Consider the following 142,908-nt stretch of genomic DNA (forward strand, 5'->3'; position numbering starts at 1 on the left):
TCCCGGAGCCTCAGTGCGCTGCGTCCAGTAGTGGCCTTGGACAATGCTGCAGCGGCCTGGCTCCAGCAGGGTGTGAGCTCCCGCCGCTTGGCTGCAGCTTGCAGCCCCCTTACCACACGACTCTGAGCGGGAGGAGTTCAGGCCTCGCTGGAGCGACACCACTGCAGCGCTGTCCAGGGCTGCTCCTGGACGTGGCATGCTGAGGTGCCGGGGGATGGGGGGTAGGGTGACCAGATGTCCCGATTTTATTGGGACTGTCCCGATATTTACTTCATTGTCCCGCATCCTGACCAACGGTCGGTCGGAACGCGAATTGTCCAGTTATTTTGCCTCCACAGGCACAGCCCGGAGGGGGCTCGCGCCCCCCCCCGACTCCGCCCGCTCCTTCCCCCATTGGATCCCTCCCCAAATACCCGCCCTGGGGGGAGGAGGCAGAGGTTTTGGCCTCGGTGCCAGGGAAGGGGTGGGGGATGCCGGCTGCGGCTCTACTGCCCGTGCCCCAGCCGAGCGGTCCCGTGCCCCACCAGGCGCTTTGCAAAGGGTGGCAGAGTCAGGCTTTGTGGGGAGCTGGGTGCTGGATTGCCGGTCCCCTTGCCCAGCCCGTGTTTGTGAAGCCAGCTCTGCGGCAGCCCGCCCTGAGTCTCCCTTCCTGCTGCCCCAGGGGCGCTGTGCCGTGCGGTTGTTTGGCTGCTGCCGCAGCTTTGCTGCTCAGGCGGGAAGGGGGGTGTAGTTGGCGCTGAGTGCCAGGTTACACGCAGCGAGAGAGAGGCAAAGGAGCGGGTGGAAGATGTTGTGTAGCAGTGCTGGGGATAATTAGTATCTGTGAGTCTGTCTGCCTCTGGGGGGCAGAGCAGGGGGAGCAGTGTGTGCCTGGCTGGGTGTGCGACCCTAGGTGAGGAGATCCCATCCTGCGATGCTGAGGCGGGTCCCGGCCTGGGGGCCATGGCAAGGGCCCGCTTTCTCCAGCAGGGTGTAGCCCAGTGGCGCAAAGGTCGCTATGGCTCCGCACTCCCAGGCCCGTGGGGAGCTGGAGCCCGCCAGGGAAGGGGCTGCTCCCCGCTGGTGCGCCCACGGCCAGCCCAGGCCGGTCTCCACGCAGGGACCTGGCGGGGGCGTTCCCCCTGTCCATGCCCATCTCCGTGGCATCGGGGTGTCAGTCCTCGGGCTCTGGATGGGGGTTGTTGAGAGCCGGGGCTGCCGTTTGTCTGCATGGCTGGCGCCAGCCCAGGCACTTCCCACTTGTTCATGCTTTTTTTTCCTCCGCCGTCAGCTTTTTTTTTTGGGCTCTGCCCCCGCATCTCGATATTTCGTCTCTCTGATCTGGTCACCCTAGATGGGGGAAGGTGAAGGCAGAGGCGGGGTGGAGCCTCTGACATTCTTGTGGGGGTCCCTATGGGGCCTGGGGCAAATTGCCCCACTTGCTCCCCCCCCTCCCCCGGGCGGCCCTGCTTGTGTGCGTTGCACCTGCCCTGCCCCGACTGCTGTCCCCTTCCCTGGTCCAGGGACCTTACCCCTGGCCCCTATCACACTGCGTCCCCCCCCCCCCCGCAGGCTCCCTGCGGCCCCTGTGTTTGTGTGTTGGACAGTCACATCCAATCCCTTCACACTGCCCCCCCCCTTTCCTCTCCCTGGCTTAGTTCATAGCCCCAGAAAATCCCTTCAAACTGTCCCCCTTTTCCCCTCCCCTTATTTCATAGGGGGATGATGAACTGAGAGGGTGGGTGGGCAGGTAGTGGCGGTGAGGCTTTATACTTGGTGGGGGTGAGGAGGCGAGCAGTGAGTTGGTGGCTAGAGGGAGGCATCCATTTTAAGTATTTTAATTTTTGGTACTGCTGTGTGCAGTAATATAGTGACCCCTGGGGGATTGAAGAGGAGTGTAATGGTGAGGCCGAGCAGGGAGGGGCGGTTTTATTTTACTGCTGTGATCTGGTTACCCTACGCGCGCCATTTCTTTCCCCCTCTACAGGCTTCCACACACTGTCAGTGCCTTGCTAGTGTGCCACGCACCGTGAGATATCTCTTCTTCTCTTTGTGTGTGACTGAGTGTTTCCCTTGTGTGTAAATTTATTCAACAAAATCTTGAGCTTCATAATGGCTACCACGAGTGAAAAGAAAAAGAGAAAAATAGAATCAGAGCACAGAGGTTTCAACACTGAATGGATGAATAAATACTTATGTACTGTTTCCAAAGACAAAATACTGTGCCTCGTGTGTCGCGAAACATTAGCTGTTCTGAAAGAATACAACCTTCGGCGGCACTTTGAAACTAAACATCCCAATCTCGCCAAATTGAGCTCAAATGAAAAAATTACTAAAGCAGCCAGTTTAGTGAAAAACCTTAGTGGAGAACAGCAAATTTTCAAGAAAGTGAGCACTGAGAACGATACGGTTACTAAAGTAAGCTATCAGATTTCTAAGGAAATTGCTGCTGCTGGGAATGCTTCACAGAAGGCGAGTTTTTAAAAAAGTGTATGTTGATTGCTGTATCTGAGTTAAGTCCAGAAAAAAGGGGAATATATGAGAATGTCAGTCTATCACGCATGACTGTACAGAGAAGACTAGCAGACATTTCTACCAATCTAAGTGATCAGTTAAAGCAGAGAGTCACTGAATTCTGCTTTTACTCCCTAGCTATGGATGAAAGCACCGATTTAAAAGACACTGCCCAACTTCTTATTTTTATTAGAGGTATTGATAAAAACTTTGAAATTACAGAAGAACTTGTTGGCATGTGCTCCATGACAGGTCGCACAACCAGAAAAGAAATCTCCAGTGAAGTGATCAAGTGCATGAATGATAAATTGGGATTAGATTTCACAAACTTGGTGGCCATTTGTACTGATGGTGCTCCAGCTATGTGCGGGAAAAAATGTTGGAGCCGTTAGTCTTCTTGAAGAATTTATTGGGAGACAAATAACCAAACATCACTGCATTATACATCAGCAGGTTTTGTGTAGTAAAGTCTTAAAATTTGAGCATGTAATGTCAGTGGTAGTTTCCATTGTAAACTACATCCGTTCTAGAGGACTAAAACATAGGACATTTTGAGCCTTTCTTGAAGGGGAAGACGCCGAGTGCAGCGACTTAATCTACCATACAGAAGTGAGGTGGTTGAGTCGAGGAAGAGTGCTCCAGCATTTCAACGCTTTGAAAGAGGAGATGGCAAAATTCCTAGAAAATGGGCCAATAAAATTCCCAGAGCTTGAAAATGAGTCCTGGAATCAAGATCTCTTTTTCTTTTGTGATATCACAGCACACCTGAATGATCTCAACATTCAACTTCAGGGGAAAAAATCAACTTATATTTCAAATGTGTGCAGCAGTGAAAGCTTTCAAAATGAAATTGAAACTTTTCAGAAGTCAGCTGTCAAAAGGTGAAATGTGTCACTTTCCCACTTGTGCACAGCGTATCCCTCAGCACAAACATGCCGAGTTAGGAGAAAAATACGCAAAGCACATCAATCTTTCGATTGAAGAATTTGACAGAAGACTTACTTTGTCTAAAGATGATGATATCCAGTTGAAGCTGATTGAAGATCCCTTTTCTGTGGATCCAGAGAAAGTGCCAGGAGATTTGCAGTTGGAGGTTATTGAACTTCAGTGTTCGGCAATTTACCGAAATAAGCACAGAGAAAGCAGCCTGTGGGACTTTTACAAAAGTCTGGACGATGAAAAATACAAGAATCTTATCGAAGTTGCACTGAAAACGTTTAGCATTTTTGGAAGCACTTACATATGTGAACAAACATTTTCCATCATGAACATGAATAAAAACAAGCAACATTCTTCTCTGACTGACGACCATTTGGAAGACATTATGAAAATATCCACTTCAAATATGACCCCCAAATATGACAAGCTTGTTGCTGAAAAGAGATGTAATATCTCTCATTAAATTTGCAAGGTGATTATGAAAAGTACAAATGTTTTCTTTCAACGGAGCAGGTTTTTTTTCATTTTTTCCATGGTTCATAAAAAAAAATTAATTAAAAAAAATGTTTGCTTTAATTGAAAAATTCTTAATAAAGTGTCACCCCCCCCCTTCCTTTTCGGCCCACAGCTGTTTCGGCGAGGCGGCGCTGGAGAAGGAGGGTTTGTTTCCACGGTGTGGGCATCGCTGGGGTGGGGGGATGTGTTTTGGGGGGTGTAGCCGCGTGGTTACCCCGCTCCTGCCCTGAAGGGCTTAAAACAGCCATGGGGAAGGGCTGTGGCAGGGGAAAAGCTGAGCTGACTGGGGAAGCTGCCCCAGCTGGCATCTATAAAAAGGCTGTGGGCCAGAGGAAGTCTATCTCTGCTTGTACAGAGAGAAGGGTCTGGCTGCTAGGGAGCTGAGCAGGGTACTGGGAGTGGAGCAGGGCTGGGGGAAGGCTAGAGGAGCTGGGGGAGCTCCAGCGTGGAAAACCCCCAAGCTGCGGACCTAGCTGAGGGCCTAAGACCAGTACCAGGGCTGTAGAGGGGCAGCCCAGCTACAGAGGGAGGCAGCAAGTCGAAACCCAACCTTGCCTGTGATGAGTGGCTGGTATAATGCAGTCTGCCCCAGGGCGCGGGGGCTAGTTGGTGACTGGCAGTAGCCTTATATGTGAGGTGAGGATTAGAGGATTGGGGATTCCCCAGAGAGGGGAGACGTAGAGCCAGAGTGTGGGGTTATTGTCAGGGGGCAGCACCCCAGATCAAAGGGCACCGGGGTCGAGGAGGGACACAGAGCCAGTGGCAGTGGGACACCGGCCTGCAGAGGGCGCTCCAATGACTGGATGAGCTAATTCCCGAGAAGACCAGCAGGTGGCGCCGCCGGGGTGAGTCCTGCTTGCTTACAGGGATGGGCGGCGTGTGTGTGTGTGGGGGGGCGTATTTCAGTACGGCCGGGGGCGGGGGGGGTTCGGCCCTCAGCTATTTTCTTTGGAGTAATGTGGCCCTCGCCACTCTGAGTTGTGCAGGCCTGCCCTAATGTCTCCTCTCAGAGACACTCAAGAGGGTAAAGGATCTCCTGCAGGGTCTTTACCCTCGCTGCTGTCAGCGCCGAGAGCAGGCAACTGTAACTGCCCCTGCGCTTTACAAGCAACTCTCATGGGTCTCTAAAGCAGGGACCTGACTTCCCGCAGCAGGAAGCTCTCCTCGGCACCGGTTCCCCCGGCACCGACAATGGACTCGGTGCCGACAACGCATTCCACCCCTGGCACCAAGCCTGCCTCCTACCCCCAGCAGATTCAGACCCCCTGGGAGGCTCTCACAAATGGCTATCTGCTCCTGCCAAAGTGAAACTAAAATCACTCTGGGCTGCCGCTCAGACTTCACGCTCTGCAGCACACCAGCCTAGGGAGCAGCAACAATTCCTGCATCAGCAGGATATCTCTGTGGCCCCTAAGCCTGACTCTCCCCTTTTTTCACTGATTCCACTCATACACAGGGTTCTACGCAACATCACAGAGGACAAGACCCGGGTCATACTTATTGCCCCATCTTGGCCCAAGCAGACATGGTATCCTTACCTATTACGCATGTCCATCCGTCCTCCCCATACTCTCCCCGACAGACCACATCTCCTCTCCCAGAACCGCGGTCGGCTTCTTCATCTGCAGCTCTGGAAACTCCATCTAACGGTGTTGTTCTTTCATGGTTTCAATCCCACGAATTAGCCTGCTCAGAATAGGTCCGACATGTTCTCCTGCACAGTAGAAGGGACCTCACTCCTAAGACTTACCTGCAAAAGTGGAAATGCTTCTCCATCTGGTGCTCCCACAGATGCCTAATACCCCAGATTGCAACCCTCCCTGACATCGTAGACTATCTTTTTGAACTAAAACAGGATGGCTTTTTACTCAGTTTTATCAGAGTACACCTCACAGCCCTTACCACCTTCCATGACACTCTAGACAGCTATTCACTTTTACACGCCCCACCATGAAACGCTTTCTCACGGGCCTGCAAAATCTCTATCCTGAGATTCATTCACTGGTAGCCTCCTGGAGTCTCAACTTAGTTCTCTGCGCTCTTATGAAATTCCTATTTGAGCCCCTGGCTTCCTCATCCCTGCTCCACATGTCCAGGAAAGTGGCTTTCTTGGTTGCCATAATGTCAACAAGAAGGGTTGGTGAAATAAGCGCCCTGATGGCCTACTCTCCCTACACCATTTTCTCTAAACACAAGCTTACCATACAAATCTGCCCCAAATTCCTCCCCAAGGTGGGGTCTACCTTCCACCTTAACCAGTCAATACACTTACCTGTATTCTAGCCCAACCCTCGCATGACTCCACAGGAAGCTGCATCACATACCCTCGATGTCCAATGGGCTCATGCGTTCTATCTTGACAGAACTAAACCATTTTGTGAATCCCTTAGGCTTTTGTTTCTACTACCAAGAGATCAAAGGGTGACGCTATCTCTAAGCAAAGACTCTCCATGTGGATCTCTGCCTGCATCAGATCCTGTTATCAGACCCAGAATGTTCAACCACCAGAGGGTGTTAGGACTCATTTTACTAGAGCAATGTCAACATCCATTGCCTTCCTCCACAGCGTACCTGTTACAGACCTATGCAAGGTAGCCATGTGGACATTTGACCACACATTTGCCAAACGTTATGCTATCACATGGGATACTATGGCAGACACCATAGTTGGCCATATGGTACTGTCTACCTTTGTTCCTCGCACAACTCCAAAATCCCACCAACCATAGTGGGTACTGCTTCACATTCACCTACAGTGGAGCACCCACAGGGACAGCACTCGAAGAAGAGGAGAAAGTTACTCACCTTGCAGTAACTGAAGTTCTTCGAGATGTGTGTCCCTCTGGGTGCTCCACTCCCTGCCCTCCTCCCCTCTACTTTGGAGTATTAGTATGATTTCTCCACGGTAGAGAAGGAACTGAGGGTGTGGGATGCACGCGCTCAAGAAGATTCCAACGAGACGGGAGATACCAACTGAGTGCGTGCATCCTGACCAGGCACTGCTACCGAAAATCTCCGATCAATGGCGCCGGGACGCACCGTCACCTACAGTGGAGCACTCACAGGGACACACATCTCAAAGAACTTCAGTTACTGCAAGGTGAGTAACTTTCTCTTCTGCTGAGGACAAGATTTAATTGCACTCTGACACACTTGGCAAGTAAGCTGGAATTATTTGGCAAGGATTTCAGGTGAATTTTAACATCTTAAATTGCTAACCCCAAAACTGTTCACTTCTCCAAAGGGCTTTCCTTTGGAGAAGTCCCAATGCTGTAGGGGAACTTGCCCTGGCCTTGCATGGGAGGAGGGCAGGAGGAGCTGAGAGTGAACAGAAGAGGTGGAAAATTGTTGGGCCCAGAGACAGCTACCATTTTGGCTGATAGTAAGGGCTAAACTGAGACCTTCACAGTGGACAGCATGAGTTTCTACAGCTTGAGCGGAGCTGAAGAGCCAGTGTGTATAGCTGGGGCTGTAAGACTCATCTCCTCTGTGGATCAGGCACAGAGGGGGACATATAACACATACCAACCAGTGGGTTCCACTTGCTCCCCCTGTGTGTTGAGGTGCTCAGGGAAGGATTGTGCTCCTTGAATGCAGGGGTGAAAGTAATTTACAGGACTTACCGGTACTGCTGGAGTCCTGAGGGGGGCGTGGCCTCATCCAGAAGAGGCGTGGCCTCTCAAGATTTAAAGGCCCTGGGGCACCAGCTGTGGCTGGGAGACCCAGGGCCTTTAAATCAACCAGGGGCTCCCAGCTGAAGAGGTGGCTGGGAGCCCCCCAGGGCTCAGGGGCAAATTAAAGGGCCCGGGCCTCCAGCCGCCGGGGGGAACCCCGAGCTTTGCGGGGCTGGGGCAGGGATTTAAAGGGCCCAGAGCTCCTACCGCTGAGAGGAGCCCTGAGGCCTTTAAATCCTGGCCCCAGCCCAGCCGCCAGAGCCGTGGCCAGGATTCAAAGAGCTCCCCCCCCCCCCCAAATGCTACTGTTTCATAGCTAACCAATTCAGCATGGAGAGGGGCCATTGTCATATAGGCATGTGCTGCCATGGGAAAAGTACTGCTGGATTGGGTTATAAAGTTTTGGTAATGTTCAGGAAGTGATTAATGGCTCTGTACACATGGGCTTCCAACATTGTACTGGGATAATTGATGGGACCCATGCACTTATTTGCCCACAAACCTCCCTCCCCTATCAGGGATCAGAATTTATAAACAGAAAGGGTCATTTCTCCATGGTGCTCCAAGGGCTTGCAGAACACCATGGGCAGATCTAAGGTCACATGCTGGCTGGTCTGGAAAGATTCATGATGCTATGATCTTTCAGAACTCCGCTCTTAGTGGTGAAAGGACTGCTTGCCACCAGAAACACTATGGACCTTCATGGTGTGGACACTGCTCGTTATCCTGGGAGACACGGCTTGTCCTCTTGGTTCCCTGGCTAATGAAGCCATTCATAGGACACTTGTTCAACTACTGTCTCAGTAGTTGCAGAATGACCGCGGAGCATGCATTTGGCTGTTTGTAAGGAATGTGGTGCTGTTTGTGGAATAGGTTGGAAGCAGCAGGAAAAAAGTGCCCAAGATCATAGCATGTTGTGCTTTGCACAATGTTTGTGAGGAAAAAGGGGGGAGAGTCTTAGCGATGAGTGGGAGACTGAGGCACAGACACTTGCTCAGCGGTTTGAGCAGCCAGCAAGGTGTCCAGCAGAAAATGGAAACAGACAGGACAATTTTGTCAAGGATGCCTATTGCTCCTACTTTGAGTCTCAAGCCTGAAACTGTGCGGCTGTACAGCCAGCTGTTATCCCGCAGGGAGGGCTGGATGGATTGTGAGCAGTTTCGTGGTGTTTATGGGCACTGGCGGTGCAATGTTGTGGCAGTCCTTATTTTACCTCATTTCTTTGCCTAGTACTCTTGTAAAATGGTATGAGTTATATAAAACATAATGAAATTGTGTTATGTGCCTTGACCCCTTATGAACTTTTCTTTTATAATAAAAACCCTGAGAAATTCAAACTATTATGTAATAAGCAAAACAGAAACCTATAAATGAAACCATAATGAAAGTTTTTTTTTCCAATTATGAAACAATGCATTAAAAAGCAATCTATTGTCTAACAACTACAAAGAAACCTCTAATTAAAACAATAGTCAAAACATTAAAGTGCAACAGTACACTGCCTGGCTTGAAGTCACAGGCAAGCTTTACGTCTTGCCTCTGCCTCTTCTTATTCATGGGTCTTATGGTGAGGCTTGAAGTTACCAGGGCAGTAGAGGTCTCTAAAGAGCTGGGCCGGCAGGTACAACTGTTCTCGGTGCCCTGAGCTTGGATCTATGAGGGGAATGGCCTCTGGGACCTCTCCTGTGGGGTATAGCAGGGAGGCGTTACCAGCGCTCCCACTATCCTGCGTTGTCCGGGGGCTGCAGAACATGACTGGGTCCTGGTTTACAACAGTGCAGTGCATGCTGCCCTGACAACAGTATATGTTGTAGCGCAGCATTTTGGCTTTGTGTTGTATTCAGGAGCTGCCTCTGCATCTCCCTGTCATCTTTGGTGCAGTCTGTCTCTGGCAACTGCAATGCTTTGAATCCCACAATGTCATTGGCCACTCCCGGAATCTCTGAAGAGTTCCCTGTCTGTTTCCCTTTCCATTCTCAACAACTACCTCCACCACTTTTTATTTATTTATTTAGGGAGGATGGGGGGGAGGGGCGGTTGTTTTGGACTTTGTGGTGATGTCCATGAAGTTATCATGAGTTTTGTTCTCTCCCCCTTGGGTTAGCCAGCAGCTCAGCCATTGATAAAGGCCTTGTCCTTGAGGGTCTGGCCAGTGCTGTGGCTGAGGGAGTATTTAGAAGAGCGGAAAAAATTCACAAATGATTATTGTTCATATTCTAGGGAAGCTGTGATAGCATTTTGAGCGTACATTTCTGACTTTACCTCCCTGAGAGTCTTCCCATCCTTGGGGGAGCTGGTGAGAGGTGTGTGCTTTGGGATTTGTTTTTGCTGTTGTGCATTGGAGGCGGGGACATAGGCTGGCTTGGGAATTATGTTCCGAGTCTGGGGGTGGTCGGGAAGTATGTTCCCAGTCTGGCTTTGCAGTTTTGATGTAGCTTGGAGGTGCCTGTATGCTGTCAGAAGGGAAACTTCCAGGAGCGAGCTGGATAGTAAACCTCTCTACATCCCCTTTAGGCTGTCATGATTCTGTATGACATTACACTGAGGCAGGAGAGCAAGAGGCAGAGAATGGCCTTATTCAAAAAGGCAAAGGATAGACCAGTGAGGTACACTGAAGTTATTCACCAAGATGGTCCCTCCCAGAAGTGCTGCAGGCATGGAAAAGGGTTGTGAGCTATACCCTGCAGCTATTCCTCGAGAAATTTCTCAGGTTTTGGCTGGATATTTTATCTTTGATTTTGCTTTATCTGCCCTGCAGCCATGGTGAAAGTTCAGAGAAAAATAGAGTTCTGCAATGACTGAAGCATTCACTGTTCCCAGTTTTTCTCTGTGTGAGCCTGTGAAAAGCCATTAAGATCTTTGCTGTCCCTACAGTAAAGCTTTTGTACTGTAACATGTTATGGAGCTTTTGTATCTGTCATAAACAGTTAAGGGTTAAGGTTTTTGTCTACCTGTAAAGGGTTAACAAGCAGTACCTGTGGACACCTGACCAGAGGACCAATGAGGGACAAGATATTTTCAAATCCCGGTGGAGGGAAGTTTTTTTCCTGTTCTTTGTTTTTTTAGAGAGTCTCTCTTGGGAATTAAGAGAGTCCAGACATCTTAATCAAGTCCTCCCAGGTTTCTGCAATAAATTCTTCTATTCAAGCTAGTGAGTATTAGCAAGGAACTAGTATTCTTATACTTTTATTTCTGTATTTGCAATTCTGTGTTTTGCTATAGAATTTCTTTAAGTCTGTACTGTTATTGCTTTTACTGAGAAAGAAAGGAGGGGGGATTCTCTCCAGAGATTGATAAGTTTAGACCTGTATATTGTTCCATCTTGGTTACAGAGACAGTGACTTTGTTTTTTATTCTTTAATAAATTCTTTTCTATTAAGGACTTGGTTGGTCTTTCCTTGGGTGGATTCTCAGGGAAAGAGGAGGAGGGAGGTATCCCTCTGTAGTTAGATCCCGGTGCCCCTCCTAGGAAAAGGGAGGGGGGGAGAAAGCAGGGGGGAAAGGTTTATTCCTCCTGGGTGTAAGAACTCCATGGATTTGGGGCTCTTGGGATCCCCTAGGATTATGGGGAAGGACTGTGTCCCAATCCACGTACCTGATTGGGTGGTGACAGCTTTTACTAGATCTAAACTAGGATTTTAGTTTAGAGATAAATTTCATGCAGGTCCCCATATTGGAACCCAACAGCTCTAAGTGGGGGTGAGACCTATGACATGGTGGGCAGTGGTGACGAACCTGAGAGCCATACAGAGGCAAGGCATTTCTACTAAAAGGCAGTTTTGAAGCAATTTTCAGGGTTAGAAGGAGTTTTTTTTCAGCTGGGCTAAGCTAAAGGGAGCTATTCTCTTCTTCTAGAGCAGGAAAGCAACCTGAGAGAAGAGGGGGGGGTTACAAGTATTCAGTTTCTAACTGGTATTGTTAGAAGGAATCTTCAGCAAGGTTGGCTGGAGGGAATTAAGTTTTCCAGCAGGCTTTGTTGGAAGCAGTTTTTCTTTCTGGTTGCTTCAAAAAGCACCTTGGAGGAAAAGGAGGGGTAGGTTTTCTGACAAGCCTTTGTTTCAGGAGACCCCATACTGAGAGCTACTTAGCAAGGGCGAGAGACACTGGTTAAACCGGTTTGTCTTGCTCTTGGGAGGAGGAGGAGAGAACTTTTTTTTTTTTCTTTCTCGGTCAAAAGCACAGTCATCCCCACAGAACACAATTTGCAAAACAATAGATTTGATTTTTCTTTGTTTAGTCGATGATAGACAGGGTTAGGAACTGAAGCAAGCAACACAGACAGTTCACTGACTGCAGAGGGGTGTGGCCAGCACCAGAAGACACACAATCATGAGTAATGGTGAAACAATTGACAAACTCGACCTGGCCAGGCTGGAGGCTGAAGAAAAAGAAAAAGAACATCAAAGACGGATGGAACTGCTTAATGCAGAAATGGCCAGGGAGGAACTAAAAGAAAAAGCCAAAGAGGCTGAGCACATGAGACAAATGCAGTTAAAAGACAGAGAAATGGAGAGCCAGAGGGAGGCCCACCGGCAGGCTCTGGAATTAGAAAAGGCTAACCCCTCTTCCAACTACTGATCAACCTTCTCGGAAAAAATTTCCCGCCTACAGGACAGGTGATGATGTTGAGGCCTTCTTAGAAAACTTTGAAAGGGTCTGCATTGGGTACAGGATCCCGGAAGACCAATACATGGTAGAGCTGAGGTCACAGCTCTGCGGAGAATTATTACTGGTGGCAAATGAAATGCCTAGGGACAACATGAACGACTATAGACTGTTCCTAACCAAGGCCAGATACAGAATGGGCATAACCCCTGATCACGCCCGTCAGCGTTTCAGAGCCCAGAAATGGAAACCAGAGGTGTCATTTCCAAAACACGCCTCCTACCTTGAAAAGCATTATTTTTCCTGGTTATCAGGAGCCAATGTTAAATCCATAGACGACCTAAACCTCCTGATAATGATGGAGCAGTTCTTGGATGGTGTTCCTGAGGACATTACACGCTACATACAAGATGGAAAACCAAAAAATCTCACTGAGGCAGGGGAGATTGGAGCCAAATGGATGGCAGTTGCAGAGAACAAGAAAGCTACTGTCAAGGGGAGCGAATCCCACAGGGTACACACCGACACTAAACCCTACCATCGAGGACCAATCAAGCCCACACCTACAACCCAAGGACAGCCGCAACCTACCTCTTCTGCTACCTCACCAGTCTCCAGTAATCCTCATCGGCCCAGTGACCCGTCAACTGGGCGATGTTTTAAATGTAATGAACTGGGGCATATCAAAGCCAAATGCCCAAAGAACCTAAACCGAGTGCAACTCCTTGCACCTTCACACCAGAGAAACCCAGACCTAGATGTCTCTCAAATACCCTTCCACCGTAGGGAAACTTTGAGAGTGGACGGAAAGGAGGTTATCGCATGGAGAGACACTGGAGCACATGTGTCAGCTATCCACCGAGCCTTCGTGGACCCAAAATTCATCAACCCAGAGGTCAAAATCAAAATTTCTCCATTCCTGTCAAAATCGGTAAGCTTACCTACAGCTGAATTGCCTGTCCAGTACAAGGGCTGGTCAGGAAAGTGGACTTTTGCTGTCTATGACAATTATTCTATCCCCATGCTACTAGGGGAAGACTTGGCCACCCACGTTGAGCACCCCAACACAGTGGGAGTGGTTACACGCAGCCAAGCCAGATGAGCTGACGAACCCATCCCTGTTCCTGAGCCATCCACCAAGACCCCGTCTGTGTTACCAGAGACCCAGACAGAGGTGGTACAACCGGATCCCATGCCAACAACTACAGCAGCCATAGTACCTCCAGTCCCAGAACCGGAACTGGAAGAACAACCACTGTCAGCACTGACTCCAGCGCTTGCAACTCCACCGCCAGAGGGCACCAACGAGCCTGAACTGGCAGAAACAGCAGACAACCCTACCCAAGAGGCTCAACCAGAGCCTGAAATATCACCTTGTGCACCAGCGGAGAGCGGTCCACAGTCAACAGAAACAACCTCTTCACCTACATCGCTTCCAGAGGGATCAAGCCCAAGTCCACAGTCTATGGAGGAACTGGTGTCTCCAGCCTCAAGGGAACAGTTCCAGACTGAGCAGGAAGCCGATGACAGCCTTAAGAAAGCTTGGGCGGCGGCACAGAGCAACCCACTGCCTCTCAGCTCTTCTAACCGATCCCGGTTTGTTGTAGAACACGGACTTTTATATAAGGAGCTTCTTTCTGGTGAACACCAGAAAGGCCAGCATCCTCAAAAACGGTTGGTGGTTCCAACTAAGTACCGGGAAAAGCTCTTAAGCTTAGCCCATGATCATCCCAGTGGCCATTCTGGGGTGAACCGAAGCAAAGACAGGTTGGGAAGGTCCTTCGACTGGGAGGGGATGGGCAAGGACGTTACCAAGTATGTCCGGTCTTGTGAGGTATGCCAAAAGGTAGGGAAGCCGCAAGACCAGGTCAAGGCCTCTCTCCAGCCACTTCCCATAATTGAGGTCCCATTTCAGCGAGTAGCTGTGGATATTATGGGTCCTTTCCCAAAGAAGACCCCCAGAGGAAAGCAGTACATACTGACTTTTGTGGACTTTGCTACCAGATGGCCGGAAGCAGTAGCTCTAGGCAACACCAGGGCTAAAACTGTGTGCCAGGCCTTAACTGACATTTTTGCCAGGGTAGGTTGGCCCTCCGACATTCTTACAGATTCGGGAACAAATTTCCTGTCAGGGACCATGAAAGACCTGTGGGAAGCTCATGGGGTGCATCATTTGGTTGCCACCCCGTATCACCACCAAACCAATGGCCTGGTGGAGAGGTTTAATGGAACTTTGGGGGCCATGATCCGTAAATTCGTAAATGAACATTCCAATAATTGGGATCTAGTGTTGCAGCAGTTGCTGTTTGCCTACAGGGCTGTACCACATCCCAGTTTAGGATTCTCACCATTCGAGCTTGTGTATGGCCATGAGGTTAAGGGGCCATTACAGTTGGTGAAGCGACAATGGGAGGGGTTTACGCCTTCTCCAGGAACTAACATTCTAGACTTTGTAAGCAACCTACAAAACACCCTCCGACACTCTTTGGCCCTTGCTAAAGAAAACCTAAAGGATGCTCAAGCAGAGCAAAAGGTCTGGTATGATAAACATACCAGAGAGCGTTCCTTCAAGGTAGGAGACCAGGTCATGGTCTTGAAGGCGCTACAGGTCCATAAGATGGAAGCATCATGGGAAGGACCATTCACGGTCCAGGAGCGCCTGGGAGCTGTTAACTACCTCATTGCATTTCCTAATTCCTCCTTAAAACCTAAAGTGTACCATGTTAACTCATTAAAGCCCTTTTACCCCAGAGAATTCCAGGTCTGTCAGTTTACAGCCCAGAGAGGAGATAATGCTGAGTGGCCTGAAGGTGTCTACTACGAAGGAAAAAGAAATGGTGGTGTGGAAGAGGTGACCCTCTCCACAACCCTGGAATGTCTACAGCGGCAACAGATCAAGGAGCTGTGCACTCACTTCGACCCATTGTTCTCAGCCAACCCAGGACGGACTGAGCAAATGTACCACACCATTGACACAGGTAATGCTCACCCGATTAGAACCCCACCCTACCGGGTGTCACCTCATGCCCAAGTTGCTATAAAACGGGAGATTGAAAACATGCTGGAGATGGGTATCATCCGCCCCTCTACCAGTGCATGGGCATCCCCAGTGGTTCTAGTTCCCAAACCAGATGGGGAAATATGCTTTTGCGTGGACTACCGAAAGCTTAATGCTGTTACTCGCCCTGACAACTACCCAATGCCGCGCACCGATGAACTATTGGAGAAACTGGGACGTGCCCAGTTCATCTCCACAATAGATTTAACCAAGGGGTACTGGCAAGTACCACTAGATGAACCCGCCAAAGAAAAATCTGCGTTCATCACCCATGCAGGGGTGTATGAATTTAATGTGCTTCCGTTCGGACTGCGGAATGCACCCGCCACCTTCCAAAGGCTGGTAGATGGTCTACTAGCAGGATTGGGAGAATGTGCAGTTGCCTACCTCAATGATGTGGCCATTTTTTCTGATTCATGGCCCGAACACCTAGAACACCTGGAAACGGTCTTTAAGCACATCAGGCAGGCAGGACTAACTGTTAAGGCCAAAAAGTGTCAAATAGGCCAAAACAGAGTGACTTACCTAGGGCACCAGGTGGGTCGAGGAACCATTAACCCCCTACAGGCCAAGGTGGAGGCTATCCAAAACTGGCCTGTCCCACGGTCAAAGAAACAGGTCCAATCCTTCTTAGGCTTGGCCGGATATTACAGGCGATTTGTACCACACTACAGCCAAATCGCTGCCCCACTAACTGATCTAACCAGAAAAAGGCTGCCAAATGCTGTTAAGTGGACTGATGAGTGTCAGAAAGCCTTTACCCAGCTTAAGGCGACACTCATGTCTGACCCTGTGTTAAGGGCCCCGGACTTTGACAAACCCTTCCTAGTAACCACCGATGCATCTGAACGTGGGGTAGGAGCAGTTCTAATGCAGGAAGGACGGGATCACAACTTCCATCCTGTCGTATTTCTCAGCAAAAAACTGTCTGAGAGGGAAAGCCACTGGTCCATCAGTGAGAAAGAATGTTACGCCATTGTGTATGCCCTGGAAAAGCTACGACCATACGTTACAGTGGCTTCATACTAACAAGGGAAACAAGAAACTTCTCCGCTGGAGCTTAGCTCTCCAAGACTTTGATTTTGAAATCCAACACATTTCAGGAGCTTCCAACAAAGTTGCTGATGCACTCTCTCGTGAAAGTTTCCCAGAATCAAGTGGTTAAAAAGTGTTCTTGAAATGTAACAAATCTCGTTGTTTACATGCTTAGTAGTATATGTAATACTGCATGTGTTTTAGTAATCTGTTTATTTTACAGTTCTAGGAGGAAATCACCGCCAGTGGTTCCCACTGTTGGCGATTTGGGGGGGCATGTCATAAACAGTTAGTTAAGGGTTAAGGTTTTTGTCTACCTGTAAAGGGTTAACAAGCAGTACCTGTGGACACCTGACCAGAGGACCAATGAGGGACAAGATATTTTCAAATCCCGGTGGAGGGAAGTTTTTTTCCTGTTCTTTGTTTTTTTTAGAGTCTCTCTCTCTCTTGGGAATTAAGAGAGTCCAGACATCTTAATCAAGTCCTCCCAGGTTTCTGCAATAAATTCTTCTATTCAAGCTAGTGAGTATTAGCAAGGAACTAGTATTCTTATACTTTTATTTCTGTATTTGCAATTCTGTGTTTTGCTATAGAATTTCTTTAAGTCTGTACTGTTATTGCTTTTACTGAGAAAGAAAGGAGGGGGGATTCTCTCCAGAGATTGATAAGTTTAGACCTGTATATTGTTCCATCTTGGTTACAGAGACAGTGACTTTCTTTTTTATTCTTTAATAAATTCTTTTCTATTAAGGACTTGGTTGGTCTTTCCTTGGGTGGATTCTCAGGGAAAGAGGAGGAGGGAGGTATCCCTCTGTAGTTAGATCCCGGTGTCTCTCCTAGGAAAAGGGAGGGGGGAGGAAGCAGGGGGGAATGGTTTATTCCTCCTGGGTGTAAGAACTCCATGGATTTGGGGCTCTTGGGATCCCCTAGGATTTTGGGGAAGGACTGTGTCCCAATCCACGTACCTGATTGGGTGGTGACAGCTTTTACTAGATCTAAACTAGGATTTTAGTTTAGAGATAAATTTCATGCAGGCCCCCATATTGGAACGCAACAGCTCTAAGTGGGGGTGAGACCTATGACAGTATCTCAGCTGGGAGCTGGTCTTTGTAACTTTACTGGCATGCAATGTCCATGTCTACCTCATGCAAACAGAACGCTAACCAAACTTCTTTTCCTGTAATCACTGTCTCCATAATCTTATGCATTTTGCACAAAATAATATTTTCATGATTCGAGTCAGCTGCAGGCAAGGGGGCTAAGATAGAGGCTGCAGCTGTGCCCTGCTGCTGTCTGGAGCTGGGGAACAGGGTTGTGGGCGGAACAGATCAGGGAAGGGGAAAGGAAAGGAAAATAGAGAAACCGAGGCATGCCTAGGAATCATATTATAGAAAACTCCCAGTTTGTCACAGTTATACCCAATTTTTGTACAGGTATAGCTATTTCTGAGAGGGTATGATTTATTTTGGGGTTTTAGATTTTGTTTTTAACTGACATAGTTATACTAGTATAGCTTCTAGTATGGGCACAGTTATACTGGTAAAAGGCACCTTTATACCAGTATCATACATTCCCCTTCCCCTACAGGAATAGCTATGCTGGTATAAGCAGTTATACAGAGTAACTGTATCCACCCTAGGGCTTCTACCAATATCGTTAAAACAGTAGAACATCTGTGAATAGACAGGGCCCTGCGTATTACCTTGGAATCTGTTGCAGAACAATTTACCCTGAGCTGACAGCTTATTTCGGCACTGTCTCCTGCTGCTGACAGTTACTATGGAAAATGAGAGAGTGATTTAGAGGGTTTATGAACATCAGGTTCAAGGCAAATTGGAAAAGGTGACACATTAGCTCCTAATCCTTGTCCTCACTTTCTTTGATATCTGTCTCTTTTTACCGTCACCCCTATAGCTCCTCAGTTTCCACACCTCTTTCCCAGCTGGGGCTGTGTTATTGTCAGATGTCAGCTTTTAAACAAAAAAATCAAGGTCTATCAGCAGTGTATGGGAATGCTACAGAGATGAGCCGTTCAGGGACACGGGGGAAACCCTGCCAGTCAGCAGCCAGTCCACTGGCCAACTAAATGTTGTTCTTGTCAGGCTTGGAAGCGGGGGGGTCCTGTCTGGGCTAGCTAGCTCCAGCTGGAGTGATGGTGGCCATGATATGAGTTGTAAAGCAGAAGGAAAATTGTGGGGAAATCCTCAAGACTGCATCAAGGCAGGAGATAACCAAGGCATGGAGATGCCTCTTAGCTGTGGGGGCAGAAAGGAAGAGTTGGAATGACTGTATGTTGTGGAGGAAGAAATGTCAGGATTTGGTGACATCCCGGATGTGTGAAACATGACACCAAAGGCTAGATCTACAAAGGGGACTTAGGTTCAGTGCAGCAAGGCCTAATGTTTAGATGCCCTGCCGCCTAGCATAACTCCCAGCCTTGAGTCAGGTGCCCAGGCTCCCTATACCCTGGATGGGAGGGAGAGGTGTATGAGAATGGGATCCACAAAAGCCAGCACACTGAGTGGAGGGCTACCTAAGCTAGCCAATAGGACATGCTGAGGAGAGGGGTCGGGCCTAAGCCCTGCGTTTGAAAGGGATTTAGGTGCCTATATCTGGATGGGATTCAGAGACATGAACCCCCTCCTTGACTTAGGCACCTTTCTCACAAAAACTGGTGGAAGTCATGACTTTTCCCCATAGTCCAGTGAATGTGGAGCAAGGTCTTGACCCTGACTTGCCCTCATTGTACATGAGAGCCCTAACTACTGGGCTATAGAGTCAGCCTCAGTCTCTCTCTTCCTTCCACTGGCAGAAATTTAGGCATGGAGAGGGGTAGGTGACAGCTGAGCAGGTTTTGAGGATCTAAATTTTGAATGTTGGCACCTAAATCCCTTTGTGGCTCTGGCCTCAAGGTTGCAATCTGGATGAAGAGAAAGATGGTGGTGAAGGGAGGGAGAAGAGAGGTGAGAGGTCAGTCTTCACCATATTGAAGCTGAACTGGAGGCTGAACATCCAGCATTATAGGTAGCAGGATAGTTGGAGGAGGGCAGCTGGACTGCAGGGGAAGGTCAGGGTGCAGAGAGAGATTTCCGAGTCGTTGACATAGATGGCAGCTGCAACAGAGTAAGCAGATTAGGGCACCCAGTAACAGGATATATAGAGGGAAAAGAGGATCAGACCCAATAACAGTTTGGAGAGGTAACAATACAGGGAGGGAGGCGCAAGAACAGAAGGGTTCCTGGAAGTAGCAGTTGGGGGGAAAACAAGGAAAGTGTATCAAAATCCTTACAACGTTCTCCATGAATGCTATCCACAAGCTTTCCCTCAGCCACTATTCTGCGATCTCTTTCCCCAGCCCCTGAATCCTGCTCCTGAGGGTTCACTGACCTCAGCCTCTCTTCTGCTGTAGCTGCTTTTGCCACTGGCTCAGTGCATGCCTGCTTTGCTAAGTCAACTCAGCTCAGTGCTGTGTTTGACAGGAGGCTGTTTCTTCAGGGCTGAGTAACAGTGTGTGGACTCATGGAGAATTACATCCAGGACGCTCTTCAAGTAATCGTTTGTCAAGTTATGGAAGGATGTATTCCCTATAATTATACCCCTGCCTCTGATCTAAACAATTATGAAATAAAACATGAACTGATCCATCTGGTTTATTCTTATTCTTATTCAAGTACCTGGATGGCCAAGTCACGGAAGATGGCAAGTTTGAACATGAAATACAGTTCAGACGGGGAGAGCTGGAAGAGTGTGGGATAACTTCTCAGGAGTTGTGTATGCCACTGAGACTGAAGGCCCACTGTACAGAGCAATAGTTCTGAAGCATGGGCAGTGAAGAGACTGCAGGTTGAGTGCCTACAGGGGTTTGCGATTAAAAGTTTTCACACAATAAGAGTTGTGACAGGATAAGATTTTGAAATGAAAGCCTTAGGAGAGACTCTGGCCTGCATTTCCCACTCTCAGAAAGCCAGGCTGGGGGGACTATCCAGTGTGAAAGGTGCCTGCTGGTGGAATCTCTCAGGAAGCAGGTGGGAGCGATTAAAGGAGGAGTTGACTAGGCTGAGGAGCATCCGTGCCCACAAGGATTTTCCTCAAGTGTAGTCACATGGAGACATCCAAGGCTGAGGAAGCTATCCAGCTACAGAGGATTGCTCTCTCACCACTGAGGGAGGAGGATATGGCTCTGTCACAGGGAGGGCACTGGCAGCTGGTTACTTCTGGCAGCAGTGGTCCACCTCTACTCCCAACCCACTCACCATGGCGATGGAAAACCGATATGCTGCCCTGGCAATGAGTGATGAGGAATTCCCCCTCTCTCCACCTTTGGAGTGGGGAAGGAGAAACCATGTACCCCCAAGGCTGGGAGGACCGCAGCCACCACTCCCAGGAGGAAATGTAGGTAGTGGTGGTTGGTGACTCTCTTTTCTGAGGGGGATGGAGGCACGCATCTGTCACCCTGACATGACATCCCAGGAGGTATGCTACCTGCCAGGGGCCTGTAACCGAGACGTTATGGAGGGATTGTCAAGGATCATCTGTCCTTCTGACTACTACCCCATGCTACTCATACATGTGGGTACTGATAATACTGCGAGGTATGACGCTGAGCAGTCAGAAGTGGCTACAGGGCTCTGGTGGGAGTAAGGGTGAGGGAGTGCAGGTGGTGGTCTCTTCGATCCTTCTGGTCAAGGGTAGGGGCCCAGGCAGAGACAGATGCATCCTAGAGATGAATGCCTGGCTGCAAATATGGTGTCATCAGGAGGGCTTTGGCTTCCTTGACCAAGGATGCTGTTCCAGGAAGGACCGCTACGCAGAGATGGGGTCCCCTATCAAGGAAGGGGAAGAGCATATTTGGATACAGACTGGCTAGCCTAGAGAAGAGGGCTTTAAACTAGGTTAAAAGGAGGCAGGTGACCAAAGCCCACAGGTAAGTCAAGAACGTGGAGAGCTGGGAGAAGGTTTGGAATTAGGGTGGGAGCATGGGATGTTATAGCAGGGATAAAGGAGAGACAAGACAGAACAGGTGGGGATGGGAGGGAATCAAATCAGTATCTTAGATGTCTGTATATTAATGCAAGAAGTATGAGGAATAAACACAACTATGACACAGTTGGCATCACAGAGACCTGATGGGATAATATGCATGACTGGAATATTGGTATAGAAGGGTACAGCTTGCTCAGGAAGGACAGGCAGAGAAAAAAGGGAGGCGATGTTACCCTGTATATTAAAAATGTGTACACTTGGACTGAGGTTGAGATGGAAATAGGAGACAGACTTGTTGAAAGTTTCTGGGCAAGGATAAAGGAGGTAAAAAACAACGGTGATGTTATGGTAGGGGTCTACTACAGACCACCTAACCAGGAAGAAGAGGTGGATGAGGCTTTTTAAAAACAAAACAAAACAAAACAAAAAAACAGCTAACGAAATCATCTAAAGCACAGGCCTTGGTGGTGATGGGGGACTTCAACTACCCAGACATCTGTTGGGGAAAATAACACAGCAGGACACAGATTATCCAATACGTTCTTGGCATGTATTAGAGACAATTTTTTTATTTCAGAAGGTGGTGACAGATACTAGGGGAGAAGCTGATTTTGACAAATAGGGAAGAACTGGTTGAGAATTTTAAAGTGGAAGGCAGCTCGGGTGAAAGTGATAATGAAATGATAGAGTTCATGATTCTAAGCAATGGTAGGAAGGAGAACAGCAAAATAAAGACACTGGATTTCAAGAAGGGAGACTTTAGCAAACTTAGGGAGTTGGTAGGTAAGATCCCATGGGGAAACAAGTCTCAGGGGAAAAACAATAGAAGACAGTTGGTAGTTTTTCAGAGACATTATCAAGGGCACAAGAGCAAACTATCCCACTGCGTAGGAAAGATAGGAAGTATGGCAAATGTGGCAAATTGCTGGCACTACTATGATGAGTCTCGCGCTTTCTCTTCTTGGGGGGGTTCAGGGTGCCGTTTCTTGCCCCTGAACTGGGATATTAACTGCCCCACTAGTGCCCTAGAGGAGGGCAGTGGCGAGGGAGGGACCCGGGCCCACCCTCTACTACAGATCCCAGCCCAGGGACCCTAGGGATAGCGGTAAACCACTTGAACTAGCAGTTCCTTCCCCTGGGCTCCTTCCCTCTCCTGCCCTTCACCTTGTGGGGTCTTCCTGCCCTCCCTCTGCACAAGCCAGGTGTCCCTTTATCTAGGGTCTTGGTCTTCTTAGCCCACCACAGCACTTCTCCAAACTTTCCTCTGCTTCCCTCCAAACTGCTCTCTGCTCCAGCACCTCCACTTGTCTGATTTGAAGCGGGGGCGGGGGGGTTATCAGGTGACTGGCTTCAGGTGCTTTAATTAATCTATAGCAAACTTTTTCCCTCTACAGGTATTAAGGCTCCCTTCTAACCGTCTCCTGCTGCCCTCTGGCCATGCTGTATCACATAAGAAACCACCCTGGCTTGACCAGGAGATCTTCAATGATCTAAAAATCAAAGAAGAGTCCTGCAAAAAGTGGAAACTAGCTCAAATTACAAAGGATGAATATAAACAAATAACACAAGTATGTAGGGACAAAATTGGTCTCATTTTGTGCTTTGGCCTTTCCAAACTAGCTAGAAACATAAAGGATAACAAGTAAACATTCTACAAATATATTAGAAGCAAGAGGAAGACCAAGGACAGGGTAGGCCCATTACTCAATGAAAGGAGAAAAATAATAACAGAAAATGTGGAAATGGCAGAGGTGCTTAATGACTTTGTTTCAGTTTTCACCAAGAAGGTTGCTGGTGATTGGATGCCTAACATAGAATACCAGGGTTGGAAGGGACCTCAGAAGGTCATCTAGTCCAACCCCCTGCTCAAAGCAGGACCAAACCCCAGACAGATTTTTACCCTAGTTCCCTAAATGGCCCCCTTTAAAGATTGAACTCACAACCCTGGGTTTAGCAGGCCAAAGCTCAACCCACTGAACTATCCCTTCCATGCCAGCAAAAATGAGGTAGGATCAAAAGAGGGTAAAATAGGGAAAGAACAAGTTAAAAATTACTTGGACAAATTAGATGTCTTCAAGTCACTAGGGCCTGATGAAATGCATCCTAGAATACTCAAGGAGCTGACTGAGGAGATAGCTGAGCCATTAGCAATTATCTTTGAAAAGTCATGGAAGAGATTCCAGAAGACTGGAAAATGGCCCTATATTTGCCCATCTATAAAAAGGGAAATAAGGACAACCCAGGGAATTACAGACCAGTCAGCTTAACTTCAGTACCTGGAAAGATAGTGGAGCAAATAATTAAGCAATCAGTTTGAAAACATCTAGAAGACAATAAGGTGATAAGTAACAGTCAGCATGGATTTGTCAAGAACAAACCATGTCAAACCAACCTGATAGCTTTCTGTGACCGGGTAACAAGCCTTGTAGATATGGGGGGGAAGGAGGGGAAGCGATAGAGGTGGTATAGCTTGACTTCAGTAAAGTTTTTGATACTGTCTCGCATGACCTTCTCATAAACAAACTAGGGAAATGCAACCTAGATGGAGCTACTATAAGGTGGGTGCAAAACTGATTGAAAAACTGTTCCCAGAGAGTAGTTATCAGTGGTTCACAGTCATGCTGGAAAGGCATAATGAGTGGGGTCCTGCAGGGATCAGTTCTGGGTCTGGTTCTGTTAAATATCTTCATCAATGATTTAGATAATGGCAGAGAGAGTACATTGATTAAGTTTATGGATGATACCAAGCTGGGAGCAGTTGCAAGTGCTTTGGAGGATAGAATTAAAATTCGAAATGATCTGAAGTAAAAAAAGATGAAATTCAATAAGGACAAATGCAAAGTACTCCATTTAGGAAGGAACAATCAGTTGCACACATACAAAATGGGAAATGACTGCCTAGGGAAGAGTACTGCGGGAAGGAATTTGGGGGGTCATAGTGGACCACAAGCTAAATAAAAGTCAGAGTAACACTGTTGCAAAAAAAGCAAACATCCTTCTGGGATGTATTAGCAGGAGTATTGTAAGCAAGACACGAGAAGTAATTCTTCCACTCTACTCTGTGCTGATTAGGCCTCAACTGGAGTATTGTGTCCAGATCTGGGCACCACATTTCAGGAAGGATGTGGACAAATTGGAGAGAGTCCAAAGAAGAGCGACAAAAATGATTAAAGGTCTAGAAAACATGACCTATGAAGGAAGATTGGGAAAAAAAAAATTGGTTTGTTTAGTGTGGAAAAGGAAGACTGAGGGGGGACATAACGTGTATCGGTGGTCCCCCAACCTTTTTGTGACCAGTAGCATTTTCATGTTTTCAGAAGAGTGTGGCGGGTGCCAACAATTTTTCAAGGCTTATTTTGTATTTGTACATTAAATAATAAGAAAAACATATTTAATATTACACAATATATGAATCCATAAGATAAAAAGGGTAATTTTACATGTAAAAGGTATTAATTAAATTATTTGGCAATTACTCTTTCACCTTACCATGTGAATTTGCTCTTTTTTATCTACCTGTAAGAAAAATTAAGGTTTTTACAAAATAAATATCAAACAGTTTTCATCTTATTTACTTTAAAAAAGTAAAACATTGTTGAACTGCTGGTCCAAATATATTTATTATTCTTACTTTAACATAGAATGAAGCCTGCAGCCCCGGAGTTCTCTGTCCCCGTCAGGCACGGTGCCGTGGCTTCTCTCTGGCTTAAGCCACGGCCCCGCGCCTGCCAGGGACCGAGAACACCGGCGCCCGCAGCCCAGGAGAAGCCGCAGCCCCGCACGTGCCAGGGACAGAGAACACCGGTGCCCGCAGCCTGCAGCCCCGGAGTTCTCTGTCCCCAGCAGGCACGGGGCCGCAGTTTCTCTCCCCTGCTGGGCACTAGGCGGGCCCCACACCTGCCGGGGACAGAGAACACCAGCGCCAGCAGCCCACAGCACCGGAGAAGCCAGAGAGAAGCTGCGGCCCTGTGCCTGCCAGGGACAAAACACCAGCACCCGCAGCCAGCAGGCCCCGAAGTTCTTGGTCCCTGGCAGGTGCGGGGCTGCGGCTTCTCTCCCCTGCTGGGCACTAGGCGGGTACACATAAATGCCCTGGCGGGTGCCATGGTACCCACAGGCACCGCGTTGGGGACCATTGACATGTATGATAACCTTTTTCAAGTACGTAAAAGGTTGTTACAAGGAAGAGGAAGAAAAAATTGTTTTTCTTAACCTCTGAGAGTAGGACAAGAAGCAATGGACTTAAATTGTGGCAAGGGAGGTTTAGGTTGGACATTAGGAAAAACTTCCTAACTGTCAGGGTGGTTAAGCACTGGAATAAATTGCTTAGGGACGTTGTGAAATCTCCATCATTGTCTAACCTGCTCTGAAAAATCTCCAAACACCTGTCAGGAATGCTCTAGATAATATAGTCCTACCTTGAGTGCAGGGGACCTGACTAGATGACCTCTCAAGGTCCCTTCCAGTTCTATGATTCTACGATGGAAGTCAAAATCTGTGATGTGGCTGACAAATCTCGGAAGCGCAACTTTGCTGGTTTGGATATACAAAGGATGAATGAAGAGGACTGAGTGAAGATAGCATGGCAGGAGAGGGTGGTAAGAAAGAGACCATGAGGAAAGCTAAGGAAGCAATGGATGGATTGTATCAAAGAAGTTGATAAGCAAGTGGACTGTAGTGCCAGCTTGGGCAGGTGAAGATGGCAGAAGCACGATGGCCTGACCCCAGATAATGGGATAAGACAAAGGCGGAGGCAAAAAATAAGAATAAAGAGCTGGACAAAAAGGTGAGGTCTAGACAAAAACGTAGTATGGGGAGAATGGGATGAGACAAAAAATCATTCAGCTGCACTTTCAATACATCCTGGACCATGCCTTCCAAACGAAGCTCTTCTTTTAGGACTGGCAGGAGAGGAGATCATGCACTGATGCAGCATGTTGATGGGCAGCTAGACTGGTCCAAATTTACTGGAAAACTGTAGAAAATCAACAATGGAGACCAGTGCATGGTTTCTGAACATCTTTGGAAGCCAGTAAAGCTTTGCCTCTGGTATAGATCCTTAGGAAGACATGACTCACAATGTATCATCCGAACACTGGCATTGACACCATTTCAGATACATCTGAATAATGGGCCTGAAGAGGCTTGTAGCTCAGACAAACACACTAGAGACCATGTCCTCAATTGGAAAAGAAAAGGACCAAAAATAAATGGTTAACATTTTGGTTTTGTTGCAAAAGCAAGTCTCAGGGAAAGTGTCTCTGATTCAGAGAGAGAATTTCTACCCTAACAGAATGGCCTGATCGTGACAGGTGCTGAGCACTTGCATCTCCCAGTGACTTAAAGGGGACTTGTGCTGATAATCTGCATTCTTGGGTTTAGGCCCTAACAAAGCAACTGTGATGGAGGGAGGGATTTAAAATAAAGAGCAGGGAAGGGAAGGGAGAATTCTTGCTCTAAGGTTTTAGCAACAAACTTGACACGATTACATCCATTTTGTTTGACTGTAGCTTTGACCAGATGTATAGAAATGATGTTCTGATCTCTTGTAACTGTGTGTAGGGAAGAGTTAGCTTTTTATTTCAATCTGCTGAGAAGAATAAAGGGGTAATATGATCAAATGACATGGGCACTGGGCCTGAGGCACTGGCTTCTGTTTCCGGCTCTGCCATTGACACACTGTTACCTGGGGCAAGTTAATTAACCTCTGTGCTACAATTTCCCCGTAGCTCACATGAGGATGACAATGGGTACCCAGTGTTGTAAAGAACTTTAAGATCTACAAATGGGAATTTATCATGTAAGTACTAGATGTTATTTATTAATAATCATTTAATAACACTTTAACTACAAGTAAAACAGAAGACATATTTGCCAATATGTTACTTAAACCAAAGATTTTTGTTTGCTTGTTTTTTTAACGTCCCATCTGTCTGCCTACATAAAGTTAAAGAGCCAGTGATTCAGGCAGTGCTACATGGACATTTGCGTTTGAATAAACCAACTAGGCTTCAGCAATCCAGTTTGGGGAATAAGGTCTCTTTTGGCAGAAGGAGAGAGTCTGTTTATGACATGCAGATGGGCTGGTCCCTGAATTCTGTGCCAGTTCTTTGTACTGCAACAAACCAAGTATTTCACGCTGCAACTGTCAGTACTGCTGGTATCACCACGTGTTAGTGCACTGATAATACTCTAGGAAAAGGAATAGCTACTGTCAAAGCAGTAGATCTCATCCAAGTGGGAGGAGAAGGGAGTGCTGGTGCCAGACTAGAGCCAGGGCTCATGCAATGTGTGTGGTTAAGAATAAAACACATCGCACTTTCATATACCTGACTTGATTGTCACTTTCACTACTTAGTGTGTCACTGCCAATCCCAGAAACGTCCTCGGGTCTGAGCTTTTCAAGGAAAGTCCTGCCCCTAGAAGTGAAAGGCATAATAGTCACTTTGGAAGGCAAGACCCACTTCTGTAACGAATGTGTCTGGGTGGGGGAATTGAGAAGTTAACTCTTGTTGTGGAAGTCAGGGATTGGAGTTGTTCACATTATAGTCATTGTGATAAATACAATATTGTTATTTTACAGAATGTTCATAACATCGAGTGTTACCCAATGCTTTACGCTCATAAGCCAGAGACAGAAGATGCATTCTAATGGAAGATTTAAAGCGATCTACTGGCTGGCTCTTGAGGGAATAGGCAGCAAATTGGTCAGATGGAGTAATACAAGTAAAGCTGTGACCCCTAGTGGAGAGTGATAGTGAGACACTAAGAGGCGGCTAATACTGCCAGAGGGGAGTAAGCTGATAAAAAATGAAGAGGTAGCACCAACAGACAAGCCTTCCTGGTTTGTCTGTTTCACTAAAGAAGTATTTGACTAGCCCATGTGCTGTCTTACCAAGCCTGTAAGATCGGATTGAACAAGTCCATAGACATGACTGTTTGAGCTGTGTAGGAAACAATACATCCCATTTTCACCCATTACACATACATTTTCAAATCTCAGAAGTGTTAATGTAGAACGTTATTCTGATGGAGCCTCCGGTTTTCTCATATCTGGGTTTGGGTGACTGATTTCTGTCATCCTTTCCTGAAAGGGCAAAACAGGTATTTTACATGTACTGCCATCTCAAACAGGTATGTGCAGAACTGAATGCAGAGAGAAGACCTATTAGATAAGTCTATCCCCTGCCAATGCAGGATTGTATTACAAATAATCAGAGACTGGTTTAAGTATCTAAGTATCTTGTCCCCATCACTATAGTACTGAATCCCTGTCAGCTACTTAAAAGTAAATGTAACAATCTCTCCTCCTTTTTCAACATGTAGGAGAAACCGCTTGGTTAGGTCTTGTGTGGGTGCAAAGACTTTAGTGAAGGAAAGCCAAGTCTAATGGATGAGCTTTGCATTTAGTTCTGAGAATGCTGATAACTGTGGTCATTCTTACCTGTTGAAGGAGCGAGTTCCATAGTTTCTGTCTACCTCTTGTGGAGGTTTTGTCTCCCACGTTGACAAACCTCTCAGTTATTGGTCATAAGTTTGATCCAGTGAACCCAAGGTGTCACAGGAGATCACTGTGCTGGAGAGAAAGGTAGTGGCTCAGGTAACTAGATCAATTCACACGAAGCGCTTTAAATATCAGGATAGAGATGCTGAACTGGACTCTTATTAGGGGAGGCAGAACACTGGAGGGGAGTTCTAGGAGACATCTGACGAGCAGACAGGCTGGTATGGTTTGTACCATTTAGACCCTTTTCAGGGTTTATGGCTTCTTTCCTAGGCATGAGTTGCAATAACAAAGCCTGGAGGTCACATAGACATGGCCACAGTTATCTATGTATGAGTCCAGTAGGATGGGGCTTTATCTTCTGTCCAGACACAGATTCATAGGTTCCAAGGAAGAAGGCAACATTGTGATCTGACCTGCTGTATAACATAGGCCATAGAAGTTCCCAAAAATAATTTGTAGATCATATCTTTTAGAAAAACACATAATCTGGATTAAAAAATGGCCTGTGACTGAGAATCCACCATAAAATGTGGTAAATAGTTCCAATTATTAATTACCCTCCCTGTTAAAAATGTATGCCTTATTTCCAGTCTGAATTTGTCTAGCTTCTTGCTAGATTGAAGATCTTATTAAATTTGTTTCTCTCATATGTACCTGTAGAGGTGATCAAGTCATCCCTTCATCTTTTTTTAATGTTAAGCATTATAATGAGTCTGTCATTATAAAGCATGCTTTCTAATCCTTTAATCATTCTTATGGCTCTTCTCTGACTCTGTCAATCCTCCCTCCCCTCATCCTTCTTGAGTTGTGGACACCAGGATTGGAAGCAGTATTTTAGAAGTGGTTGCACTAGTGTCAAATTCAGAGGTAAACTATCTTCTACTCCTACTCAAGATTTCAGTTTATGCATCCAAGGATCGCATTAGCCCTTTGGGCCTCTGGGTTGCACCTGATGATCAACCCCAATGCCTAAATCTTTTTCAAAGTCACTGTTTCCTAGGATAGAGTCCCCCATCTTGCAAGTATGGCTTACATTCTTTGTTCCTAGAGGTATACATTTACACTTAGTAAACTGAGTGCAAGCAAACAGTATGTATTTTAATGTAACTAAGTGATCTAGATCACTCCGTATTAGTGACCAGTCCTCTTCATTATTTACCACTTCCCCCAATTTTTGTGTAATCTGCAAACTTTTTTAGTGATGATTTTGTTTTCTTCCAGGCCACTGAATGAAATGTTAGATCAGTTCTTGGCCCTATGCTGTTTATGTGGGATCCTGCTAGAACCACACTGGCTTCATGGTGATTCCCTGTTTACAATTACATTTTCAGACTTCGATGGGTGTTTTCTGCATCATAGCTATTTGTGCCCTCGGTAGAATTGAGGGCCTTGTTGGGAGGCGATTGGCTACAAACAGCTTGAGGGCAGGTGCCCTCAGTAGGTGAAGGATGTACAGTAAACTCATATGAATATGCTAACAGACCTTTAAAATGTCACATTTTTCAGAGACAATGAAAGCTAGCAAAGGATTGAGGTCAATCTTTGGGTAGTGTATTTTTAATACAACATTGTGAATTAATCTTCCAAATATGTCTTCTGTACAACTTTTATATGTTAGGAAATGTCTTCTCTTTCTAAATCTCAAGGTTAAGAAAATAGGACCTACTCAGCCATTCAATAATGTGGACTTGAATTAAAAAAGAGTCAATTTCCAGACTTTGGAATGGCTGCAATAACAGAAATTAATGTTAGTGCTGTTACTGTCTTTCAGCAAGTTTCCCGTCTGTCAGCTAGCTCTTACAGTCAAGCACAAGTGGCTTTGTTCTACAGCAATTGGCTGGGTAATACTATTGAAACACCTAACTCAGATTAGACTATACAGAGGCAAGGAGATAAAAATGTAATGTGAAAAAGTGGCTTTGTTTAGCTTGAAGGTTACAGTATTGTTTAATATTGGGTTCTATATTCTACTCAGCCTGTGACCACTTCCACAGCAGCTAATTTTGCAACAAAGTCAAGCCCTCCTCCTCTTCAGAATAGATAGGCCCTTTTGCCCACAGGTAATTTTGTCATGCCAGCCATTTTTCCACTGGAGGACCCAATACTATTGTATTATACAAAGAGGCTACGGGGTAGCTGTACTACAATCCAAACACCAATTTGCTTATGGGGTAGCAGTATTGCCAATCTCAACCATTCAAAAATCATGAGTCAGATTTAAATTTTTTTTAATCATAATTTAAAAAATAGGGGGGGTTACTTGCCTTCTGGTTCTGAGCCTGCAGCATGCATTCCAGTTCACGTTTTCATGCTTTTCTCTGCAACCATGAGGTCTAAAAACTTACTTAAAAATAAAAAGCCGATCCATATCACTTCCCTCCAGGAGACTGGGGGCAGGGGGAGGCAACACATAAGGAGGAAGGTTAGTGTAGATACCAGTCTACTAGGTGATACTGGCAGTAGAATGTCTGGGCCTAATTGGGTAAAGAATGTGAGCAAAGCCAAACAGCAAAAATTAAGATGTTTGTACACCAATGCGAGGGAGCCTAGGTAACAAAATGGAGGAACTAGTTACTGGTGCTGGAAGTGAAACCAGATATTATAGGGACAACAGAAACATGGTGGAATAGTAGTCATCACTGGAGTACAGAGATTGAAGGGTATGTGCTGTTTAGGAAAGGTAGAAATAAAGGCAAAGGTGGTGGAGTAGCATTGTATATCAACGATAAGATAGACTGTAAAGAAATAAGAAGGGCTGGAATGGATAAGACAGAGTCTGTCTGGGCAAAAATCACATTGGAGAAGAAAGCTACTGCAGCCTCCCCTGGGATAGTGTTTGGGGTGTGCTATAGACCACCAAAATCTGATTTGGGTATGGATAGAGACCTCTTTAATGTTTTTAATGAAGTAAATACTAATGGGAATTGTGTGATCATGGAAGACTTTAACTTCCCAGATATAGACTGGAGGACAAGTGCTAGTAGTAATAATAGGGCTCAGATTTTCCTAGATGCGATAGCTGATGGATTCCTTCACCAAGTACTTGCTGACCCAACAAGAGGGGATGCTATTTTAGATTTGGTTTTGGTGAGTAGTGAGGACCTCATGTAAGAAATGGTTGTAGGGGATAACCTTGGTTCGAGCGATCATGAGCTAATTCAGTTCAAACTAAATGGAAGGATAAACAAAAATAGATCTGTGACTAGAGTTTTTTATTTCAAAAGGGCTAACTTTATAAAAAAAAAAAAGGAAATTTGTTAAAGTTGCAGAAACTATCAGAAGCCTGCATCCCAAGAAAGGGGAAAAAATTCATAGGCAGGAGTTGTAGACCAAGCTGGACGAGCAAGCACCTCAGAGAGGTGATTAAGAAAAAACAGCCTACAAGGAGGGGAAGATGGGAGGGATCAGCAAAGAAAGCTACCTTATTTAGGTCAGAACATGTAGGGATAAAGTGAGAAAGGCCAAAAGCCATGTAGAGTTGGACCTTGCAAAGGGAATTAAAACCAATAGGAAAAGGTTCTATAGCCATATAAATAAGAAGAAAACAGAAAAGTGGGACCGCTAAACACGGAGGATGGAGTGGAGGTTAAGGATAATCTAGGCATGGCCCAATATCTAAACAAATACTTTGCCTCAGTCTTTAATGAGGAGCTTAAGGATAATGGCAGGATGACAAATGGGAAGGAGGATATGGAGGTAGATATTACCACAGCTGAGGTAGAAGCCAAACTCGAACAGCTTTATGGAACTAAATCAGGGAGCCCAGATAATTTTCATCCAAGAATATTACAGGAACTGGCACATGAAATTGCAAGCCCATTAGCAAGAATTTTTAATGAATCTGTAAACTCAGGGGTTGTACCGTATGACTGGAGAACAGCTAACACAGTTCCTCTTTTTAAGAAAGGAAAAAAACTGATCTGGGTGATCCAGGCCTGTTAGTTTGACAGCTGTAGTATGCATGGCCTTGGAAAAACAATTTGAAGGAGAAAGTAGTTAAGGACATTGAGGTCAATGGCAATTGGGAAAAAAATACAACATGGTTTTACAAAAGGTAGATCTTGCCAAACCAACCTGATCACCTTCTCAAAGAAGGTAACAGTTTTATTTTTTTTTATTTTATTTTTTTTTTAAGACCAAGAAAATGCAGTGGATCAAATTTACCTCTGTTTCAGTAAGGCATTTGATATGGTTCCACATGGGGAATTATTAGTTAAATTGGAAAAGATGGGGATCGATATGAAAATTGAAAGGTGGATAAGGAACTTGTTAAAGGGGAGACTACACTGGGTTGTACTGAAAGGTGAACTGTCAGGCTGGAGAGAGGTTACTAGTGGAGTTCCTCAGGGATCGGTTTTGGGACTAATCTTTTTATTACTGACCTTGGCACAAAAAGTGGGAGTGTGCTAATAAAATTTGCAGATGACACAAAGCTGGGAGGTATTGCTAACACAGGGAAGGACCATGATATCATACAGGAAGATCTGGATGACCTTGGAAACTGGGGTAATAGTAATAGGATGAAATTTAATAGTGAAAAGTGAAAGGTCCTGCATTTAGGGATTAATAAGAGTTTTTGTTATAAGTTGGGGACGCATCAGTTGGAAATAACAGAGGAGAAGGACCTCAGGGTATTGATTGATCACAGGATGACTATGAGCCACCAATGTGATATGGCCCTGAAAAAAGCTAATGCGGTCTTGGGGTGCATCTGGCAAGGTATTTCCAGTAGAGATAAGAAGGTGTTAGTACCATTATATAAGGCACTGGTGAGACCATATCTGGAATACTGTGTGCAGTTCTGGTCTCCTATATTTAAGAAGAATGAATTCAAACTGGAACAGGTACAGAGAAGGGCTACTAGAATGATCTGAGGAATGGAAAACCTGTCTTATGAAAGGAGACTTAAAGAGCTTGGCTTGTTTAGCCTAACCAAAAGAAGGCTATGGGGAGATATGATTGCTCTTTATAAATATATCAGAGGAATAAATACCAGGGAGGGAGAGGAATTATTTAAGCTCAGTACCAGTGTGGACACAAGAACAAATGGATATAAACTGGCCCTCAGGAAGTTTAGACTTGAAAGTAGACGAAGGTTTCTAGCCATCAGAGGCGTGAAGTTCTGGAACAGCCTTCCAAGGGGAGCAGTGGGAGCAAAAGACATATCTAAGCTTGATAAGTTTATGGAGGGGATGATATGATGGGATAGCCTAATTTTGGCAATTAATTGATCTTTGACTAATAGCGGTAAATATGCCCAATGGCCTGTGATGGGATGGGATCTGAGTTACTATAGAGAATTCTTTCCTGGGTGTCTGGTTGGTGAGTCTTGCCCACATGCTCAGCGTTTAGCTGATTGCCATATTTGGGGTCAGGAAGGAATTTTCCTCCAGGGCAGATTGGTAGAGGCCCTGGGTTTTTTTTTTGCCTTCCTCTGCAGCTTGGGGCACGGGTCACTTGCTGGAGGATTCTCTGCACCTTGATGTCTTTAAACCATGGTTTGAGGACTTCAATAGCTCAGACATAGGTTAGGGGTTTGTTACAGGAGTGGGTGGGTGAGATTCTGTGGCCTGCATTGTGCAGGTCAGACCAGATTATCATAATGGTCCCTTCTGACCTTAAAATCTATAACATTGCAGTAGTAAATGGTATGCCTGCCTGACCACCATCTGTAGCTCCCCCATCTTCTTAAGAAGGGTTTTAATAAAAAATGGGTTTATGGCTATTTGCATTTTACCATGAAAACTCTCAGGATGCAGATTCTAGTTGGCTTCAGGTAGGAGAGGAGATGATCTAAAGCAGGGGTTCTCAAACTGGGGTTTGGGACCACTCGGGGTTGCAAGGCTATTACATGGGGGGTTCGTGAGCTGTCCATCTCCACCCCAAACACTGCTTTGCCTCCAGCATTTCTAATGATAAATATATAAAGTGTTTTTAATTTATAAGGGGGGTCGCTCAGAGGCTTGCTATGTGAAAGGGGTCACGAGTACAAAAGTTTGAAAACTACTGATCTGAAGTAAAGCATTTAGGCTATTCTTTGTGTGAACTGAAGTGCTCAATATTTAAAAGCCTTGGTTGTTCACCACAGGCAGGAACGGACTAAGACTATCAAGTGCCATTGGCATGCCACAGTTTGCTCCCCACCCTGTCCTGCACCTGAAGTGGCTGTGGGCCTACCTTCCTTCCTTCCCAGAGTACCCTGATCTACTCCATGAGCAACAAAAGTCAGGGTCTACCACGTCTGGGTCCCATCTCCCTTACTGGGATGACAGTATCTTCTCAGGTTAAGTACTAGAGCCTTACTACTATTTATCTTAAGAACTGATGCGGGGGAGCCTCTTTCACTCCCCTCCTGCCACACAATGCTGGTGGTAGAGCCTGCTAAAGCAGCAGTGGATCTTGGGCTTTATAGCTGAGGCACCTCATGTCTCAGGACTGCTGTTTCAGACTCTACAAACTCATGCAGACATCTAACTAGGCTCTGTTTACATTTTTTAATTTTTTTTAATGAAAGCTGAGATTGTGACCTCATCACATGACTCCCGGAGTTGGTACCTAGGCATGTGTTTGTAGTGCCGGTGCCTAATTACAGGGAGTCAATAGCAAACCAAGCTGCAAGATTGTTTTAGACTAGCACATGCTAGTCTATCAAATTCTAAAGATTTATTTGGCAGGTATCTTCTGAGGGAAGTAGGGACAGTTGTTAAATCCAGTTTGTTTTCCTAAATATACAAAACTGTTTTTTCAGTAACTTTCCCTGTTCTCTCAAGCCTGGATCAAGTCTCATGTACAGCCCATTAAGAGTATTAAATCTCTTTAGGGTGGGGGAGTGTTTTATGTAAAAGTAATGAGATGGGGAATTGAATTTATCCACCTCTGAAACAGGACTCACCTTAGCTAGGTTATAACTCTTAACTCAAGGTAAATTTTATATATAGGTTGACTGGGTAGCAGCAATGGATTTACTATATCACATTTATGTGACTGCAGCTGCTTCCGCTCTATCCAAGCAGCCAAAGAGCCTTTCCCTATCCCAAAGATAACTGACAGAGTTTGAGTAGCTTGGCTATACCAAATAGAGAGGGACCATTGCCTCAAGTTGTGGTGCCTAATTATAGGGTGGTGATGAATGCTTGGGAAATGCCAAAACATACATAAAAATTGTCAAATGTATTTATGTCAAATACTACTCCAGAAGTAGTATTAATAGTTTTATGAACATAGGTATGGTGTAACACTGAGCCTGTTTGGGACATACATGATTATTCCAGTGTACTGGAAACAGCACTCGAATATTATCATGGAAATTAATAGTTTAAAATCCCCACTGTAGTCATACCAAGGTCCACAAGAGTAGTTTTCTGAGCCACTGAGCAAGAAGTTGCAGATGTGTATTCAGCATGACAAAGCTACATGACAGTTCACTTATATAGAAATCATTCAGGTTTATATTAATGTTTGAATTGAGATTACAGTATTGTAAACAAATGATGGTAACAATTTTTAGCATCAAATTGAAATACATACTGGGTTCAAACTTAATTTTTTTTTTTTGGCAAACTGTCTTCATATACAATAGATATGTCTGAACTGACCATCCTATCATTTACAAAGGAATTTGCAACTGAGCTGTAAGTTTAACATAAAACAATTCTCCTTAAGGATCCACAGCAGAATCTTGCAACATGATCTCAGATAAATACAAAACATCAGTTGGGTTGTTTAGGGTTTCAGCCAAACCTGCCATTGGAAGACTAGAGTACATAGACTCTTTCAAACCTAGAGAAATTTGGTCTGATGGCTAGATTTTCCATAAGAAATCAACTTCCAATGTATTAACTCCCATAAATAATTCTTATAACATGGCCATCTTCAATCTATCCCTTCAAAAGACAGGAACAATTCATTAACTCAAAAATCACAAGACAGTTAAGCCCAGAGGTGCAAAGGTATTTAAGCACCAAACAGCCACTGATTTCAATGGTACTTAGGCCCAAATCCTCAGAAGTATTTAGGTATCTTAGTGCTTCCCTTAGGGCTGGCCTACACTCTTCTATCAATTGAGAAACAGCATGGTACAATTCCCTGTGAATGTAGTTACAGATATAAAACTGGGTGTAGGCAAGCCCTTGGTGCTGAAGTCCAAGTTGAAAGGATCATTCCATGATAAACTCACCTTTTAAAAGTGGAAAGAAAGTATAAAATATTATGTATTCTTAGCCTTTCTGAACTGCAAACTTATATTTCCTGCCAGTTGTTGCTAATGTTAAATGCATTTGTACATGTCAGGTGGAAATTTCACACCCCAGGTAAGGAGCTAAAAAAAAAAATCTCCATTTTCTAATTAATCCTTTTGATTCAGGGATCCAGGATTTAATAGCCATGAGTATTTCACAATCCTGACTAAGTTTCAGATTAGCAAGAAAAATATTTTAAAATGTAAAAGGAGAGGACTGGAGAAAAAAAATCAAGATGCTTTAATAACAGAACAAGTAATTCCACTGAACAGCTTCAGTTAAGATTAGTTGACATATATAGTTGGTGTGCTTTGCTGTTACTTAAATACACAAAGTACAGTGCAAAAGAGCATCAAGTTTTCTGAAGACACGTAGCCCTTCTATTACAAAGACTTAATGCTGTACAGGACTAGTTGAAGTTTTTCTATAAAGCTGGTTCAAAAAAAAAGGGACCTGACATTTCTATTTAACATTCAGTACAGCTGTAATTCATATTTCTACATGGGTTCTACATGCATTCTAGCTACAGCTACCTCTCCTAGGTACTGCTATTCACTACTGTTATCTTGAAGGTTTGATATTTTTGGTGTTAGAAATGTTAATATAATTTAGTTTATGTTGAAGCAACATCAAACTGCATTTCAGCTTTCCAGGAACTTCCCTTCACACTAGTTCACCAAACTTAATTTACTTAAATTAATTATTCATTATTTAATGTTCTGCCAACCTAAACCTGAAATAGGCTCGAAGAAAAAAAATCCTTTCAAAACAATCATCTACATATCCATTTCACTGCTATCTAGTCCCTCTCACAAAGAGAGTCTGAAAAAAAAAATCTACACAAAGTTTTATTGCAATCATACACGGGTTACGTCAAGGGTCAAATACAACAAATACTATGATGCAATTTTACATTTATTGAACTACAGTTCAAAGCACAAATTTACACACTAAATACACTGAACATCTCTAATGAAGTCACACTAGTCTCCCACTGACATTTGATATATCTGGGTGAAAGACAATAACTTTACAAGACTTTCTAACAGGAATCCTTAGTATAAAAACTGTGTACTTGTATGTAAACTGTTTAACTGAGAACCCAAGTGATGGGTTTCCATCTCGACTAAGTCATCCATTTTGTTGCATATTTTATTTAAACGCTCAGGGGTTGAATGAACTGGCAAGTTTAAATCTGGACATTATCTAACCCTCCCACCCCCAGTGAATTGTAGTTGTAGCTGGTTTTGCCTGGTCCCAATTGGCTATTACTAATTTTCAAGTTTTGAAGAGAATGAGTTGAATTCAAGATTGTTCCATTTTAATTCCAGAGTGGAATGTTGACCAGACAAACTACAGGCTTGCAACTGCAAGTCTACATGAAGCGTTACTGCCTGTTTAAGCTGCAGTGGAAAAGCTGTCTTCTGGGCTCAGCTGAATGCAAGAAGGCACAAAGAAGAAGTTCTTCATCAATGTGTCTGAAGTAATTCCAGCATCTTGCATCTCATACCTACAGCAGAAAGTATAACAGAGGTGTGTTCAGGAAGCATAGACCTGAGAGTTTTAAAGTTCTCATGGCGGCTTAACATTGGAAACCAGCATTAAGTTCAGTATTCAGTCTAACAGAATTATTTGGCAGATTTAAGATTAAGTTCACCTTTTCCACCTTAGTAATACTCACATTGAGGAATTTACTGGTGAATATATGTGATACAGGCTGTGCTTATGACAACACTTCCTTTTAACACACTGGACAGCTGCACAGAGACTCATCAGCCAGCAAAGCAATACCTACAACTATATGCATTCTACTATTGTCTTAAATGAAAGACTTGTCTACATCGCACCACAGGATAGACTATAGGGCTGTGAACTGTAGAGCACTCCAAACCATTGTGCTCTCACTGCCCTGCATGGACGCTGCTGGTGAGAATACCTAGTTCATGTTAATGTAGTCCAGTTTGAAAGGTGAAACAGTGGGGTAGCATTTAAAAAAAAAAAAAAAAAGAACTAAGTTGATTGTTTTAAAATAAATCTTCCTATATCAATACCATGCATCCAAGTGTAGGATTATGTTTAAATGTTTTCAGGAGGGAAAAAAAGCTGAGTACAACTACCACTACAAATATTGAGATCATCATCTTACCAGTCATTGAAAGACATCATGTAGTAAACTGGTGGCCTCTGAAAATCATTAAAGGCAGACTGTTGACCCAAGGTACCAGAACCCATATTATCAAAGATCAGCCAGTCTCCGACACTCAACTCAGGAAGAAGACAGTTTTCCACAATTTGATCAAGCTCATCACAGGATGGACCCCAAAGGCTGCTGGCAAACAGAGGCTCATCTTCCTTGTATTTCTACAAAAACAATCCAGTCAAGTCAGGCTTTAGTTTAAGGAAAAAAAAAGTTTTACAGACACATTAGAAAATTAATATAAGAACATTTATATCTGAAATTCTTTTCTTCTAGGGGAAAAGTCCACAGATCTATTACAATAGGTCTCACGCCTGCTTGCAGCTTCTTGAGGCAAAAAAGACTTGTCAAAATCAAGCAGTCTGGGAGTGGCCATACCCCTAAAGACCTAGCCAGTTCAAGATACTTCCAAAGATGTTTTGTAGTGTAAAGTCCTTTAATTCACAGGTTAACAGACAAGAATTCAAACATTTTCTGCTGCAGAGCAACTTGAAATTCCACCCCAAATATATTATGCCCCCAACTTCAAATTCCACCCCAAGGAAATATATACTGTGTCCCCCAAAGAACATGGAGGCAAGTGTGATGGTTTAAGCCTTCCTCAGATCACAATCCTTGTGGTGGGTTGGATCGGCAGACTTTTACTACTGGAAGAAAGGAAACTTTGGAGAAAAGATAAGGTAAGTTTTCCTATTCTTTTTCACAGGGAAAGGCCACAGAGCCATTACAACAGTGGTCTAAAAGCAGTGCATTTCCATGAAAGGAAAACAGGAACAATGAGAAGACCGGGAGATGAGTGGCTCTGAATAAATGAGCACCAGTTATTGTTGGTGGGGGGACATGCTTTGCCTGTTCCATGCAGGCCAATAACGTAACATGACACACAGACCAGGCCCTTGAAGATGCCCTGTTTGTAAAAATACTTTTTCAGGGCTAAAGAAGAAGTGTTAACACATCTGAATATCCTATTTTAATGTAGTTAAGATTTGATTTTCTGGGCTTGGGTACAGAATTTTGTCCTTAGGAGCAGATTCTTTTTGTAGAGGAGACATAGCTGAGTGGTGGTTGCCACCTGAATTATACAGGAGACCCAGGATTTCCCTTGACAGCGTGGGGGCCACCATGGCTCACTTCTGCCTTGTTTGTTTGTCCTGGAGAATGTTATCAGAAAGAGAAAGTCAGGCTTTTGGCCCTGGAAGAAAGGTGCATAATCATGGCTGCAGCCTATTAATTTATTCATCAGAAAGGAGATTGGTCTTTGCTGGGTTCTGGCTGCAGATATGTCCACTAACACAGCGGTGACTCAGGGCTGACTATTCGCTCAAAGACCTTAGGCTGTAGCCTCCACTCTCCTGGAGTTTTCCTTTACTTAAATATAGCAGCTAGTTAATTTATTCTAAATAAAGGTAGTGCTTGAATATACAGAAGATTTTTTTTCCCTCTTTTCAAAATATACAGCCAGGAACAGCAAAGATTAGATGCTCATCCAGGTTGAGAATCTGGTACCTTTGTCCTTGTTTAAAGCTATTGCTGAAGTGTTAAGGGATCACCACTACACCTTTGCTGATCAGGACAGCTCTTAAGGCCTAATTATTTTGATCTACTTGATACTGTGTTGGAAGTCTGTTCTTGCATTAACTTTGGATGAAATTTGTTCCTTGAATGAGGTTTCCTGCTCTTAAAGCGGGTATAGATTTTCTCCACCAATCCCCATTGTAACATACCCTCTCTTCCAAGTACCCCAGCAATGGCACAAAAAAAGGCAGTCCTAACATGCTCAAATTTATGGAGAAAAACCATGTGGAGTCTCACAACAGTCTGTTGCTCCTAGAGACCTCTGTTCTTATCCAAGACATCAGAGCCCTGATAGATGTGACTGGAGAATAAAGGACACTGTGCCTTCTGACCACTGGCTTGGAGTGGAGGTTGACAGTTATAACTACTCCCAGAAGCAACAGCGCCATCATTTAGATGTTTGTGATATTGACAAACCATGTTGTTCCAGGAAAGAATCTGGACTGTATGGTGACTTTTTTGTGGGGGCATTTTCCAGGAACAGTGCTCTGATGAACAGGTCATCTGAGCACCTGTATACAAGAACCTTTTTCTGCTTGAGGAGAAACAATGTTAACTAGCACTTTGGAGGACAGCCTCAGAAAGGCAGGTAGGCCAAAGAATAATGGGTAATGTAGTCTGTTGCACATGATGCTAACATCTCCTCCAGGAGGGTTGCATAATAATGTATAGATAGGTGTTCTTCAGATCAATTAACGATGAAAAGTTGGTTCAGTGGTAGAACTTAGGGTCTCCATCCTGAACTGTGAGACTTTGGAGAAAATCCATTCAAGAACTTCCACTCTCTTTGGAACTTGGTCCTGGATGCAGATGGAGTAGCAGTCTAAGCCTTCTTGTTCTTGGGGAGACCAATTACCCCATTCTGAAGCAGACAATATACTGCAGTCTTTATATTCTGGTGTTTGTCAGCTTAAAAAAAAAGGGGGTGGGGGAGTGGTAAGCTAGACTGGATCTATCTGCCTAAGATTAATAATTCTGATGTAACACTGATCCACCACTTCAAATTTCTTTCTATATGCCCTCTATCTGGGAAACTACATCATATAATCACCTTGTAGTCACGTTTGCTTGAAAAAGACGGTGTTTTCTTGCTGTATCACCTCTGTCTCTTGTGCCACTTTATGTATCAATCAGCTAGCTGGGCATCCCTCCTATAAGTCTTCTTTGGATCTTGGCACTCTTTGATCCAGCTAAAAGTCTGTGTCTCCTGTTGAGTTATCAGGGCTCCTTACATAAAATTATTTTAAAACGTACTAATCATGTAAGCAGGTTTCCATGGCAACTTTGTTTATAGTCACAAAAAAGTGTGTGCTCCCTGTGATACTCAGCAGTAACCAGTACCTGATTGGACTTCCATAGCATCAGGCAGAGGTGGTGGTGTGACTAAGTTTAGCTCATTGTGCTTACTGTAAATCTCAGGCTGTTTTGATGTGAGGGGGTTAAGGAAATCTCTCAACCAGGCTGCTGGTCTGAAGAATCTTCTGTTCTTAATGACACAATCGGCGATAGATAGTCTGGCCACGTATGCTGGTTCTAGTCCAAGATGTGCAGGCACAAAAGGGTTGGGGATTGTTTTGGTTTTTAAATTAGTCTTTTATATAAACACTATCAACTTCTTTAACATGAGGACTGTATCAACATTGGGAGTACAAATTATCAAAAATTTGCTTGTGGATGAACTAATTCCCATTCCCTCTCACTCCCCATGTTTTCTTTTGTAGGGGCTTAGCTGGAGGCATACAGAGTCCCCACCAAATATTCCTGAGAATGGCTTCTGATTACTCCTCAAAAGAAAAAAACAAAACAAAACTGAGTTCTTCCTGTATTGTGATGACCTACAAGTAGAAGGAAGTCCCTGCACCTTTTTCTCCTCCTTTTTACTAGGAAAAATCAAGCCTTAGAAATTTCCTCTGTGGAGGAGTGACACTTGTGGCCAGAGTCCATAGTATGCCTTTTATGTCCTTCTCAGATTTATAGGGAAGAAAAAGCAAGAGAAATTAACTCTCAGGAGGGTCCAGCTACTGAGTATTGCCTACCCCCTGCTCTATAGGACAAAAGAAGAGTGGCCTCAGCAGCCTATGGTTAAGATTTTGTCACAGTTATTTTTAGTAAAAGTCAGACAGCTCACAGGCAATCAACAGAAATTCACAGAAGCTCATGACCTGTCCGACTTTTACTAAAAATAACTGACAAAATAGGGAGGGGTGGGTCCAGCACCCAGCACAGGTCCATAGTCCCCAAGGTGCTCAGAGATGCGGGGGTCCGTCCCCACCCCACAGCAGCTAGGAGCTGTGGGGGCCCTTGCCAGCTCTAGCTCCTGGCTGAAGCAGAAAAAGTGTCCCAGAGGTCTCTGGAAGTCACAGATTCCATGACCTCTGTGACATAATCCTAGCCTTACCTATGGTAATAGAATATCAACAAAGAGGGGATCAGGGGAAAGAACTGCACCTGCTGTGCTACAGAAATAACACTTTGAGATGAGCCCTTGATTGTTACAGAAGCTCCTTAAATCCCTGCCTGTGGAAGGAGGAGGGAAAACAATCACATGGCACAGCCCTTTTGTCTCACTAAATCCCCTAGTGCTACACAACAGTTAATACCAATGTTGTCTCACTGAATCCTAGGATGGGCAAGGCAGGCTTACATAAGGGATGGCTCCCACCTTGTTAAAGAGGGTGAAATAAATTAGAAACAAGAGGCCCTTTACTGCTGCTTGTTCCTCCATGTCTGGGCTGATCTCTACCTCAGCCCTCCAGGACTGCCAGTATGGGGCATGGCTGACCTGCAATAAGCAGGGTCCCATTAGTCAGGCAGGTAGCACATGGCTGTGTGGCAAAACATGGTGATTTCAGCTGGCTAGGCAGTTCTGGCATAGCCGACCGTGCTAAGTGAGGTCCAAGTTAGCCTAGACATTTTTGTGCCCTTTTCCTGCAACTTCTCTATTCCTCTAATTGCCTTGAAGCTGTTCCACCAGAGCGGCATGTCCAGACAGGCTGCAATGGAAACTTCTGCAGCCAGCAACCCTGGTATCAAAACAGGGCAGGGGGGAAAAGGTGTTTCAGCAAGCCTGCTGCAGAGCACAACTCCTCCCCCACCCCCCACACCCTTTCCAAGGCAAACTAAAAGACCAGTAATGTTTAGAATCCTTTGTTTTGGTTGTGTTGTTGCTTTGAGCAGGTCATTTGGTAAAGCCCTCCTGCAGCTGCTGGGGGCAGTTCAAACTGGCTAGAAGTACCTGGGTCTTCAGGATTGTGGCCATTTGCGCCTGTCTAATTGGGGTATTAGCGCCCCAAAGAAGCTGCAAACAGGAGTAAGATCCATTGTAATGGATCTGCAGAATTTCCCCGCAGAAGAATAATCCTTTGTAAATTCTGTAAGAATATGATATAGACTCACCTTGTGAACCTCAGGGATGGTATTAAATTTCTCAGACAATTTACTTGCAAAAGAACCATAAACACCATCGTTCATGTAGTACATAAAGATTGGATCATCATCACTCCTGGTTTGCTCCACTGGAAGAAAAATGGTTAAATATTTTTATAATAAAAACATTCAATTTGCAATCCTCTGTAAGCTAATTCCTCCCCCACCCCACAAGAGTATGTAAAACGTGCATTGGGATAAGAATGTTGGGGAAGGAATGTAATTAGAGGTAGGCTTGAATTAATATTGTAGTCTCATAAAGGCTATGCTTAAGGACACATTTTGCATACTTAATCTTCTAGTCATTATTGAAAACATCCAAAAATTCCATTTTAGTAGAAGAGGGACAATAGTAGCTCCATTGCATGTTCTTCCATCTTCCCCTAATTCAGCTTTAATTATATGCTGATAGGATGCCTGAAGATCATAGATGAGTCACATCTATTTACTAGTGAGGAAACAAGCAATGCCAAACAAACCCAGAAAGCAGAGAATGAACAGAGGTGCAGATTAACCAGGTTTGGAAGGATTAGATTTTTATCAGTAAATGTCTTTCACTGCACACACACCAAGTGATGAAAAAATATTTCCACCAATGATAACAAAATGTACAGATACGCAAAGAAAGAAAAGCGCTGCTTGAGAATTTTAGAGTTTGATTAACGATATTCATTTTATATATTTTGACATAGGATGTTGATAATTTGTTTTAAGTTATAAAAAATTTGGACTTTTTGAAACTCAACATCTACTATAACAAAGTAAGTATTGTCTTACCACACCGCGTAATATCCCGCAAATGTGAAAATTTAAAATATATATAAATGAAAAAAATATGCTTCAAAACAAACATCAGTATAATCAGTCAAAATTATTTTTAAAAAATCAACACTTAATTGTGCCAAGCCTAAGATTAACATAGGGACAGAACCTTAAAAAATAGACAGACTCAAGTATGAGCCATTTATTGAATAGAAAAAATATTAAAGCATATAATTCATGATCTACACATAAAATTGAGCTATGCTGACAAAAATGGAGACTTATTTGTACTGATTCACACATGTACAAAACAAATATGTTGCTTACTTCCAGAGGGAAGAAATTTATCATATTCAACAGCTTTCTTTGCAATGATGTTAACTGCTAGAGTAAATGCAGATGAAACATAATAACATCCAGGCTCTGCAATCACATTAACACCGGATTCTTCAGGAAAGTAGATATCCAACAATGGACTGATGACATGATTAACCTAGGAAATTGAAGTCACAGCTAATGTTTAGATTGCTCATCTGATTTATTTTGAAGTTTATTTATAGTTCTTGTGAAAGGTGCTCGATTGACAAATCAGACACAGAAGTCCTCTGCCACAAATTTCCAATCAACAATTTACAGTGCTGGTGAGTTGGCCACAAGCTGATTTTTACTACCCATATTGGGCCTTTGCTGAATCAAGTCTCAGACACCATGGTTAAGATTTACGAAAATAAAACGGGTGTTACTTTTGGGATACTGATGCCATACCTAGGCACCTAATAATAATTGCAAACTCTTATATAATGCTTTTCATCAGTAGATCTCAAAGCACTTTACAAAGGAGTTAAGTATCATTCTCTTCAGTCTCCAGTAAAGAACAAGTCATCCAAATGACCAAATCACCATTTAAGTAATTTCAAAGTGGTTGTAGTACAACAGATGTAAAATTATTTATGAATCCATGAAGTGTATCAGGGTTGCATTTAAAAAATGCAAACAAAACAGAGCAATTTGGTCAATTACAGTTTTGCATCTTGACAAATAAACAAACAGATGGTATTCACTGAATTTACCCAACATTAATCGGATTTTTAACTTCAATATTAATGCTATAGTCTTGCATGACTTGTCCACAACTACTTGATAAGGCAAACATGGACTAAGTAGGCAATTTTCAAAGTTCTATTAATGATTGTAGCTGTTTGAACCTATTCGTTTCAGCACTCCAGGCTTTGGGAGTTTACCTATAAGAGTACACAAAATACAGTGATCAGTCTAAATCGCCATTATTCACTAGTGACCAGGTCATGACACCAAACCAAAGATCAAATGAGGCTCTGTCTACACTTAAAATGCTTCAGTGTAGACACGTACTACAGCAACAGGAGGGGTTCTGCCATAGCTGTAGGTAATCAACCTCTGAGAGGTGGAGCTAGGTCAATGGAATAATTTCTCTGTTGACCTAGCACTGTCCACACTAGGCTTTAGGTTGGCTTAACTGTGTCTCTCAGGGGCATGGATTTTTAACATCCCTAAAAAATGTAGCTATGTCACTGTAACTTTTCAGTGTAGATTTGCTCTAAGAGTAAAAATCTTAAGGCTCATTAAAGCAAATGTCCAGCTGATGCATTGTGTCTTCAGTTCTAAACCAAAATACTGAAAATTCCAGCTGCAGCAGCAGGTCAGTATTCATCCATTATGAACACAGTAAAAAGAACTGCCTCCAGAAGAAAGGGCTAAAATCTCCAGAAGAAAGGGCTAAAATCTTCATGGTAAGAAGCATGCAAATTTTAAAGATGACAAGAATAACTGAGGCCTTGGTTTTCTGTCAATTTACAATGGTTACTGTTTCTCTCATTTGTAAGACCTTAGCACCTGAGGGACAATTTTGTGAATAATTTATGTAACATTAGTTGAATCAGAATTGAGAGACTAGCAGTACTTCATGGATCTGTACTAATTCTCTGCTAATGACTCCACAGTGCAACTGTGGCATATAATCCAGTCCATCCCCATGGTTTTAAATCTGTCAATCCAGGTTTTAACTATCAATATTAGTTGGAAACTGACATGTCAAAAACTCCAAACCGACAAACGAAAGGCAAGCTAGTTCTAACTTCCACTGAGTTGCATACCTCTTCCAGCTGAAGTTCTGAACCTGTGAAGCCCCCACCAATGTCCAACATGTTCATCTTAAAGCCAAATTCTTCCTAAAAGGAAGTATAAACAGGCCTTTAAGCATGCAGACAATAGAAATTAAAGTTTTTATTGAAGAGCTCTCCAATCTCATTCAATATTGTATGCTCATGCTTTAAACGTGAAATTGTGACATCTTAAATACAGTAAAGAGTATTCCAGTGAACAATTCACTCGAGTTATACCTAGTATTATTCTATATTAAACATTACTGCAATTAGTAAGGAGAGGAGAATAAATAAATTAAGCAATTCTAAAGTAAAGCAACCTTAATTTGGCCTCTGAGTATACAGTAGAAGAGTCTTTTCTCACAAAACTGGACAGTGCAATACACTGTTCAGCAAATACTTTACTACAATATAGTGGAAAAGAAATACATGTTTATAACCGTAGATGCACATAATAGTATGTATAATATAAATGGTTGCATGGTGTGATAATGTGATGAAAGCCCTTCTTGTAACGCATAGGCACAAGGGGGCAGAGTTAAAACTGGTGTGGGAACTTCAACTGTCTTCCTTGTGTAATTAATCACATCAATAATTTTGCAATAATCACAGTAAGGTCATTATCTTGGATTTTTCTGAACTCAAACTTAAACTTTTCTCTCTCACTTAAAGCGAACAGAAATATTTTCAATACAAAAATCTGTTTCCTTAACACAAGTAGTATACATTTATAGCCTAAAACAAATTAATTTACCAGTGTCAACAAGTCAGTTCCTTTTTGCCAAGAGAACCATTCAGGGTTCTGTTCCTCCCCACCGCAAAACCCAATGACATAATTATATAAGGCAACATAAGGAAGGCAGCCACATGCATTGTTCAGTTGGTAATGATTTCATCTCATGCAGAGAAAACAAAACCTGTTCACTGGTCTTGGTAGATAAACAGTTTAATTTACTTTTAAGATGTATTCTTAACTTAGAAAGTGACAAATATATTCTGCTGAAGTTGAGATCTTGGACTTTAAAAGAAAAAAAAACACACCACAAAAAAACCCAAAACACACCACACCCACTGGCCCTTAATGAAAATTTTAAAATACATTAAAGGATGTTTTAGTGGAAGATTTTATTTGTCTCACATTAAATATTCAGTAAGGTCTATAATTTACTATTCAGTTGTGTGTAATCATTCCGTTATTTGAAGGGTCCTTATCAGACTAGCAATATACATTTTAGGAAATAAATTTTTCTTATCTCCATTAGCGAGAATATAGTAGGATGACTCCTCTATTAAATTGTATGTTAGCATAATTACTTACAGCCATGTCAAACACACACCGAGCATCAGATATAGCATGAATGTACACTTGAGGTTCCTTGCAAGAGCTTGAAATGTGAAATCTAAAAGAAATGAAATATAATAAATACACAAACCTACAACCTGCATTAACAGAACATTGATATATCTAGACCAATAGGGACATATAGCAGATCACTCAAGGGAATTTGACAAAGGAAGTATTGTTTTGACAGTACACACGTATTTATAGTAGTAGAAATGCATGTATATTCCATGCATAGGTGATTAAGGTTTTATTTGTTTACGAGAAATTTATGCAATAGGAAGAGACCTCAAAACATCTTTGCTTTCCTTCTAGCCCATTTGCACACACAAGACAAATTTGTATAGCACAATTTAAGAACAACAATGGCTTCATTCTAATCTTAAAAAAAAAAAAGGAAATTTGAGTGTCAGTGTTCTCAAGATACAACAGTTAAAGTTGCCTAAGGGCAAGTCCACAGAAATAGGTTTATAAAGAAAAATAGGCTCAGTAGTGAGATAGCATCTGAGCACCAGTTACAGAAAATACTCTAAAAAACACAGTCCTAGCACCTCCCTACCCACAGTGTCCATATCAGTTCTGATTTTTTTTAAACAGAATTTTAGGCTTTGGAGAATAAAAAATTTTGTAATGTATGTTTATAGAACTGTACAAATGACCAGAGGGACACAGTAAAACAATAGATATTATAACAATTGGGAATAACAGTTATTCCCAATTAGCCTCTTTATGATTATTTTCATTGTAGACTAGATTGTGGACTAGACACTAGACAGATTGATGGCACAGATGAGATAGGGTAATTCAAAACAGGTGAACAGAAAACATTAGCTAGGAAACGAGAGGCTAAGAATAGATCAGACAAACCAGTCATTTTCTCATATCTAAAACTACAGACATGAAAGGAATAGAGCACAGTTTAAGCCAGAAGTCTGGTCTTGAAATCTAAGATCACTACCTTGCTATGACACAAGAAGACACAAGAAAATAAACATTTTCATCACAGAAATTTAAAATATTGTGACACCAGGTTTATTCAGAAAAATTGTTCCTTGTGCCCACTCACTAGCACAGGGCCTTTTAAAAGTGACCTAGTGCTTATGAACTTTGTTGTTCTGACAGCCCAGAAGAATGATGTCTTATTTATGTACAGAACACAAAAAAATACAAATACGAACAGTGAAGGTATAACATTTCCTTTATAAAAGTATATCCCTATTGACACGAGAGATGAGACTTGTCAGCTTCCATGGTTATACAGTCTAGACCGCCCTGCTCAGGCTGCCAACAAAGTGCCAATTAAGAGGGTGACTCTTGTCCAAGGGAACTAGATGAAGACTACAATTCATTTTACATCTTTTATGTTTCACGCCCCTATAATATAAAGCTTCGGTGCTTGTGAAAAACACGAACTCTGCATCAGATAAAGATCACAAAAGCCATTGGTCGCTTCTGATCACTACTAACTTGGGTAAGAACCAAAGCAGCAACCTAGAGGTAAAAGGCTCTGTATCCCATTATCAATCCACTTGAGTCATTCAACCTCTAACATGTGCATACTTCTTTGATATGTAACATGTATTCACTCAGTATTCTATAAGCTGTTTTATAAATAAACGGTACAAAATGCAAAACAGATGACCCGTAGCTAGAAGAAAAGGCTCACCACAACCAAATGATGGGAAGGAGAAAGAGTAGAACGTAAGTTTGAATTAAAATGGATGGAGTACTTTAACATATTTTAGAGCCCAATCCTGCACTGCCACAAGGATGGACTAAGCGTTCTTTTCCAGATTATTTGGCCAAACATCTAAAAGAGAGAAGGAGACAACGAAGGCACAAACTCAGAGTCAGCTATATTTTCTGCCTCTTTTTGGACCCTTGTGAGCCATGTGGCCCGATTGATTTTCATTTCTAAAATTAAGTTAGAACAGTTTTAGACAAACTGATTTAACCCTGTGTGCTGACAATTTGTACTCTCTTCTCATCCTTAGTGCTAAGTAAGCTCAGCCACAATATGACTGTTACTGAAGTGACAAAAATTAGACAGATTAAGCTACTGATACCTCATCAGAGTCTAAGTCTTCATTGTGACAAACACGACAGATCAATTTAAATCAACTTTCATCCTGTTTTGCATTTGTACATTTTAGTTACTTTTCTAAAGAAAGGGCGATTCTCATTGGTTGGTTACATTTGGTACTTCTTTTTGCTAACCAGGATGATACATTATCTATAAACGTTGTTTCAAAGCAATTATATAGCTTACATACATTTATTTTTTGCATTTTATTATGTTAGAAAATGGTGAATGATGCAGTTCTAGATGATTTACTAGATTAATATTTTTTACTTGTGATGTTTGTCAAACTACATTTCAATGGAAATTGGAATTCAATTAAAAATGCACAAAACTTTTTAAAATTATTAAAAATACCTTACGTGTACTGGATACATAAAGTTTATCAAAACATATTTTGCATTTAAAACAGATTTATAAACAAAGGAAGTAGCTTCAGTTAGTGAACTGAACTAATTGTTTCTGGTCATGTCCTTCAGGATTTAGTAGTTCATCTCATCCTCAGACACCTCATTTTTGTGTATTTGAAGAGCAGAAGCAGCTTCTCTGCTTTTTCAGCTCCCAATTGGTTTCTCAAATTTGAATGAATTAGTCATTAAACTGAACTAACTGAATAAATTGAAATGAAGAAAATATTCTGTCTGTACTTGCAGAAGCAGTTAATGCTGTCAAAAGCTGGTTTAGCTTTTCAACACACTCTGGTTCCAGGTACTTAGCCAATGACTTCCATCAGTTCAGTGCTTTGACTTTCTTTAAAACTTTGGCAGCAAATGTATACTGCTTGAATATTTTTTTTATTTAAATTTAATACTTTTAAGAGATTATAGTAAGTTTTGGCATTAACATACATTGCCAACTTCAATTTTAAATAGGTTAATTTATTAAAAAAGAAAAATGTATTTAATTTAAAAAATCCAATTTGTTTAGGTTAAAAAAAAATACAGTTTTTTTTAACCCACCCCGGTGACTGATAAAGGAATATTCCTCTTCTTTTGACTGTTTCCTTAATCTATCAAACATGTTCATTAGTGTTCCACAAGTTTTTGCAGCAGTTGAAAGCATACAGACAATTTGTGCATCAATTTTTGATCGGTGTGATATGAGAATTTTTCATCTTTGTGCATCTAGCTTACTCTAGATTTAAGTACCACAGGTCACTCAGTTTAGGAAGACTAAAAACACTTCAAGAAGATCCACTGCCATCTACAGGTCGAAAACTAAAATTACTAGAACTCTGAACTTGAAGTGATTACTATGGACATCACTAAAAACTTTTCATAGTTAAATCTTACAGCATTATCTCACCCATTATCTGTACTGATTTTCCCACACTGAACTACTGCCTTTTATCAGTTCAACTGTTTGTCTATGCAGAGTTAGACAGATAAAAGCCAATCACTGGAAAGCACAAGAGCAAGAGTAGGGTAGTCAGTGGATGAAACGCTCTAGCAGTTTTTCTGACTACAGCAGAAGGGATTTCACATATTCACTTTGGATTGCCTTAACATCAGTGACACTTTATGTAGCTCAAATGCAATTACTTTTCTGTTTCATACTGATCTGAATGCGTGTCACCAAAAATTCTCAAATGATGCAACTGGATTTTATATTGTTCCCTATAAGGAAAGGACAATAAACTGGCACAATAAAAAAATAATTTGAGTTAAATCTAAGTTTGAGTATTTAATATTACACATAAAAGGGGGAAAAAAATGAAAAAGCTACTCACTTAACACCAACTATTTGGACTTCAAGCTCCTTAGCACATTCCATGAGGTGCCTACAGCTCTTCAGCATGGTGCCAAATTTCATGTTCATCTCCTCAGCTCCACTAATGTCTTCTGTGGCAATATGTAGTAAGAGCCTAAGAGAAGGGGAAGATGATTGGGGCACAGTTGGTTTACATCATCATCAGCACATGTGAAGCCTGAAGACTGTCAGAAGTATGTTGATTATGTTGTCAGTACTCCAACTCCATCGATGGATGAGTCAAGTGAACCTAATAAAAACAATCCTGTACAGAGAAAAAACTAGCAATTAGGGGCTAAAACATGGAGCCAACAAAGAAAAGGGATTTGGAAATGCAGCAACTAAGACTCTGTTGTAGCAGCAAGAGTCTGTTGGGTGCTGTAATAAAAAAACGGGTTACCTTCTCATAAGGAGTGCTTGCTCATAAGCTGCTCTTTAGTGACAATGGGATTGCTTCTCTCCAGCCCTTTCCTCCTGGCTGGCAGGAGGAAGAGTGCCCTGGGATTCCCTTTGGAGCCTGCTGTGTTTATCTTCTTACATCAGCCTTGTCTGGTAGAAGTCTGATACATGTAGAGACCCCTCCCAACCTCCCTACTCCACCGGCAGCTGGACTGGGTGCAAGGGGTGTTCCATTCCCTCCCCCATTACTTCCTCATTGCCTGTGAGAAGGAGGCTGCTGCCGGAGTGCCGTGCCATTTCTCCTCCTCCAATGGGTCTCACATATCATAGCTAGAAGACCTATTAACTCAGTCTTTGGATAGAGCAGGGGGTGGCTAATTTCTTGTGGCTTTGTGAGCTGAGTCTCATTAGTTGATAATTAATCAGTCTTGTTATGCTTTAATTGCTATGGAGTGGTAATTTGATAAGACATGCCTATCAAAACCAGAGTGTACAAAACACAAGATTATATTAATACAAACTCACTCAACGTCAGCTAAAAGGGTCAATGACTCCATTTTCAATCCCAAGTGAGAAACACCATCAAACATAAAAAGCCGCATTTTGCACTAGCTGAAGGTTGGTTGGTGAAGTCCAAGCACCCCATGCAGAGTGAACTGCAGTAATCCAATCTGGAGATGAAAAAGGCAAGGATAACTGGCAAGTTCTACAGCTGAAAGGAAAGATCACCATCTCCTTGCCAAGCAAAGATAAGCACACTGTTGGCTACTACCAGTGATGTGATAATCTAGCAGCTGCCAAAAATTTAATGGAACCCTCAAATTGCAAACATTTACGAAAGACAGTTTAAAGGGGTATGCCTGAGGGGGGGAATCTAACTTCCATTTCTTCCACATCTGCCCTTCAGCATCCTTGCTTATCATTTATGCCATTTGCTACTGCTGGCATTTCACTCATTTTGGATAAAGCAGACTGGCCAGTTTCATTTCCTGGTTCTCTTTCACCAGCACAAGCACTTAAATGATTTAAAAAAAAAAAAATTCCTCTGATCAAAATTAAACAATTTTAGTTATACAATGTTCTGTAACAACAACATTTGGACAAACCTATATATTGGGCCTAGTTATTTGACAAAATCAAATCCTTGGAATTCACCATATGACAACTCCAAAAATATATCTATTTCTGCACACTACAGCTTAAGTAGCACCAAGGTTCGCCTGAAAACATTTGTTAACCAAGACTACATATGCCATACTGAACTGACAAATTTTCATGACTGCATTATAAAGCATCAGTCAAGATTTTCTAGTGAAAACAACTGTACAAGATAAAAGAGAACTACTTTACCTTGTAATTTTGCTCTTCTCAAAATATCTTGCAGGATTCTCATGCCTGGGTCTCAGCAGGCTAAAGTGAGGCTGGAGGAAGTCCAAGATCTTGGTGCTTTTTGGCCCTTAAAGGCAATGGTAGTAGATAGGAGCATGATCCATTCTTTCACTACTGGAGGTCAAATGACACCCTGAGCATAATTACTGCCTTTGGATTCTTTCAGTCAATTCCAGATTTTAGCAAAATGTGAAGGCTCCGTAAAGAAAAATTAGCCAATCACAAAACAAAACGATTAGAAAAAAGAATGCCTTAGAAGGCTGAATAGTAAAAGCATCAAAATCTGAGAAACCAACACTTCAAAAAGGTTCCTCTCCAAACATCAATAGAGATGGATGAAAATCTTCAGAGAAGAATTACAATTTTCTGTGCAGGATTCTCTCCAGGAATGCAAGTAACTAGAGTCACATGACTGGAACAGGCAGCAAGTCAATGCAAAAAATATGAAGTTATTTTTGAAGTACATAAAGAAGGTATAAGATACCTCCCAAAAGGAAAACCAAGCTTTTATCACTTCAGACTGTAGGACAGTCTATAGGACAAACACAAGGACCTCAAAAGTTTAGCCAACTCAGGTGAAATCAACTCAGGTGAAGCCAACTCAGAAAGAAATAAAACTATGTGGTAAGAGAATTTGGATTCAAGAGCTACAGGATTTATACTCCAAAATAGGATTTCTTCCTATAAGCTGAATCTAAGCAACTGCTTTGTAAATGCATGGAGCAAGTATCATGCAGCAGTCTTGTAGACTGCTAGAAACATCCATGAGGAAGACAGCACAAGCCACTGACTCTGACTGAATGATCCTTTAACAAGGCCTTCTAGTTTACAAAGGGTTTCTCATACACATGCTAGCTACTATCACCCACATCAAAGGCTGTCTGCACCAGATGCCAGCCCAGGCCCATGACTTCCTGCACTAAGATTATTTATTTACCTTAAAGACTCCTAGCATTTTCTCATAAGAAACTGACTGAACCAGAGCAGAGGCCTTTTTCAAAAGTCAGTCTGTCCTTTGACTGTGAAGAACTGATATTTCATAATGCAAAAGGATCCAACTGTGGACTAGTAAACCTTTGTCCAAAAGAATCTTAGCACTGAAGCTCAGGATCACAATGAACAATCTTTGCTCCAGCCATGGCCACCTCAACCACAAGATCATGTGGGGATGGGCAGGGCAGGGCAGAGAGAGGGGAAACTTAGCTGAAATACACTTCTTGACCATCTGACAGGTACAACAGTCTGGGCAGCCTGTTGCTTCTTCACCAGCTGGACCCAAAGAGGGTGCAATGGCACCACAACCCTACTAGATGGAGGTGAAAGCCTTGATTATAGCCTTTGAAGATTCCTGAACTGGCACTAACTCAAACTAGCCAACTTTGCCAGTTTTTCAAGAAACTGGAGGAAGCCAGATCCTCCCACAGTCTTACTAACGTGCTGCTGCTCTGCAATGGAGATGTTTTTGCAATTAGTTGGTCAGCTTATCTGATTCCAGATAGAAGCCATGTCATCCTGATCACCATCCTGCTCCCACTACAGTGATCTATCTAACAAGCTCTGGGAGCATAAACAGTAGAGCAGAAGTCATCTCCACTACTTTTGTTAAGACCCTTCAATTGCATGAGGTACCTATGTCAAAGTGAATGCTTCATGCACCAACCAAACCAACTTAGTGTGGGTGTAGTCTCTGTGCAGATGGTGCTCGGATTGTGGGAAGCGCCACCAAGTCTCAATGCAGGGTGGGAGATAAACACTGAAGGTAGTACTGTAGCCTTTGAGACAGCCTAAGAGATAACCAGGAGGGACTTGGCAAGATCCCAAACAGTACCATCACAGAATCTCCCCAGATCCATCTCCAAGATGTGAGCCTGAACAGAGTCAGGCACTTTGGTAGTGATATGTCAGGGCACCTTGTTCCTTGGTGTTTCCTGTTGAAATTTATGTGGAAGCAACGCCTCGTTAACCAACACGAAGCACAGGACTACTCACTTCAAGTACTGACTCCCAGTGACTTGGGAGGCTCAGACCATTGTCAAGCCCCCAGCTATGAATGGGGATGATACAAGATGCTCTAAAGACGCTCTCTCGCATTGGGTCTAGAGGGAAGTGGAATCTGTGCCAATGTGTGTGGCACTAACAGAACTCCAGCACTCAGCAGTGGAAGCAGACTCAGGTTTATGATTGAGCGATTTCTCTTTTTAAGTACTCTAAGCCATGGCTGGGGTATCTCAAGAAGGGACTGAAGACAATACCCATTACTCTTAATTCACTGGTGACATCTGCAGGGGTATCTGACACCACTACACAGCACACCCAAATCCCAGGCAGAAGATTCAAGGTATGTGCTCATTTGTTGACAACTGATGCCACTGGGAGTCAAGTAAATGGATGACAACCTGAAATAAAACACTGAAGCCATGCAAAGCAAGACTATTTGTAGATGAAGAGGAGCTGAAGCCCCAAGGCAAGCACCAATGTACTGAAATTAAACTGCCAGAATACTGACATGAAAGTTCGGCCCCCAAAGTCAAAGTTCCCCCCAGGTTTTTCTGAGCACGGGGAGTTCCACCTGTTATGCTAGGAAGCTGAGACCCAGAAGAGAAAATCCTGCAACAAAATATCTTTAGAGAAACACTGCTACACCAGAGCCAAGGTTGGACAAAATACATGCAAGTAAACTGCATTAAAAAACCCACATGCTTCTCTTCCTTTCAGGTAAACAGACAACCCATACCACAGCCAAAGTTAAATTCCCACAGCAATAAGAGAAACTAAGATTTCTCTCTCTTTTCAATGCAACACTTACTTAGCACTTGGATGGTTACGTGCAATTTTCTTTAATTCACTTTCATTGTCACAAGTCATGATGTTTACCCCAGTTTTCGCTGCATATTTTATCTGAGAAGCTTGCTTGCAAGGATTTGTATATATAATGTTTTCAGGAGCAATGCCCAAGTCTTGTACCAATGTCATTTCAGACTGAAAAACAAGACAGTATTAAAGTGTTAGACACATGTCGAATGAGTTTCAGTAGTGAATTTATCTTCAATTTATGTGGGGATATACAGATGCCCCCCAGGTTACGCAACCCTAATGCAAATCCGCACTTATGGAAAAAGCTCTGTAAACTAGAAATAGGAGGGGGTTTGCGTAATGGTCGGGTATAGGTTTCTGACTTACGCAAAATTTGAGTTACGCAAGGCGTTCCGGAACAGAATGCTTGTGTAAGTCGGGAAGCATCTGTATAGCTCAAATAAGATTTTCTTCTAGCTAAACTGTGTATTATAAGTTGCTTCAAGAGTACAAAATGGAATTGCTATACTGAGTCATAATAAAAGGTTTACAGTTTAAGGCAAAGAATGTGTCCACATGGTAACTAACACCAAGAGCAGAAGTTTTATACAGGACAGATTTAACAAACCCCAGGATAGAGAGAGGATAATTTGACAGGCAAAACAAGATATACAGAACAAACAAACACTCACTTTACTAGAACATGCAAACCCAATTCCAAGAGCTGCCAGAATCTCAAGTACACCGGGAGAGGAATTGCATTTTACAGCGTAAAATGGTTTTACTGGTGCCATCACATTCTGCCATTGGTTGTGTTTCTTCAGAAGCTTTCCAAGATCACCAACAAAAAATGCATTTTTTCCAGTCTATAAACAAAGGACAGTAGAAAAATAAAAATCACATATCTATAATGGTGGACCTGAAGTCAAAGCAAAATACCCCATGAAGTACAAATATCTCATATTTATTAGGTCAAAGAATGACTGGGAATCAGATTATATATTTTTTATTCTGCCATTGGCTTAATGTATGACCTTAAACAATTCATTTGACTTCTGTGCCAAAATTTACCCAATTTTAAAATGAAGGCAATACCTACTCCTTCAAAGAAATTGTTAAAATTATTTACATAATACTTTAAAATTCCTTGGATGAAAGGCCCTACCTTAAATGCCTAGTATTACAGATTTTGCAAGAACTATATCTAAGGTAACAAAATATTTCCATTACAAGCACTTTTTTATTTTTTAAAAAGAAGTCCTTAACTTTCCTGAGCAGGGGCAGGGCCATAGCATCACAGAAATGTAGGACTGGAAGGCACATTGATAGGTCATCCAGTCCAGTCCCCTGCACTGAGGCAGGATTTATCATGACTAGGGCTCCGTGTTGGTCATGGAGGTCATGGAAGTCACTGATTCAGTGACTTCTGCAGGGGACAGCGTGGCTGACCCCAGAGCTGCCGAAGCAGCTGGCTCCGGGGACAGCTACAAAGTTGGCCTCCAGGACAGCCACACCAGGCACTGCGGTCCCTACCTCAGCCACCATCTGGATGCTTCCCCTCCCCCTCCCCCCCAGCAGCATCCCCCCCAGCCTCAGCCACTCCCCCACCCTCCGATCCCTTCCCCCACACCTCCCAAGGTTTAATCACAGGTATCTTTAGTAAAAGTCATGGACAGGTCATGGGCTGTGATTTTTTGTTTATTGCCCGTGACCGGTCCATAACTTACTAAAATTACCCATGACTAAATCGTAGCCTTAATCATGACCATCCCTGGCAGGTCTTTGTCTATCCTGACTGTAAAACCATCTAGTGATGGAGATTCCACAACTTTCCTAGGGAATTTGTTCCAGTGCTTAACTACCCTTACAATTAGAAAATTTGCCTTTCTGCAATTTAAGCACATTACTTCTTGACCTGCCCTCTGTGGATAAGGAGAACAATTTATCACCCTCTTCTTTGTAACAACCTTTTACATACTTGAAAACTTTTATGTCCCCCCATAGTCTTCTCTTGACTAAACAAATCCTATTTTTTCAACCTTTCCTTGTAGGTCAAGTTTTCTAGACCTTTAATCATTTTTGTTGCTCTCCTCTGGACTTTCTCCAGTTTATCCACATCTTTGCTGAGCAATTTAGTGCTGATCAATGTTCTCCAATTGAGACCATAGTGCTGAGCAAAGTGGAAGAATTACTTCTCACGTCTTGCTTACAACACTCCTGCTACTATGTCCCAGAGTGATGTTCACTTTTTTTGTAACAATATTACATTGACTCGTATTTAGTTTTTGATCCACTGTAACACCCAGATCTTATTCTGCAGTACTCCTTCCTAGTCAGTCATTTCCCATTTTGTATTTGTGCAATTGATTATGCCTTCCTAAGTGTAGTACTTTGCACTTGTCCTTTCTGAATTTCATCCTATTTCTTTCAGACCATTTCTTCAATTTGTCAAGATCATTTTGAATTCTAATCCTATCCTCCAAAGTGCTTGCAACCCCTCCCAGCTTGGTATTGTATGCAAAAAGTGTACTCTCTGTACCACTAGCAAATTTATGAAGATACTGACTAGAACTGAACCCAGGAAAGATCCCTTCTGCACCCCACCTGATATGCCTTTCCAGCTTGAGTATGAACCATTGATAGCTACTCTCAGAGTACGATTTTCCAACCAGTTGTGCACCCACCTTATAGTAGATTCGTCACTAGGTTATATTTCCCTAGTTTGCTTATGAAGAGATCATGTGAGCCAGTATCAAAAGTCTTACTAAAGTCGAGATATAGGACATCTACTGCTTCCCCCCTCCACAAACCCTGTTACCCTGTCTGAGAAGGATATTAGGTTGGTTTGACATGATTTGAGGTTTTTCCCCCCATTTATCTGAGGCATCAAGATTATAATTACAATTCTATACAAGAGTCTATACTAAAAGTACATTAAAGTTCTAAAGTCAAGCACTCAAAAGTTAGGAAAATGCCAGGTCACTTGTGCAACCTGGTTAACTCTTAGGTATGGCATATTAAAGAACAGGGGTTCTATTCTGAGCTCTGCCACAGATGGCCTTGTGCAACCCTTCCATTACCCCTTTATGCTGTAAAACCAGTCAGTAAAAGATCCAAGACTAGAACTCATGGTCTCCTCCTGGCTCCCAGTGCAGCATACCTTCCTCTAGGCTGAAAGCGTAGCTGCTATTGTTCCCCCACTCCACCCACTCTTTCCTAGCATGTTGGAGGCTCGTTGGGAACTGGGAGCATATACAGTGCACTTAGCATATGTGGAGAAGAGCTCTGTGGGACTAGTGGGGCTACTCAGTGCAGATGGAATATAGAAACTTTAACAGGAAGACCCAAACAATCTCTGAGCATATGCAAATGATTTTTTTCAGAGGCTTATGAATCAGCCAAATCTGGGCAAATTTTCATGGGGGCAGTAAAAGACACTTCTCTAACCCCAGCACTATCTACTGGCCAAACTTCAGGTCGCTGCTCAAAATCCCATAGATGCTAAAGCTCTTCATAGGAACAGCTGGATATTTTATTTATTTAACATTGGCAAAGCGATTTCCCCCACAACCTCATTTTTGGAAGTGGCTGAACAGTTTTTGCTCAAACTTTGCCAACAAAATTCAGCCTGAGGCAGAGAGCAAACATGGAAAATTTCAGCCCAAATGGTGAAAATTCAGCAACGTTATAAGCAATTGGAAAGGGGTTTCTAATTAAAAAGGTTAGGTAACCTTAACTGTATGTGTCATTGCCATCTTGCCTACAATACACTTGGCTAGTCAGATTTAATTTGAGACTAGGAATTGAAGAATTTAAGTACTAGCAAATTATACATGAAAATTAATTCAGTTTAACTAGAAGGGCTTGGGTATCAAATACTTACAAGTGTATGTTCATAAACATAGTTGTCAATAACATCTCCAAGAGTTGCTCCTTCATCCAGCAGGCCAATGGAGTAGTTTGCATCCTCAAGAAATCCTTTCATCTCAGCCGTATTCCGCAAAGCCGACAGTCATAAACCAAGAAACACAAGGGACAGGCCGCCAAGCCTTAGATCCGGGTCCTTAAATTATGCAACAAACTGCACAACAGAAAAAAAAAATGGTAAAAAAACCAGTTGATAACAAACAGCACACATCATCCCCCAAGGCTTCTATTTTAATTTACAAAGGACCTTCCATTTTTGGTGTGCTGCAAATGATAAGACACTTGTTAAATAAAGCTTTCTGCTCTGCTCCCTTCACTTACCTTGGATCAAGAGACTGTGGGTCCTGCACAAAGATGCACAATTTTACTAATTCTCCGAGTAAAATAGAATAAAACTGCCTTAAATTGATGCTAAACTTTGAGATGAGTCAACTGTCATATTTTCTACTAGAAAGGCACTACCCGTACCTCTATTCAAATGACTGAAATAGTTCATATGAAAGTCCTGTTCTTGGTAAGGGCCTCAGGCTGGACACATTTATTTGTGTTTCATGACAGGGATTAAAAATGTACTGCTCTGGATTATACAAATTATTAAAAATACTCATAGATAAACCGTAAACCCAAAACTTGGGTGGGTGGAAGGAAGCTTGTTTGCAATATTGTTGTATCCATGTTGGTCCCAGGATATTAGAGATAACTTAGGTGAGGTAATCTTTTTTATTGGGCCAACTTCTATTGGTGAGAAAGACAAGCTTTTGATCTGTACAGAGCTATGTGTGGTTTGAAAGTATGTCTCTTTCACCAACGGAAGGTGGTCCAATAAAATATATTATCTCATCCACCTTGCGTGTGGAAGCATAGTTCAATGTCCAGAGTGCGATCAGCACTGGATGTTCTTTATCGTCTTAATAGCTGCAACCCCTTCTGTGTTATTCCTCATATTTGGAGACAGATACCAAGGCTTTCAACAGTATGGTTCTTGCTGAAGCCTGATCTACACAAGAAAATTAGCTTGGTATAACTACGTTGCTCATGGGCGTGAAAAATCCATAATCCCGAGCAGTGCGGTTAAACCAAGCTAACCACGGGTGTAGAAAACGCTAGGTCAATGGGAGAATCCTGGCAACTGCCTCTTGGGGAGGTGGAGTATCTACGCTGACAGAAGAACCCCGCCCATCGGCATAGGTAGCGTCCTCACTGAAGTGCTACAGCAGTGCCACTGCAGCGTTTTAAGTGTAGACAAGCCCCTATTCGTGGAGGCCTTATCCACAAGAAAGCCTTGAGTCTATTGGAAACATGCTAGCACTGAGATTTGTTAGGCTGCTCTTATATTTTCCGTTCACAGTTTTGTTTTGAATTTATAAACTACAAATGCATACCCATTTTATGCATATATTAAATCCAGGATGGAAAAAATACTTGACTTTGTGCCAGTCTAACTTTATATACTGTCTTTCACATCTCTTATTCCGAAGAGCTGAAGATACCAATAGAGTGGAGATAACATCAGTGAAAAGCAGTTATTTAAGAAGCTCTAAAATTGTATAAGAGCTATAACTGCATGTTTTAAAACTCATTTGTTGCATGTGCTATGTTGAGATTAAACAGTGACAGACTTCAAAATAAATCACTGATGTAAGAAATATGCAAATATATGTATTTCTAAATATATTCATAGCCAAGTTTCAGTTCATTTGTCTTTTGTTTAATAATAAAGTCTGTATTGGCAGTTAAAAGTTTTTTCTGAACAAGGTGCATCAATTCAATTTAACAGAGTGACAATTTGGGTCAAGAAGGGCCCTGAATAACTAAAACATGTTTTCATTGCGTATATTTAATATATTAATATGGGGGTATGCGACATAATGCCAAGTAATTTCACATAAAAATGTGCACATGGCTGAGAATTACCAATTGCTGACTGGATCTTTCCATCAGTCTTTCTTGCTTAAAACAAGTTCTGTTAGAACTCTCTGAGATTTTAAAGATTAACTGTCCAGATCCCAGGCTGGAGTTTATAAAAATTGTCTAGCTACCATTTTTACATAAACATTGTGGCTATTCCCCAAAAACTCTGGTTGAAGATGTCACACTGATTAGGAAAAAGTTGAGAGCTTACTAGAAAGATATGCTACTTTGCTTTGAAATAAAAGCTTTGTAGATTTTAACAACAGTTCTTAGAACAATTGTACAGAAGCTGCAATAACCAAATGAAAAGAAAGGACAGTTACCTGTTCCATAACTAGCATTCTTCGAGATGTGTTGCTCAGATGTATTCCACAGTAGGTGTGCGTGCTTGCCACATGCACCAGTGCCGGAAGTTTTTCCCTTAGCAGTACTCATAGGGGGGCGGGGGGAGAAAGCATCGCTGCGACCCGTGGATTGACACCTCTATATCGCGCTATAAGGGGAGCTGCGCACTTCTCCCCACCCTCGGTTCCTTCTTGCCAGACAACTCTGACAGAGGGGAAGGAGGGCAGGATGTGGAATACACCTGAGCAACACATCTTGAAGAACGCCAGTTACGGAACAGGTAACTGTCCTTTCTTCTTCAAGTGATTGCTCATGTGTATTCCACAGTAGGTGACTCCAAGCTATGTCTGATGGAGGCAGGTAGGGGTTTACAGGTTTCTGGGATGCAGTACCACCCTACCAAACCCCGGCGTCATCCCGTGCTTGGGAGACGATCGCATAATGCAAAGAAAAGGTGTGGACAGAGGACCACGTGGCAGCTCTGCATATGTTCTGGATAGGGATGTGAGCTACATAGGCGGCCGACGAGGCCTGAACTCTCGTAGAATGAGCCTTAACGATAGGCAGCGGGGGAAGCCCTGCCAGCTCATAACATGTGTATGCATGAGGTGATCCAGCGCAAAAGGCACTGGGTGGAAATTGTCTGTCCCATCTGTTCAGCCGACACAACGAACAGCTGCGAGGATTTCCGGAACGGCCTGGTTTGGTCTAGGAAAAAACCAACACCCTATGCACATCTAGTGTGTGTAGGCGGCGCTCCTCGTTGGAGGAATGGGGCTTAGGACAGAGTACCACTAGGAAAATGTCCTGATCCATATGGAAGGCGGAGACCACCTTTGGGAGAAAAACGGGGTGTGGATGAAGCTGGACCTTATCCTTGTGGAAGACCGTATATGGGGGTTCCAAGGTCAAGGCCTTAAGCTCCAAGACACGGCGGGCTGATGTAACGGCCACAAGGAATGCTATCTTCCATGACAGGTGAGACCAGGAACATGTGGCCAAGGACTCAAAGGAGGACCCGTGAGGCAGGATAACACTAGGTTTAGATCCCATTGTGGCACGAGGGGCCTAGCATATAGGAATGAACAATCCAGGCCCTTTAGAAAGCGGGAGGTCATACTGTGGAAAAAGACTGAGTGGCCCTGTACCGGCAGGTGAAAGGCCAATATGGCCGCCAAATGCACCCTGACGAAGGTGGGAGCTAGCCCTTGGGTCTTAAGGGACAGGAGATAATCGAGTATGAGTTGGAGCGATGCGGACGATGGGGAAGTTCCCTGCTCCCCCACCCACCTAGAGAACCTAGACCATTTGGCCAGGTACGTCCATCGCGTGGACGGCTTTCTGCTTTCCAACAGAACTCGTTTGACATTCTCCGAACACCTCCCCTCCTCATCTAACCACGGAGCAACCACGCTATCATGTGAAGCGCGGCCAGGTTGGGGTGGAGGAGCATCCCCACTCCTGGGAGAGGAGATCCAGACGAAGCAGCAGCCACTGCGGAGGAGCCGTTAAGAGTTGCAGGAGAGTCCCGTACCAGTGTTGACAGGCCCAATCCAGGGCTATGAGGATGACCCGCGTCCTGTCTGCTTTTACTTTTTGCAGGACTTTGCCTATCACGGGGAAAGGTGAGAAGGCATAGAAAAGTTGGCCCGACCACCGGAGGAAGGCATCCGAGATCGCCCCCCTTCCTGTCCCTCCCCTGGAGCAGAACTGGGGGCCGCTGCAAAGAGGTCGACCCGGGAAACTCCCCACTCTTGGAAGAGCTGTAGGGCGACCTCCCAGTGGAGCAACCACTCATACTGGTGGGAAAACACCCTGCTGAGGTGATCGTCCCACACATTGCGGGCACCAGGTAGGTGGAAGGCTCGCAGGGAGATATTGTGGGCTATACAGAACTCCCATAGGCTCAGAGCTTCCAGGCATAGGGCTGAGGAATGCGTTCCTCCCTGTCTGTTGATGTAATACATCACAGCCGTATTGTCCGTGAAGACTCTGACCGCTTTCCCGTGAAGGTGCCTGCAGAAGGCCACGCATGCCAGCTGTATTGCCCTGAGCTCCCTGCCGTTTATGTGTAGGGATAATTCCGAAGCTGACCATCTCCCTTGGGTTTGAACGTTCCCTAGGTGGGCTCCCCAGCCCAGGTCCGAGGTATCCGACACCAGATCTAGTACGGGGGAGATTTCTTGGAAGGGGACCCCTTGCAGCATATTGCGCGGGAGGGACCACCATTGTAGAGCAGCAACTACCTGGGACGGTATCGTGACAACCTTGTCCAGCCCATCCCAAGCCTGGGAATACTGGGAGGCCAGCTAGAGCTGGAGGGGGCTCATTCTGAGCCTGGCATGGCAAACCACGGACGAGCATACGGCCACGTGTCCGAGGATCTGAAGGCACAACCTCGCCGTCGTCACTGGGAAGGCCATGACTGAGGCAATGAGACCTTTTAGGGTCTCGAACCTGTCCCGGGGAAGAGAGACTGTGGCGTCTAATGAGTCCAGTAGAGCCCCTATGAACTGTAGGCGTCGAACCGGGACTAACGTAGACTTGGCCTCGTTTACCACTAGGCCGAGATCTGCGCACGTGGACAGAAGTCCCACCTGGGCCTGTACCCGGGACCAAGAAGTGCCCTTGAGAAGCCAATCGTCCAGGTAAGGGAAAATTTGTACCCCTTTTCTCTGAAGATAGGCTGCTACCACCACCATGCATTTGATGAAAACTCTGGGGGCTGTGGAAAGGCCAATTCCCCTACCAGGAATCAGAGGAAACACCTGTGTCCCTCAAAAATATGGATATGGAAATATGCGTCCTGGAGATCCAGGGCCGCAAACCAATCCCCCAGGTCCAAGGAGGGGATGAGAGAGGCCAGGGATACCATACGGAACCTGTAGCGGATCATAAAGCTGTTGAGGTCCCGGAGGTCTAAGATGGGCCTGAGGAAATACCAGGAATAGAAGCCCTTGTTCTGAAATTCTACCGGTACCCTTTCCACCGCCCCAAGGTGGAGGAGGTGTCCCACCTCTTGCTCTAGGAGACAGGCATGCTCCGGATCCCCGAGGCTCGCCCAGTGCTGGTGGTGGGGTGAAGTGAACTGCAACATGTAGCCTTTGGAAATAGTGTCCGACATTATCCGGGACCACTCCACTCGGAAGGCAAATAAACGGTTGCAGAACACAAACTTTATTAACCGGGGGGGGGTGGGGGGAGTGTCCCTGGCAGCAAGCCCAGTGGCCCCCGGCAAAGAGTTAATACTGCCTCTTTCCCTGCCTTTTGCCCTTCGAGGGGCCAAGCCCTGGGGCCGAGCGGGACTGACACTGGGACCTGCGTCTGTTCCCTCGGTCTCTTAGGAGAGGGCTTGTATCTGCCCCTAGCAGGAGGAGCCGAAGTTTGCGGCCTAGGTTTGTCCTTCGCTGGAGGGATGTACAGGCTCAAGGTTGGCAGGGTTGTACGGGAGTCTTTCATCCCATGCAGGTGGACATCAGTTTGGTCCGCAAACAATGCTTTCCTTTGGAAAGGAAGGTCCCGCATCAAGGACTGGGACTCGGCAGACAGTCCGGACAGGAGAAGCCATGACACCCTGTGCATGGATATGGCAGAGGCTATCGATCGAGCTGCTGTGTTTGCTGCTGCCTGGAGGGCTGCTTTCGCTGCGGATGCCCCTTCCTCTACCAGAGCCCTGAACTCGTTTTTGTCCTGCTCTGGGAGGAGAGGTTCGAACTTTGGTAGGGACCCCCATAGATTGAAGTCATATCGACTTAGAAGGGCTTGGTGATTGGCCACCCTGAGCTGGAAACTCGCCGACGAATAAACCTTCCTGCCAAACGCGTCCAGTCTCCTGGCATCTTTGTCCTTAGAGGTGGGTGCAGACTGACCGTGACGTTCCCGGTGGTTAACTGATTCTACCACCAGGAAGTTAGGTGCCAGGTGGGAGTACAAGTATTTGTGGCCCTTAGCCAGCACGAAGTATTTCCTCTCCACTTTCTTGGAGATGGGGGCCAAGGAAGCTGGGGTTTGCCACAAGGTAGTCGAGATATTGGCTACCCCCTGGCGGAGAGGTAGGGGCACACGGCCTGGTGCCAAGGATGACAGTACATTAAAGAGAGTCAGACGGCTCCTTCATCTCCTCAACCTGGAGCTGGAGATTGGACGCTACCCTCTTGAGGAGCTCTTGGTGAGCCTTGAAGTCCTCTTGTGGGACGGGCGGCAGTGCCGCTATGGTATCCTCCGGTGCCGGCGAGGGGACCAGCATGGATCCTAGGGTGTCGGATGGTACCGGTGGGTCGATCACCAGGTCAGAGTCCGGGCATGGTGCCATCGGCTCAGGACCTGCTGATTTCTCCCTCTGTCGTGGAGGGGAGGCTGAAAGAGCCTGAGAAACTCTGGCCACCGAGCGGGGTCTCGCCTGGGCAGGGATCTGCGGCCATGGTGCCCATTAACACCACTGCCCTTGCCACGGTGCTCCGTGCCACTGACCAACCTGGGTGCCAGGCGATGCAGTTTGCTCTCGCAGAGCCACACGATTTGGAGACGGGTGGCTGGGTGCCGATGTGGAGGTCGCCGACAACTGCATGGTACCGTAGGAGCGACGATGCCTGCGATGGTGCCGTCCACGTGACCGGGGCCTTGAGGACAAAGATTGGTACCCGTCCAAGGTGCTACTCCTGTACTCACCCCGGCAGCCAGAGCTACGACGCTTTGGTGCTGGTGAATTACGAGATGAGTCCCATGCGCGATGTCTGGTAGAGCGGAAGCTCGAGTCGGAGCGTCTATGTTGGCGGCGACGGGATTGGCTTCATTAGCTTCGACGCGAAGAGAAGCAGTTGGCACTGGTTATCCCGGTGCCTGTGTCCCCGGTCGTGGGTCGTAGAGGAGCCCCGAGGCTCCCTCACGGGCGGCAAGCCGGTCAGCCTAAGCAGGGTAGAGAGCTGGGTGTGAGCTGCAGGAAGACTGCGTCGAGCGAGGCAGCAAGCGGTGCTTGGAGTGGGGACTGTGCCACGCTGGGGAGGGTTGTTGTGCTCCTAGTGGCGGCTTCCCTTGAGATCGGGGGCCCGTCTCAGGCGGCACCCCGGATACCGAGAGGGTTAAAATGTCTCACGTGGCCTGTGCCGTCAACAGCATCCTCACCACAGGGAAGGCACGTACGGACGGGACCGGGCTGCTCTGCTCAACGCAAGTCGGAGGCCTGGGTCCCAAGGGGGATCGCGGGCTGCCCAGCTTGGGTCCAGCCTCACCCCATCTTTCTCTCGGCGTTGCTGAGTCATCCTTTGCTTCTTTGAAGGGGAGCGATGCCGGCTAGTGGAGGGGACTTTGCGCCGTACCGAAGACACAGTACCGGGCGCTGAATCCGTGCAGCATGCCAGTGTCAGCACTGATTCCATTAGGAGAGTGCAAAGTCTAATGTCCCTCTCCTTCTTAGTCCGCAGTTTGAAAGATCTACAGATCCTACAGTGCTCACTTACATGGATCTCACCCAAGCAGCAGAGACAGTGTGGGCAGGGATCACTTCTTGGCATAGAACTGTGACAGGAGTTGCACGATTTGAAGCCTGGGGCACAGGGCATGCCCCAAGCCCAGACAACTAACTGGAGAAACTATTTAACTATTGAAGAACTGTACTACTAAGGCTAACTAGACAAGCTGCAGCAAGGCTGGAGCACGAAGTTCCGACTACATTCACTGGCGGCAAGAAGGAACTGAGAGTGGGGGGAAGTGCGCAGCTCCCCTTATAGCACGATATAGAGGTGCCACTCCAGGGGTCACAGCAGTGCTCCCCCCACACACACGGGTACTACTAAGGGAAAGACTTCCAGCACCGGTGCACGTGGTGAGCACGCACACCCACTGTCGAATACACATGCGCAATCACTCAAAAAAGAACTCATTGTTTCAAAGATCCGCATTTTCCTATATTTGAGGTCCTAAGTATAGCACAAAAAGCTATATTTCTATCAAGGGGTTAAAAATAACCCAAACCACCACAAAACATGGCTAAGTTTCCAAAAGTTAGTAAGATAACTATGACTTCAGATGGCTTGAAAACCATTGCACTATTCCTGGGTGGATTCTGCACCACTGCACATGCGCAGAATTCATGTCCCCACAGATTTCTTTGCTTCCCTGACAAAAAATGACTCTCTGATGGGAAGCAAAGGGAATCCGCAAAAGTTGTCATGTGCCACTCCCCAGCAGCACGGGTGTGTTGTTCCGGGTGCCCAGAGCAGCCAGCTGAGAGGTAAATCTGGGGGCAGGGTGGGGCTGGGGACGCTCCAGCCAGTGGCTCCTACCCTGTGCCAGGCTCACTTGTTAATCCTGGCTTGGCTGGGGAGGATGGGACTGCCTCTTCCCCTGCAAGGAGCAGCCAGGGCTGGGTCAGACTCACCCCAACCTTCACTTCTCAGCTGAGGAGGGGAGGAGTCATTGTAAAGGGAGCTGCTCCCCCATCTGCCCAATCCCCATGCATCCAAGACCCCCCCTCCACATCTATATCCCCCCCCAGGGTCCCCTGCACCCAAACCCCCACCCCAACAAGCCTCACATTCTGCATCTGGAGCCCCCCTGCACCCAAGCCCCTGCCCAATCATAAGATCATAAGAAGGGCTGTACCAGGTCAGACCAAAGGTCCATCTAGCCCAGTATCTGTCTACCGACAGTGGCCAATGCCAGGTGTCCCAGAGGGAGTGAACCTAACAGGCAATGATCAAGTGATCTCTCTCCTGCCATCCATCTCCATCCTCTGACGAACAGAGGCTAGGGACACCATTCTTACCCATCCTGGCTAATAGCCATTTATGGACTTAGCCACCATGAATTTGTCCAGTCCCCTTTTAAACATTGTTATAGTCCTAGCCTTCACAACATCCTCAGGTAAGGAGTTCCACAAGTTGACTGTGCGCTGTGTGAAGAACTTCCTTTTATTTGTTTTAAACCTGCTGCCTATTAATTTCATTTGGTGACCCCTAGTTCTTGTATTATGGGAATAAGTAAATAACTTTTCCTTATCCACTTTCTCAACATCACTCATGATTTTATATACCTCTCTCATGTCCCCCCTTAGTCTTCTCTTTTCCAAGCTGAAGAGTCCTAGCCTCTTTAATCTTTCCTCGTATGGGACCCTCTCTAAACCCCTAATCATTTTAGTTACCCTTTTCTGAACCTTTTCTAGTGCTAGAATATCTTTTTTGAGGTGAGGAGACCACATCTGTACACAGTATTCGAGATGTAGGCGTACCATGGATTTATATAAGGGCAATAATATATTCTCAGTCTTATTCTCTATCCCCTTTTTAATTATTCCTAACAACCTGTTTGCTAGGATCAACCAGGATTTTGATTTTGGATTTGCTAGGCCTGTTTGCTCGGCCTCTACACCCTCACCCCTGCTTCCAAATTGCCCCTACACTCAAACCCCCTCTGACAAACTCCACCCCAGATCTGCATCCAGATCCCTCTGACACCCAGAACCCCCACCAAGACACCTGCACCCAGATTTCCCCACACGTGGATCCCCTCACACTTGCATCCAGCTAGGCTGAGCCTTCCTGCCTACCCCTAGTGCACCTGGCATGGAGGGGGTATGGCCCTGGGGTGTTTCTGGGGCAGGCCTGGCCCTTGTGCTGTGTCAGGGATAGGTGCAGCCTCACCACCAAGTCCATGTCCTAGTGAGGAGGGGACAGGGCTGCAAGGTGATCTCCCATCTCCGTGCTGTCAGGAGCGTGTGCTCCCCAATGCCATGTTGGAGCCATCACATTTATTGACAAATAAAATTTACAGAATTTTAAAATACTGTATGTAGAATTTTTATTTTTTGGAACAGAATTCTCTCAGGAGTACATTGTACTAACCCCTTCACCCTTTCCCCAAAAAGGATACTCAGAAATGAAATGTAAAACTAATTTAACTAATCATGTTTAGTAAGGTTATGAAAAACAATACTGCTAGTATCTCAGGCTGTCTTTGAGATGGACAATATGCAATTCTATTTAGCATTTTAATCTGGTGTATGGAAACAAAGCCTGGGGCCTTGACTCATTTTAAAACTATATGGTCAGAAGAGTGCCTTAAATAAAACTGTACCTTCTTATCTGGCATACCTGCCCTTGTACATATAGCTTATCTGAGAATTGTACTTTTGAGAGGCCTGCACGGCCGAAACAACTACAGGAGAGTGAAATGGATCCCGATTGTAAATAATTCTGTTGATGCCAAAGTTCTTAGCTGTAGAAACCTCACAAGTGATGTGAGCCAGAAAGACAGTGGAGATGTCTATCAGATTAGGTTGGGTTTGTATGTTTGACAATTAAAAATTTACTTTTAAACCTCAGCACATTTGGTTTGGAATCAGTGACACCACTATGGAACACCAGAGTACTGTTTACAGAGCTACTATGCGCAATACAATATTTTCAACACTCCAACAATATCCTAGGGAGGAGCCCATGAACCCAATTTTCAGACTGCAGACAGCAGTTACAACAAAACACTGGGAAGACTCTAGCTCAAATCTTCATTTTATTAAATTTGGTGTAGTTCTGGAATCTATTCAGGGACTGATGGACAGAAGAGAGGACAAGTTATAACAGACGTTAAAATTATGGAAAATAGGCTCTCTTAATACTACAATTTTTAAGGAAAAAAATAAATAGTGTTTGACTGTTTGAGATGTGTCCCTCTATGTGTGTTCCACTGTAGGTGACTTCACAGTAGTATCCCCAATGGAGGGCTGGGACTTTGGAGTGGAGTCTGTTACTACAGAATACTGTGGAGTCCAAGATAGCATCAAAGGCCAAATCTCCAGTAATTGCATACTGTTCTGTGAAAGTGTGAACAGAGGCCCAAGTCGCACTTGTGCGGATTTCCAAGATAGGGACATCTTTAAGGAATGCGCCCAAGGTAGAAATTGTGGAGTACATAAGGATTCTGGACAGAAGCAACAGTTTGCACCCCTGATAACAGTGATTAATGCAACCCGAGACCCATGTGGATAGTCTTTGAGCCAATGTGCACATATTAAAAGCACAATCCCAACTATACACATAAAATGATGGGGTCTACATTAGCTGTTACCACTCAAGAGAGATCTTGGAGTCATTGTGGATAGTTCTGTGAAAACATCCACTCCATGTACAGCGGCAGTCAAAAAAGTGAACAGAATATTGTGAATCATTAAGGATAGATTTAAAAATTTTATTAAGATGATAAAGAACGGTACAGAGTTTAAGCACAGAAGTTTTACAGATTGAGGGTGCAAAATTTGGTTTAAGATCGGGTGGCATAAGGAATACATAATCTGCAATATCCCCGACTGGAGGTAAAAGATTGATGGGTCAAAGCACAGACATTGAGATATGAGAGTATGAAGTTCATGAAGTGGCTATGTTCGGGTATGGAGTATAATGAGTGGATTAATAAGACAGAAAATATATTGCCTCTATACAAATCCAAGAAGGTTGGTGGCAACTGGACATCTAAAATAGTGAATGCCAGTGAAAATGAGGTTGGATCAGAGTCTAAAATAGGGAAAGAACAAGTTAAAAATTACTTCGACAAGTTAGATGCCTTCAAATCACAAGGGCCTGATAAAATGCATCCTAGAATACTCAAGAAGCTGATGGAGGAGATATCTGAGCTATTAGCAATTATCTCTGAAGAGATATGGAAGATGGGAGACATTCCAGAAGACTGGAAAAGGGCCTTATATTTGCCCATCTATAAAAAACGGAAATAAGGACAACCTAGGGAATTACAGACCAGTCAGCTTAACTTCTGTACCCAGAAAGATAATGGAGCAAATAATTGCAAATTGATTTCTTAAACACCTAGAAGACAATAAAGTGATAAGTAACAGTCAGCATGGATTTGTCAAGAACAAACCGTGTCAAACCAACCTGATAGCTTTCTTTGCCACAGCCTTCGGGGGAGGGGGTAGGGTGGGGGGAAGAGAGAGAGAGAGAGAATGAATCAGTAGATGTGGTATATCTTGACTTTAGTAAGGCTTTTGATACTGTCTCGCATGACCGTCTCGTAAACAAACTTGGGAAATGCACCCACCTTTATAGTAGCTCCATCTAGGTTGTATCACTGGTTGGAAAATCATTCCCAGAGAGTAGTTATCAGTGGTTCACAGTCATGCTGGAAGAGCATAATGAGTGGGGTGCCGCAGAGATGGGTTCTGTTCAATATCTTCATCAATGATTTAGATAATGGCAGAGAGAGTACACTTATAAAGTTTGTGGACAATACCAAGCTGGGAGGGGTTGCAAGTGCTTTAGAGGATAGGATTAAAATTCAAAATGATCTGGACAAACTGGAGAAATGGTCTCAAGTAAACAGGATGAAATTCAATAAGGACAAATGCAAAGTACTCCACTTAAGAAGGAACAATCAGTTGCACACATACAAAATGGGAAATGACTGCCTAGGAAAGAGGACTGCAGAAAGGGATCTGGGTGTCAGTGGATCACAAGCTAAATATGAGTCAACAGTGTAACAGTTGCCAAAAAAAATCATTTTGGGATGTATTAACAGGAGTATTTTAAGCAAGACACTAGAAGTAATTCTTCTCCTCTACTCCACACTCATTAGGCCTCAATATTGTGTCCAGTTCTGGGCACACATTTCAGGAAAGATGTGGACAAATTGGAGACAGTCCAGAGAAGTGCAACAAAAATGACTGAAGGTCTAGAATACATGACCTATGAAGGCAGACTGAAAAAAAATTGGGTTTGTTTAGTCTGGAAAAGAGAAGACTGAGGGGGGACACGATAACAGTTTTCAAGCACATAAAAGGTTGTTACAAAGAAAAGGGAGAAAAATTGTTGTTCTTAACCTCTGAGGATAGGACAAGAAGCAACGGGCTTAAATTGCAGCAAGGGCAGTTTAAGTTGGACATTAGGAAAAACTTCCTAACCATCAGAATGGTTAAGCACTGGAATAAATTCCCTATGGAGGTGGTGGAATCTCAATTATTGGGGATTTTTAAGAGCAGGTTGGACAAACCCCTGTCAAGGATGGTCTAGCCAATACTTAGTCCTGCCCTGAGTGCAGGGGACTGGACTAGATGACCTCTCAAGGTCCCTTCCAGATCTATGATTTCTATGGTACACCCACATCTTCAATACTGCACGCAGATGTGGTCGACCAATCTCAAAAAAAGATATATTGGAATTGGAAAGGGTTCCAAAAATGGCAACAATAATGATTGGCGGTATGGAACTGGGACTTTTCAGCTTGGAAAAGAGACGACTAAGGGGGGGATATGATTGAAGTCTATAAAATTATGATTGGTGTAGAGAAGTAAATAAAGAAGTGTTATTTACTCATAACAGAAGAACTAGGGTCACCAAATGAAATAGGCAGTAGGTTTAAAACAAACAAAAGGAAGTATTTTTTCCATACAACACAGTCAACCTGTGGAACTCCTTGCCAGAGGATGTTGTGACGGCCAAGACTATAACAGTGTTCAAAAAAGAACTAGATATGTTCATGGAGGATAGATCCATCAATGGCTATTAGCCAGGATGGGCAGGGATGGTTCCCCTAGCCTGTTTGCCAGAAGCTGGGAATGAGCAACAGTGGATGGATCACTTGATAATTAGCTGTTCGTTTCCTCTGGGGCACCTGGCATTGGCCACTGTCAGAAGACGGGATCGTGAGCTAGATGGACCTTTGGGCTGACCCAGTATGGCCGATCTTAGCTTGTTATGGTATCGTGGAGCCTTTAGATCTTTCCGCAAGTGAAAGGAAGAGTTTCAAGGACTTCCTGAAGTCCTTAGTTCTGTCAAAGTAGAATGCTAGTGCTCTTCCAACATTTAGCATATTCAAAATCACCTCTCTGTTGTCAATGTGGTTTTGGGGGAAAAAAACAGGGAGATGGATCTGTTGAGATCTATCTATCTTATAGAACTGGAAGGGATCCTGAAAGGTCATTGAGTCCAGCCCCCGGCCTTCACTAGCAGGACCAAGTACTGATTTTGCCCCAGATCCCTAAGTGGCCCCCTCAAGGATTGAACCCACAACCCTGGGTTTAGCAGGCCAATGCTTAAGCCACTGAGCTATTCCTCCTCCCGCCCCCCCATGTTGATTCATGTGGAAAGTGGAGACAATTTTAGGGAGAACCTTGGGATGCAACCTTGTATTGTGACGGGAGACTAGGGAAATTACATTCTCCTGGTCATTGTCAGACCTTGTCACTGGGTAAGGGTGGTGCTGACCATAGTATTGGTGGTACACAGCCCAGTGCTCAGGCACTGGGATGTGCACAGTACCAGGGACCTAGTAACAAGTAACAGGGATTGCCGTTCCTCCCAAACTGTCAGGTCTTTAGGGTACCGGAACTCTTGTGGTACCATTGGCTCACTCAGTACTGCAGAGGAGTGTCTATAGTATGTTGTCAGTACCAATGGTTATGAAGGTACAGAGTACTCCCTAGACTAAAGATTTTCTCAGTGCTGCTCTTTTAGAGGTAGTCTGGTATTTTTTTGTCCTCAGAGGGCGGTACCACTGCCTCAGACAGAGCCCCTGGCATCTCTTGGTGGTGAGGCAGAGTTCATAGCAGAGGCACCTTGATGTTTTTGGGTATTGTGCTTCGGAGCTGCTAGTACACCAAGGTGGTCGATCACACTAGGGAACCCCTCTGGCTGGCCAACTCAGTTTGGGGGTTTGGAGCCCCTTTTCCCACAAGCTTTTATGGGGGAATCTGTTTTTCCACAATTCTACCCCCATTGAAGTTGACCCCGGATCACCTCCGGAGCCTTCAGCACCAGAGCCCTCTGGAGGGTGAAGTGCCTTCTCCATAAGAAGGAGTTTTAACTTCAGCCCCTGGTTCTTGCAAGACATCAACTTTAGCTGATGGCAGAGGGAGCACTTCTGAGGGATATGAAACTCTCCCAGGCACAACCACACTGTTACAGGAATCAACTCCTTGCAGGAAAGGCACCTCTTGAAGCTGGGGATGGCAGGGGAGGGGAGCTATCACTCTAGCAGTGAGAAATGCAGAAGAAAGTTCTTTTTTTGAACTGAAAAAAAACTTGGTGTCTTCTACATGCTGGGGGGGGGGGGGGGAGAAGAGAAGAGAGGGGGAGAAATACCCCCAGACAGGGCAGGGAAACAAACTTTCTACCCACCCCGCCTTTTAAGGAAAACTACTAACTAGGAGAACAAAAAAAACTACTTATGCTATGCTAACAACACAGAGAAAAGGGGGAGCTCTGCGCTGCCAAAGGCAGCAGTCAAGAAACTGGGGGGAGGAGGAGAAGAGAGGTTGGTTTCAATCTGGACAGTGCTAGGGAGCCTCAAGGCAGACCATGAGGGAGGGAGAGCACATGTGGGGGCTGAACTGACACTGCAACCTAAAATTTCCAATTAGAGGTGCACATACACCTATAGCAGAGCACCCACAAGGACACTACTTAAAAAAGCTGCATGTTTAGACAACTGATGAAATTCAGCACAAATAGGAGTAAGCAGGCTTTTATTCATTCTCAGTTTAGTACATTAATTTTTAAATTGCTCAAATTTCCCATAGTTTTTCTAAATTATCTGTCTAGTACTACAAAATGGGCTAGTTTTTAAAAAAAAAAAAAAAAAACAAACAAAACAGGCCAGGTTTTAGAAGATGCACTATGTATTTTTTTCTATCAAATAAGAACATCTGGTCTGCTGAAGGTTATAGTGCATCATCTCTGCTTTGAGTTATGCTTAAGTAAAACCACTGAATTCTGAAAATGAAAACTCACTAATTACTGTAAAGGCAGAAGGCAAAAAAAGGGACTTTTAGGAATGAGCAGTTAATTAACATTATATACAATAGGCATTATACCTTTAAAAGTGTATTTAAAGAAAAAAATTAAATATAGCAAATCCATCCCTTCTCCTTCACAGGTGCAGAGACTCCTCAGGCAGTAGAACAGATGTAGATTTGTTTGGAAAAGGGGAAAGTTTCCAGGAGCTGCTCACTCCTTATGTGACACATAGCTCTGCAGCAGCTCCCTACACAGCAGGCAGGCAAGTGGATTCTCTGCTGCACTGATCCTTCTGTGGAGGACTGTTAGAGAGAACATAGCTTCAGCTGTTAGGTTTCAGTAGCCTTGGAGGTACACATCTATCCAACACTCAAGCTGGCTCTTCATTTTAGATTTATCCCTTAATTAGCTTTTAGAAAAAAAATAATCTGATTTTGTCAAGAGTTACTGTGCATATACATTTTCTAAAGCTCTCAGCCTTGGTCTAACTCTGCTCCCATTAAAGTCAACCACTGACTTCAGTGAGAGCAGAGTTAGGCCAACTGCTTCATACTTTGACAATACAGGCTGGGATTTTCAAATTTAATCAAAGTGGTGGTGATGATGATGTTTAGTATTACAGACTAAGCTTTAGTGGAGAGATTTCTTCAAATCCCCTTCTTCTGCCCCACAACTCAATTAGATGGAATCAAAGATGACAAGATATCTAGAGGGGGGCAAAATGACAAACCGAGGAAGGAAACAGGGGTTTAGTACTTAATTTTAATCTTTTTCTGCACCTCACTCTGAACAACTTGGGCAGAAGCCACCATTCCAAACTATGAAGTGAAAGTTTTGCTTGGAATGTTGAATTACCATAAGTCGCACAAATGTAATGTGCTGATAGCGGGCAACAATACCCGCTTTACTCCACAGGTGTCACTCTTCATCAAGCTTAAGGCAATATCTCTTAAGGCAGACCCAACTACCATCAACTGAATACTATGAAAGACAGCCACAAAGCCATGTAATTGCTACCTTTGATGTACATGTTAAACCATGAAGAGCCTGGGGATGTAAGAGTAGATCCCTAGATTAAAAACTTTCAATTAAATATATCCTAAAGTACTTAAATATTGCTGTTACAATACAAATATCTGAAAGCCAAAAAAGTTAAAATTCAGTTTTACTTTGAAAAGCGATTCAAACCAAATATTTGTTTAGTGTATCTGAGTGTCCATAACAAATGCCTTAGTTTACAGTTTTTTGTTTTGTTTTTTTAAACTGACAGCACTGGATATGCAGCCTATGCTCTAAAAATATAGTTAAGGTGGTTTCCTTCTTAGATATACATCACCGTAAAAAACTAGCTGGAAAATAGAAATCCTCTCCCACACCACACCACCCAAAAATATTTTTCTGGAAAGGGGGGAGGGGGGAGAAATCATTCTGAACCACAACAAAATGGTCAAAAAACAAAAAAAATTCACAGGAAGATGTTTCAAGAAAAAAAAAATCAATCCATTTTGGGAGAACCAAACTGGAATGTTTCAGCTTCCTGTCTTCAGCTTCCTTACAAATGAAATTGACCAGAGCTTACAGCTGGGCTGCCAGAGAGCCAGGGCACAGAGCCTCCCCTCTAGCTCCAGGGACAGAGAGGCAAAATGATAGTGTCTGCCATAGCTGGAAGAGAGGGGGGGAATTTGAGACACCAAGTCAGAGTGCTCAGCCTTGGCACCTGTCCTGGAAAGCTTTTATCAATTTCACTCACAGAAATTTAAATTGACAAAAGCCGTTGAGGCCTAAAGCCAGGGAACCATCATTTTGATTTTCCTAACAGAAAAAACAAAAGTTTTCAGCAACTCCATTGTCTTCAGGGGAATTACAAAGGTAAAGGATCGGAAATTTAGCAAACAAGTCTTCTGATGCACTCAGAGGAAGAGAATTCATCTTACATCACTAGCTGAGTCAGTTCTGCAGGGCTAACAAGTAAAAAACATTAAAAGTATTGTCACTAAAGGCAGCACATATGACTGAATATATCCAAGGAGCTATTCTGTTGAGTCAGTAAGTGCCATTAGACCCTTGTTTTACAGAGTAAAACCCAGGCTACATGATTATACAAGAAACTCCAAATACTGAAAAAAATATATATATTATATATAAAAATGCTTGTTTAAGATACTCCAAACCATCACTACTCCACCATTCTGTGCATCTTCCATGTACAAAAAAAAGATTCTTATTTTGGTACTTCAGTTAACTAAATTTCCCCATTGACAAGGCCATGGGAACGTGTGGGGTCACGCTCCACATAGGCCAGGTCTACATGATTATCTAGTTTATTTGTGCAAAGTGCAGCAATTTAATTATTGAACTGAAACATCTACACTGCTTTGTTATGCAGGTTTAAGGCATCTGTATTGTTAATCATTGCATCTGCACAGGTCTCTCTGCACTTGTCCATATTAACTTGTAAGTATTCTGGGCAGATATCTCATGGCACAATATTCCACCACTCTGCTCTGATTTTTCTTGTAGTGTGCCGACTGAAAATTACAAGAATTGTTAGTTTGAACCTCAGTTCCAGACTGATGACTCCTTCCCAGCATCCATTAATTTTGCCAGTGCCATTTTCCAACTTGTCAGGCAGCACAGATCAATCCCTGTGCCATGACAGTCATCAATACAAATAGGATGATACACATGCACTTGGAGCTGTGCACACAGATGGATTCAGCTCTGCAGTTTCATAGGGCTTTTGATGATGCAGCAATACAGCTAAGAGAGAAGGAGGATTAAAATCAAGCAGTTATTTCTGCATAGCATTTATATAGAGCCGCTTTACTTGTTGGAGTGCTGCTCCCAATGACTACTGGTGGGATGAGATACTGATGCATAACTGAGATGACCAGCAGTGGCTGCAGAACTTCATAGTGAGAAAGGCCACTTTCCTAAAGATCTGTACAGAGTTTGCCCCAGAGCTGCTGGGGCAGCAGAACACCAATATTAAGAGCTCCCCTCTCTGTGAAGCCATGTGCCCCATCACCTTCTGGAAGCTAACCCTCCCTGATTGCAAACAGGTCAGTAGTTAACCAGTTTGATGTTGGCAAATCAACTGTTGGGGCTGTTCTGATGAAGTTTCCAATGCTATGAGGGTGCTGCTGTGCCATGTAATGAATCTTGGCCAGGCACAGGAGCTTGATGACTTTGCATAGATGGGGCTCCTGCATTGCATGTGGGCTATCAATGGGATCCACCTGCTTATTTTTTGCCCCTCCCACATCAAAACAAAGATCAACAGGAAGGGGCATTTCTCCATACTGCTGCAGGACCTGGTTGATAACCATGGAAGAATCATCTGTATTCATGTGTAGGTAACTGGAGGTCCATAATGCCAGGATATTTAGAAATTCATGCCTCCTTGCAGGAACAGGCAATGCCAATGTTTGCTCCACAACTACTACAGACATTCATGGAGTTATGGTTCCTCCTGTCATTCTGGGAGACCAAGCTTATCCTCTGCTTCTGTGGCTCAAAGTCTTTTACTGTACACTTGGACGAGAAAAAGGAGCAGTTTGATTTTAGCAGGAGTAGGTACAGAATGCCAGTGGAGTGCGTCTGGAAGGAAGGATAGGTCGATGGTGCCTTGTGAAAAGGCTAGATGTTTATCATTAAGTGCCTCATCATAAGCACCTGCTATATTTTGTACATCTGTAAGAACAAAGGAGAGCCTGGAGGATGGGTGGGAGCAAGATGTGGAGAGACTTTTGAACCAGGCAGAAAGGGTGCTGCTGAACATGCCTCAAGTGGTCAAGGAAACAAGGTGAGGCATGTACTGTACTCTTACTTTGAGGCCAGAAGTTGTTAGAGGTAAGGAGTATACTGTAACCAAGAAACAAACCAAGTTGTGTTTCATTTTATTAAGAGGTGATGGAGAGGAATATTATGCCATTTATGGATTGTGTTGTGCCTCGCTGAAATTTTTCAGCCAAGCTGTACCAAAATGAATGTACTAAATTAAAGCCATCACTCCTACATTGCTTCTTTAATGAAACCAAAAACAATTAACCAAGACTGTAGTACAAACTTAAGACGAATGGACTTGGGGCACGGCCAACCTAAGGTGTGCTCACAAACTCCTGTAGGTGATTCCACTCGCTAGGGAAGAACAGTGTGCAAATGTCCTGTAAGTGAAAGGGTAGGTCCAGTAAGGCGTTTTCTATTTTGCAGGACCATTGGAAGAGTAGGGTGCAGTATTTGACCTCTGTAAGAAAAGGAACTGGAGCAGCTGTTTTTCCTCTACATCATGTCCCTTTTCAGGGCTATATGCTCCATTTTTGATCTTTGGAAAATGCTCTGAAAGTGACCTCTCCACCACTCTGCCTTCAGGGCACTTTAGTAGGATGATGGGATGATCTCCATCAGACAGACAGAAATACACACAAGTACTTATTATTCCACACCTAATCTCCATCCCTAAAAATGTCTCTTTCCCCACACTTTGGAAATGGCATTCCCTTCTCCTCCCCCTTGGAAGTGCCCTTTGAGTTTTCCAAGTTCTTGCCACATAGAAAGCTGGTATTGGAATGGCTGCTGGGCTGTAAGCTAGGTATGAGAAGCTGTATGTTTTCAAGTGGGATGGGGACAGATTAGTAATTGCACATGCAGGCTGTCCTCTGTCGGAAGAGGTTACTCGGAGGTAAGTCAAAAGAGACATAGAAGGCTCTTATTCAAAAAGGCAATAGGGAAACTCTGAATGGATGTAGCACTGCTAATTGCCAAGACAATACCACCCTTCCACTCCCAAACTGGTACAAAAGAAGGGGGAGTGGGGCGGGAGGGGGAAAACATTAGCTAGATATGCAGTCCCAAGAAATCTGCTTTATTTTGGCATGTTTCAATGGGTGTTTGCTCTGTTGTCAGGGGCTATTTGTGGAACTGCCTACCATATTCTCCGGTTTGGTGGTAGTATTGCTTGAAAAACATGCAGTCCAGTTCTTCATAGTATAGCCAGGCTCTGGGAGCATGATCCAAGGTCTGGGTCTTATCCCTTGTCTTCAAGTACTTTGATCTTTGCTTTGACCTGTCACTGCTACCAGCTCAAGGAGCAGGCCCTTGCCCTGACATTATCTTATACATGTCTGCATTCTGGTGACTCTTCTCCAGCAGGAACTGAACATGAAGCTCTCCTAAGGCAGTCAAATCCAAGATCCCTGAAGGGGTCCACATGGAAGCATGGTGGCAGTATATCTACTATAATAGGTATGTGAATTCACTACTACACTGTATCAAAAAGGGGTACATGCTCCTAGCTGTCTAACGGCATTTAAACAAATAAGTGACATCCCATCAAGATGACAAAGCAATGGAAAGCACACAGGTACAAATAAAAGACAGCTCAATCTATATGTGAAGCAATCCACTCTGGGATAGTAGTGTGAATAGTTAGAATAGATAGAAGTGGAATAGTTAGGACTGAGTCCACAAGAACCTTTAAGCAAACTAACTCATGGTAAAGTTACACTTGTTTTAAGGAGAATTACTAACTGCAACTTAATCACCAAATTTGGTTTAGAAATCGGTTGTGTGTGGATGCAATACACTTTAAGGCAAAGTGCCGTTACTCTGATTTAACATCCCCATATAGACAAAACTTAGTGGAATTCTTGCATTTTCCTAGTTGCCCTGTGGTATACATTGCCACAGAGGAGGATAGTGAGTGCGCTGATGCGCCAGAACACACAATTCCCCAGCAGCCCCAGAATATCTGGCTTATATCAGTTTCATGCTACTATTCTCACAAAAGCAATCCATAAACAGTGCTAAACAAGCCATGCCTGGATGAGTTTTCACTCCTGGGTTTCTATGGTACAACAGCAGTAGAGTAATTTTTGAGGATGAAAAAAGTAGGGAAAGAGAAAAGAAACTCAGAAATAAACCCTTTCCCACATGAAGACTGGTGGTGCTAGGGAAGATTTCCTCTTACAGAGAAGTGCCGAGATTTTTACCTAAGGTATTTCAGTTTTAAGTAACGTTTAACACACCCTTTCCGCTTCCCTCAAGTTTGCCAGGTCATCTTGCTACAGGAGTCGTGTCACAGGAGGCAGCAAACAGACCTGAAAACATGAGTTTGAGAAAGGGTGTCTGAGTTATTTTTTCTTCTCCCTCTTAATAGGAGGTTAGGAGGGAAGGCTATGACAACTACAGAAGCAGCAGAGATAGTGACTCAAAGATGGGTGCATGTGGAAGTTGCAGCGAGAATACCTGAAAGATGCTTTGTTTGCATGTATGAAGTAGTACCTGAATGATCTGATGGAAGAGAAGATCACATCCCAGCACAGGCCACTGGGCACATTTACTGCTAGTACTTAAAGATCAATTAATTGCCAAAATTAGGCTATCCCCTCCAACCATCCCCTCCATAAACTTATCAAGCTTAGTATTGAAGTGAGATATGTCTTACCCCCACTGCTCCCCTTGGAAGGCTATTCCAGAACTTCACTCCTCTGATGGTTAGAAACCTTCCTCTAATTTCAAGTCTAAACTTCCTGATGGCCAATTTATATTCATTTGTTCTTGGGTCCACATTGGTACAGAGCTTAAATAATTCCTCTCCCTCCCTGGTATTTATCCCTCTGATATATTTATAGAGAGCAATCATATCTCCCCATAGCCTTCTTTTGGTTAGGCTAAAGAAGCCAAGCTCTTTGAGTCTCCTTTCATAAGACAGGTTTTCCATTCCTCGGATCATTCTAGTAGCCCTTCTCTGTACCTGTTCCAGTTTGAATTCATCCTTCTTAAACATGGGAGACGAGAACTGCACACAAATATTCCACATGAGGTCTTACCAGTGCCTTGTATAACGGTACTAACACCTCCTTATCTCTACTGGAAATACCTCGCCTGATGCATCCCAAGACCGCATTAGCTTTTTTCAGGGCCATATCACATTTGCAGCTCATAGTCATCCTGTGATCAACCAATACTCCGAGGTCCTTCTCCTCCTGTTACTTCCAACTGATGCGTCCCTATCTTATAACAAAATAATCTTATTAATCTCTAAATGCATGACCTTGCACTTTTTACTATTAAATTCCATCCTATTATTACTACTCCAGTTTACAAGGTCATCCAGATCTTCCTGTACGATATCCGTGTCCTTCTCTGTATTGGCAATACCTCCCAGCTTTGTGTCATCTGCAAACTTTATTAGCACACTCCCACTTTTTGTGCCAAGGTCCGTAATAAAAAGATTAAATAAGATTGGTCCCAAAACCGATCCCTGAGGAACTCCGCCAGTAACCTCCCTCCAGCCTGACAGTTCACCTTTCAGTATGACCCGGTGTAGTCTCCCCTTTAACCAGTTCCTTATCCACCTTTCAATTTTCATATCGATCCCCATCTTTTCCAATTTAACTAATAGTTCCCCTCGTGGAACCGTATCAAATGCCTTACTGAAACAGAGGTAAATTAGCAAAGAATCCTGTGGCACCTTATAGACTAACAGACGTTTTGCAGCATGAGCTTTCGTGGGTGAATACCCACTTCTTCGGATGCACCCACGAAAGCTCATGCTGCAAAACGTCTGTTAGTCTATAAGGTGCCACAGGATTCTTTGCTGCTTCTACAGAACCAGACTAACACGGCTACCCCTCTGAGAGGTAAATTAGATCCACTGCATTTTCTTGGTCTAAAAAAATCTATTACCTTCTCAAAGAAGGTGGTCAGGTTGGTTTGGCATGATCTACCTTTTGTAAAACCATGTTGTATTTTGTCCCAATTGCCATTGACCTCAATGTCCTTAACTACTTTTTCCTTCAAAATTTTTTCCAAGACCTTGCATACTACAGATGTCAAACTAACAGGCCTGTAGTTACTCGGATCACTTTTCTTTCCCCTTTCTTAAAAATAGGAACTTTGTTAACAATTCTCCAGTCATACAGTATAACCCTTGAGTTTACAGATTCATTAAAAATTCTTGCTAATGGGCTTGCAATTTCATGTGCCAGTTCCTTTAATATTCTTGGATGAAGATTATCTGGGCCTCCCGATTTAGTCCCATTAAGCTTTTCGAGTTTGGCTTCTACCTCAGATGTGATAATATCCACCTCCATATCCTTATTCCCATTTGTCATCCTGCCATTATCCCTAAGATAATCATTAAAGACTGAGGCAAAGTATTTGTTTAGCTGATGTGTTTATGTTTAGCTCAGTTCATTTTCTGGTTTTGCAGTTGAACTGTAGCTCTACAACTGGGCACGTGAGGAGTGAAGCCAAAAAATAACCTTACTACAGATCAGTTCTTATGGATCATAAATATAGTAAAACTTACACTCTACTACACATAAATCGTAAGTGACTATATCCATTATGCACTACACAAAAAAAATCTGTCTGCAAGAACTTAAAGGAATAAACTCGTTAAGTGGTTTCAGCTCTGCTCACGGGGCAAAACTACAATCAGGATTTAAAGTCAATATCTGCATAGGGATTTCTGAACAGTAACTGAAGAACCGAAGACTTTCAAATATGCAAAGCTTAGATTAAATCAATTTTTTACGTTTTGCCCACGCTTCTCCCATAATTCTTTGGACACTAAAATTTACTGAAAATTGCGAGGTGCTCAGATACTACAGTAATGGGGACCATATACATACATGAGATAGATCGTATAAATTTAACCAAGTGCACTCAGTTATTATGCATTATTATTACATGCGTCATTTAACTTTAGTATCCGCTGAAAGCCTTTAGTCTAGGGTTAAAAACGCAATTCTAAGGTTGCATTTCTAAAAGATTATAAAAATGGCTTGGATGAAAGCTGCAGTGTGAGTGGCAGAAGAGACTTAAACATGTAATTTTCTCCCAGTGAATTCACATCAGGACTACAAAGTTTCTTCAACAAGATCGCTGTAATAGCCAAGCACTTATAAAAATTATTCATATGAAAATGTAAGATTTAAATTGAATAATCTTTAATTTTAAATTATATTATTAAAAGTGGTTGATGGAATCAGAAGGCAAGAGCTGTAAAATTCAGACAGCTTTGAACCACTGCTTCTTTCACCTGACAGAGGTGGGTCTGGCTAAAAGTTAAATGGCTTCCCCATTGCCTACTAATTCCCTTCATCTCTCCATTCAGCTGGATCTAGCAGCAAACAAAGCAGATTTTCTAAAGTATCATAGAATCATAGATTATTAGGATTGGAAGGGACCTCAGGAGATCATCTAGTCCAACCCCCTGCTCAAAGCAGGCCCAATCCCCAAATGGCCCCCTCAAGGATTGAACTAGCTCAAACCACATTTGCTAGCCCAGATATGCTGTTCAGCAGGAGCACAGCTTGAAAGACCAAGGCACAGCTAAGCAAGAGAAGGGGATCATAGTAGTTTCAAAGGAAAACAGCTCAAGTAGTTCCTTCTTTGCCACCATCAGCTGGAAGAGAAGGAAGAAAAACGGGGAGGGAAGCAGGTTTAACGGGAACATAAAAACACACCCTCAGCAGACATAAGCAGATTTTTATGAGTGTCTGTATGAAACAGATTAATAATTATGCTTAAATGCTTAATTGACTTTTTCCTCAATAAACCATTTTATAAGTGAAAAACTCCCAAGGTGCACATTAATCAGCTAATTTAAGCACATCTTGGCTGTGTCTGAGGGACTGCTGTGCTTCAGCACATCCAAGATGTGTGTATATTGGCTGATTAACACTTGTGTGCTGTTGCTGGATGCATCACTAGTAAATTAAGCTTTTATCTCCTTAAACTCATGTAATCATACTACTTGAAGGGTAACAGCTCCTACCACAAAAACAGACATAGCTATAAACAATACATCCAGGGGCACACCTATTTTGTTCCTCTTAAGCAATATGATAAACCAATTTTGACTATTCTCTATGCTATGTCTGCTAATTCACCAGTAAAAAAAAAAAAGAATTAGGAGGCTTAAACATTAAAACATTTTGGCTAGTGTAACTGATCAACTTAAAGGGATATGTATTTAGCCAGTTTTCAAAATTGTGTACTATACCCGCCCTCAAGTCCCTCTGACAATTATTCTGATTCTGCAGTGACATTTTCTTATTTTAAATGTACTTCCTTTATCCCCTATTTCTGTGAAAGGCCCATCTGTCAAGGAGAACTGACCATGTACAAAGTGCAGTCAAACTCAAAGTGGGGAAAGAAAAGAAAAAAAACCTAAAAGGAAACATCTCTTTCATTACAGTAATCGTAGGTGTTATCTGCAAGACAGCAAGCAAGAGATTTTTTCCAGGCAGTTTTCAATTTGAGAAGCATTCTCTCAGAAGGTGAGCATAAAAGTAAGCATATTTAGATTCATATAAAACAATTTTCTTATAAGCTTGAAGAAAAATAACCCCAACAAAACAAAGCTACGAGTCATGATCAGCCAAGTCATTTCTCCAACCTGTCCCACCAAAGTGTTTTCTAATATAGGATTCCATTTGTATTATAAATACCAGTCACTTTGGTATCTCATTTAACTCTGAGGGGTGATTTCAAAAGCACTTGAGTGTTCTTAACTTGCTTGGGTGCTTTTGGAAATCTCACCCTGAAGTTTTATGTAAGAGTTATACAGCAATTAGCAAATAAACCAATACAGCATATTGCTTTGTGCCAAACAGGAGAAAAAAAAAATAAAGGTACCATGTATAGAATATCAAACCATCTTAACTTTTAGAGTTACACTTATACAAACAGTAAGACTTATGAAAGATGTCTTAAGCAATTGTTTTACAATATTATACAAAAGGGGACAAGTGCAAAATACAGAGCAAGATCTTGCAAGTTAAAGGCCGCCATTGGAAAAAAAACAACAAGTTGATTAAAAAATGACTGGCATAAGTTCTGGATTTCCAAGAAATTAGGTTTTTCAACTTTAAGAAAATTACAATAACTAAAACCTGAACATTTAGTCACTAATGCACTTCTGATGACTTGTAATGGAATTGGAAGATTTGGTATGGACATTCATTAATGGAGAGCAAAGTCTTTGCCTTCTTTCACAGTCTGCCACTGTAATTTTAAGTCTGTTTATAATTTGTACATAATGTCTGTCCAGCACAGAATTCAAGATTCTGCTCTAATTGAACTATAACTATTTGTGGAAGTAGCAAGATAATTAACCAATAATGCAGACAGGCTTTTGGGGAGGAACACCCTTCTAGAGCAGTATTCATACTGACTGTTTACAATAGCAGATTTAACTATTTAGATATAAAACATTAAAAACAGTGCTGGGCCAAACATTATGATTCAATATTCTCAATAGCTATGATCTCTAACTTAGCACCATGGAACTACAATTGTCAAACAGATTGGAAATGAACATAGCATTTTATTTTAAAAATTTCCATAGCATGTAGTGGTGATTCAGGAAAGCATTTAAGCATCTGACTTCAGTGGGACTTAAACACATGCTTAAGCACTCTTCCTGAATAGGGAGAGACTTCAGCACAAATTTAAGTGCTTTCCTGACTCATAGCCCAAGATTCCATATAAGAGTTTTTAATAGGTGGAGAAATGTAACAAACTAAATTAAATATTTATCAAGGTATCTGGATCTATAAAAGAGAATAGATGTGTCCTACACATTTCTCTAAGTTGTTTCCTTGCTTACATAGCTGTAAAAAAAGACTTACATGGACAAGTTAGGAGATGGAACCCTACTATCATCAGCTAGGTTCCCAAGGTGGCTCGGCGTTGAAGTCGAACTGCTCTCTATAAAGCACTTCTCCTAGGCCTTCTGGATAGTTATAAACCTGATCAGAGAGTTTGCCCTGTAGGAAAAATACATAGATAAATAAAATTGGTAACTTAGGAGTAAACACTTTACCTTCAAATATGGAACTTCTGTTCTTAACTGCACTTTTAATATGGACTGCTGTCTCCTGTTATAGTAACCTACAACAACCATTTACAGAGCCTGTTTTTCAAAGCTGAGTGCACACACAAATGAGCATAAGGAAGTCAAATTGTCATCAGTGGCATGTTTACCTATCAATAGATGTTATCCACCTTATGGCTTCTTGACATTTATGCCTCCCTAGAGCCTCCTCCACTTACTGTTTCACTTAGGGTGACCAGATAGCAAGTATGAAAAAAAATTGGGACAGTGGGTGAGGTTAGTAGGCACCTATAAAAGAAAAAGCCCCAAATATCGGTACTATCCCTATAAAATCAGGACATCTGGTTACCCTAGTCTCACTACAGTAATGGTCATCTCCCATATTCCTCAGGAGAGCCTCAATCCCCTCCCAAAGGGGCTCCGAGAAGCACCGGAGGTCAAAGTGATGTGCGATGATTGAAATTGGGACTACAGGCAGTGGATACAAGGACAAAATGTAACAATCCATGGGTGAGGGAGAAGGTGGGAAGTACACAGGAGAATTAAGCTTTAGTATGGAGCGACATAAGGGGGTATGGGACTGTAATGGTCATAAGGTGGTACACATGGAATTTAATAGTCATCTTTGAGGGGATTAGCAGAGTCAGAAGTGGTGCAAAGAGCACCACTGTTCTGATGGCCCACCTATGATGAACTACATGTTTGTTAAAACAGATCCTCTTTGAAAAACTTCCCATAGTTCATGGGCCTGCAGTCCCTCTCTCAAAGACCACATTCAGCATCTCTACTTAGATGAATTAATGCACCACAAGTCCCCATAGAGTCAAAAACATATCTCCCCAATTCCTACCCAGCTCTAATCAGTCCCCACCCCCAAGTGGGTACATATCTTCTAGGCCCTCCTAGAGTGCTCCCACTTCCTCCGCACCCACCCCCATAACAGAGAGTGGTTGGAGATGTATTCTGGGGGCAAAGTTGGGGGCCTTGAGCTATGGGGAGGCCAGAGACTGTGCATCAAGAAACTGGCAATTTAAGTGGCCCTTAAAGGGCAAATCTATTAAATACAGATCCAAAAGTCAAACTAAAGTCTTGTCTACAGAGGGACAGCAAAGATAATTAATTCAAATTAAAGGTGTGAAAGTGGCATAGTTATACTGCATTAAACTATTGCATGAACACATTCATTCTTAATTAAAGTGGCCTTAGTTTGGTTTATTTCAATTCACCTTGAAAGTGAATTTAATCCTGTTTAGTTTAATTCACTTCCGAAGTGAATTGAAATAAACCAAACTAAGGCCACCTCCATCTGAGTAAGGGCATCCACACAGGAATTTAATGCAGTTTTACTAATACACTTCAAATTCACACCTTTAATTAGCTGTCCCTATGTAGACAGCCCCTTAGGTGTTAAAATATGGGGTTTATATACTCGAGTTCAATTACAATAGCCATTTCAAAAAGTACTGTAATGGGTCACAGTGGAGTTTAAACCAGCCCTGCTTACACAAACCGAATTATTCACAGGTACAAACTAAGAGTGGCTGTCACATTTTAAAATAATTGAAATAACCAATGTAAGCAAACTGGTCATCTGGAAACCTGGAACATGCCGAGATTAAAAAGTGTGTGGTAATCCATGGTATAAAATACAGAGTACTACTGATATTTAATAAAAGTAAATCTACATTAAACTGAAAAATCTGAATACCTATGGGCTAACAAAAATGACTATCTGATAGCAATCTAAACTACTCTGTTACAGGTCCTTTATCACATAATGGTCTTTTCAACCATAGCAGTTGCTTTTATATTTATTTACACACACGTACGTGTGGGGGGGGGGGCAGGATCAGTGAGCAAACACGGGGAAATTATGCTAGTTCACATTACATAATTTGCACTCCAAACATATCATCTTTCTTTCCATCCCAGCAAAGGCATAACAGCAGTGCTGTAGTGGAATCTCATTAATAAAATTCCATTACTTTTACAATACAAACTATAGAACATTTACTAATACAATTATGAATATTAAAACTGAACTACACTTGTTAAAAATGAATTGGGATTCCTTACTTCTAGCTGACTGACAGTTACTTTTCATGTTCAGTTAACTTTAATTTTTCCATTGCAATTCTTTAAAGCTAAGCCAATAAAATTAGCTCTCAAACTATTGGCATAATAAATATGTGTTTTAAAATCAAGTGTTAATATCACAAAAGCAAAATGTTTAAATATCTACACTATTTTTGGATGCTGTTCAAAAATGTGAACATCTGTATGCTGCTTTCAAACTGAGAACACTTTTACAGCATGACAAGTCTCTTAAAAACAGGTGTTGCAAGCAGAAAAGATGACCTTTACTGCAGTACATAAAAGGGCACAATACAAGCAAATATGATCTGCAGTACAGTCAAAATGAATTTTGCCACATGCCGCAAGAAGGGGGAGAGAGAGAGCAGGAGAGCCAGTTTCCTTGGAGCTAGAATAAAACTGACAGTTTTCCCTAGCGATAACTTTGTTGTATTGTGTTTTAGAGGAATGCACTGGAATTTTACTTTAGCATTTTAAGTCCTAAACTCAGGATTCCCCACACACACACACCTTGTCAGTGATCTCAACTAATGTACAGAAAGTACAATTTCACTTCTCATGCATGAGTATTTAACTGTATCAAATATCCATAAAGGATAGAACAGCATTAATGAAGTCTGACTTTTGAAAAAATTTTCTTCTAAGAGGTAAAGAATTTAACTAATGAAAATGTTCAGTTTTCCAGATCAAAATAGGACAGTGCTAAAATGTCAAGTACTACATGCTAACTTTTCAAACAGGGTTGCCACATGTCCCTAATTCATCTGGGCAGCACAGATGAATTAAAGGAATTGCCTCATGTCCAGACTGAAGTACTTGATTCTTCCCTATTTTAACTGAAAGTCTCAAAAGGTGGCAATAAAAAAATTGTTCTTTACCAAAAGAAAAAGTTTTCAGTCGAGGAATTTTTTTTGCAACTGAATGCCTAGTAGCTGTATTTTGCCTTATAACATTTATAAAATCATCTGTTGTCCATACCATCTTACAAACAGGAAAAACTAAAGGCACTGAACTAAAATATCCAGGACCCAAACCCCTACAATGCAGAATCATAGGACTCACAGCACTAGTTGGTACACTTAGAAGCAGCACGAAGGGCATGGGTCATGGAAACAGACCTATCTCTGTTGTCCCTAGGTCCCCTCAAGATCAGTGTTGAGGCATGCTGGTAGGACAGTGTATGGAAAGCTTGCCTTCCTTGCTGCCCTGCAGATCACGATGGCTTCTGTTGCCAGAGTTATCCATCTGACCCCTTTCACCAGCACTAAAGCTACAATTACTTTTAAACTGAAGCTTATGGTTTATGTAAATTAGCTCATTTATTTACATAAATAGTTAAATAATGTATTGTCCCTAATTCCCTCCCCCCCCCCCCCAAGAAAGTGACACTCCTAATCCCCCTCTATGGTAAGAATGGTGCAATTTATTATACAGAATAAATATTCACATCAGCATCAAGCCCACTAAGGAAAATATTTGAGACTCAAAACTAGCCAAAGTATGCAGTCCCCTTTTAATTTTACAGAGTAGGTTAGGGGAGGTACAGCTCATTGTAGCTCAGTTTCTCTAATACAGAAAGATCCCCCTCCCCCCCCCCCCCCGGAGAAACATTTACATTACTATCTTACTACCAAATCCTGTCCTAGCCTCAGAAGCAGCCACAATCCCCTCCTCCCCACAGGCTTGGAGTTCAGTGCTGCCTGTCTGACACCCCGCTGAGAAAGAGAGAGAGAAGGCGAGCAGAAGAGCGCGCCTGCTGGAGCTGCTTTGGGGAGAATTGCTGTTCTGTGTATATGAGGCAGAGCAGGGAGGGGGCGTCCACTCTTGCACTCACTGCAGTCTGAGACACATGGGGTGGGGGGATGCAATGTCGCAAGCAGCCGCGACTACGGCAGCAGCATTGTTCGCATGGTGACAGGAAGGAAAGAACCAGACTGGACCAGTCCAGACTGGAACAAACCCCTCCTCCCCTTCCACCACCATTATTCACGACAAAAACCGGCTGAAATGCTGTTGTCTTTCACATTCACCAAGGGAAGAACAGCAAGCAAGTGCATTTATCTCTAGAGCTGGCAACCCTCACAAACTCGGGGGAGGGGAGAAGAATTGGGGCAACACTTCAGCTCACTCACATATAAGCGTGGAGTGTAAAAGAACAACTCGGAGCCCTGAGTAGGGGCCCAGAGAAAGGAAAGCTAGAGCTAATCCATTTCATAATTGTTATACAGCCACTTCCCACAGCTACTGACACAATGGAGCTGTATTCCATTGGGGCTACCCAAACAAGCTATGCTGAGCCACCAGAGACTGCTGTAGACAGGGTCTGAATTGCAGCAAGTGGGAAATCGCTGTAACACGACTTTTGCTCCTGTGTACTGTCACTTCTTGGTTGTGCAGGATGTTGCACAGCAGAAGATTCAATCCTTTTTGGTTTGTAAGAGGTTTAGACTTGCTTTCCTCCGATACCCACAATTTGGATCCACCCTTATTGCAATTCCACATTTGTTCTGACTACCGAGTCAACCAAGCTTACAGTATATTTTATATGGATGGCAGCGTGCTAACAGTGAGAACGTTAATCTTCCAAACCCAGTCACCTCATACACGTGTGTGCGCACTTGCAAACATAATACAGTCCCCACCATGTTGCCTCTACATGTGTATATAAAAAGCCCTACAGTTCCCTCACCATCTCCCCTTTGCATGCTCACCCCCCCACTTCACAACCATGTATCTGGCTCTTCGCTCTGCTAGCACCCCCTTCCAATGAAGTAGGTGATAGGACCATGACACAAACACCCAGCTGACACCACTCTGAGAATACACTGACAGCCAGACCCCCTTTGTACACATTCTAACAGCCGCTGAGCAGTGACTCAATCCTCCTTCATACACTTTCCACAGGCCACCACTGTGACTGAGGACATAACCAATCAGACCAAAAGGACTCCCAAGGCAGCCAAAATGGGCTTGACCGAGACACTTCCAAAAAAAACTGGTGGGCAGCAGCAACCCGGTTACTGTTAGCCTGACAGTAGCCTGTGTGTGTGTGTCCCCTTGAGGCAACAAGGGAAGGAGAGATTGTGTCTGAAGTTGAGCATGACTGCTAATCAGGATAGAGAGGGTACAGAAGAGCATTCTTTACCCACTGGCATATCAGCATTAAGTCAATGTGCCCAAGACATTAAGACCCCCCAGGAGAGGGCTAGAGTAGGCCACTTGTGCAATATCCTCAACCCCTACTCCTCCCACTGCTGCCACACGTGCTTCACACATGCCCCTGTCACAAACCCTATTAACAAAGGCAGAACATAAAGATCTCATTGGGGGTTACCAACTGCCAGCACCCACAATATGGCTCAAGTGGTGGGGATAGGAAAAGAGATGCGACACCACAACAGAACCCGGATGGATAGTCACAGTTACACAGACATACAACATGGCCTCTGAGAAGCGAGAGGAGAGTCTTTGCCATGCTACAAACACTCTTCTGCTCCCTTGCCCTCCCCTCTCCTGTCTAGTCAGGCCTTCTTTACGGAAGAAAACATCTAGTTACAAACCTATTTCCCTATGCACCCCAAAATGGCATTCCGAGTGTCAGTTTACTAGAGAGAAAGAATCAGTGAAAACCCACATGGGAGGGAAACAACACTACTGAGTCAGGGCAGCTCTGACAAGGGGAAGTGATGATGAAACAGCTCCTGCTACAAGGACTATTCCTGGGGGAGAGGTGGTGTCTTTTCACTGTTCTTAAGTAGCCAGGTCAAGAGACTCCCCTCTCCTCCCCCATCCCCAAAAAAAGGGCATCGAGGAACGCAGAAGCAGCTGGAGGAGGAGTCTGCTATTACTGCTAACTGACCCACTTCAGATTGAGACATCACACACAGCCACCCAACCCCCTCCACAGGAATCCGCCATGTTAGAGCAGCTGCTGAGCCCCCCTTACATAGTCACATTTGGGTCTGTGGCTAGTCTCCTCTTCCCTCCCCCCGCCCCGAACAGATACATCAGCCACCGCACAGCAGCCCCTAGATCCCCGCGCTCTCTCTCGCTCTCTCTCTCTCACACACACACACGGCCGGGTGTCCGCCATGTTCAAGAAGCAGCTGCTGAGCACCCTCCACACACGCACATTCCCTTGCTAAATGTGCAACAGCACCTCACTCCTGCCCCGCTCAGTGAGGACACGCCAGCCCCGCATTCAGAGGCAGAGACCCGCAGCAATACGCACCGGGGGAGGGGGGCAAATCTGACTCATCCCCTTCTTCCTGGCTACCGCTGCTGGGAAGGGGGTGATGCCTACGGCTCCCCCAGCCCGTCACTGCTGCCAGGGACCTGCAGCTCACACACGCCTCCCACAGCCGCTGCTCGGGGGGGAGGTGGCCGGAGGTCCGCGGATCCCGCCTGAGGACAGAAGCGGTGCTTGAATCCCCCGCCGCCTCCTCATGCGGGGAAGGGGACAAATATCCTCCGCTGTTTCTGGGGGGGTCGGAGCCTGCGACGCCCTAGGGACTTGTCCTCCACCAGCCGGGAAGTCTGGGACCAAAAGCCCACAGAGCCCGGCTGGGCCCGTCCCCCCCCCCCAAGTCCCAGTCTTGGGAGGGCATCTGCTTCGCAGCTGCCAACGTTGGAGGCGTGGGGGCCTCTGCTCGCCCCAGCCCCCGGGGATTTGGGGTCTCGCTTTCCACACACACACCCCAGTGGCTATGCTGAAAAGGGATGTACCAGCCTTTGGGGCTATCCCCCCGCCCCCCTCACCGGCCCCTACGCGGCAATGCGCAGTGCCCGAGGGCAGGGGGTCGGCCTGCCCACCCCCCACGCTCAGTGTCCCCGGGGGTGGGGGGTCTCCCTCCGCCCTGCCCCCAGCCCAGGTACTCACGTGGGACAACGGCCCGAAAGATTTGGTAAATCGTCTTCGCTTTTTAGGCGGAATTTTTAAAGAGGGATGTGGGAACCTACAGCAGAAATACAGGCGGCGGCAGCGGCGCCCTCCAGGGCCATAGGCTGCGGGGGCGGCCGGCGGGGGGAGCGCAGAGCAGCGCTAGGACGGCGGGGCACGGGCGCGGAGAGACTGGCAGGCCGGGAGCGCGAGGGGAGCGAGCCGAACAGAGCGGGGTGGCGGCGGCCAGCCGGGCAGGGACACGCGCAACAACGCCGAGCAGGCAGGAAAGAAGAGGAGTGGGCGCCGCAGCCCGGCACTTATAGGAGGAGCGGGGAGGCGGCGCCACGCGTCACAAGCATGGGGGAGAGGGCGGCGCCTGCAGCGGGCTAAGCCGGTAACCCGCCGCCTCCGGTCTCCGCTCCCCAGGGCACAACGCTCTGGGCGGGCCTGGGGCGCATGCGCCGGCAGGGAGCGAGAGCGCGGTGGCGAGCCGGCCCCTGCGCTTTGTCCCGCAGCTGCTGGCTGGGCTTCCCTTTGGCCGGCAAGCGCCCAGCCAACAGGTGGGAAACTTGACGTAACCCAGCCCCGGAGCCACTGGAGCTGCAGCCGGGCCTGGCCCCTGCAGCAGTGTTTCCCCCAGGGATTGAAATGGGGGGGAGAGTGAGGACCGAGGAGGGTTGAGACCATGAGGGTGAAGGTGGGCTGTAAGGCATCATAGTAAAAACTGAAAAATGTTTCACAACCATTGTATTAGATTTAATTCGTGTTTTAAAATCATCACAAAAATAGCTCATCTCAATTGATTAGACTCTGCCTGTTGGTATGCATACTTCCACCTTTTCATGTTTTTTGTATGTATAAATATCCCCTGTCTGTGTGTTCCATTCTATGCATACGAAGAAGTGAGCTGTAGCTCACGAAAGCTCATGCTTAAATAAATTTGTTAGTCTTTAAGGTGCCACAAGTACTCCTGTTTTTTTTGTGGATACAGACTAACACGGCTGCTACTCTGAAACCTGTCACAAAAATTAAAGTTGGATACTCAAGTCGGCTATAAACCATGACATCTACATCCATCTTGGTTTCTTCTTGTAATTTTGCACAACTCTTTGGTGTCTTCTTGTGTGTCCGTTACTTCCAGTCCTTCATGATATGCTCATGATCAGGCAGAAGGCAACTTCTTTCAGAAGACAAAATTCTATTCAATGAGGAAAAAGAACTGTTGTGACTGGGAGCAGCAAGAGATTAATTTCTACTTCTTTCATCCCAGGAAAAATAGCACAAAAATTAGATTGAACCACTAGTGATGATAAAGAAGTTGAAGTTAAATCTTCATTTGTTTGTCGTATGATATTCCACTCTGTGTTCAAAATGTTCTATTCTGTCCTGATCACATAGCAGCCCCATGGCTGGTAGTGCCTCACTCCACCCATCTGTAAAAGCTATGTAGAGGTTGAGTAGAATCCAGAAATAGCTATTGTAGATTTGTAAGAATGAAGTCTGTGTACTTTTTCAGCTGGCTTAACAGACACTTCTTGTCCTGTTCCACTAAGGACCTTCATTAGTTTACTTCTGGACTGAAATATTTGCTTCTTTTAGCACATGTTCAATGGATATCTCTGATTGATCCAAGGGTAGCTTCTATTGCTTGACAAAGATCTACTACTGTTGTAGCAGATGCCTGGATGACATCGTTTAATTACCCAAGTGGTTTCAACAATAGACTTACAAGACAGAGAATGGCGATAGTCTTCTCTGAACTTAATAAAAAAAGTAGTCCACAAGTCTCATTACTTAGATCTGTCCTATCTTGGTGGATACTTTACAAAGCCAGTAATAATGATTGCATTAATTTTAAGAAAAGAGTCAAGAATCGCTCATGAGAAACCCGGCATGTTTTCCCAGGTTTGAACTTCAATCCCAGTGTATCTTCTATTTGTTTCCAAGACTTCAGTCCTTTAGGGATGGATCACTCAATGATTCCCTGTTCTCTCTGAAGCACCTGGAATAGTCACTATCGGAGGACAGGATACTGGGATAGATGGACCATTGGTCTGACCCAATATGGCCGTTCTTACATAAAAAATAATTATAATAAAAAAGTTTAGTACAAAAACTCCCCAAGATAATGACCTCTTGAGATAGCAATGATGTGAAATAATGACCTTGGCAAATAATGCATTTTAAAAATCTTGGCCTACTAAGAAATGTATATTTATATAAGTTTCCCAGTCACAAATCTAGCATTCTGGAGTGAAGTCACTAAAACATAGTTCAATGCTCTGGCCAGTGTTGTTTGTTGTGCCACCGTTCACTCTACTGCTCTGTCCCCCATGTCCTTGCACTGTCACCTTCTGCTGCCACCTGCCACCGTGACCTCTGCAAGTCAGTCTCTCACAGTTCCATCCAGCTCTCAGTGATTTCAGCTCTCATTGGGAGAACCTCACTGCTCGTGCAGGCTGGGCTCTGTCTTCCACAGAAACACTGTCCCGAAGCAGGTCTAAGCACTTAGACCTGATTATCAGTAATTTCAGCTCTAGTGGTCACTTAACAAACCAAAAGACTCTCTATGGAGCCTAATCAGCTCTCACTCTAAACAGAAGAGAGGGACAGGTCAAATAGTGCCTGTGACTCTTGGGCAGAGTCCATACCACCAAGCAAAACACCTGTGCCCCACCCTCTCTCTGAACTAGGATATGGCATCCAACTCTCCTGCTTAGCAAGTGCAGTTCAGTTGAGGATGACCGACCAGTGCTTACTTTGTAATGAAAGAGGTGCTGGGGCTCAAGCAAGTTTGTTACTTTTATAATTGATGTGACAAGTCCAGAGGTCCCAGAACTATGAACTGCCAAGCTGAGGGGTGCTGGGGCTCTGCCCTGGCAAGCCCTAGTACAAATTAAGCACTGAGGGAGACTCCCTCATTCAGTCAGGCTAAGTACAGTTCTGCTGCCCTTTACTCATACAATAAGGATAACAACATTTCATGACTCCCACATTTAATACTTAAGTGATTTGTAACCCAACCCCAGCCAAAATTGATCAGTTGGGCAGCATAGCTCTGTCTGCTGGATACCTAGGCAGAGCAGGTGTGTTCATATAAATACAGTCTAGTCCTGAAGCCTTTCCACCCACCACTGGCTCATCACTAGCTGCCAGGGGAGAGCTCATTCAGACCTTGCTTATAAATAATAATTTGAAATTATTAGGTAGGCCAATATAGCCAAAAGAGATGTGTCGACATTGTCATAAATAACAGCTGTATGAGGAAACTAGTCTTTGTTCATACTTTTCAAACCCATTATGCTTTCTCAGGTACAAGTATTTTCTCATATACTGCATATGCTTTTAAAGTGTGTATTAATGTTTCAATTTTAATTCAGATTTCCAACCAGTGATTAAATTGGCAACACTGCATGTAACTGGGGCGGGTGTTGGGAAAATTCGGGGGGGGAGGTGTCTAGGGAAATCCTTGCCGGGCAGCCTCCCCCACCAGCAGCTGAGAGGGACTTGCTCCGTTCCCTGAGGGGCTGCAGTAACGTGAACCGGAGCCTCAGGCAGGAGGGGGAAGTCCCAGCCCTGTTGCGGCTCAGACCTCAGAGGTGTGGAGGAGGCTGAGGACCACAGTGTGACAGGGGTGGGGTAGAGGAAAATAGGGCCGTAGCCAGTATCTACTTGGGGCCTCACAGCGCCTCAGCAACTCCCGGGCTCACCCTCTGGACCAGCAGGGTACCCCAGGGGGCGGGGGAGGACAGGCTGGCTATCGACACACTCACCCTGTGAGGGGGCAAAGGAGGAAACAACTCACTAGGATATCATAGAACTGGAAGGGACCTCGAGAAATCATCTAGTCCAGTCCCTTGCACTCAAGGCAGGACTAAGTATTCTCTAGACTATCCCTGACAGGTGTTTGTCCAACCTGCTCTTAAAAATCCCCAGTGATGGAGATTCCACAACCTCCCAGGCAATTTATTCCAGTGCTTAACCACCCTGACAGTTAGGAAGTTTTTCCTAATGTCCAACCTAAACCGCCCTTGCTGCCATTTAAGCCCATTGTGTCCTGTCCTATCCTCACAGGTTAAGAACAATTTTTCTCCCTCCTCCTTGTAACAGCCTTTTATGTACTTGAAAACTATTGACTCATATTTAGCTTGTGATCCACTATGACACCCAGATCCTTTTCTGCAGTACTCCTTCCTAGGCAGTCATTTCCCATTTTGTATGTGTGCAACTGATTGTTCCTTCTTAAGTGGATTACTTTGTATTTGTCCTTATTGAATTTCATCCTGTTTACTTCAGACCATTTCTCCAGTTTGTCCAGATAATTTTGAATTTTAATCCTATCCTCCAAAGCACTTGCAAGCCCTCCCAGCTTAGTATCATCCGCAAACTTTATAAGTGTACTCTCTATGCCATTATCTAAATCATTGATGAAGACATTGAACAGAACTGGACCCAGAACCGATCCCTGCTAGACCCCACTCATTATGCCCTTCCAGCATGATTGTGAACCACTGATAACTACTCTCTGGTAACAATTTTCCAACCAGTTATGCACCCACCTTATAGTAGCTCCATCTAGGTTGTATTTCCCTAGATTGTTTATGAGAAGGTCATGCAAGACAGTATCAAAAGCCTTACTAAAGTCAAGATATACCACATCTACCGCTTCCCCCCATCAACAAAGCTTGTTGACAGTCAAAGAAAGCTATCTGGTTGGTTTGACACGATTTGTTCTTGACAAATCTATGCTGACGGTTATTTATCACCTTATTATCTTCTACATGTTTGCCCACTCCAACCCCCAGCCATCCAGGGGGCCAAGGAGAAGGAAACAACTGAGCACTGCATCTGCCCACGGCAGCCCCGTAAAGGGACCAAGGATAAGGAAACAACTTACCATGGTATCTTCCCAACCTCCAATCATTTCAGCAAAGGCCCTGAAAATGGAAGAAACAACATATTGCTAGAGCATCCTATTCACCTCTACTTCGCAACAGGAGCAGGGGGGGAAGGAAGCATCAAGTCTGATTGTCACTCACAAGAAGTAGAGTGGTGCTTGTGTGTTAAGAAAATAAAGGACTGCTCCATGAAAAAAGTCAGGCAAAAGTTATTGTTAAAGGACACCAGGAACAAAAGTTTACACAGTACAAAATAATTAATTTATGTCAAAGGGTCTGAACGTTGGCATAATTATTGCTTGAAAACACATTTTATCTGATTCAATGTTTTGTAGTAGTTCCTTATTGGAAATGGGTTATGGGCTATTAGGCATCAAATAAAAGGCATCTCTCAAAATACAGAACAGGTGAGCAGCCATGCATCACTTCCTTATGGCAGCTTGAAGCCCTGCTTTTGATTGGAGGCCCCCACAAAAATAATGTCTGGCTCTATCCATTTGGAAGCAGAGGTCATGGCAAAAACTAGGTCTTTAAAGTCCATCAGCAACCTCTTCAGTGAGCTAATGACAGCCTATTAACTGACTGACTTCACTAAGCATTAATAGGCTGTTATTAACTCTCACTGAAGACTTTAATCATGTTCACGTACCTGGCAAACTCAGGCTTTTTATGGATTTCTCAGGCCCTCAGGACTACTGGATAAGCAAATATGTGGACTAAAAAACTTAGGTAGCCCTGTATATTCCATAGAGTGTATCTGGGCACTTATGGTCTCCAACACTAGTATCTTTGCACATCACAAACAATTTGTCCTCATAAAACCCCCTGAGGAAAGGAAGTATTATCCTAGTTTTACAACTGAGGCACAGAGAGATTAACTAACCTGCCCAAGGATACAAAAGAAGTAGTAGATCTGAGAATTGAACCCAGATCCACAGTCCTGATCCAGTAGTTCAACCACAATGACACATGTTTAGGATATTTAAAAAACTCACCTTGTTCAAACTGTCACAATTCTATTACACCCACAAGTATAGAATGAATTGTCCAGCTCACTTACACCCACCAAAAAGCCACATGAGGATGGGTGCTTCTGGCTTTCCAAACCTATGTTTTCCTTCAATGCAAGACTATGTATAGCGGTATTTTTATAATAATATACAGAGAGAGTTGATAGTCTTAAGCAAAAGGTATAGACCTGTCAACTTTTCAGAAAAAAAAATGTGAAAGTATACAGCATCCAAGCAAGGTAGGTCTGGGTGTCTTCATCTTTGCTTCTCACTCTTCCACCAGTCCAGCTTTCCCTTTTGTCAATCACTTCAGTGAGGACAAGGTGAACTGGCAAGTAATTCTGGGTTCATGATTACGGTGTCTTTTCATCTCCTGTAGGCATAGGTGGTTCCACGTGGATAAGTCAACAGGACCAGGATCAGCAGGCAGAAAGTCAGCAGGTATTTTGCAAGGTATTCTGCATCTGGGCACAAACATTTAAAATGCCTGTAGTGCTACACCCCTATGCACATGCTTCTCATTTTCCACCCAACCTGCTACTGGGAGCTACATCCCCAGGGTGTACAAGCAGCAGGGAAGATGGAAAGAAAAAACCCTGCAGAGAGATGGGGGAAGCAACCAAGTAGATACTACATTCTGAAAGCCCTGGGGAAAACCACAGTCAGAATTCAATTTTTGAGATATATTGTATGAAAAGCAAATAAAATACACATTTATTATTAACTGTGACACCAACTGGTGAAAAGTGATGAGAGGCAGGCCAGTTGAAAGTAAAAATAAAAGGGGAAAAATAGGGGTGACATCATGGTAGGGGGTCTACCACAGATAACCAAATCAGGAAGAGGACGTGAATGGGGCATTTCTAGAACAAATAACAGAAATATCCAAAACACAAGACCTGGTAGTAAATGGGAGACTTTAACTACCCAGCCATCTGTTGGAAAAGTAATATGGCAAAGTGCAAAATTTCCAATATTGGAAGGTATTGGGGACAATTGTTCATTTCAAAAAGTCAAGGACGGCCATTTTAGATTTGATTCTGACCAACAGGGAGGAATTGGTTGTGGATTTGAAGGTGGAGGGCAATTTGTGTGAAAGTGATCATAGAATGAGAAGATTTCATTAGTCTAAGGAAAAGAAGAAGTGAGAGCAGCAGAATAACATAAATATAAAACTATAAGCAGGACACCCACCCCTGAGTGCGTGGGGCAGAATTTTCTGCCTCATGTCCTTGAGTTCTACAACCAAAAGTTCCTATACTGTGCCCCTCTCTGCTCCTTCACCAGACCCCATTCAGAGTGGTTGTCTTTGGTCAGTGAGGACCCAGGGTTCAGAAGTGCATCTGTGTGGGTTCACCTCCCACCCAGGGAAGACGACACCTGACTTGTATTGCCATGTGAGCACCCACTCTGGCTGGCCACCCTGCCAGCTGCTGTTCCTCACTGCCTAGCTGCCCTGCCATCCTCTGTTCCTCACTGCCTCCTTGCCACTTTTTCTGTCACCTGCCTCTCTGCTGTGACCTCTGTATGTCAATCTCTTAGTGATTTTTAGCTCTCAGCAGGCTACACCACCACAAGTACAGAGTACATCACTGAGTATTTAATGTAACAAAAGGCTCATAATTAAGCCTATTTAGCTCTATCTTTCAACAGTGGGGAGAAATAGATTAAACCAGACCTAAGGAACAACCCATAGGGAGACACCACATCTCCTGGCTAAAACATCTACTCCCATCCCTCTCACTTTCACTGGGGTCTGGCATTTGAGCCCCTGACTTAATGAGGGCCTTTCACCTGAGGATGACCCCCTCATTTGGGACAGGTTAAGCACAGTTCTGCTCCCCTTTATTCATACAATAAAGACAACATTAATAACAGCACTTCACTACCCCTGCATTCAGTATTTAAATTATTTGTAACCCAGCAAGTGCCAAAGTTGATCACTTTGAGCAACACCACTCTATCTGCTGGATATCTAAGTAGATTAGGTGTGTTTATGTAAATACAGTTTGCTCCTGAAGTCTTGCTTCCTCCCAGCTAGCTGTCAGGGGAGAGTTCATTCAGACCCTGCTTACAACAGGAAGAACTTTCTAACTATCAGGTAGTTAAAAGCTGGATTAGGCTTCCAAGGGAGGTTGTGGAAACCCCATAATTGGAGGTTTTTAAGAACAGGTTGAACAAACACCTGTTAGTGATGGTCTAGGTTTACTCAGTTCTGCCTCAGAGCAGGAGACCGGACTTGCTGGCTTCTTGAGGCCCCTTCCAGCCCTACATTTCTATGACTATGAAATTTTCAGGTATTGTACGTGTATTTGAGAAAAAAATAGCAAAATTTTGATCATTTCCATCAATTTATACAATTTTTCCATCATTAATGATATTACTAGAATTCCCTTCAGCAGTGATATAAAACTGATGTCACAACTCAACTATTATGATTTTTAATGTTATTGTGCAGAACAATGATGTTACTTTCTCCATAGCAAGCTGTGATACAAGACAGCTGAAACAATGAGACTTCTCTCCTTACTCATTTTAATCTCTCCTGATATCAAAACTAAATATCTCCCAACATGTACGTTGTAAGGCTCTGTATATGTATATTTCATAGGTGGCTGTGACATAAGCAAACAATTCAGTCTTTGTTCACATATGATAAAAAGTCAACAGATGACCCAATCCATGTGTTTGTGTGTATATTTCATAGGCTGTTGTGATGTAAGTAAGCAACTCAACCTTTGTTCACATGGAATAAAAGGTCACTAGAGGACAAAATACATGCGTAGCCTCAAGATTTTCCCAGATACCTGTAGTGTGGCAGACTCACCACATTTTATATCCCCACATTTTCCTCCTTTCGTGTTTACAGCTGCGTATACAGTAAATTATGTTTTGTCCACAGGACACACCATGTCAAAAACATACAGGTGCAGGAAAGACCCCACTGTCTGAATTGCAAAAAATACATATTCAAATCAGTGATGAGAAAATTCAGTGTTTGGAGTTTAGAACTGATTTGGGTAAACATCCTGAAAATACTTCTTTGATTTACAGAGGCTCCCCATCAAGCTTTTTGACCTCTGCCACCAAACCAAGGTATTTCCTTCTCTCTTCCTCCTATGTGTCTACCCAGGGGCCACTTTTTCTCTTCTCCCCTATGCTACCTCTTCCTTCCTCTCTCCCCACTTACGCTCCCGACCTCAGCAGTGGCACCAGGTTTAAGTCTCATTCCCTTATCTGTATGCTCTATTTCCTCTTCTCCCCCTCTTCCAGTGTTACCAACTCTAGTGAGTTGTGAAAGCTGGTGTTTTTCTTAAAGCCTCAGCTCCTGGAGTCATGTGATTCTGTGAATGTCTCACTTTTCATTAAAAAAGAGTAAGTCTCTAGTCCAAGTGATTGCGCAAAAAAATTGAAAACTTGGCCCTAAAGGTTCAAACACCAACAGACAAACAAGAAGAACCCAACACTTAATGTTCTATAAAATATCACTACTTTAAAGCCATTCTCATTCTTTTTTTGGGAGCCTAACATGATTTTTTAACACTTGGGGTTGGCGATACTATTCCTCTCCTGCTCAGCTATAGCTCACTATTTGACTCAATCAGGGTTGGAAACAGTTAAAATCTCTTGTTCTCCAACTGCACCCTAATGGAGGGAGGTGGGGAGAGAATCACAGCTAGAATTTCCATTTCAGTCCCAGGGGCCCAGGACAGAACAACCCAGTGCACAGAGCAGTTATATGAGACAAATTAAAGGAGTGGTGATTCTGGAGTTTTCTTTCACAAGGTGTTACAGGGAACTAGTGGTTTTCATAGAAATGTTATGATTCTGTAAGTCTTTTAATCTTTTTAATGAAGATTAAAGACACAATTAGGACCTTCTGGAAGTAACAGCAATTCAATCTTATGATCTTTAGTCTTTTCATATTTGTATACGTTTAAGATAAAGAATCACCATCTTCCTCTCTCTGGTACGTTAAATGAAATTTTAATGGAAGCCAGGGGGATGATGCACAACTATTAAAAACACAGTCCTGGTCAGGAGGGAGGATGCCTTTTACTGAGCATATACACAGCACTAAACTTTTGTCTGTTTTTTTCTGAATTGCTATTTGGATCAAAATAAACTGGAGAACTATGACATTATTGACATAACCTGCAACCACTGTTATATATTTGCAGCAAATATTGTCGTGTAAGGTGTCTATGGGAAGGTTCTGATCTGCTAATTATGACTATGCTATCTGTATGCATGTATCATTTTTGTATTTAAAGTTATAAGTATTGGCTCTATACTGTCTGTATTTCAAACTGGTGCTATGCTTCTGGGTGACACCCCAGACAAGTTGGTGTCAGCTCTGCCTAGCCTGCTTGATGGCCCATTAAGGACCATCAGCCATACAATTGATCCATTGAGAGAAGGCAGATACACCTTGTGACTCAGCAAGATATGCAGGGACAGGCCTATGGATAGGACTCTGTGGTTTTTCCATGCCATGCGATGGACAGTTTGTCTTTGGGACAAAGAAAGAAGAGGCCACATGACAACAGACTATAAAAGGCTGCAGCAGCTCCTCCATCTTGTCTTCAATCCTGCTTCTTACCTCTGGAGGGACTTTGCTACAAATGGAAGCGCTACACCAGGGGTTGGCAACCTTTCAGAAGTGGTGTGCCGAGTCTTCATTTATTCACTCTAATTTAAGGTTTCGGGTGCCGGTAATACATTTTAATGTTTTTTAGAAGGTCTCTCGCTATAAGTCTATATATTATATAACTAAACTAGTGTTGTATTGTAAAATAAACAAGGTTTTCAAAATGTTTAAGAAGCTTCATTTAAAATTAAATTAAAATGTTGATCTTACGCTGCCGGCCCGCTCAGCCCGTTGCTGGTCTGGGGCTCTGTTCACCTAGGCCGGCAGCGGGGCCTGCAGCCGGGACCCCAGCTGGCAAGGGTCCGGCAGCCAGAACCCCAGACTGGCAGCAGGCTGTGCGGGGCCGGCAGACGGGATCCCAGACCAGCAGTGGGCTGAGCAGCTCAGCCCACTGCCACTCAGGGGTTCCATCCACTGGCTCCTGCCAGCCAGGATCCCGGCTGCAGGACCCGCTCAGCCCGCTGCCGGTCTGGGTTCCCAGCCCTGCCCACATACAGTGGGTACTTACCTTCTCCCTGGTTCTGGCCCATTCTCTTACCCTCTCTCTGCACTGAGCTGAGGGTGGGAGTGCACTGAGCACAGGGGTGGGGGTGAAGGGTCTGGCCAGGAGCTAGAATGAGGGAGGGGGCTCAGGGTTGGGGCAGGAGGTTCGGGTGTGGGGCACTTACCTGGGCAGCTCCCATTTGGTGCGAGGGGTGCAGGTGGGAATGTGGGGAGGGGGTGCAGGAGCTCCCATTTGGTGCTCAGGGTGGGGGTGGGGAAATGGGGGGTGCAAGAGTCAGCATGTGGGGGTACATGGAGTGTGGAGGGTGGGTATGTTTGGGGGTGCAAGAGTCAGGGCAGAGGTTCTGGGGGCATGTGAGGGGGGTGCAGGTGTCAGGGAATGGTGGGGCTGGGTATGTGTGGGGGTGCCAGAGTCAGGGCTGGGGTCGTGGTGGGGGTGAAGGAGTCAAGCAGAGGGCTGGGTGTGTATGAGGGGGGTACAGGGCTCAGGGAAGGGGCCTGGGGTGTGTGCGGGGCACAGGGCTCAGGGCACAGGCCTGGGGGTGTGCGGGGCTGCGGGGCTCAGGGCAGAGGGCTGGTTGTGTGTGGGGGGGTCAGGGCAGAGGGCTGGGTGTATGTGTGGGGGGGTCAGGGCTCAAGGCAGAGGGCTGTGTGTGTGTGGGGGGGGGGGTCAGACAGAGGGCTGGAGGGTGTGTGAGGGGGGGTCAGGGCAGGGGGCTGGAGGGGATATGCCCCTATTCCACCACCCCCTTTCCCCAAGGCCCTGCCCCCGCTTCTTCTCTGCCTCCACTGGGAGCAGCACACACACTGACCTGCTCCTTCCCGACCCCCTCCCTCACAAGGGCCATCAGCTGATCGGCTGGCAGGGAGGGAGGGACAGAGAGGCGGAGGAGGGGCAGGAACCCAGCACACTACAGGAAGAGGCAGGGGAGCCGGCAGGACCAAGCTTCTGCCCATATGCGTGCGCAGCACATTTCATTAGGGTGTGCACCCAGGGAGCCCTGTTAGCCCTGCCCCCATCCATTCCCTCCTACTTCCCTCCCCCTGATTGCCCCCCTTGGAACCCCCAACCCCCCTGCTCCTTGTCCCCTGACTACCCCCTCCTGAGACCCCTGCCCCTAACTGCCCCCCAGGACTCCACCCCCTATCTAAGCTTCCCTGCTCCTTGTCCCCTGACTGCCCCCCTAGGAACCTACCCCCTACCTGTCCCCTGACTGTCCCGACCCTTATCCACACCCCCGCCCCCAGCCAGACCCCTGGGGCTGGGTATGTGTGGGGGTGCCAGAGTCAGGGCTGGGGTCGTGGTGGGGGTGAAGGAGTCAAGCAGAGGGCTGGGTGTGTATGAGGGGGGTACAGGGCTCAGCACAGGGCTCAGGGCACAGGCCTGGGGGCAGGACTTCCATGCCTATCCGACCACTCCCCACCACCTGACAGGACCCCCAGAACTCCTGACCCATACAACCCCCAGCTTCTTGTCCCCTGACCACCCTCCAGAGACCCCACCCTAACTGCCCCCAGGACCCGCCTTGCTCCCTGTCCCCTGACTGCCCTGACCCTCCGCCCCCCCCCGCCCTCCGACCGATCCCGGGCCTCCCATGCCCCATCCACCCCCCCCTGCTCCCGGACTGCTCCCTCCCGAGACCCCCCACCCCTCACCACCCCACCCACGATCCCATCCCCTATCCAACCCCCCTGTCCACAGACCCCTTAGCATGAGGCTCCTAGCAGCATGTTCTGCTCTGCGCAGAGCCAGACATGCTGCCCCGTGGGAGCAGGCAGCCCCGCCCCTCAGAGCGCTGCGCGCGCGGCGACATGGATCCAGGGGAGGGAGGAAGACGGTGGAGGGGCCAGCGGCTTGCTGTGCTCGGCCCGGTGCTCTGGCCCAGGAGCGCGGACCCCACGGCTTGCTGCGCAGGGAGAGTGGAGCCATTTTCCCACCCCTGCATTAGGGTGTGCCTGGGCACATCCTGTGTGCACGCCTATGCTTCGGGGGGGGGGAGGGAGCGGAGGGCGGAGAAGAGTGGGCCGGGCCGGGCCGGATTTTTAATGGCATGCTGCTGCCTGCCAGGACTCTGGTAGGCAGCAGCATGCCATTAAAAATCGGCTCACGTGCCATCTTTGGCATGCATGCCATAGATTGCCGACCCCTGCTTTACACAAAGGACTGATGACCCATCCCAGCTGTGGATGTACTCCAGAGACTTGATTTGAACTTGCAGCTTATTCCATCATTGCTACAAGCCTGAACCACGAACTTTGCTGTTACTGTATGTAATTGATTCCATTTAACCAATTCTAGCTCTCATCTATATCTTTTTCCTTTTATGAATAAACCTTTAGATTCTAAAGGATTGGCAAAAGCGTGATTTGTGGGCAAGATCTGATTTGTATATTGACCTGGGTCTGGGTCTTGGTCCTTTGGGATTGAGACAATCTTTTTTTTCTTTTACTGGGGTATTGGTCTTCATAACCATTTGCACCCATAACGAGTGGCACTGGTGCTGATACTGGGAAAGTGGAGCGTCAAAGGAAATTGCTTCTGTGACTTGTGGTTAGCCAGTGGGGTAAAACTGAAGTCTTCTCTGTTTGGCTGGTTTGGTTTGCCTTGTTGTGCAAAGGAACCCCAGCCTTGGGCTCTAACTGCCCTGCGTTAAGCAATTTGTCCTGAACTGGCACTCTCAGTTGGGTCCCACCAGAACCAGCATCGTTATGATGGAAGCCGGGGGATGATGCACAACTATTAAAAACACAGTCATGGTCAGGAGGGGGATGTCTTTTACTGAGCATATACACAGCACTAACCTTTTGTCTGTTTTTTCTGAATTGCTATTTGGATCAAAATTAACAAACAAGTGCCATGACTTCCTGGACCTATACATTGAATGCTTCTGCCGATGTGCACAGGCGGAAATTGTGGAAAAACAACATCGCTTGCCTCATAACCTATGTCGTGCAGAACGCAATGCCATCCACAGCCTCAGAAACCATCCTGACATTATAATCAAAGAGGCTGATAAAGGAGGTGCTGTTGTCATCATGAACAGGTCTGACTACCAAAAGGAGGCCGCCAGACAACTCTCCAATACCAAATTCTACAGGCCACTTCCCTCAGATCCCACTGAGGAATACACTAAGAAACTGCACCATCTACTCAGGATACTCCCTACACTAACACCGGAACATATCAACATACCCTTAGAGCCCCGACCAGGGTTATTCTATCTACTACCGGAGATCCACAAACCCGGAAATCCTGGACGCCCCATCATCTCAGGCATTGGCACTCTCACTGAAGGACTGTCTGGATATGTGGACTCTCTACTCAGACCCTGTGCCACCAGCACTCCCAGCTATCTCCGTGACACCACTGATTTCCTGAGGAAACTACAATGCATTGGTGACCTTCCAGAAAACACCATCCTAGCCACCATGGATGTAGAGGCTCTCTACACAAACATCCCACACACTGATGGAATACAAGCTGTCAGGAACAGTATCCCTGATGATGCCACAGCACAACTGATTGCTGAGCTCTGTGCCTTTATCCTCACACACAACTATTTCAAATTTGATGACAATATATATCTCCAGATCAGTGGCACCGCTATGGGCACCCGCATGGCCCCACAATATGCCAATATTTTTATGGCTGACCTGGAACAACGGTTCCTCAGCTCCCGTCCACTCACGCCCCTTCTCTACCTATGTTACATTGATGACATCTTCATCATCTGGACCCATGGGAAGGAGACTCTGGAAAAATTCCACCACGATTTCAACAGCTTCCACCCCACCATCAACCTCAGCCTTGACCAATCTACACGGGAGGTCCACTTCCTAGACACCACGGTGCAAATAAGTGATGGTCACATTAACACCACCTTATACTGAAAACCTACCGACCGCTATGCCTACCTTCATGCCTCCAGCTTCCATCTCGGGCATACCACAAGATCCTTTGTCTACAGCCAAGCACTGAGGTACAACCGCATCTGCTCTAACCCCTCAGACAGAGACCAACACCTACAAAAACTCCACCAAGCATTCTCAAAACTACAGTACCCGCATTAGGAAATAAGGAAACAGATCAACAGAGCCAGACGTGTACCCAGAAGCCTCCTACTGCAAGACAAACCCAAGAAAGAAACCAACAGGACTCCACTGGCCATCACATACAGTCCCCAGCTAAAACCCCTCCAACGCATCATCAGGGATCTACAACCCATCCTGGACAATGATCCCACACTTTCACAGGCCTTGGGTGGCAGGCCAGTCCTCGCCCACAGACAACCTGCCAACCTGAAGCATATTCTCACCAGTAACTGCACACCGCACCATAGTAACTCTAGCTCAGGAACCAATCCATGCAACAAACCTCGATGCCAACTCTGCCCACATATCTACACCAGCGACACCATCACAGGACCTAACCAGATCAGCTACACCATCACCGGTTCATTCACCTGCACGTCCACCAATGTAATATATGCCATCATATGCCAGCAATGCCCCTCTGCTATGTACATCGGCCAAACTGGACAGTCTCTACGGAAAAGGATAAATGGACACAAATCAGACATTAGGAATGGCAATATACAAAAACCTGTAGGAGAACACTTCAACCTCCCTGGCCACACAATAGCAGATCTTAAGGTGGCCATCCTGCAGCAAAAAACTTCAGGACCAGACTTCAAAGAGAAACTGCTGAGCTTCAGTTCATCTGCAAATTTGACACCATCAGCTCAGGATTAAACAAAGACTGTGAATGGCTTGCCAATTACAGAACCAGTTTCTCCTCCCTTGGTTTTCACACCTCTACTGCTAGAACAGGGCCTCATCCTCCCTGATTGAACTAACCTCATTATCTCTAGCTTGCTTCTTGCTTGCATATATATACCTGCCCCTGGAAATTTCCACTACTTGCATCTGACAAAGTGGGTATTCACCCACGAAAGCTCATGCTGCAAAACGTCTGTTAGTCTATAAGGTGCCACAGGATTCTTTGCTGCTTTTACATGACTTCCTATTGCTATCTTGGATCATCTTCATCCTAGATCCAGAATAAGTCAGTATATTGAATACAGTGCTGAACATCCCGCATGCAGGCTGAGGCACTTACACGCAGGAAGGGGGAAAGGAAAATGAATACTAGTGGCAGTGTTTTGACTAACTGAGCTTCTACAGGTGTACAATTCCATGAAGTCACACATGGAGGCTTGTAGCAGGGTGGACCTCTGCTCCTGCCCTGAAGGGGTTAAAAACAGCCCTGGGAAGGGGCTGTGGCTGGAGAAAGCAGCCTTTAGGCTGGGGCAAGAAGCCTGGGCTGATTGGGGAAAGTAGGCTCAGCTGTGGCCATGCTCCAATCAGGCCCAGCTGGCCCCTATAAGAGGCTGTGAGCCAGAAGCCCAAGCAGACAGTCTTCCTCTGCCTGAAGAGGGAGAAGGGCCTGGCTGCAGGGAGCTACAGACAAAGTACCTGAGAGGAGCAGGGCTGGGGACAGGCTGAGGAGCTGGGGAGCTCCAGCCTCCAGCTGCGGCCTAGCATTGGGCTAACAGGTACTGGGGGTTGCAGAGGGCAGCCCAGGGGTAGGCCAAGGCAGCAGTTCCAAACCCTCCTTGCCAGTGATGAGTAGGCTGATACTCCAGTCTGCCCCAGGATGTGGGGCTAGACAATGACTGGCAGTAGCCATATACTGAGGCAAGGTGGGGATAGAGGGTGGGGGTTCCCTGGGGAGGATAGCCCCAGAGAGAAAGGGGTTACTGCCAGGGGGCAGCACCCCATGTAAAAGGGAACTGGGTCCAGGGAGGGACACGGGGGCCAGAGGACAGGTGGATCACCAGCCTGCAGAGGGCGCTCCAGAGCTGGAACAGAACTAATTCCCAGGAGTCAGCAGCAGGAGGTGCCAGGGGTGAGTCCAAGCCATTACAAGGCTTAATGGAACATAGGACCACATGGCACTGTATCAAGATGCCACAACTAAACAAATTATGGTTGATTCACAAAATCATAGACACTTAGGAGGTATAATGGGAAACGTAATCCAATTTTAAAGGTATCCAGCAATACATTAACAACCCAAATTCTGCTTTTTCCAACTGCAACACTCCCCTAGACTGATACTAGATTGTTACTGTCACAATTTCAGGGTAACTGCATCTGTATCCAACCATGCCCACTCTCCACTCCAGGAGTTCCCAGTCAGATCTCCAGCTGTCACCTGTCTCTGGACAGGGACCCTAGTCCCACTCTCTTCTAACCAGGGGTTTTAAAGCTGCATAGCTCCCTGTCTTCCACTGTGATATGCCCAGCAAACTGGTCTGCTGAAAGTCCAGCAACCATGCTTTGCTTTCTCTCCAAATCCTATGAACAATGCATTGCCAGCAGTTACAAGTTACCACAAAGCTCCTCCTAGGCAAGTGCATTTATTCAAGGTAAAAGCATTACAGAGAAAACATAATAAAAACCACAAACAGATTTAAACACACCAGAAGTCAACCATCAGTCTTATGGGGGCCTAGTAGGTCAAAGTATTTTCAACCCTATGGCAAGGGTTACACGCACACACACACACCCCTCTTTCTTGAACAGGAGGTCCTATCCATTTGCTGTATCAGAAAGAAGGCCCCCAACTCCTAGTCCATTTAAAAGCAGCATTTTTATGCCAGAAGCCTTTTCTTTGTTTGCTGGCCTCTGGAAAACCCAGTTTGAACTAGTATATGTGAGCTTCCCCAGGGGAGGTATCTCTCTGGAGATGTTTACAACCTGAGTGATTCACCTTAATCATCCTGCACTCTTTTTAGTTCCTGCGGGAGCTAAAAGCAACCCTTTTTCCTTTCTCCAATATAACCCCTGGCCCACAGAGATACCTAAACAATTAATAACCTTAATACAACATGTTTCCCCAGAGATACTGCATGCAGTTGCACTATCTGTCAGTTACATTACAATAAAAGTTGGAACTTGAGACACATGGACTAAAGGTAAATCAGTCTGAAATGAGGATTTGCCCTGCAGAGTAAGGACAATTGATGAGTGTATTCAAATATACAGTATTTTGTTTGGCCAGAGTCAAGTTACACACTCAACAACACTGATATTAACCAGTAAGAACTGGAGGACTGAATGGCTTAGGGTTTCTGTAATCCACCAGGGAGCTGCTTGCTGCTAAGTCACAGGCATAAATTCAGCCCAGGTCAGAAATGACCTAAAGCCATTACCATCTGATTGTTGCCCAGCGGCCTATGGGGAAATAGTTGATGGTCTCATTCCAGTTCCTAGTAGGCAAGTAACACAAAACACCAAAATCAGGATCATCAGCCAAGAGGCTAGGAATTGCTGTTGTGGAGTTTATCCTTTCCCACTACAAGTAATACCCCCAGATCAGAGAAGAGACATAATATTCTGGTGATGTGCAGAGCACCTTTTATGGCTAACTTGAATAAATCAGTTTCCAGAGCAGTCAGCTGAGCACCACTAATAACCCCTAAATTCACTATTTAAAAAAAATACTAAAATTAGATAAATTGGTTCATCTTTAAGAGCTAAATCAGGACTAATGACAAATGTTTTTAAAAATTAAAAGACAGCACATGCAAATTATTTACTGTTATTAGTGCTTACTAAAGAAAAATGCAATAGTATTTTATTACAAAGTATCTTGGTAATATCAACACTCTTTTCATAAATAATCAGTTATGATTATTTTATTTTTGTTACATAGCCCAGATTTTCTTTAATAGTTCTGTAGTTTTTCTGTAGAAAGTCCACCCGGAATTTGGTCCTATGACTACTTGGGACTAATTCCAGGCACTGATTAAAAGTGTTTTCAAGCTGCTTTGCTGCCTAATAATCCTCATCAGTTACCTTCCCTCCTGCCTCCCATCCACACAGAGACACATACAACTTGTGCTTTCTAAGACTACACTTACAGAATCTTCCAGAGTACATGATGGTTTCAGTTGAGCTTCCTCCAGCTGAGAGGGCGTTAATATGGCATCAAACTAATTAGTTCACCATCTTAAAAGAGGAAGTTTTCCAACTGAATCTTGGAGGAGTGCTTTACACCTGTCAATTTCTCTCTTCTTGTTTTTCCACCTCTGATAGGTAGCAGTGATTTCCCTCTTGTGACTGGAAGGTGAGAGATAGAAGAGGATAAAGAAAGTGCTCTCTCTTGTGATTCCACATCAGTACATCCTTAGATGTCAATGGACATGCAGCTGCATTTTGTTTGATCAACAGCATTGCCTCATGCATTTTTGGGGTGAAAGAACCACAAATCAAGGCTGAGGTCTGTTCCCACAAGGATGAAAAGGGCAGGACTCTTTAGACAGACAAAAAAAAATGAAACTGTTTCAATTTTTAAAAATAAATTGCACAACATTTGTAGAAATAGTTGGACTTGTTTAAGATAAGACCTATTTTCTCTACTTGCGTGAGTAGACTCAATAATATTAGGTGAGCAAGATTCTCACAACAGTAGTAAAAACCATATGAACATGCATAATAATTAGACTCACATTTATGCAATATATTTGAGAATATTTTCTCTATATTTGAAATTCCTTCATTGCATGCATTTTTTTCCTGAAACCACTGATGACAGAACATCTGAAAAAGATCAAGAAACATTATATAACCTTTGTGGGTTTTCTAACACATTTTCACACATAAAATATAAAAATGATGATAGGCCAGCACTTGGGCCTGATAGTAAGTAATATTTGCTTGAGTAAAATTAAGCATATATATAAGGGTTTACAGAACTGGCACCTATGTCACATATACAACATCATACATAATTGTGGAGATTCTGTAGGTCTGCATTTTGCTGAGATAACTGTACAATTACTGTTTAGGATATTAGAGCCAGCTGAATTGCATGGCAAGTCAGAGTCTGACCTTGCAAGGTGATGATGCCAAGATTTTCAAACCTGGGTGCCTAAAAACAGGCACCTAAGCCTGTATTTATGCATGTAAGTGGCCTTATTTTCAAAAGTGCTGAGTGCCTGCAGCTCCCAATGTCTAGCTTCATCTGTAGTACCACTGGAACAGATAGGGAAGGTGAGTTACTGCCAAGGAGCCATCCATCACTGGAATGGGAAGTACCAGGTGGGGTGAATCTGGGGTCATGCATTTTCCCCCCTGCACTCTTCCTCTCCTTTGCCCTGGATCTCCCACCTCATACCACTGATTAGACACATTGCTTTGGGCCCAGTCTAGGTCCACCGAGTCAGCGGGAGTTTTATTATATACCCCAAATTAAAAAACACAGTAAAAGAACTAAAAAAGAGCTACTGTGGCTTAACAACCATGTAAAAGAAGCAGTGAGAGATAAAAAGGCATCTTTTAAAAAGTGGAAGTCAAATCCTAGTGAGGTAAATAGAAAGGAGCATAAACACTGCCAAATTAAGTGTAAAAATGTAATAAGAAAAGCCAAAGATGAGTTTGAAGAACGGCTAGCCAAAAACTCCAAAGGTAATAATAAAATGTTTTTTAAGTACACCAGAAGCAGGAAGCCTGCTAAACAACCAGTGGGGCCCCTGGATGATCGAGATACAAAAGGAGCACTTAAAGATGATAAAGTAATTGCGGAGAAACTAAATGGATTCTTTGCTTCAGTCTTCACAGCTGAGGATGTTAGGGAGATTCCCAAACCTGAGCCAGCTTTTGTAGGTGACAAATATGAGGAATTGTCACAGAGGAGATTTTGTAGGTGACAATATGAGGTGTCACTAGAGGATATTTTGGAATTAACTGATAAACTTAACAGTAGCAAGTCACCGGGACCAGATGGCATTCACCCAAGAGTTCTGAAAGAACTCAAATGTGAAGTTTTGGAACTATTAACTATGGTTTGTAACCTGTCCTTTAAATCGGCTTCTGTACCCAATGACTGGAAGTTAGCTAATGTAACACCAATATTTAAAAAGGGCTCTAGAGATGATCCTGGCAATTACAGACCGGTAAGTCTAATGTCAGTACCGGGCAAATTAGTTGATACAATATTAAAGAATAAAATAGTCAGACACATAGAAGAACATAAATTGTTGGGCAAAAGTCAACATGGTTTCTGTAAAGGGAAATCATGTCTTACTAATCTATTACAGTTCTTTGAAGGGGTCAACAAACATGTGGACAAGGGGGATCCAGTGGACATAGTGTACTTAGATTTCCAGAAAGCCTTTGACAAGGTCCCTCACCTAAGGCTCTTACGTAAATTAAGTTGTCATGGGATAAGAGGGAAGGTCCTTTCATGGACTGAGAACTGGTTAAAAGACAGGAAACAAAGGGTAGGAATAAATGGTAAATTCTCAGAATGGAGAGGGGTAACCAGTGGTGTTCCCCAAAGGTCAACTTATTCATAAATGATGTGGAGAAAGGGGTAAAAAGTGAGGTGGCAAAGTTTGCAGATGATACTAAACTGCTCAAGATAGTTAAGACCAAAGCAGACTGTGAAGAACTTCAAAAAGATCTCACAAAACTAAGTGACTGGGTAACAAAATGGCAAATGAAATTTAATGTGGATAAATGTAAAGTAATGCACATTGGAAAAAATAACCCCAACTATACATACAATATGATGGGGGCTAATTTAGCTACAACGAATCAGGAAAAAGATCTTGTTCCCATAATACAAGAACTAGGGGCCACCAAATGAAATTAATGGGCAGCAGGTTTAAAACAAATAAAAGGAAGTTCTTCACACAGCGTACAGTCAACTTGTGGAACTCCTTGCCTGAGGAGATTGTGAAGGCTAGGACTATAACAGTATTTAAAAGAGAACTGGATAAGTCCATTAATGGCTATTAGCCAGGATGGGTAAGGAACGGTGTCCCTAGCCTCTGTTTGTCAGAGGGTGGAGATGGATGGCAGGAAAGTGATCACTTGATCATTACCTGTTAGGTTCACTCCTTCTGGGGCACCTGGCATTGGCCACTGTCGATAGACAGGATACTGGGCTAGATGGACCTTTGGTCTCACCCAGTATGGCCATTCTTATGTTCTTATATTCACTATCCTAAAAGACATTCTTGAAACTGTTTACAAAAATCACAAAAATAATTTGAAAAATCACCCAAATCAGATGCTATATTTCAGAACATAAAATAAGATAGTGTTAAATACATCACCTGGCATCTGTGTCTTCTGTCCAACAAGATGTATTCTCCGTGCAGAGGCACTGACTTCAGTTTTGAAGAACTACCTTGAACTGTGTGCATCTTGGGAGGTTGTGAAAGATGCAGTGAAAGATTATGAAATGAGAGCTCAAATTAGTGATGTAGCAGCTCAAATAGAAAAGTTTCACTTCCTCTTTGGTACTGAACTCATTCAAAAAGTGTTAAGCATGCTAGACAATCTGTTCCAAATTCTTCAGTCTAACTCAGGGGTCGGCAACCTTTCAGAAGTGGTGTGCCAAGTCTTCATTTATTCACTGTAATTTAAGGTTTCGTGTGCCAGTAATACATTTTAACCTTTTTAGAAGGTCTCTTTCTCTAAGTCTATAATATATAACTAAACTATTGTTGTATGTAAAGTAAATAAGGTTTTTAAAATGTTTAAGAAGCTTCATTTAAAATTAAATTAAAATGCAAAGTCCTCCGGACTGGTGGTCAGGACCCGGGCAGTGTGAGTGCCACTGAAAATCAGCTTGCGTGCCGCCTTCGGCACACGTGCCATAGGTTGCCTACCCCTGGTCTAACTCATTTAATTCACTTCAGTCCATCCAATTAGATGAATGCTACAGCTTATACTGAGAACAAATCCACCAGAAAAGTTTAAAATTGGGGACTGAGAACTGGTTAATTAACCATCTTGTTGTGTGTGCATTTCTGTGTGAACAATTAGGTCAACCCACTGAGCAAAGCACTGTACATGTGTGAGACTCCCTTTAATCAACCATTGGCTTCAGATCATATTTTAGGAATTAGCTAGGTAGAATAGAATGTCCTTCCAGGCATGTGCTACTTTGAAACCTTATTCTGCATAAGTCATTTGAAACCTCCTTTGGCCACAGTTGAAAAAGGGAGCTAACTCCACTGCCGTGCTTTCTGCATTACCTTTCTCTAACCACTTGCTACAGCAAGATTGTAAGAACGGAATTTTCAGAGGTTTTATCTCCTCCCTCCCATTCTGCCTAACATCTTTTAATGTTGAATGATTAATTGCCTTTCCAACAACTAAGACTATATTGGTCTTTCTACTGTGTACAGACTGTTCCAGCTTTTGAGCTGTCAAGCACAATTCCGAGAGGGAATATTCTTGGGTAAGAAAGGAACGAGAGGGCACAGATCTAGAATACTTTTACTTTGGCTATTTTTATTTGCCAAATGCACATAGCTGCTATTGTTGCCTTGAGCAAAAATGGATAAAACAGCAAAAATGGCAGGCTATATGTGTGTAAGCTTTGCTGAGTTCAGGATTCTGGCTAAATCATAGAATCATAGAAGATTAGGGTTGGAAGAGACTCAGGAGGTCATCTAGTCCAATCCCCTGCTCAAAGCAGGACCAACCCCAACTAAATCATCCCACCCAGGGGCGGCTCTAGGATTTCCACCGCCCCAAGCAGGGCGGCACGCCGCGGGGGGCGCTCTAGCGGTCGCCAGTCCCGCGGCTCCGGTGGACCTCCCACAGATGTGCCTGTGGAGGGTCCGCTGGCCCCGCGGCTCCGGTGGACCTCCCGCAGGCACGCCTGCGGATGCTCCACCGGAGCCGCGGGACCAGCGGCCCCTCCACAGGCACGTCTGCGGGAGGTCCACCGGAGCCGCGGTCCCAGCGGACCTTCCGCAGGCATGCCTGCAGGAGGTCCGTCGGAGCTGCCTGCCGCCCTCCCGCTGGGACGCCGCCCCAAGCGTGCGCTTAGCGCACTGGGGTCTGGAGCCGGCCCTGATCCCACCCAAGGCTTTGTCAAGCCAGGCTTTAAAAACCTCTAAAAGGATGGAGATTCCACCACCTGCCTAGGTAACCCATTCCAGTGCTTCACCACCCTTCTAGTGAAATAGTGTTTCCTAATATCCAACCTAGACCTCACCCACTGCAACTTGAGACCATTGCTCCTTGGTATGTCATCTGCCACCACTGAGAACAGCCGAGCTCCATCCTCTTTGGAACTCCCCTTCAGGTAGTTGAAGGCTGCTATCAAATCCCCCCTCACTCTTCTCTTCTGCAGACTAAACAAGCCCAATTCCCTCAAACTCTCCTCGTAAGTCATGTGCCCCAGCCCTCTGATCATTTTCGTTGCCCTCTGCTGGACTCTCTCCAATTTGTCCACATCCTTTCCGTAGTGGGGGGCCCAAAACTGGATGTAGTACTCCAGATGTGGCCTCACCAGTGCTGAATACAGGGGAATAATCACTTCCCTCAATTTGCTGGCAATACTCCTTTTAATGCAGCCCAATATGCCGTTAGCCTTCTTGGCAACAAGGGCACACTGCTGACTCATATCCAGCTTCTCATTCACTATAATCCCCAGGTCCTTTTCTGCAGAACTGCTGCTTAGCCAGTCAATCCCCAGCCTGTAGCAATGCATGGGATTCTTTCATCCTAAGTGCAGGACTCTGCACTTGTCCTTGTTGAACCTCATCAGATTTCTTTTGGCCCAATCCTCCAATTTGTCAAGTTCACTCTGGACTCTATCTCTACCCTCCAGTGTATCTAAATCTCCACTCAGCTTAGTGTCATCTGTGAACTTTCTGAGGGTGCAATCCATTCCATCATCCAGATCATTAATAAAGATGTTGAACAAAACTGGCCCCAGGACAGACCCCTGGGGTACTCCGCTTGATACCGGCTGCCAACTAGATATCAAGCCGTTGATCACTACCCATTGAGCCGGACAATCTAGACAGTAGTTATGCAGTTACGTATACCACTATTGCTAGCCAAACTGCTTCTGTCTTAATGCCATCAACCTGGAAAGTATCTTTGTAAGAACATGTTTTGGCTCTCACTCAGAAACTCACTGCAACTAGCCCAGTGCCAAATAGTTTGTGGAGACCTTTTACTCTGTGGGCTTATCTACATGGGGAAATTGACCAGAATAACTATCGTAGAATGAACTACTCTGCTCTGGCTATTTCAGAATAGCTCCCTATCTGGACACTCTACTCTGGAATAAAAGCCACAATTTATTTATTAATTAGTGTGTTTTGGGAATATAGTAGTTATTCTGTACAGTAACTTCTCACTTAACATTGTAGTTATGTTCCTGAAAAATGCAACTTTAAGTGAAACAATGTTAAACTAATCCAATTTTTCCAAAAGCTTTAATGTAAATGTGGGGGGTTAGGTTCCAAGGAAATTTTTGGGGGGCAGACAAAAGGCATTATATACTGTACAGTACTGTACTGTGGTGGGGAGGTGCCCCTGGCTTACCCCTGGGGCTCAGGGCTGGGGGTGCAGGGTCTGGGAGGAAGTTAGGGTGTGGGAGGGCACTCAGGGTGGGGTGCGGGGTCTGGGTGTCAGTGAGCGAGCAAGCGGGGAAGCTGCCCCCCCTCCCCGGCAGGCAGGGCCATCTGGAACACAGGGGCTTTAGGGGATGCAGGGCCCCTTTCGGGCACCACTTCTCTCTGGCTGGTTTTGAAGCGGAAAGCGACGCTTCTCTCCGGCTGTGTGGCTGCCCCTGCTCCTCCTGAGTCCTCCGGCCCATGATCACAGGGCCATATTCTGAAAGGGGCATTAGAGCTGCAGGACAGGGCCCCGGGCCTCCTTAGCCCAGGGCCCTACAGCCCCTGCATTCCGAGTGGCCCTGCTTGCCAGGGGGGGAGGAAGCTTCCCCGCTTGCTCGCTCCCTCCCTCCCTCCCAGAAAGTCCTAAGCACCGCGAAACAGCTGTTTGGCGGCAGGGGAAGCGCTGGGAGGGAGGGAGGGAGGAAGGGATGGGGAGGAGGCGGAGAATAGGAACTAATGCAATGGTCCCTTGTAAAGTCAGCCAAACAACGTTATAAGAGAGCACTGCACAACTTTAAACGAGTATGTTCCCTAATGGAGCAGCAACGTAACTTCGAAACAATGTTAAGCGGGAGGATGGTAAGTGAGGAGTTACTGTAATAAAGTGACTTTTATTCTAGAATAAAGTGGCCACATGGGTACACACAGGGAGCTATCCCAGAATAGCTGTTGTGGTGCAATAGCTATTCTGGTCAATTTCCCAATTTCCCCCCATGTAGACAAGTATTACATTTCAGAGGAACTTCTACTTTTCAGACAAAAAGTGAAATAATATGTAATTCTACACATACCCTATTCAAGGGTGTCAGCATGTGATTATACAGCAAAAAGTGGCACTGGGGGTTCCATGTCTGCTTCTCTGTGACTTCCACATCACATGTGCTTAGCTTACAAGTTAAAAAAAAACCAAACAAACCAAAACTAACTTTCATCATTTCCCCCCGTTTTTAACAATAGGAACAACCCCCGGTTCAAAGATTCATTAAAAATCCTTGCTATTAGACTTGCAATTTCTGTGCCAGTTCCTTTAATATTCTTGGATGGACATTATCTGCCCCTCTTGCCCCCCCCAATTTATTCCTTTTAGCTGTTTGAATTTGACTTCACCTCGGATGTGGTAATTTCTACCTCCATATCCTGATTCCTATTAGTCACCCTGCCACTACCACTAAGCTCTGCATTAGCCTCATTAGAAACTGAGGCAAGTATTTGTTTAGGTCAGTGGTTCTCCAACTTTTGTACTGGTGACCCCTTTCACATAGCAAGCCATTGAGTACAACCCCCGCTTATCAATTAAAAACAGTTTTTTATGTATTTAAGACCACTGGTGAGCTGCAGCCGGTTCGCACTGGATTGCACGAACCGGTTGTTAAATTTAGAAGCCCCCTTTAGAACCGGTTGTTCCCCGTGGGACAACTGGTTCTAAAAGGGCATTTAAATTTAACAAGCGCTCCCTCCCTGCTGCCCGGCCCCAGCTCACCTCAGCTCTGCCTCCACCTCCTGCCATGAACGCTCCTCCTTGCTTCTCCTCCCCCACGGCTTCCCGCAAATCAGCTGTTCACGCGGGAAGCCTGGGAGGGCTGAGAAGCAAGCAGGCTTCCCCGGCCCAGGAAGACGACGCTAAGGTAGGAAACTAGGGGGGGGCTGTGTGCCCCGGCCGGTCCCCGGCCGCGGCCCGTCCCGCCTCCCGAGCCGCGACCCTCCCGGCCACCCGGCTCGGCTCGCGTCCCGATCACCCGGCCCGGCCACGCCGCCCCGCGTCCCGCCCGACCCTCCCGGCCACGGCCGTGTCCCCCGAGTTCCCGGCGCGACCCTGCCCGGACACCTGGCCCTGCCCCACGTCCGTCCCTGGGTCCCGCCCGGCCCGACTCTCCCGGCCCGCAACGCGGCCCCCCACGTTCCCCGTGTTCCCGGCCCCACGTTCCCGGCTGCGACCCTGCCCGGACACCTGGCCCCCGTCCCCGCCCGACCCTCCCGTCCCGTCCGTCCCCGCCCCAGTCCCGGGTCCCGCCCGACCCTCCCGGCCGTGTCCCCCGCATCCCACCCCGCGTTCCCGGCCCGCGTTCCCGGCCACGACCCTCACCGGGCGCGGCACGGCCCCGCTCCCCCGTCCCGGCCGCGACCCTCCTGGCCCGTGTCCCTGACCCCCGAACGCGCCCCGGCCGCCCGGCTCTGGCCGCACCCCTCCCAGCCCTGCTGTGCCCCCACCTACCGGGATGCCCGGCTCTGGACACGGCCCCCACCTCCGGCCCGGCCTGGCCCCGTGGCTCCAGCCGCCCCTGCTGTTTTGCCAGGGGGCCGGGCTCCGGCAGCGTGGGTCTGGGTGTGGCGGCGGCCCCGGCTGCCCGGCTCCAGCTCTGGCCGCAGCCCTCCCTGGCTCCACCCGGCCAGCCGCCTGGCTCCAGCCGCCGGGCTCCCGCCACATCCTCTGGCTCCGGCCGCGCGACTCCTGTGCCGGCCCAGCCACGTCCAGGCAGCGCGGTAAGGGGGCAGGGAGAGGGAGTTGGAGAGAGGGTAGGGAGTTTGGAGGTGGGGTCAGAGGGCAGGAACAGGGGATTGAACGGGGCCAGGGTCCTGGGGGCAGTCAGAAAGGATCAGGGGTTGGATGGGGCGGTGGGAGACAGTCAGGGGCAAGGGTTCCAGGGGCAGTCAGGGGACAGAGAGAAGGGGGTTGGATGGGGCAGGGGTCCTGGGGGTCCATCAGGAATGAGAGGAGGGGTTGGATGGGGTGGCGAGGGTACTCAGGGTACAGGGAAGGGGTGGATGGGGCAGGGGTCCCTGGGGGGGCATCAAGGAATGCGGGGGGTTGGTTGGGGCAGGAGTCGGCGGGGGGGGGCATGATTCCTCCTGGGGTGAGGAGGGAACCGGTTGTTATGATTTTGGCAGCTCATCACTGTTTAAGACCATTATAAATGCTGGATGCAAAGCAGGGTTTCGGGTGGAGGCTGACAGCTTGAGACCCCCCCACCCCATGTAATAACCTTGCAACCCCTTGAGGGGTCCCAATCCCCAGTTTGAGAACCCCTGGTTTAGGTGCTGAGCCATGCCTAGATAATCTTTATTCTCCACCCCATCCTCAGTGCTTAGCGGTTCCACTTCTTCTTTCCTTGTTTTCTTTTTATTTATATGGCTAGTGGTTTTAATTCCCTTTGCAAGGTCCAACTCTGCTTGGCTTTTGGCAGTTCTCACATAATCCCTACACTTTCTGAGCTCCAAGAGGTAGCGTTCCTTCTTGCTCCATCCCATCTTCCATTCCTTGTAGGCTTTCTGCTTTCTCCTAATCACCTGTCTGAGATGCTTGTTTATCCAGGTTGGTCTGCAACCCTTCCCTAAAAATGTTTTCCACTTGCTTGGGATGCAGGCTTCTGATAGCTTCTGCAACTTTGACTTAAAGCAAGTCCAAGTCTCTTCCACATTCAGATCCTTGAGTTTTTCAGTCCAGTCCTCTTCCCTAAATAATTCCCTTAATTTTTTTAAGTTAGCTCTTTTGAAATCAAGGACCCTCATTTTTTTGTTTATTCTTCCATTTAGTTTAAACTGAATTAGTTCATGATCACTCAAACCGAGTTTGTCCTCAACAACCATTTCTTCTATGAGGTCCTCACTACTCACCAATACTAAATCTAAAATGGCATCACCTTATGCTGGTTCAGTGACTATTTGGTGAAGAAATCTGTCAGCTATCACATCCAGGAAAATCAGGGCCCTATTATTAGTAGCACTTGTCCTCCAATCTATATCTGGGAAGTTAGTCTTCAATTATCACACAATTCCCTGTATTATTTATTTCATTAAAACATTAAAGCGGTCTCTGTCTATATCCAGATCAGATCCTGGTGGTCTGTAGCACACCCCAAGCACTATATCAGGAGAACCTCTAGTAGCTTTTTTCCCCAAAATGATTTTGGCCCAAATAGACTCTGTCATATCCATTCTATCACTTCTAATTTCTTTACAGCCTACCTCATCATAAATATACAATGTTACTCCACCTTTGGCTTTGTTTGTCTTTCCTAAACAGCACATACCCTTCAATCCCTGTACTCCAGCCATGACTACTATTCCACCATCAGAGGGGTAGCCGTGTTAGTCTGGTTCTGTAGAAGCAGCAAAGAATCCTGTGGCACCTTATAGACTAACAGATGTTTTGCAGCATGAGCTTTCGTGGGTGAATACCCACTTCTTCGGATGCAAGTGGTGGAAATTTCCAGGGGCAGGTATATATAGGCAAGCAAGAAGCAAGCTAGAGATAACTAAGTTAGATCAATCAGGGAGGATGAGGCCCTGTTCTAGCAATTGAGGTGTGAAAACCAAGGGAGGAGAAACTGGTTCTGTAATTGGCAAGCCATTCACAGTCTTTGTTTAATCCTGAGCTGATGGTGTCAAATTTGCAGATGAACTGGAGCTCAGCAGTTTCTCTTTGAAGTCTGGTCCTAAAGTTTTTTTGCTGCAGGATGGCCACCTTAAGATCTGCTATTGTGTGGCCAGGGAGGTTGAAGTGTTCTCCTACAGGTTTTTGTATATTGCCATTCCTAATGTCTGATTTGTGTCCATTTATCCTTTTCCTTAGAGACTGTTCAGTTTGGCCGATGTACATAGCAGAGGGGCATTGCTGGCATATGATGGCATATATTACATTGGTGGACGTGCAGGTGAATGAACTGGTGATGGTGTGGCTGATCTGGTTAGGTCCTGTGATGGTGTTGCTGGTGTAGATATGTGGGCAGAGTTGGCATCGAGGTTTGTTGCATGGATTGGTTCCTGACCTAGAGTTACTATGGTGCGGTGTGCAGTTTCTGTTATCCCTATAATATCTAGTTTCACTTCCTGCACCAGTTGTTTTAGTTCCTCCATTTTGTTACCCAGGCTCGTTGCATTGGTGTACAAACATCTTAATTGTTGCTGCTTGGCTTCACCCACATTCCTCGCCCAATTGGGTATAGTCATTCTACTGGCAGTATTGCCTATCTTAGACCTAGTCTACACTGCCGCTTAAGTTGATGTAAGTTACATTGCTCAAGGGTGTGAAAAAATCACCCACCGACCTGAGCAACGTAGCTTACATCGAACTAATGCAGTGTCTACACTGCGCTATGTTGGTGGGAGATGCTCTCCCGACAACTTACCTTCCGCCTCTCTGGGAGGTGGAATTCTGAAGTCGACGAGAGAGCAATCTGCCATTGACTTATTGCATCTTCACCAGCCCTGCTAAATCAATGCTGCTGCATCAATTGCAGCAAAGCCAATTTAGCGTGCCAGTGTAGACAAGCCCTGACTGGTATCAGCACTATCCTTCCTCTTAATGTTCATTCTTCTACCCTCTACTGTTACTATTTTCATTGCTGTATCCTTTCTTACTTGATTTTCTTCCCTCTCAATATTAAAATCGAGATTAGTTCCTAGTTTAAAGCTCTTTTAAAGAATTGTGCCAACTTCCATCCCAGAAGTCTATTTCCTGGCCTACTCAAGTCGAGCCATCCCATGAGAAAGTCCTCTGTCCATGAATGCCTCCCAAAGCCCAAAAATCCCAAAGCCCTCCTTCTAGCACCACTGCCTGAACCATCTGTTGAGCATCATAATCTTGTCTCGCCTTCATTCTTCTCCTCTAGGGACAAGTAGAATACCACTAAAGATCACCTGAGCCTCCATTTCCTTAAGCATCTTCCTCAGCCTGGCATAGTCTCTCTTGATAGGTTCTAGGGAGAATCTAGCTCTATCATTTGTGAAGGACAAGTGGATTCTTTCCTGCTCCCATTAGGATCCTCTTCAGCCTCAGGTCCACATCCTGTATCTTAGCTCCCGACAGACAGCACACCCTTCTGTTCTCCGGGTCAGCTCTGGTGACATGCCTGTCTGTTCTTCTTAGTAGGGAGTCCCCAGTCATGTAAACCTGCCTTTTCCTGGTGATGGTGTGATTCTCCAGCCTTCCTCCTGTTCTTTCTCGCTGCAAGTCCTTTTGTCTTTTATTCTCCCTTGCAATCTTTTGCAAGTCATCCTGTATCCTCCTGGGGCTCTGAACTCTGTTATCTCCATTGATTCTTCCCTTCTTCTAACAGGACTAGCCACTCTTCTCTTCTTCCTTGCCCTCCCTCCTTCAGTTACAGCCTGCCATGCCCCTACTTCATTTTCCAACTCAGCAAACCTGTTCCTGAACTCTATTTCTGCTTCACTAGCTGGTCTTCTCCTATGCCTACTTCTCGTAGTCACTGACCACTTTCCTCACCCAGCAGTCTCCCCTTCAAGTTCTTCAATCCAGTTTGCATCAGCAAATCTTGACTTTTCCCTTCAGTCTCCTCTTGCCTTTGCTCCATCATCTGCTCGAACCTCCCATAAAACTCAACCATAATTTCCACCTGCATCTCCAAGCCTCAGATCTTCTCTTTCATCAGCTCTATCAGGTGGCACTTCATACAAATGAAGCTCTTTTCAAGTACCCACTCTAGGATCATGTACATCCCACAGCTTCCATGTCCAGTCATCTTCATTGTCTCTTCCATTGGTTGGGTCACTACCACTTCTGCCTCTGTATCTATCATAGCCTTCTCACCTAAACTCCTGTAAAGGAAAAAGAAAACAAAACAAAAAGAAAACAACCAAACAACTGCAAAACACCACACTCTCCTCCCACCCCCGCAAACTCTCACTCAAACTCCCACTTATAAAGCTCTCAGAATGCTACAGCACACTGCTACACAAACACAATCATATCTCCCCTCTCCTATAGCCTAATTCACATCTTCAAAACCATTCCTGGTCACCTCCTGCCCATATCATTTCTCTCTCAATAGCCCCAGTAATTCCCCATAATTGGCTTATTCTAGCCTCTTTTTACATTGTTCTCTTTTGCTGCTGCCCCAGCTATTTGAAACAGCTAGCACACCTTATCTGTTCTCTTAAAAAAATTACTTAAAACCTACCTCTTCTATAAGGTCTAGAACTTGCCAGCCAAATATTAACCCTTCACACCCTCCTCTGTTTAGCCCTGTGCACTGTCCCCAACTATTCTCACGCCTTTTATTGTAAAACTTCCACTGTTTAATACCTGTGCAATTGCACAGTTAGAAGGGATCCAAAGAAGGGTGATGAAAATGAGCAGGGGCATGAAAAAACACTCACATGACCAGGGTTTGAAAAGACTAGGATTACTTACCTTAGAAAGGAGATGAAAAGCGACATGCTTAAAGGATATAAAAATGTTGGTATAGAGAAGGCAGATTGAGAGTTTCTGTTCTCCCTGTCTCAGAACATGAAAAAGGAGTCACTCACTGGAATTAAGAGGTGGCAAATTCAAAACTGATAAAAGGAAATATTCTCTCACACAATGCATAATTGAACAGTGCCACAAGATGTCATTGAGGTAAAAAATTTAGCAAGATTCAAAAAGGGATTGGACGTTTAACAAAAATATCCAGAGGTGTAATAGTTAATACTAATATCTTTGATTCAGGATTTAATCCAACATCTAATAGAGATTATGAGGTGGTGCAAAATCTCACACTCTCTCTGGCCCAGTGTATTTGCGAATACATAGAGGAACAGTTCCAGTGTCAGATAGTCTGTAGCCCAGTGATGGGGGCACTGAGGTGGGAGCCTATGTTCAAGTGCTTGCTTCGCATCAGGCAGAGGGGAGATTTGAAGCTGGGTTGCCCACATTCTGGGCGAGTGCTCTAACCACAGGGCTAAAGGTTACAAATTCACCATTTTTGCTAATTTTTGTGTGGATTTAGGCATGCTCTTAACATGCTTATTGGCTGAAGGCAAGATGGATGGGAATGCCTAGTTGTGACTCCTGAGGGGGCTTAGGTGCGAGTTAGGGTCTGAGCTGCGGGGCAGTGTCAGGCCTTTGGTGTAACAAGCCACCAAAATATATGTGCCTTAGGGACTTAAGAGTGGCAACTTAGGTGCCAAGGGACTTTGTTGATAAATTGCACAGTCAATTGCTTGACCACACTTTGGTTCGTTTTGTTGTTATGAAATATATTTGAGACCAAGTAATCTATGTCAGTCACGTTTGTTAACATGGTACAGGAAAAAGGTTCTATGCAATACCAATCTCCAAAGAGCAGTCCCGTGCAGTGATGGTATGTTCGCCTTACGCAGAAGGTGTACTCCCTGAAGTTACACCTCTAAAGTCACCCTTTTATACTCTACTTGTTTACTAGAAAAAGTTACTATATGTGCCATTTGAAACTGGATTAATTAATCAGCTTTCTACGCTGTTTGTTTCTGGTATCATGGTGCACCCCCTTTATCTTTTGTTCTGAACCAGCATTCCAGGTTATGATGCACCTTTACTTTTGTTCTGAGCACATGCATTCCAGGTATTAAGGGTCATGAAGGCACCTCCTAGGTTTGTGTGGGTAACTCCTTTCCTGTTGTCATGAAGAAATAATCATATGTCCTGATACTGACAGTTTTCCTATCTACTCAAGCTAAGGCTTACTTCAGCTAATGTAAGGTGTTATGGGAGACTTAGTATAAGTGTATAGGACTATAAGTAAGGCTACATTTTAGCCACAGGTATTTTTAGTAAAAGTCATGGGCCGTGACCTGTCCATGACTTTTACTTAAAACACCTGGGTGTTCCGGGAGAGGAGGTGGTCTGGGGGTGCCGCAGGTAATGGGGGGACCCCCCCACTGATGCTGGGGGAGGGAAGGCATGGCCATGGCGCGTGGCTTGGGACCTCCGCTGGTACTGGCGGAGGCAGGGTTATGGCCACAGCGTACAGCCTGTGACTCCCACTGGTACTGGGGAGGTGGGCTGGCAGGGGCTTCCTACCTGGCTCTGCATCCCTGCAGCTCCTAGGAGGTGGAGGATAGGCTCTGCTGCTCCTGCCACAAGCACCGGCTGCCGCAGCTCCCATTGACCGGGAACTGCAGCCAATGGGAGATGCAGCCAATGGGAGCTGCGGGGGCAGGGTCTGTGGGTAGCATGGAGACCCCCCACTCCTCTGCCGCCTAGGGGAGCTGCAGAGGGTCTATGCCAGTGGGAGCTGGGAAGCCCCCCACCCCATGGTAAGCACACACACACCCCGCACTCCCCAACCTCCTGCCCCTAGCCCTGAGCCCCCTTCCACACATCCAAACTGCTGCTGCTGACCCAGGGCCAGCACCAGTCACTGCAGAAGTCACAGAAAGTCACAGAATCCATGACTTCCGTGACCTCCACGACAGACTCACAGCCTTAATTATAAGAACGGTACAGGCCAATCTGGTCTACGTAACTGCTATACTAATGCTTAATATGTATACTTAAATGCTTAAATATATATATTGTGGGTAGTATTATTAGCATAGTATATATGTATGCTAGCCAGTGTATATTAGTCGAAAGGGCCTACAGAGTTAGGCAGTAGCTCACCAAGGGTTTTGTAAATGCCAGTGGCACCTAAATGTTGGATTCTAGGTGCATAAAATGGCAGTTACGACCTAAGTGCCCCTTGGGTATCCCACCCCTAATGTAAACAGGGCAAGGTGCAGTTCCACCTCAGTGAAGCTGGTTGAGGCGAATCCAAAGTAAAAGTATAGCTTGCCCTGTCTACACTAGGATTTTACAATGTCTTTATCTCATTGTAAAAATATGGTCACAGAGAACATCCTGTTAGTAACTCCCTCTGCATTAACAGCTTGATCCAATGACCCACTGAGACTTCAATATATGTATGTGGGATCACACCCTAAACTCTTTCCTGCCAGAGTATCTGTAGGGTCCGTTACCACTAATAATGACCAATTAGTGGATATTTTGTTATTTAAAAGACACTCCAATAGTGTTTGGAGTCTCCATGTATATAGTAAGCCAGATGCAATGTTGCCAACTCTCACAATCTTATTGTGTGAATCTTGTGATATTTGATCTTTTGCTTAAAGCTGTAGTTCCTGTAGTGAAGTGATTACATGAGACTCTCTGCTTTCTTTAAATGAAAAGGTTTCTAGCCCTTCTGATTGTGGAGAAAAACCTGAAAGCACAAACCTAAAAAAGTAGAAATCAAATAAAAAGAACCTGGCTGGTCAGGCCTAGACTGAGCTGCTTGGCTGCCTTTTGAACTCCTGCCCTCAGTCTGAGCATGCTCGGTAAGAGCTAAGGGGCATCCTTAGCCCATAACTGTTCCTTAACCCTTTCCTGACTAGTGAGTGGTTTTTACATTCTGGCACACTATCATGATTTTTTTTAAGGGGGGTTGACTTATTGTTTTTGAAAGCTTGGGGATGACACTGCTGCAGCTGTAAGTGCATGTGAGAACTGTTAGTATTACAGTTCAAAATGCTGAGGAGCAGAAAGGCCCATTTTCAGGGTTTGGTCTGAGTAATGAGAGCCCGGTCTTTACTCTCCCATCAGTCCTGTAGTCTTAACCTGGGTCTTCAGAATTACTTAATTGAAATAATAGTAAATATTTTATTTAGGAGGAAAAAAAACACACTCACAAATGGAGGCCTATATATGCAGTACACCCATGAGACCATTTACACTTTTCTAGAGGTCCATGCTGGGTAAATTATAGACAGAACAGAGCTGGGGCACGACAGAACTGGATCACTCCAGAAGAAGGTCCAGAAGATATTGTGCCTCAAACTGAGCCTCATAATTCCTCTAGCGTGCATAAGCTATCCCTTAGGATTTGCCGCGGGGCAAGGCCACAGGGGACAAGGGCACAGCAAACTTGCCAGAGTGCCTCCAGAGTGCCTAGACCAGGGTGGAGAACAAAAAAAAAAAAAAAAAAAAAGATTTCAAAGCTCAAGGGATGCGGGGGGGACACACCTCACACACAGCACATCTCACAGCAGCTCTCTCTCTTCTCTCTCTCTTTAGCATGTCTGTTAGCCCCCCCCCCCCCCCCCCCCCCCCCCCCTCCCCTTCTTCCTCTTTCCTCCCTTTTCAGTTCCCATACAGCAACACATTATGAAGCAGCAATACTCTAAACAGGTTTAAATCATAAAAAAAAAAAACATATTATAGTTTAGTAAACTTTTCTCTTTTCATTTTTTGTTTTTCTCCAGTCAGCAGGTGCAAGCAGGCTGTATACTGGTACCCTGGTACTGATAACTAGTCGCCACACATTCCATTTCCATCATCCTGCTGTGCTAATTAAAAAGTCTAAACATGGACGCGGTTCGGACAAGCAGAGGCCTAATACAGGGAGCCTTCATTGGCACTGTCATTTTCCACCCCTCTGTCAACACTGGGTCATGCCTGGTGCCACCAACAGGATGATGCACTGGGCTTCTCTTTTTGTATATGACAACCTCCCCCTCCATATAGTATGCAGTCACTATCTGGATTTGAATTAGATGTCATCATCAGACCAGTCATTGTGACATCACCAGAAATCCTAAGAATGTTACATGGTTGCCAGCAACTACAAAGTACAAGACTTAGTAAATGACCACAGTATCCTGTGAATGCAGCAGCAAAAGGTATGGAAAAATCCAAAAAGGTAACCATAATTTCCCAGGTAGCTTGTATAAGACCACACTTGTAACCACAGCAATATCTATATTTTTATCCATAATGCCCAGAGTATTCGGCAAACAATAGTAATTTAAAAGTATCTAGAATAATTTGCATCCAAAAAGAGAAACACATATATAAACAAAAGGTTACAAATAAATATATATTGTTGCTGGTTCCTGGTTGCCAGTTTGATGGGCATGACTAGTGGTTCTAGCAGGGGATTGGAAGCTAGAACTCTTGGATTCTATTCTCTCTGCCACTAGCTCACTATACCATGTACCATATACTGTTGGGCAAAATCCTTAGGCCAGATTTTCAGAAGTGCTAAACACTCGTAGTCCCAACTGAAATCAGTGGGTGCTACATAACTTTAAAAATTGGGCCCTTAATCTCTCTGTACCTTAGGCCTTGTCTATAACAGGAAAGTTGCAGCAATTTATGAGATCAATTTCAAAATGATTTAGCCCTGGTCTACACTACAGAGTTAGGTCGAATTTAGCCGTGTTAGGTCAATTTTATAATGAATGCATCTACACAAGCAACCCCGTTCCAGAGACCTAAAGGGCTCCTCCTCGGTGAGGGGAATAGCCCTAAAATCGATCTTGCTGGGTCAAATTTGGGGTAGTGCAGATGCAAATCGATGTTATTGGCCTTGGGCAGTGCTCCAATGTGACCACTCTGGACAGCACTTTCAACTCCGATGCACTAGCCAGGTACACAGGAAAAGCCCTGGGAACTTTTGAATTTCATTTCCTGTTTGGTCACCGTGACGAGCTCAGCAGCACAGGTGACCATGCAGCCCCCCAGAATCGCAAACGACCTCCAGCATGGAGCCAATGGGAGACACTGGATCTGATTGCTGTATGGGGAAAAGACTCTGTACAGGCAGAACTCCGATCAAAAAGAAAAAATGCTAATATATATGCCAAAATCGCACAGGCATGATGGACAAAGGCTACAACAGGGACACACAGCAGTGCCGTGTGAAAGTCAAGAAGCTCAGGCAAGCCTACCAAAAGGAGGCAAACGGTCGCTCTGGGTCACAGCCCCATACATGCCGCTTTTATGATCAGCTGCATAGCATTCTAGGGGGGGGCTCTACCACTACCCCACCACTGTCCATGGACACCTGCAAGGGGGGAGTCTCACGTAACAAGGAGGAGGATTTTGTGGGTGAGGAAGAGGAGGAGGAGGAGAATGCGCAGCAGGCAACCCGTTCTCCCCAGCAGCTAGGACCTTTTCATCACCCTGGAGCCAATACCCTCCCAATTCCGACCCTGAAGGCGGAAAAGGCACCTCTGGTGAGTGCACATTTGTAACTACACTACAGGGTTTAAAAGCAATAGTGTTTAATGTTTGATTTACCCTGAAGACTTGGGATGCATTCATGGCCAGTACAGCTACTGGAAAAGTCTGTTAACGTGTCTGGGGCTGGAGCGGGAATCCTCCAGGGACATCTCCATGAAGATCTCCTGGAGGTACCCTGAAAGCCTTTGCAGAAGGTTTCTGGGGAGGGCTGCCTTATTTCGCCCTCCACAGTAGGACATTTTACCACGCCAAGCCAGTAGCAAGTAGTCTGGAATCATTGCAGCACAAAGCATGGCAGCAAATGGTCCTGGGTTTTGGTGGCATTCAAGCAACATTCGGTCAATATCTTTCTGTGTTAGCCTCAGGAGAGTGATATCATTCATGATCACCTGGTTGAAATAGGGGAATTTTTGTAAGGTAACAGTAAAAGGACACCGTTCATGCTGGGTTGTTTGCACTTGGCTAAAATGGATCATCCCTGAAAATAGCCACGCGATGGGGGGAAAGATGAAGGGATCATCCCAAATAGCCATGCGGAGGGGTGGGGGCAGGTGTGTGCCACACATCCACTCAAAAACCGCAGCCTCTCCTTTTAAATGGCAAACTCAACTGGCATTGTTTGCTATGGGAAAGGAGGGCCCTGCAGTTTGAAAACATTCCCACATGTTATGAAAGCGTTAGAAGCCAAACCCATGTACCCTTTGGCTGTCTGGAAACCGAATTCTGTTGCCCAGCGTGTGTGATGTATCACCACACCAGCAGGTGCTCAATATAAAAGGCAAAATGTGACCTTGTACCTAAAGCACATGTGCTGTCTGCTGTGAATTGCTTGATTCACTGTGAAAGAGCCTCCCTTTTGTTCTCAGAAATATATCATCTTAAATTTTACTCTCCCTTTTTATCCCCTCACAGGTGCAAATGTTTCTATGCTCCCCCTATCATCTCCATCCCTGAGGTTATCGCAGATTAGAAGGCGAAAAAAATGCACTCACAATGACATGTTTTCCGAGCTCATGCAGTCCTCCTGCACTCATAGGGCATAGCTGAATGCATGGAGGCATTTAGTGGCAGAGTCCAGGAAAGCATTAAGTGAGCGTGATGAGAAGAGGCAGGATGCAATGCTGAGGCTAATGAGGGGGCAAATGGACATTCTCAGGCATCTGGTGGAGCTGCAGGAAAGCCAACAAGAGCACAGACAGCCGCTGCATCCACTGTACAACCGCCTGCCCTCTTCCCCATATCCTCCCCAAGTTCCATATCCTCCTCACCCAGACGCCCAAGAACGTGGGGGAGGGGAGGCTCCATGCACCCAGCCACACCACTCCAGAGGATGACCCAAGCAACAGAAGGCTGTCATTCAAACAGTGCTTATTGTAGCCACACTACAAATCAAAAATGTGGCCTTGTCCTTCCCTCCTTCCCCACCCTACCCTACCCCACCCGGGCTACCTTATCAGTTATCTCCCTTTTTTTAAATAAAGAAAGAATGCATGGTTTCAAAACAATAGTGACTTTATTTCCTTTGCCAGCTGTGATTGAAGGGGGGAGGGTAGTTGGCTTACAGGGAATTAAAATCAACAAAGGAGGCAGGTTTGCATCAAGAAGAAACACACACAACTGTCACACCGTAGCCTAGCCAGTCATGTAACTGGTTTTCAAAGCCTCTCTGATGCGCTCTCCTAATCGCCCTGGTGTCTGGCTGTTCAAAACTGGCAGCCAGGCAATTTGTTTCAACCTTCCACTCTGCCATAAATGTCTCCCCCTTACTCTCACAGATATTATGGAGCACACAGCAAGCAGTAATAACAATGGGAATATTGGTTGCACTGAGGTCTAACCCAGTCAGCAAACAGGGCCAGCGAGCTTTTAAATGTCCAAAGGCACATTCTACCACCATTCTGCACTTGCTCAGCCTATAATTGAACTGCTCCTTATTACTGTCCAGGCTGCCTGTGTATGGCTTCATAAGCCAGGGGAGCAAGGGGTAGGCTGGGTCCCCAAGGATAACTATTGGCATTTCAACATTCCCAACAATAATTCTCTGGTCTGGGAAGTAAGTCCCTTCTTGCAGCTGCTCAAACAGCCCGGAGTTCACAAAGATGCAAGCGTCATGCACCTTTCCCGGCCATACCATGTTGATGTTGGTAAAACGTCCCTTGTGATCCACCAGTGCTTGCAGCACCATTGAGAAGTACCCCTTGCGGTTTATGTACTGGTTGGCAAGGTGGTCCGGTGCCAAGATAGGGATATGTGTTCCGTCTATCGCACCACCACAGTCAGGGAAACCCATTGCAGCAAAGACATCCACTATGACCTGCACATTTCCAAGAGTCACTATCCTTGATAGCAGAATGTTAGTAATTGCATTGGCTACTTGAATCACAGCAGTCCCCACAGTAGATTTGCCCACTCCAAATTGATTCCCGACTGACCGGTAGCAGTCAGGTGTTGCAAGCTTCCACAGGGCTATCACCACTTGCTTCTCAACTGTCAGAGCAGCTCTCATCTTGGTATTCCTGCACTTCAGGGCAGGGAAAAGCAACTCACAGAGTTCCAGGAAAGTGGCCTTACACATGTGAAAGTTTTGCAGCCACTGGGAATCATCCCATACCTGCAACACTATGCGGTCCACCAGTTTGTGCTTGTTTGCTGGGCCCAGAATTGGCGTTCCACTGTATCAACCAGCCCCACTGCCACCATGATGTCCCAATTGCCATATCCCATGCTCTCAGGAACATCTGTGTCCATGTCCTCCTCACAATTGTCCTCCTGCTGCCATCTCTTAGCCAGGCTCTGCACATACTGCAGCATAATGTGCGAGGTGTTTACAATGCTCACAACAGCAGGGGTGAGCTGAGAAGGCTCCATGCTTGTTGTGCTATGGCGTCTGCATGGGTAACCCAGGAAAAAAGGCGCAAAATAATTGTCTGCAGTTGCTTTCATGGAGGGAGGGGAGACTGATGACATGTACCCAAAACCACCTGCGACAATGTTTTTTCCCCATCAGGCATTGGGAGCTTAACCCAGAATTCCAATGGGCAGTGGAGACTGCAGGAACCGTGGATACAGAGCCGGTGCAAGGATATTTTGCACCCTAGGCAAAACTTCCACCTTGTGCCCCTCCTCCCCTCCCCTCCCCCTGGAGCATTGCTTATTATAAACTTTCAAAAACGAACACTGCATAATGTGGCATGCATTGTTCATTAGAATTAATACAAGGGGGTCAGAGGAGATGATCACAACAGTCCCTTCTGGCCTGGGGGAACCTATGAGCAAGGAGGAGGCTGAGAATGCCCCCAGCTTGAGGGTCTCTAAACATTCCCAGGCTCTGAGTACTTCACCCTCCAGGGGGGACCCAGGAGCAAGGAGGGCAGAGCCGGGCTCTCCCAGGGAACAGGTGAGGATCTCTCTGGGGATCAGGGCTGGCTCCCCACATTGGCACGGTGCCACTGGGGGGGGCGGTGTTTGGAAGTGGCACCTGCGTCAGCCCTTTCCCCTCTGTCGTGCTGTGGGGTTTAGTTTCACTTTCCCTTGCCCCAGGAGGCGGCTGCGCCTGGCCCCAGGCACGTCGCGTTGGAGGGCGAAGCTCACCTGAGCTCAGGACTGTATCCTGCCTCCTCCAATAGCTTCGTCCCTCAGCCGCGCTGGTTGCCACACCTGGTCAGCTGTCTCCTTCTTGCTCCGCCGCAGATTCCCACTGACCATCCTGTGCGGCACCTCTTGCCATGTGTAATATGGCAATTTACTAGATTCATTTCAAACTGATTTAGTTAAACTGGTGCAATTTCTGCAGTGTAAACAAGGCCTTAATTTACCCATCTGCAATATGGGTATAAAACTCTCTGTTCCTGCTGAACAGGGTTTCTGCAAGGCTTAATTGTGTGTAAAGCCCTTTCAGATTCCCAGATGAAAGGCATTAAGTGCCAAGACACTACTGTCTTGTCATATCTGTTAGGCCTACACTATAGCATCTACTGTAGCAAAAACAGGTGGAACTGCACTGCACCTCCACACTTATTCCATGCATCTAAATCTGAACACTCTTGGCTGACTTACTTAAAATTTAAACTTTGTAAGATCAAAAGCTAAAATTTACATTTCTACTCCCTGTTGCTTTTAGGGGTCTTCCTGTGCTCTCTCTTCCTACTCAGAATTATCCTGCAGTACTGAAAGGACATTGTCAAGGCCACCTCTTTAAACGCAGTCCTAGCATGGTAGAGACTATTATTCCTACTGCAACTGTGTTACGGAGAACTTATGAAGTTTTCTATAACAGTGTTGCATTTTAATTGAAAAGTTAACTTTTTGCATTGGGAGGCACAGGGGGGGAGCGGAGAAGGAAGGAAGAGTGGGTTACCTTTCTTAACTCTAGAGCCCACTCTTTCTGGCAGTATTGTCTATGAACAGGAGACATTGGACTCCCACACAGGAATCCTGGGTTCAATTTCTGGCCCTGCCACTAGTATGTTGGGTTACCTTGGGCAAATCACTTCACCTCTCTATGCTGCCATGTCCCCTCTTGTAAAATAAGGATAAGGATACTGACCTCCTTTATAAAGCACAAGGACATGTATAGATATAAGAGCTAGGTACACCTCTACCCTGCTATAACGCAACCCGATATAACACAGGTTTGCGTATAGTGCGGTAGCAGCGGGGCTCCGGCGGCGCTTTAAAGGGTCTGGGGCTCTGGCTGCTGTGGGGAGCCCCGGGCCCTTTAAATCCTGCTGGAGCCCTGCCGCCGCTACCCCGCAGCGGCCGGAGCCCGGAGGTCTTTAAATCACTGCCGGAGCCCTGCCGCCGCTACCCCGGGGCTGCAGCAGCAAGGCTCCACTGGCAATTTAAAGGGCCTGGGGCTCCCCGCAGCGGCTGGAGTCCAGAGCTCTTTAAATCACCACTGAAGCCTCTTTAAATCACCGCCCCACCCCGATATAACGGGGTTTCAGCTATAACGCGGTAGGGATTTTTGGCTCCCCACAACCTCGTTATAGCGGGGTAGAGGTGTATTATTATTAATAATAATGAGCTGGGATAGAAGAGCAGTCTAAGCATTTATTATCTGCGTGCACTCCAGGTAAAGTGTGTGTGGTCTGTGTCAGGTGATGCTGTGCTGGCTGGTGGAGGCAGTAGTTAGCTCTGCTTGGTAGAAGTATGTTTGTGAGATCTATGGATTATTCTGAGATGTCTGACAGAGCCATGGCTGTGATATGAGGAGATCTATGTTTTCTACCCCGTCGTGTGTACCTTCAGGATACAATGTACCTTCAGGATACAATGTTCTGTAGGTTGTCAGTAGCAAAGCATAGGACTTTTATTACAAAGCATATTGTCAGCAGTGAGGTGGAATAAGGGGATTCTAATGCTTTAATGGTGGTTCAGAGAAAGTGTATGCTGAGATGGTATCCTGTGAGTAAGTGTAAGGGAGTTGTAAAAGGCTGTGAAGTGGTTCTTAAATTGTACACAACTGGTGTTCTTTCTGGGGAGCTAGCTAAGTGGGTGAGTGTACCCCATGACCTGTAACCCGTTGAATCTTAGGGTATGTCTACACTATGAAATTAGGTCGATTTAATATGTCTACACTATGAAATTAGGTCGATTTAATAGAAATCAATTTTTTAGAATTCAATTTTATACAGTCTATTGCGTATGTTCACACTAAGCGCATGAAGTCGGTGGCATGCGTCCTCACTACCACGGCTAGCATCGATTTACAGAGCGGTGCACTGTGGGTAGCTATCCCACAGTTCCCGCAGTCTCCACTGCCCATTGGAATTCTGGGTTAAGCTCCCAATGCCTGATGGGGCAAAAACTTTTCTCGCAGGTGTTTTTGGGTACATTTCATCAGGCCCCCCTTCCTCTCTCTTTTCGTGAAAGCAATGGCAGACAATCGTTTTGCACCTTTATTCCGGGGTCCCATCCACCGGACCTGCTCAGCCCACTGCCTGCCTGGATGATCGGAACCCCAGACTGGCAGCAGGCTGAGCGGGGCCGACGGACGGCGCCCCAGACCGGCAGCAGGCTGAGCTGCTCAGCCTGCTGCTGGTCTGGGGTTCTGTCCGCCAGCTCCTGCCAGACGGGATCCCGCTCAGCCCCACTCAGCTGGCAGACCTCGGTGAGGTTGATCAGGGGTGTCTGGACAGACATGGCTATCCTCCTCTTAGAGCACCGAATTGGAGTGACTCCAGGTCATTCTCTTCTTTAAGTTTCGTCTCATGGAGATTCAGTCCTGCCTGGAATATCATGCGAGCTTCTGCCTCAGGCTGCTCTCCCAGCCGGCATTACCACGTGGTCGCACCTACCCCAGCCTGCCCCTTGCTCCCATGGCTCATGAAGCCTGGACAGTAGTAAGGAGCAGTTCAACTTGTGAAATGACAAATCCAGAACGAAGGATTGAACTCTATGGGCCACGTTAAGATTATTTCAGAGTCCTAGATAGCATTTAGTCCCTATAAAAAGCGTCATGAAAATTTTCCCCTGCCCCTAACAAAATGTTAATTTATCAGAGCAGCTGAAAGGGTAAGGAACCAGGGACTATAACTTAGAGAGAGCTTCCATATTATTTAACTCATAATTGATATAATTCAAAGTAAAATTTCACAGCGCAGTCTATTCTAAGACTAAAAATGCAGGAGGGGAGTCAGAAAAAGAACAGTGACCTCTTTCCGCCTGGTTTCAGGCTGGGGACATTTGGTGTGTTAGGTGAACGTAATCACCACTACACTAAGGGGCTTTTGCATGTTAGGTGAATGTGATAACCACTACACTATGGGGCTTCCCTTTTTTTGCCACAGACTTTGCCAAATGCACAGGAATGTTTTCTCTATCTACGGAAGCTACCTAATGCAATGTCTATATCTATGGCCTTCCTGCTCACAAAGTGGTCATGCCCCCGCCCAAGGCTGACACAGTGCTGAGTGCATGTGACACAGCGATCTGGCTCAGGCAGGATTGCTAGCGAGGCATGATACTTTTGCTGTTAAGCAAACACAGCAATTCTTTCCTGGCCTCTGCCACTGAATGCATTCATGCATTATGCTGTGCCCTATCAGTGCAGGAGGACTGCATGAGCTTGGAAAACATGTCATCCCGAGTGCATTTTTTTCGCCTTCTACAGGGACACAGATGATAGGGGGAGCATAGAAACATTCTGGGGGGACTGCATGGTCACCAGTGCTGCTGAGTTCGCCACACTGGCCAAACAGAAAATGAAATTCAAAAGTTCCCAGGGCTTTTCCTGTGCATCTGAGTTCAAAGTGCTATCCAGAGCGGTCACAATGGAGCACTCTGGGATAGCTCCTGGTGGCCAATACCGTCGAATTGTGTCCACACTACCCCAAATTCGACCCGACGACGTCGATTTCAGTGCTAATATTCTTGTCAGGGAGGAGTACAGAAATCGATTTTAAGAGCCCTTTAAGTTGACAAAAATGGCTTCGTTGTGTGGACAAGTGCAGAGTTAAATTGATCTAACGCTGCTAAATTCGACCTAAACTCGTAGTGTAGACCAGGTCTTATAGTGCCAAGGGCCAGTGTGAGCATTTGCTATGTGCATATTGAGGCATTGCTTGAAGAAGATGGGGGGAAGGTGGCGTGGGCAACTCCCCCCCCCTCCTTTTTGTCCTTTAATAATGTTAGATGGAATCCTATGGGTAAGAGTGAATGGGTTGTAAAAGGAGGTGAAGCGCTTGTACATTTCAACAACTATTGGGCTGGAAGAGTAGAAGTATGTGTTGGGGCATTGCTGAAAGAGGGCAGAGTTAAGGTTGCCCATGTGCCTTCCCTGGTTTTCAGAGGCATGAGTTCTGTTCAATACAGCATTCTGCAAAGGGACAGCATACCTCCAAGCTACCTTAACTCTGCATTAATGTAGGTTTTTGCCACTGAGTTTCCTAGTTTTAACAGGAAAAGATATGTTATTGGCAGGAATTAGTAGTTTTTTAGACAGTTGTATATATCACATACCTCAGTTTGCATACTGAGCCAAATATCAGCAACAGTCATGAATTTGTAGTCCGCAATCCCCATGTCATTGTGTATTCCTTGCTCTTCCGCAAACTTCTGCAACCTCATGATCTAGGAATCTCCCAGAATCCACACTTTGTCAACCTTGGCAGCACACACATTTCTTTTCCCTCAGCGATCAAGCCACTTGTGCTGTTAGTTCCAAATCTCTGCACTGTGTGTCTTTGGAAACACCACATTAATCTGTCCCAAAATCAGCACATAGCCACTTAAGCACTTGCCTGTCACCCCCCCCCCCCTCCCACCACCACCATCAATTGCTCAGGGACTAGTAAAATAGTTTTTTATCCAAGACCAAATCCAAGGCTTACCTACCACCTGTACTCATTGCCCAACCCCTCTGCAGCCTCAACCCGTCTCTCTGACCCTATGCTCCCCACCCAAAGTCCTCTATCTCTGCTCCACCGCCCCAATATAACAAAAAGTTTGGCTAGGCTGGCTGCTGACTGTTCTCCTGTTTTCACAATAAACCTTCCCGTAAAATAAAAATATGTTATATTAATAGCAGAGACAACTTGTAGCAAACAACATGAGTTATTAAATCTTTACTGCACAGAGATACAAAGGTTTGGACTAGAAATATCAGTAGTAACGTATTCACCAGGGACAATGGTGTTGGCAAAGTCCTTTGCACTACCCAGGAAAACAAAGTGGCTGTATAGAAATGCTCTCACTTTCTTTTCTTTACTGGTGCATGCGCACTGTAATCCTTCCAGACTGCACATCTACGCAAGCGAAGAAGTGAACATGTTCTTAAATACTGCTCATATTTTGGTGCCATGGACTACTCTGGGTAAAAACTGAGTGATTGAGACCATTTTGACCCCCATCAGAGCAATAGTTTGATCGCTAGCTCTGCTCAAAAAAACCCCCAAACTAAAACAAAAAATAAACAAAAAACCCAGATTTTTTTTAAATTGCTATTTTTTCCACGGCTTGTATCTCCAAAACCATTGGTTCAAAGGACTCCCAA

At 44.9% G+C, this 142,908-nt stretch overlaps 1 protein-coding gene across 4 annotated transcripts; it reads right to left on the minus strand.

The window, feature by feature from the left end:
- Window positions 1-36,235: 36,235 nt before the first annotated feature.
- AZIN1 (antizyme inhibitor 1) lies at window positions 36,236-96,007 on the minus strand. Of its 4 annotated transcripts, none has more exons than XM_039524083.1 (12): window positions 95,724-96,007; window positions 88,465-88,602; window positions 60,784-60,981; window positions 57,593-57,766; window positions 56,914-57,086; window positions 52,300-52,434; window positions 48,467-48,548; window positions 47,140-47,214; window positions 45,335-45,500; window positions 44,216-44,334; window positions 39,194-39,408; window positions 36,236-38,557 (listed from the first exon to the last, which is right to left on the minus strand). In XM_039524083.1, the coding sequence occupies exons 3-12, from the start codon at window positions 60,883-60,885 to the stop codon at window positions 38,446-38,448; spliced, it is 1,353 nt and encodes a 450-aa protein (XP_039380017.1). In that variant the 5' UTR covers window positions 60,886-60,981; window positions 88,465-88,602; window positions 95,724-96,007; the 3' UTR covers window positions 36,236-38,445. The 4 variants fall into 4 exon arrangements, with proteins under 4 accessions (XP_039380017.1, XP_039380016.1, XP_039380018.1 ...); XM_039524082.1 differs by having other exon boundaries at window positions 95,644-96,007; XM_039524084.1 differs by lacking the exon at window positions 95,724-96,007 and adding an exon at window positions 94,996-95,143.
- Between the last annotated feature and the right edge of the window lie 46,901 nt (window positions 96,008-142,908).

Source organism: Mauremys reevesii, linkage group 2 (assembly GCF_016161935.1).
Source record: "Mauremys reevesii isolate NIE-2019 linkage group 2, ASM1616193v1, whole genome shotgun sequence".
NCBI lineage: Eukaryota > Metazoa > Chordata > Testudines > Geoemydidae > Mauremys > Mauremys reevesii.

What these genes read in the sequence shown, in the direction of transcription:
- AZIN1 (XM_039524083.1), bottom strand. Translation starts at nt 60,885, where the DNA reads ATGAAAGGATTTCTTGAGGATGCAAACTACTCCATTGGCCTGCTGGAT. An exon ending in ATGTTTATGAACATACACTT is followed by an intron (nt 57,767 to 60,783) that starts GTAAGTATTTGA and finishes CTTTGTTTATAG; the next exon opens with ACTGGAAAAAATGCATTTTT. An exon ending in GGTGTGTGTTTGACATGGCT is followed by an intron (nt 47,215 to 48,466) that starts GTAAGTAATTAT and finishes ACTTCCTTTTAG; the next exon opens with GAAGAATTTGGCTTTAAGAT.